The following is a 137097-nucleotide window of genomic DNA, read 5'->3' on the forward strand; positions in this document are numbered from 1 at the left end:
GTCCTGTGTGTTCTAGATTAACCCAGTGGGACGTTCTTCTAAATGGAGGCAAATGGGGGGCATTTAATCTGATACCTGAGGCCACGTTTACACAAAAATATTTTCAACTTTTGTTGGATTTTGGTTGTCCGTTTCCATGACAGCATTTTCCTCTCTAAAACTGCTTTAAATTGACTGTGTTGCATGTGGTGCAATATAATTGAACCGCACAGACAATCTTTCACGTTTCTTTTGTTTGCAAACCCTAAACTGGTTTGCAATGGTTCACACCTTGTGTTGTGTGTTCCTATGTGTGCTGGTGCCATGTTTCGGTGTGAGGAGGAACCTTAAGAATGGACAACTTTGATATTTTGGCGCGACTCTTCAATAAAGTGGCACAAAATGTCACTTATGACTCTCAAGAAAAGTTTTAAAATGCAGAGGCTGAGACTTCCTGACATTTAGTCCTGAACGCTGCATTGCGCACTGCACGCAATGCAAAGTAGCGTCTCTCATTAAACCCCCGGGTGTCAAGAGAAAATCTTTTATACTGTGCACCTCCACTTAGAAAAACACCTTTTAGCTGCAGATGCAAAGCGAGAGAACTCTGATGAGCTGCAGTGTATTCTCAATGAGCCAGAGAAGACACTAGAAAGCTCCCCATGGCAGGAAAAATAATATTTATCAGTCCTTTCAACAAGTGTTGGATTTAAAGGAAAAGAACAAAGCATATCATAAATACACAATGAACTGAAATGTTGCGGCCTTATATCGAAAATCCATTTGTCGGGTCAACTGTTGTGACTTCTAAAGATATCTGTTGAGCTAAACTTATTCAGATTCTATTACTTCTTTTCAAAACTATGCAGAACAACTTGATCCAAAACAATGCAGAGGTGTTTTGACACAGAGGGAAACACCAGCGGCTACTGACATGGATGTGGAAAAAGGTGGAGCATGAATCAGGAAACGGTGCCAGTGATGATGGACTGGGCAAAGCTGCCAAGTCTCATGCATTTGACCCTAAACTCACACCAAACGTAACGTTTCTCGTGCAGAGATCGTTACCGACACAATGCTGACCTTTGCTACTTTCAGAATAATAGATATTAACTTAGACTGTGTTTGGAAATCCAAAACCAATGCAAGCAATCTGAATTTGGTTTTAACCAAAAGCCTTTTATATTTCCTGAATATCTTTAATATATTGTTTTTTGGTTTTTTTCTTAAAGCACTGAACACAACAAGGGTGATTTTAAATAATGAATCCAAATTGAAAGGCTAAATCAACTTCTTCATTCTTGTCAGTGAACAATCATTTCTTCTGTGGAAGTAACTTGCACAAATACCCTTAAGTGCCCAGTCTTCCTGTTTCCACACCAAAAAGTACTAGATTTGTTTTTTTTTTTTTTGAGAAACAGTTGAGGTTGTTGCTTTTTTTAGATGCTCATTCTATAAAAGAGTTATAGAATGAAAGATATTGCAAGTTTTTAACTGTGTAATATTGTCACTTTGAGGTGCATAACAAGTGCATTATTTACTATTCAACTCGAAAAACAAATCCTATCTTAAATGCTCCCTAATCGACATCACTCTGTTGTACTGAAAATAGTAAAATTATCACTTACAGAAGAGCGAGATTCAGATATATTATCGCATCAATGCAATTAGAATGATAGCAGATATGGAAACACACCATGCTGATTGGAACACAGTAGTGAGGTGCCCTTTGATAACTGTAATCTGTGTTTTTTTCATCCCTGATTCCAGGGAAAGCTGTTTTAAATCTTAGATGACCAACTATAAATGAGTCAATAGTTTATTTGTCACTTAAAAAAATAAGAGCATTTTGCCATTTCAAAATGAGTAATTTCAGATGAGTAGTTCATAGTGTTATTTGTACAGCATATATTTTTTTAATTAATCACACCACTTTGATCAAATCTGTTTTTTCTTCATAATGTTTTAGATAAACAGATAATATCCTGTATTTCTTTTTTTGTTCATGAACGCAATACAAGAGAAAAACATCTGGGAAGTGTGCGTGCTTTATTTGGATGCAGTATAATAGCAATGAAGGAGTTCTCTATGTGCATTACTACAGCAGCAAAACCAAAACATCCACCTTCGTTTTCTCAAACGTGACAGGAAGGGAAAACGAAACCAATAATTACCTGTGTGTCTGTGCTGCAACTTATTCTTTTTTTTCCCCCCCACAAAATAGCCACATTATTACTAAGAGGATGTAAGTTTTAACACAAATATGTGTGCGGATGTGAGAGAATGTGGTTCACAAAGTTTAATTGGCCTTTTTTTTTTCTTTCAAAAATTAGATTTTTTTTTTCTTCAAGTAATCGCTTCAGAGTTCAACACACCGAGATTGAGGCAGTTTTGTGTGTGAAAGGTGGAGGTGAGGGACAAAGCATCTTTGTTTGCAATGATGTTTCCATTTTTGAAATTAAATAATGCATATTTTAACATGAGAAATGTAATTGGTTACAGCTCTCAGTCTGAAAATATCAATCAACAGACATCTTGTGCTTATGTGTGACAGGTGGCATGATGATGTCAATCTTCTTTTTGTGTATAATGCCAATTTTTTTTTAAAGATTATTGCGCTTTAACACTTCTTTAGGAACTTGATGATCTTTGGTAACTTCCTTGTAACTCCCAGACTAAGAATAAAACCATTTTGTCAGATCAAAATTCTATTCAATTCTTTCTTTAACAGTCAAGGTGTTGTCACGTGAAACATTGTCACGTAGGGAAGGGATTTGAATCCAGGTTTGGGTCGGGGGTGACACAAGTAAAAAGCAGAATAGAGAAACAAATTAATGTGTTTCTCTTTGTGTAGGATTTTTAGGATTGTGAAATTTCCACACCTCCACTGTGATCATGAAGAACTGTTACCAAAGAACTGCGTAATCTTTTATGGAAATTCCAATTCAAAAACATTTTCTCGCTTCAGAATTGTAAAAATACTGTATGTAACCTTGTAGTACTTCAATAAGCTGCGGGTGTGTGTGTGTGCATCTGTGAAAATTCATAGTTGTGGCTTCGGGTTTTTGAAATCTGTGTCAGTGTGAAAGGTGGTGGTGGTGGTGGGGGGTGGGGGGGGGGGGGGTGAGTAGGTGGAGCAGGAGGACATCTTTAATTATCTATAATGCCAATTTTAGAGTGCCATCCTCCATCCTGAGAACATTTGCAGTGACACTTTGCAAGCTCCTCTGCAGGTTTTGGAGACCTGTGATTATAAAGTCCAATCAGGAGACACACATGCTGCTTCTCATGTTGTTTCTGCAGAAGAAGAAGGAGAAAAAAGAGGAATTGAATGTGTGTGATGGTGGGAGGAGGCTTCAAATAAGCTCCTCTTTTAAAGAAGAGTTAATGAATAAGATAAAAGGTGTGATTGAAACGCTGCTGGGGTGGCAGTTGAGGAGGTTCGCGCGTGTGTGTGTGTGTGTGTGTGTGTGTGTGTGTGTGTGTGTGTGTGTGTGTGTGTGTGTGTGTGTGTGTGTGTGTGTGAGCGTGAGTGCGCGTGCGTCTCCCTTTTAATCGCCGGTCCAGCGTAATGACCAATCAGGAGCCGTTTCAACTGCGCAATTTGTTGATTTGGTGAGAGGTGTTGTGGTGGGAGAAGGGGGAGGAGGAGGAGGAAGAGACGAGGGGTGTTTGGGGTGAGTGAGAGAGAGAGAGAGAGAGAGAGAGAGAGAGAGAGAGCCGTGGAGCTGCAGCCACACTCCGCTCTCCGCTACGTTCACTGTCGGTTGCGTCTCGTGGAAGCTCCGTCCTCTCGGTGAGTGCTGGCACTTTTCTTTTTGCTCTATATACATGTATAGAACTGTGTTCATACATTTACATGCTTCAAAAGCTTCTTTTTTCCCATTTTCATTTAACATTTAGTTATTTTCCTTGAAGTCAAGTGAGCGCGTGAGACGCGTAATTGTGCGTAATTGTGCGCGGACGCTCCGTTACCTTCACATTTGCAGTGACTTTGGGGAACAAATCGGACAAATTGATCTCAATTTCCCGTTCCTCTTCTTTTTTTTTTTTTTTTGTTAATGGTAAATTACTTTCAGGTTTGCATTCGAAGTGTTTCAAATCATTCCCAGATTTCCATCATGTGTGAAAAGTCTTGCTACTTGTCGGGAAAGTTGTCACATTTTCTTTCTTATTTCTGGACGGTGGTGCTGATTTCACCGTGCATGTGGAATCTGAGTGGATTCATGTGCGTTACAGCGCTGCTTCTTCGTTAACACTGTCCGCAACAGATTTGACTTTCTGAAAGAAGAAAAAAAAAATCCACCTTTAAATTTAGTTGGTATCGTAATAGAGTTGTTTGTTGTTGTTTTTGTCCTCCCTTGTCTGTTTGAATTTTCTTAATTTTCCTGAGGTTGTTGGTGTCTGTGGTGAACTTGATAATGTGAGGATGAAAATGCTGAATAAGGCGTGAAAAAATGCATGAAACATTTATGATGTGGTCTTAGTCTGCTATTTCAGTCATTGTCTCAATGCAGTGGCAGGATGGAGTGATGCCGATTCCTTCATACTGCTTTTATTATCCTCTTTCTCTCTCTTCTCATTTGTAAAGTTAGTGTCTCATTAGGAGGCATATAAAAAAAAAAAAGAAAAACCCAATCACATAATTTCTCCAAATAGCAGTAGATCCAGAGTCACATTCATATTTACATGTTTAATCCAGCCGCTGCCTCCCCGCCTCACTGTGTGATTTAATCTTGTGTCTTTTCTGGCTTTGTTGCCTGATAAATAGGAGCTTCTGTCACACTGTGCTCATGCTGCTGTTAAACATGTGTGCCATCTGGGCTCGGACAGGCTTTGGACGGCAGGTTTGAGTCAATCGGAGGCGACGTCCAGGGCCGTTCTGTTGCATTTGACCTGCTTGGGAAACCAGATGGGTGGGGTTGTTGCTCTGCAACATCTGGGCATTTGCGGACAATTAAAAGGATGAGTTTGTGGCATTTTCTTCCAGATTGCTTTAAAAAAAAAAAAATTTTATTATTATTATTCTTACTGATGTTTTTGTAATTTGTAATTCCATTTTGTCTTTGCCCGATCATGATAGATTTGATGCCCCCCCCCCCCCCCCCCCCAAAAAAAAAAAAAAAATGTATTCATGAGTTTTCAGCAGTGCGTACTCGGCGTAAAATCCTCACTGAGAGAATACTAATAAAACTCTTGAGGATTCAGCTGCTTTAGTTGTTTATTTGACAAAATAATAGCTACAAAAGTCACAACAACAGGAATAAATTTAGTGATTTCTTTCGATAACAAAATACCTATTATGCCCACAAACTAACATGGATGCAGTTGGGTTGTGAAAACGCTTTCATTTTCCTGAATAATCGAATGAGTTTTACCTTCTCATTCAGGGGCAATTAAACCATTAAAACCCCAAAAGAGCCCTGGAATTCACAGGCCTGTTTGGCGCTTCAGGACCCCTTATTGAGATCCATTGATTGACGCCTTGCAGGATTCTGGGGTTTCCCAGCATGCATGGAAAAGCCTTCGAAATGTACTTAGCACAGGAATCCATCATTCCTATTACATGGCCTGAGTCAGTCCTCACATTAGACATTCCTCACTGACTCTGATGTGACCCTAGAGTGGCCGAGCAGCCCATCACTTACAATTTTCACAGCATGGGAGCCAAACTGCAGACGGTGACATTTTCTTTTTTTGGGGGGGGGAAACCATCTTTGAAGTAACATGTATAACATTCAAACATAACAATATAGAACAGAGATCACATCTTGAAGTCACTTAGCCAGCAAAACAGCCCAACAATACCATTGTGCACCACATGGTGGTATGTCTAGTCCAGCCTAGCCTCAGTGTGTGTATGATTCACACACCTCTGACCCCAGCTTCCCTTTATAAGATATTGGTAACAGCTGTTGGAACTCATAGGCCAGAAAATGTTATTTCAAGGGGCCACATACAGCCCAATTTCATATTGAGTGGGTCAGACCAGTAAAATAGAGCTATAATAGCCAGTAAATGTAAACTTTTTAAAGTTTTTCTTTGTTGTGGCACACAGTATACGTGATGAAAATGTGTATATTTTCACAAAGATCTAACAATTATTAGTTACTTAAGACAATTTTTTACAATGTTTTATACAGCAATATAATGTCCTAAAAACGTATACCACTATACAACACTATACAATAACAACTACATTATGCATGTATTTACAAACCCGCCTTGAAAACATGACTTTTAGGCTTGTTTATTAGCAACAAGGTAGCTAGCCTTCACAGCAGCATCACCAACATCTTAGCTTCGGAAAGTTAAAAAAATTTGCTTGGTCGTTTGGCTTGTTTGGAGCCTATTGCAGGCCAGTTTTGGCCCACAAGTCTTAAGTTGCCAGCCCACCAAAACATGGGCAAATGGCAAGAATTTCAAAGAAAACACTGATTTTTACGCACATTTCTTGAGAATTGCTAAGACAACACAACACAACATTGAGTTCTGAGCTGAGATATCAGTGATGCAGCTATGAAATATAGCAAACTTGCATTAGCCTCATTTCACTGTATTTTGCGCCAGAAATTTTAATTAAAATTGGCTTATTGTTGAGATTGTAGTAATTTTCAGTCGCAATTGTTTGGTTTTTGTGAAAATATCAATACATTCATCTCCAGGTGGCGCTGTTGTGATCTCTCCTCACAGAAGAAGTTTGGCAATCACGCAAAAGATGTAAACGCAAATGGTTTACAACAGATATAAATAAATTATGAAGTTGATCAAAGTAACTTCCACTTTTAAAGATTTATTGTCTTTTTGGTCCAAGTAGCCATAAATAACATTTTTAAAGTTGAAAGTCCAACATGCACCTAAAGAAAGTAAGTTTCTCTGAGTAACCATGCTTCACTCAGATATTAAGATCTATTGATTCGATGCGTTCTGTCTGATCTACTTGTGAAAAAACTTTAATCACTGTGAGAGGCAGATAGATTTCTATCCCACCTGTGATGGAAATCATTGGGCAGAAATGGGGACGCCTACAACGTTCGGTGCAACCTGCATCCAAGCAGTTTCTTTCACTATGTTTTAGCACAGAGTGCTTGTGTTGATGCCCACATGAACAAAGCAGCCTGTTAAGTCCATTAAAAGCGCAGCGACTCGGGCGATATTGACATGGACCGAGACGGTGGGCAGTGAAAAGCTGCTCCGCAGTGCTGGCTCGTACCAGGTCGCATTGTCTGCGGCCAAAGAGCTCAGCCCGCTCAGCTACAATGGGGGGCTTTGTTTCCTGAATCGCAACCTGTTGTAAGGCAACACGGAGTGGATAAAAACCCAGGGTGGTCCCCGACCTTCACCTCGACTGGCTCTAATCTAAAGAGAAGCGGGACCTAGTCAGAGGTGCACGCTGACAGAATGGCTCGTTGTAAAGTGTGACAGCTGACCGGGCTGTGGCGAGCGTCACGACACGCTGACCCGATGTGGAAAAATCAATGAGCACCCCCCCCCCCCCCCCCCCCCCCCCCCCCCCCCCTCCTCCCCCCTGATATCAGCTTCTTGTTTTTTGTGCCGCCAGGAGCCAAAAATAATGTGAAAATGTATTAGAAAAAAAACAAAAAAGCAGCAGGTTATGTTCAGAGACTCCTTTTGCTCAATCTTGGAACCTAAATGACTGAATTCAGGTCCACTCAATTGTTCTCTTAGCCAGTTTGGAGTTTCATTCAGACAGATTTCTTGAGATATTGAGACCCCATTTACTCCACAACGTTTCCAGTGATAATGCATCAGTTGTTGCATTTCCGTTGACATGTTTTGCAGCAACGTTTGGAAAACAATCGGCAGATATAATGAAAACAATGTAGTGAGTGTGTTAGCCCATTAATGGGTACTGTTGTTTGTTTATGTAATGAAACTACACAAACATGCATGCAAAGAACAAAACACTATAAACAAGTGCGCGAATATTCGTATGGACAGACGATGAAGTGGGATCACTATTATGACTGTCAACTATAACATTTCCAAGTCCCAGGAGACGATGAGTCAATCATCGCAGCAGCATTTCGGGAAAGTTTTGTTTATCCTTGTACACACGGAGTCAGAGTGTTTTCATAAAGTTGCATTTTTCACTGGCTCCAAGCACCTGTGCCGTGGAAACTCAAGTTCAAGTTTTTTACTTGGAAAACAATGTTGCGTAAATGAGGTCTAGACTCATTGCCGACATTCTCAGTAGCAGTGTTTACAAGAAGACAGAGCCTATTCCCTTCCAGAAAGCGTTTTTTTTGCCATTTTCCACTGAGACAGAGTCTGGGAGTTATTTTCAAAAAGCTGCATTTTGAGTGTCCACAACAGCCATTGTTGTGTAAATGGACAACCAAAAACGCTAAGAAAGTTTTGCATTTTCAGTTGAATTCGTTGTCTCGTAAAGCGCCCGAGGGATTAATCAGAAGCAGAGATTTATGGGAGAGGATGCTCTTGCTGGTGTGAGTCATTGAGGAGGCATGGCGTCTGGCCCCACAGCCACGGGGGCCTCTCCGTGGCCACGCGCACTCACCTTTTCGGCTTTTAGCCTGGATACAGCCGCAGTCTGGTCAGTCGTGCGGCACAGTCAGAAGTTCAGAGGGATAACCCAGAGCCGGCACCACATAATCACCGTGGTGAAACCGTCTGTCAGCGGGGAATAGCAGGTGCAGGAGCTGAAAAATCTGGGCCTTTCCTCTTTTGTCCGATCCCGCTTCGGTGTCTCATGCACTGCACTGGACACTTTTTTTCTTTTTATTAGGTTGAGGTGAATAAACGGGGCACTGCAGCAGTTAAGGAGAGGGGAGATAAAAGCATGTAATCCTCTGTATCGCTGGACAGATCTAAGTATAGCAATGCTCCTGAGATGACCAGAAAAGCCCGAATGAACAAGTATTTTACTGTGTCATTCCAAATTAGGGCTTTGGACGCAGGCCTAATGTGTTTATGAAGCTGACTGAGGGCAGCTCCAATTTAGTTGGAAACACTAATATTTCTCCTTCTTTTTGTGGTTTTAAGCAGAAAGAGCAGCTTATTTTTCTTTTCTGTTTTGTTTAGTCTTAGCAGAGAGGACAGTGACGTAAAAACAAGATTCACCTCAAGCAACCAGTCTATCATTCTTGTAAAGGATTGAATCAACTTGTTTGTGTGCTAATAATCAATCACCAGGTGATCTGTTTTTGCTTTTCTTACACAAAAAAAAGAAGGTAGGAGAAAGAATAGAGAATTGGATTCAGTGCACAGCCGGCCTGAGCCAGTCTTTAAAAACCACTTACACTCGGAGTTCACTCTGTAATAATAAAGCTACGGGGTCGGGTCACGAGGATCAGATGTTGGTGTTCGCTGCGTAATAAAGGTTGGCAGACCTGCACCGGCAGGAACCGTGTTGGAAATGTGCTGGAAGACGACGCGGCCGCTCCAGCTCGACTGATCAGACTGAGAAGGGAAGCGCAGGGACATGATGACCTCAATTTTATCTGCACTGAACTTTCCAGAAGACAGAGGGAGGGGGGGGGGGGGGGGGGGGGTTCTTCCCATGGCGATTGATAAGCTCTAAATAAAAACCTTGGATTATTTGGGCTCACTCAGAAGAGTTCAGAGACATTTTTAAAAGCTTGAAGGCCTCCCAACTTTTGAACGAGCTAAACGCACATTTGGTAGTTGCTTTCTTTCACTTATGTTCATGTTTGCACCCTTAAAGAGGATGAGCTGGTCGACTATCGCAGTGGAAGCATCTGAGGCTGATCGGAACCAAATACAGTCTAATTTCATCTTGAGTGGATAAATGGAATCATAATGACCTTTAAATTTCCACTTTAAAGTTTTTGTTTGTTGTGACACACAGTATATAGGATGGAAATATCTATATTTTTGCAAAGGCAATTAGAATAAAGGAATAGAATAGGATAGCCACTTTCTTGTCAAACAGATATTACAAATATCTGTTTGATATCAATATACAAAATTTCAAAATACAATAAGAAAAAAAGAAGATATTTACAGTATATACTTCTAAGACTATTATGCATAGCTTTTTATATATTCACATAAATAAATATATACTTAACTACATTCATACACATCCACCCATATTTATTGCACAAGTGGAAAGTAGCAGCAGTTATCTTTCACAGTGAACCATGAGTGTCTTGCCCAGAAGGATTACTATTACAATTACTACTGAAAATTACTGCAATCTCAATATAAATACAATTTTAATGTTACCTTCTGGTGCAGAACCCAGTCATATGTCTCAAAAACTTCTCCTATAGCTGTTGCATTATGCATATTTTTACAAACACACCCTGACGGCATGGCTTTGAGGCTAATGCTCGTTTGCATATCCGCAATAGGGTACGTGGCTTTCATGGCAGCATCACTATTTTCTCAATTCTGCCGTGTTGTGTCCAGTACTCTTTGGGAATTTGTTTGGAGAACAAAATTAATGTTTTCTTTGACGATTTTACCATTTTCTTGGTGGTTTCATGTTGGACATCCTTGGTCTATATGTTGAATGAGCCTGTCAGTTTTGATATTATTCAGTCTTTCTCCCTGCGAGACCTTCTTTCTTACAAGGCTTTGAGTGTAAATTGTAGAGAACATAGCACTAAATAAATAAATAAAAAAAAAAAGTGGCTGGGAATACTGCCAGTTCCAGTGTTCGCTTCCGTTATGCGTGGCGGAGTTCACCAGAGGGAGCTGCTGTGTTTCCCACATGTGCAGGGAAACGTTCTCGGATATCAAGTGGAATGAAATCACTGAGTACGTGATGTGGTCGGACAGAGCCGCCTCTCGCACACTTTTAATTATAGAAGCTCTGAATGCTAATGAAGCCCCCAAACTGCTCTGTGTGCTAATTTGCTCTGATGGCCGACAACTGCCCTAACAATGGTCTTTGTGCTGTGTGTGCCGAGTGTGTGTTTGCTTGTTTGCGGAGAGGATGATAACACTGATTTGGTCCAGGTGCATTGTCTGGCCCCACTAAATGGATTAGGTAACATCAGAGGTGTTTTGTGTCCTTTTAATCAGGGTTTTCTCGTGGAGAACACATCTTCTCCAGTCGGTGTGCTAATTCAAACAGGTCTGTTGTTATAGCCCACGGACCTCCAACGCCACTAGCATAATCACACACAATGCACAGGGAATACTTTAATACCGCAGAGTAAGATGACTGTTACAGTTAGCCATCACCTCCCTGTCTACAACTTTAGGCAAACGGCGTTATCCTAAATTGGAGCGCGCGCACACATGAATAGCACGGCAGCTTTTAACACGCCGCGGAAAGCGTTCACATCAAAACAGCTTTCCTCTGACAGGTGTTCAGCTGCATCTGTCTGGAGGAGAGCTGCTAAATTGTTGTTTGAAGACAACTTCAGCCTTCCTCTCGACCGGCTTGACAGCTCCTCCAATTACTGCTCTACCGGGCCCCAGTATGTTGTGTTTGCAAATACAGTAGATCGCTGTTCATCAAAGCCAGGTCAGAGAGAATGAAAAGATGTGGCAGCATGTCGAAATTCTCCAGACTGCTCCTCCACTCTGACTGAAATCAGACGAGAAGCTTTTCTTTTTTCCTTTTTGATCCCGCGGCAATGTGCAAGCTATCAAATTAGTGTCTGGTGGCTAACCTGAGCTAACCGGTAGGAGAGGGTTTCTGCGAAAGAAAAATGCAAACTGAGAGAAAAAATAGCTGTGGAAAGGGGGTGATACCAGTACATGATTGCAACACAGGCTATCATTTTTCTCAGAAGCTTTTCGCTGGTTTCAAGTGGAGGCCCTTTAAGGTAGGAGGGCAGCGGTCTTTACCATTCTGTTTTTCCACAGATCCTAAACAGCCACAGTTTTATGTTCCCCTGGCAGATTTACATAACTAATAAGCTCATTATTTAAAGCTGCTGTCTCCTACATCTCAGGGGGGGGGGGGGGGGGGGGGTTGTGTACGAGCATTATAAACAAGCTTCATATGAAGGTCATATGACCTTTCTTTGAAGGGGTTTCCTAGTTAGAAAAAGTAGTTGGATGAGATTCATCTCAGATATTGAATGAGACCCTCATTTGAAGAAGTGATTACAGATCTGTACATCATCAAACAACTCTGCATTGCTTGTTGCGACAATTTGGAAATATTAAAGAACTGTGGGAAACAACTGTTTTTGCTCCTTTGTTTGTTTTATATAAGGGAGCATAAGCCGCTCAACGCTTCCTGGTATTCATCTTTTGTGTTTTTGTCTCCCAATATGTGAAAAGTAGGTAACTTGCAGACTGTGTGTAGGTCATTGTCTCATCCAAGACTATGGTCCAGTTCACACAACAGGCTTTCAAGTGACAATGCTTTTTTTTTTTTTTTTTTTTTTTGACGGCGTTGTCTTAGAATTGTTTTGTGTTTACACTACAAAGTTTTCAAAACGATGGTTGAAACTCCAAAAACTATGTTGTGCATGTTCAGAAGAACTTTATTATTTTACTTGTAATCATGTAATTGGGGCCAAGACTGAATGTGCTTTTTAGTTTGTTTTTTCTAAAATCAATGAATCTCCTCAGACTTCCTCAGAATTCACACCCTGTGGTACACTGCCCATGAATGTTTCCTCTTCAACTTCTATTTCGTTGGCCTCAGTTTCGTGCAGATATTTTTGAATGGTCGCCCCTTCATCTCCGTATTTTCATCCAAAGTTCTGGTTCTGGTCCATATTACTGTACTTTCTCAGCAGTCTTAGTTTTTTTTTGTTTTTGTTTAGATTAGGGTCTGATATCAAGTTTAAAAAAGGAAATGTATCTTCACTTTAATTAATCTCAAAACCGAAAGCTGACTACAGCTGCCACCTCACATAAGGCGAGAGAGTTTCAGTTCTGTGTTGTAAGGCTTCAGGTGGTGTCGCTCAAATATATACACAGTTGTATTTTTATCTTCAGTGGTTTTGTTTATGTCACTAAGTGAAGTCACTGTCAAGTGGCTTCACATTGGAAATTCACACTGCAGCCACTTAATGAGCACCACAGACCGGCAGCAGTTGAACAAGGAGCCATGCCACCATCCAAAAAAAAGTGAGACTTCAAAACTTCTTGAGAAAATGTCTTACTTCTCTTTTTAAGGAGGATTTATTAGACGTACTCATGTGAGAAACACTGTGGAATTGATAGAAATCTCAAGGGGAGGCCTCCAGTGATTGCTTTTAAACTGCGTGACACTTGCCGTAGGTTCACATGGATCAGTGGCAAACCGGCCGGGCAAAATGAACAGATAAAAGTCTTCAAGCGTGTGAATCTGGTTTGTTTTACAGCTTGAATTCCTACTGGTTTGCGCGGAGTACTTTTTTTGTACTTTACAATGAATAAGAATGACAAAAGAATTATCTCCAAATTATCAAGAGGGGGTGAAAGGTTCATACAACACCGGTAACTTTGAGGTGTGAGAGAAAAGCCTGGAGACTCCCCCCGTACCGTTCCATTCAGGGGAACAGGGTGCACGTTGCATATTGAAAAACCCTCACAGCTGAAAGTTTTGAACAGTACTACACAATTTTGCACGTTTGTGACGTGTGTGAACACAGCTTTTAACAGACCCCATGCGCGCTTTTTGAAAGAGACTTTCGCAAGTGCTCATCTTCTCTCACCTCCTTGGACCGCGACTCTCGCGGCACTGAGGAAGACGAGTGAACCGAGAGAATGCTTCCTAACCTGAATGTTTACCTCTGCCGTGCTTCACGGGCTGTAAAAAGCCGAAAGACAAACACACGGGAAGTCACTTCTCGCATGTATCTGCTGTATTTGTTTGGTGTGAAGTGCTCCCCCTCATCACGTTCTGTCGACTGGAAACATTGGTCAATGGAGAGGCGGGATCGAAAACATGCTGCATCACTGATGGAAAGTTTCAACTGAGGATTTGATGGAGTCTGAGCTGCTGTTGATTGTTCTTCTGGAGAACAGTAAGACAGTCTTACTGTTTTGTTTGACTAGGGTTTTCCTTTCATTGGGTTGCATTGGACCGGGTGGCTGCTTTGACTAGACCAATATAAACAGAGGCCCTATTTCAAACGAAACCCTATTAGTGTGCTCCTGATGGCTTGTCACTGCTTCCTGACTCGTTTTCTGGCCCAGTTTTTTAACGTTTTTTTTTTTTTTTATCTTTAGTGTGTTCCTCCGTTTGATTCTCTAAATAGAAAATATTACATATTTTCCCCACAGCTGCAGAAGTCCTGTTTGCATGGTAGTGATGTGTTCGCCACCCTATAGTTTGTCTCTCTCACACGAGCTTTTGACCAGCTTTTTTTGGCTTTTTTTTACTGAGGTTCTTCATGTGAGTCAGGCTCGGCTAAGAGCAAAGCTTTAATCTCTGAGGACAACAGACGACCACATAAAGCCAAATGCTCTCCACTTGCCACGGCCTTGCTCTGAAAAACATACTTCTTTGTTAGATAATGCACCATGAAGCACGCTTCCCTTTTAGCCACCGCCCACTGCCGGAGTGTTGAACCGCTCACTGGCTGACCTCTGTCCATTTTTCCCGTGCCCACCGACCGTACGCGGGGTTTCGTGAGGCTGGAGGCTATCCTCGCACTGGGGTGGGAGGTGAAGCACATCTTGGACAGGTAGCCAGGGAATGGTCCGTTTCCTGAAGCGAGTGTCTTTACCAACATTATTCTTCTTATGTCAGTCATTCGCTCCTAAACATGTCTCCTTTGCACATGTATGATGGTGATGGGTAACAGTGGGAGGTACCATTACAAACCTGTTGGCCACATTTGATGGATACTTTTAAAAGTTACAAAATCCACGGCATCCATTTTTGAGAAGAGATCACGATAAGAAGAAATCGATAATGACATTTTCAAGAATAATTACAAACTTGAACATTAGCTATGGTGTAAAACTATAGGTGCAACAGCTACAAATGAAATCGTTATTGTTTTGAATGATCACAGAGTAACAAAGATCTCCATTTAGTTTTTCATCCCAAAGGAAATTAAATCCATGCCTCATGAGTTATTTACTTTTTCTTTTTTTCTTTTTTTTTTAAAACTTGGATACAATGTAAAGATACTTGATTCAGATTAAAAGAAATGTGTTGCCCCTGAAATTTTGCCTGCAGTCCTTTGCAGTGATTGACGATGAGAGAAAAAGACTGCAAACCTTGTTTTGTCGTTCAAACAGGTGTTTCATTATTGGCGAGTTTTTGCACCAACTTTCAATTTTGGAGGCTCAGGAAATTGTGAACCTCCCCTCCTGACTCAGTCCCTTAGGATGAATTATCAAATGTATTACACTGCTTTATTGGAAAAACAATACCGAGAGAGACAGTCTACATCTGGAGTGTCAAACACATTTGAGTTCCGGAGACACATAGCCATATATTTGACACACACATTCAGTTCAAACAGACACTTTTTTAAAACACTACAATAAATGACTCCCTGTGGCCTTAAAGCTGAGCTGGATGTTGATGGTGGCTGTGTCTGTTAGAATAAACATCTGGTGTCCCTTCATGGGTCACATATTGCAAGTATTGTTTATCTCTATTTGACGTGGCACACGTGGATAATCAGTTCTATTTAACAACACTGTCAGGAACAACTGTTTTATTGTTTTATTTTTCACCTCATGAGGATTTCCTACTTGTGATGAAGTTAGCCGCTTGTGATGTTAAGATAAGACGCGACTGCAGTGATTGCCACAGTGAGGACGTGTAGAAACGGTCAGGGATGCTACTGAAGTGGGGAAATTCATTCGGATGATTGGACCATGACCCGAGTGCTCATCTCCACTGGAGGTTTTCTTTAAACCTGGCCTTGTTCTTCCTGGATGTTTGTTTCTTTTACAGTCATATCCAATCATTGGGCTTTACACTCTCATGTAAACATACACGGCAGTTGACAAAGGCAGGACCTGGCTTATTTGCATGGTAACAACCCGCTACATTCCAGGGGAAGCCACAAAAGCTGTGCGTGTGTGTGTGTGTTCTCTCGCTGTTTCTCAGCTCAGCGCCGGCCGTAAAACAGGAGTTCTCATGATAAAATGTCCTTGTGAATGAAAAGAGCGCAAACAGAGCCTTCGTAAACAAGTCGCGCACAAAAACAGGCTTTTACGCGCGCAGTCAAAGTCGCACCAAAGCCTTCACACAACAGAACCAAGTGCCCCCCTTCCTCCTCCTCGTTGTAACAGAATGTTAGCTTTGTGTCTGTTTTCTTTAAACTCGGCTTTCTGCTCCAGTTTAGTGAAACGAGGCGGTTCAGCTTGGTGTCAAGTAGCTGAATTTCACAGCACACTGGGAAAAATAGAAGATGTGTTTGTACTTAGGGTCATTGAACAAGTATTAAAAAGTGTGTATGATGACTTCTGAAGCTGTTGAAACAGATAATTCTCTCACGGGGCTGCACTGACTTGTAGCGGTCGTCAATGTCAATTCACAGCAACGATTTCCTCAGTTTGATTCTGATGTCGATGCCTCCTCTAAGGCTTGTATGCGTTTGAGGTAATTTGGTGACATTTAAATCACCCGCATGCGTTAATGTGTTCAACCGGCGATCTGTCCAGCATTTATGAACATGCTTTAATGTTTGATATCGTAATACTAAACTAAATTCTTTTTTCCAAGTAATACACAAATGTATTAACCTGGCTGAACTTTATCCGAACCATTGTCACATCTTCTTGGCCATCAGTCATGATTGATGTCATTTGTTCAGTCTTGTGCAGCGTCACTGTGGATAACTGTCACCTTTAGCTGTTTCGATCCTCTTGCTTCTGCCAAGAGGTTTAAACAAGTAACAGGCCAAAAAAAAAAAAAAAAGCAGGAAAAAAAACAGTGAATGTGCATTTTCTAGGAGAAAACCAATAGCCTGACTTATTCCAAGTGACATTTCTCTAGTTTTTACCTTCACGAATCAAATATTGTCGGGGTTCCAAGAAGTTTTTGGATGTTAGGTTTTTGACTTTCAGTTTCCTCTCAGTGTTCAGACTATTTGGACCACCCCACACCCCTCCCCTCCCCTCTCATCCCTCCCTCCCTCCTTCCTTCTGCTATCCCCCCTCAGGATTTTAGGTCACAGGTTCTCTGAGGTGTCTCCCGCTGTGTTCTAGAAGGGCTGCTGGTATGTGATAAAAGCTGCTCGTGATGTGTCAGGTCTCTCATCTTCTTCGGTCTTGTTGATTCACCCACCTCACCACTACCACCCATCCGCCCCTCTACCTCCAACAGCCCCCCCCCCCCCCTCCTCCCCAAGCCCCGATCTCTGTGTGGTTACATAACACTGTAAATCCCAACATACCATCTGGTACCAACGACACTATCCATCACTAATTGTTGTTGATGCGCGTGGCAAAAGAGTCATCAGAGCTCTAGCTGTCTCTCTCTCTCTCTCTCACATACACACACACACACACGCACACACACACATACACCCTTGTGAAGTGCTTCCTGCATCCATATCCGACGCCAACCTGAAGAGATGTAACGAGTTGAGTTGCGGAGGTGTGAAACTTGGAAGCTGAAGTTTGATAGATCACTAACCTGAACACATATCTGTCTCGCTCCCTGACACACACACACACACACACACACACACACACACACACACACACACACACACACACACACACACACACACACACACACACACACACACACACACACACACACACACACACACACACACGCGCGCACACACACTCGCACATTTCAACATCTATTATCTCCCCTTTGTTAAGATTAAAGCAGCTCAGGTTGCACAGAGGATTAGGCTTGCTGGGGACTTTGTAATTGCTGGGAGCGGGTCGCCCGCAGAGTGCATGTGTGTATGTGTGCACGCGTCGCTCGGGTCAAGCGCAGGGGGCAAGGGATTACACGACCCGTGATGCCCACGTCCTGTCGGGTGCTTTGTCGTCCCCCGTTCACTGCTGTTGTCCACTAAAAGCCTTGTAAAAAGGCTCTGGTATAATGCAAAGAGGAGCTCAGAGTTCGAGCATCACATATGTACATTCCACTCATCATGCAGTCAACATCTTAATATCCATTTACCCTGCATTGTTGAAATTACTATTCTAAATACCTCAGATGTAGGTCATTTATTGCCACAAACACGCCTGAGAGCTTTTACATTACGCTCTGCTTATTTCTGCTGCACTGTAAAAAAAAAAAGTGAAAGAAATGTCAAATGCGAGACACCAAGAGTTCAAAACTTGAAACAATTAGATAAGGTTTTTATAAGTAAAAGCAAACTACTTCATGCTGTGTAAACTTAAACTTCTAAATGGTGACTGAGTAAAAAGCCATCAACAGACAACAAACTCATCTGAAGTAAATTAATGGTAAACTTACGCTTCAGAATTAACTTTTTTGTTTTTTAAAGGTTCACTTGTTTTGTTGGGTACCGTTAAGCACGTATTGATTTTTTTTACATTATGAAGAAGACAAATCAACAATAAAATAATCTTTTGATTATGTTTTTTGAAGTTCATTAATCTGGAAACTGATGAAAACTGAAAACTTTTACAAGCTTTCCTAATGTTGCAATAAAACTTTGTGGTCAATTGTAGTATTCTAGCATGATTATAATAATGAGAAAATTATTATGATTATTTACAATGATGAATACACAATACAAAGTAAATTAAAATGATAAACAATGAATTATCAAAAGGAATATTATATATATATATATATGTGTGTGTGTGTGTGTGTGTATGTATATAGATATATAGATAGATAGATAGATAGTAAAAGATGGGGGAAATATAAAAAAATTATCTAGGGTGGTAAAATGCAAGAATTAAAAGAAAGGGAAACAAGCAAAATACTGACAAATAAATAAATAGAATATGGGTATTTTGATATTTGTGGGAGTAAAATGCAATATTAAATAATGAATAAACAAGTAATGTGACAAGTATGGGTTTTTCAAATGTTTAGTGTGATAAAATGCAATATTTATAGAAAGGCAAACATGCATAATAGAAAATCAATCAATCTATCAATAAATACATGTGAGTGGAAAAAAAGTCTGAAAGAAAACTTAACTAAAAAGGAATACTTTATAAGGAAAAGAAATCTTCTGAAAAGCAACTATAAAAAAGTCTCCCATTATTCCTTAGTTTGGTAAGAAAAAGAAAGAAAACAAAGATCTGAACACAAACAGATGAAACGATAATTATACTGACACTTTGTTCCCTGTAGGGGGCACCACTGAGGACAGACTGGACGCTACAGTAGCTCTGTGCACAAGTGGCATTACCTGCTCAACCTTTAACCGTCACATTTGACTGAGTTCTGTTGGGACGGCTCAAACCTTTGAATCCTGTTTTACAGTGTATCAGAGCTGAAAGTTGAGGATCTGCGGCTCTTAAAGATTGTTGTCACGCAATGAGCTTTGGTTAAAGAGTCAAATTGTAGGCAATGTTTGTACCAGTGAGCTGCTTTGGAAGGTTCCAGTGCCATCTGAACGACTCCAGTCAGTAACCCCGCTCTCAGATTAGCGCCTTTTTTCCACAGCTCTGTTTTTCCACCTTGTTGTTCTGTGTAAATGGAACAGAGATTAGTTGTTGATCATCTCTGAACCAACAATGGAGCACAGCATGTTTTCTTTGGATAGCCTGCCTCTATGTTGGCACCACCCTAGTTACCAAAGAGCCAGTCGGATGTTTCCACTTGTTTTTGGACACAGGGAATCATTGATTTGGTTCACGTTTGTTTGCCTGATTCAATCTGAGCCATTGGTGGTTCGGTGCCTTGCTCAGTGGCCCTAAGTGGTGACCTGTCAGTAATGGGACTTCAACGAGCAAGCGCTAGCCTCTGAGCTACAACTTCCTTTAAAATTTCACCCATTTACTCTGCTTTAGTCTGTCTCATATCCACATTGTAGATTCTTTTTCTGAAACGAAAAAGATGCTTTTTCCACCTGAAATGTCATGAAAACGGGTCCTAAATCTTATCAGACATATCAAACATTTGCTATGTTCAATTAAATATACATGGTAGTATTTTGTTTGAGCTTTTCTGATACCGGACATGACGTGATGCTAATACATACGCTTCTATGGTTCCCAGTCACTTGTCAACCTGTAAGGTGGTAATAAGCATAAGGCAGTTGATGGATTGTTTTCTGGAGGGGGAAAAGGCCTTTTCCTCTTACATTGCACAACATAATTGATTACTGGACCTCGTTGGTTGAGCTCGTGCTCCAGTGCACTTACAGTCCAGTCATGTCTTTGGCACGCCATTAATATGATGTGATATAAAGGTCTTTTGCAGGGTGCAGAATTATTCAGTATGGTAATATGACATGGGCTGCGAGTAGCTGAAGATGCATCCGTGGCTTTTTGCACATGAGAACGAGTCAACGGGGAGCAGTGAAGGAAGCTTCCCATTTGACAGCTGAACTTTTCTGGCAATACCGAAAAGGTCACACTTGGTAAAATGAGACACTGATTCTCCCCATCATGCATTCTAATCCAATTTAAAAGGCTCCACAGACAATATTCTCCTAAATTCAAACATTTACTTAAGGCACAAAAATGATAATGAAGGTCTGCGGGTGTGTAAAGCTGTCGGATTTATGAGAATTCCTATCACTGCTCGTTCACTGTTAATCGTTTAAAAAAAAAAAACTCTGGTTTTATGAAGTCAAGACCTTAATACGCTGTAATTGAGCTCCCAGTATGTGTAGTTTGAGTTAATTATGAATCGGTTAAAAGCAAATAAATACTTCCCCGAGCGAATCCATAAAGTAATCATTACTATTATCATGATTTAATATTTCACAGAAATGTATTATGGTTTGTACATTTATTGTGAATGTGGCACAAAAAAGCAGGACTCTGAAGCCTCATTCAGTTTTTTTTAATTAAAAACTCTGAGCAACTGAGAGTACAACTTTTTGAAAACGACTCCCAAAGTGAAGAAATGAGGGAAAACGCAACTTATTATTTGGTGCTCCATGTCGATGGAGAAAAACTGAACTTATCTGAAACACTGCTATTATACCATAACGTCTTGTTCTCCGCATGCATGTTTATGTGATTTCATTATAAAAAAAAACAACCAACAGCGCCCACTCACTTAGCATTTTCCAAAGATGGATGGAAGTGTTAACAGACTTTCTTGAGATACCATGCATGGAAAGAATATTAATATGAATTTAGCATGAGAAAGGAGGAACTTTTAGTTTTATTTACATTGTGTGATATTTGTAATGACTTAATTCTTGTTGGGATTCATAAACGCCAAATCTCTTGTTATGCTGGTTGCAGACTTTTAACACACAGTCATATTATTTAAAATCAAAGGCATAATAGTTTCCCCCTCTATCTATTCCTTTTCATTGTGATTTTTTTTCCAAGAATGAAGTGAAACCAACAGTGAGGAAAATTTGGGAATGTGGGAGGAAACCAGAGTACCCGGAAGAGACCCACAGGGAGAACATGCAAACTCCACACAGAAAGGCCCCGGGCCAAATTTGAACCCATGACTGCGCCACCGTGCGTCGGCACCTTCTTCGGGTTGTATGAATCGGCCTCAAGTGTCAAACACATCCCGCACAACGTCTCCTCCCATGTTTTGTCTTGTCTCAATCCGTGAAGTTCGCATTGTACCCAGACCCGGAGAGGGAGATAAAATCTCCCCTTAATGGGACAGACGTCTCAGGAGTGTGCCGGGGGACGCAGCTGCCGGTCTTCAGGAGGTTGTATTAATTTTTTTATTTTATTTTATTTTTTTAAACTTGTTAACCTTTACTGCTTCAGCCTCCAGACTGTGGTCAGGAGACACAGGGGAGACTTTGTCTTCCCCTCCAGGTCCCGAGCCTTCAGGGTGAACTCCATTAATGTTACTCAGCGGTTGGAAAGCAAAGTACAGGTCTCTGGTTGTGAAAATGTACCTTTCCTACCACCTATACACATGCCGCCTCGGGCAAATGTGCACGTTACAGAAGCTTTATATCACCCTTACTAATAAATAGACATTATTAATATGTATCAACAAACAGTTTGTGTCTGTCTGTCAGAACTGTGGCACAAAATAATTATAGGATTAAAAAATAAAAGCGCACACATAGCAACAGAAAGAAAATATGTTTTGTCCAGAAGGTGTGAAAACATTCAGATTGCTGTTAGAGCTTTATAATAGAAGTCCTCGTGTTTCAAAAAAGGTTAATGTTTTAAAAGAGAACACGCTGCTCTCATAAAACTCTGCTTGTGTTCATTATTTTATGCAAGAGTAAGTACACATCAACCGAGTGTGATTTAATGGCAGGGCTGCACTTTCACCATGTGTCTGCTCATGCAATTCACAATACAGTTGGAATCCATTGTTTGCTTTGTTTGTTGGTGGCATGAAAAGAAACAAAGTGGGAATTAAGCCCTAGTTTACACAAATTAAAATGTATCGTTTGGTTTTTTTTTTTGTTTTCCTTTAACAAAAGTTTAACATTTGCACAGCGGTCTTTTGAAAATGATGCCCATTTACACGGAGATGGCAGAAATACTGAAAACAATGTTGTTTTCATGCTGGAACTGGGAGTCATGCTACTCTGGAGGTCGCCGTTGTTGTGTTTGTCCATCTACTTCCACATGTCTAGAAGAACTATTTAGCTAGTCCAACTCCAACTATGTGGAAGTACAGTAGTACTTCCACATAGTTGGAGCATTTTCAAAAAGATGAGTTTTCAGTGGCTCCAACCACCGTTAATCATGTAAACAAAATGCAATGGGAGCTTTGCGTTTTCTCTTGAAAACTTTGTTGTGTAAAAAAGGCATTAATGTCAGTCAGTAGTTATTATTTTTACTGGATCGACAAATATAAAAGTACTGTATTAATTTTAAAAAAGACAAATGAGCTGCATTCCACCTAATAGCTGCATGTAGACAGATGTTAACCCCTCGTTCTCCGAGAATGTTGGAAAAATAAGATGTTTTCCACAATGCAATTTACAGTTGGCGCATTTAATGTGAAGCAATTTGAAAACTGTTCGCCTCAGATCTGTATTCCTGCAGCTACTCCACAATACATTTTAATAGTATCATATCAGAGGTTAAACAAAAGTACAATTCCAAGCTGTAACATTTTGGCTTTGTAGGGGAGAGAAGTCCGGAATCTTCAGCCGCGGCTGGTATTTTACTGCAGGCTATTGTAGGCCTACTGACACCGCTCGTTGTGTGGTGCATTCATTATTGGTGGACGTAATCTCCGCTTTCCAACAAGACAGTTTGACAGCTGTCTTCTTAATGGAAAAAAACTCAAATATAACGTTGCTGCTCGTAGTCGCCGTGGACGGCGTAGCTTCTGAACAGCCTGCAGCCAAAGACTTGACTGCGTGCACGGATGAACGCGATCAAATACCGAGACTCACGTGCACGTTGGATAGGCATGGAGCCGCCAAGTTGGCTCCGACTTATCGAGGTGCTACAGGAAAAGAAAAAGAAAAACCTCTTGAGCAAACTGGTGAGTGGATTGGTAACATTCAGAGTGCAGACTTTAGTTGTGTCTGCTGGATTACCTTAAAGGGGTCACATCATCCAGCTTTTCAACACTTTCACATGGCTCTCGTTGATCTCAAAACATTGTATCTAAAGTTTATTGTCCCAAATCCAGCTTTTCCTTGATTTTCATCCATTTGAATATTGGATCATTGGAGCTGCATTCAGAATCTGCTGTGTCTGTGTGAGCTGGACTGGCTCCGCCCACACATGCCCATCTTGGGAAGAGGAGGAAGTGCTTCCTCTCACCTGCCATGTGCCAGAGCAGAGCTGTCTAATATTGTGAGGGTCAAAGGGAGGGCCTACCTTGATTGGGATTGGCTAAGTCCTCCATGACGCTATATAGTTTGATTTGTGATTCGCTCGTTGGATCATGAACATTTTAATAATTGAAACAAACCAGGGAGAGAGATGACAGACTGTATTCACTTCTGGGGCATCATTCCAGGTATGGGGACACATATTACTGTAGCAAAATCAATAGAAAGTGAATTTTGCTGAACATGTCTATGTTTTAATAGTTAAGTTCAGGTCAGTAAGCAGTTTGACATGCTCACTAAACCAAATCATTTTCAGCATTTCTGCCGTTTCCATTGATCGTTTTCATGATGTTGCCACGTAAATGTGAAGCTGTTCTGATATGAAAACACAAAAACGATACGTTTTCACTTATAACTCTGTCGCGTAAATACACCCCGAGAGGCTTCTCGATCTGACATTTTCAGACATATGTAGCTGCTGTGTGGCCAAACTGCTGCCTTCCTCAGCACTTTGCAACAATCTGCATCAACAACCCGTCGTGAGCACTTAATACTTCTAAAGCAAATTACCTGATTATCTCATTCTCATGTAAAATGATGCGCTAAATGTCAACAATTACTGTCCACAGTTTCAGCACGGGCTCAATCTAAATGAGCCGCAGTGTATCTGTCGCGGCAGTAAATGCAGTCATTTATTCCAATAAACATTGCAGGGAAGAGTCAGTGACACCAGACAAAGTTGGAAGAAAGGGAAAAAAAAAAGGGAAAAAAAGACGGCTCGCTGCAATCATGTGATAAAAAGTTAATGAATATAAATTACCGGTGTGCCATTTATCAAGATTGTCTTTGGCTCGGTGTGCGCACTGATGCTTTAATGACTTAATGGCCTGGTTGAACTTTCCGTACTAAAAAACAATGAGACAAATTTCTCGCTCTCTTCTGCTCTGTCATCACCAGACGGATGAATCGGGCCTCCCCCGTCGCTGCTTCTCTAACATTTTTCCCTGACATTTCGATGTGTAATTTTGGGTCATTTGGGAAAGTTTGGATGCAATTTTACCACCCAAACCCCCAGATAATTAAAGTGACGGTGATGATTCCCGAGCTCTGCCCTGTGATACATCAAACCCACGTTAGCGCTGCGGAGTGGAGCTCAAAAATACCTGCAGGGGGGAAAACGCAAGACAGCAACACAAATGAGGCTTCTATACCTCCTTGATATTACTTTGAAGGAGGCGATTGTGTTAAAAAGGAGCCCAGGGTTAATTTTTTTGTTTATTTCTTTGGTAAAAGTAATTAAAGATATGCTTTGTCTGGGTTGCACACAGCTCGTAGGGTAGTTTTCCTTTCTCAAGAAGCATAGAAATGCTATTTTCAGAGGTGGAGGCAGAACATTGGTAGTAAGGGGGCACACGTGCAGAACTGCTCCCAGGGTGGAACTCTTCAAAAATGGCCTCTTTCAATGGCCAAAAATGGAGGGAAAACGCCAGATGAAAATGCTCATACTCTGTTTCCGTCGAGGCAGTGGCATGCGCACCACAGCCGTAGTGAATAGTTGTTCTGTACATGTGTGAATACGTGGACAATAACATAAGTGTTCTGACTCCATGTTCTCTTGGGACTTGGTGATTTTATAGATTAGACTCACCTGTAGTAACAATTCCACGTCTTCATCTATCCATACAAATGCTCTCCCAATGTTTATAGCATATTGTTTTCTGCACGCATGTGTCTGTAGTTTCATTTCAAAAACCAACAACAACACCAACTAGTGGCCACACGCGAGCAGTACGTAATTACTATCTATTTGTTGTTGGCGAATGTGAGTCATATTCCAAACGTTGCCGTATAAACGCAAGACATTCCTGAAAAGAAAACAATATGCCATGTAAGCGGGGCATACGTAAATATATATAAAAGTCGTAGATAGCTGATATATAGCCGAATATTAACAAAAACGAAATGTAACAAAGCATGTTTTGGGATGAATGTGCATTGAAATTTGTTGTTTTGGGGGGGTCTTATTTTGTCATTGATTCTTGCAGCACATTTCTTTACTGACTTGACCCATCGGTAAGGAGCCGCACAGAGTGGGGCTCAGCAGGAGCTGAGCATCTTGCTCAGAGACACACAGTGCATGTTTATGCTATTTTTCTTAACGTATTACGCCAGATGTATTCTACTCTTTTACCGCTTTGCCGCGTAAACATAATTTTCAAGTGTGTGACTTTTCTGAAACTGACAACACGCAACAACAATCCCTTATTTGATCCGCTTAAAAAGTTGTCATATAAACGGGGCCTTGAGGTGGGGAGTCTGGCTTTAATATTTAAACAACTAAGTAGAAATTTGCTTCTTACTCTTCAAATGGCGGATTTATTTCTTTATCGTCTTCTTGTTGGCGAAGCTAATTCTTTCTCTTTGTACAGAAGCGCCACATGAGTTTTTCATTTTCCACTGTCAACATTAATATGACGTTCCCTTGGTGACATTTTTCCACTTCCACATTCTCGTGAGGGGTAAAAGCATGCTGCACAACCGGGGGGGGGGGGGGGGCTATTTTGAGCATTGTCAAATATTACATCGTGTTACATTAATTTCAGTTTTTTTTATTACAGTAAAGAAACATTCCTCTAGTTTGATCAAGACGACATAGCTTCAAGGCTTTACGGTAACATGAAGGAATTTATTTGTTCTTCGTTGTTCCATTTACACAAGAGATACAGTAACTGCAGTTTGAGGGATACATTCTTTACTTTTTGCAGAGGAAGTATTGTCTTGTTTCTGCACTGCAATAGCTCAGTGTGATCAATTGTAGGTCTGCAAACACAGTTATCAGAGTGTCTGAGCTCCGACTTCACAGCCTGTAGAAGGTACTTTCCCACCTTTTTATTGTTTTATAAATGGAATCATGGTCACTATCATTCAGCTTCTATATAGCAGAAAACTCCGGAAATAATCAAAATTTTATCAACGGAGAATGTTAAATTATGCTATTGATATAGGATTATTCAAAAGAAACCAGTAGAATTGGTTTTATGGCATATTCTAACTAAAATGCATGTCATGTACCAGTGAACTCGTCAATCGCTATTATTGAAAAGTGGCAAATTACTACAAAAAAACAAAACAAAAACATAATTGTTTCCAAAACAAAGACAAGTGAAATCTTGTGTGATTGTATTTTTTTTAATCAACAGTAACAAAAACTCATCAGGGTACAGAATGTAATGGATTTATATGTCTTTTCGGCTCCATTTATGTGACAATGTTCCAATTGAAAACAAATCATTTTTGCATTTTTGTTCCAGAAAAGTTGGCTACATTTGGAAGTGATATCTGTTTACCCAGAATGGGCAGAATCACCGAAAACGATGTAAACGGCGAGTTGGTGCTGTTGGTACGTTGTGTCGTCACAGCACATATGCATGTAGAGAACAATACGCTATAAACATCTACAACAATGAGTACACAGACTTTTGTATGGACAGACGATGGAGTGCATGCGCAATAGCAACATTTCAGAAAAGTTGCATTTTTACCCCATTCACATGAAGACTGCGTTTTATCCCATTTCCACAGGTATGGAGTTGGAGAATTTTCAAAAAGTGGTCTTTTCTCCAGTTTCCATAGAGACATAGTTGGAGTGTTTTCAGAAATTTCCATCTTGGGAGCCGTTTTCTAAAAGTTATTTTGAGTGGCTACGAACCCCATTTTCATACCCCCAAAATGCAGCAAAATATTTCCGTTTTCACTCAAAAACATGGTGCAAACGCATCCTGAATGTGAAAGAAGGATTTTAAAAAGTCTCACTATACAGTGGGGATGATCGTACCCGCCACATTAAATTGTTAACATGGATTATGAGGTTTAAAAGATGTTAAATTCAGCTTTTTTCCCCCCCCATCTGCCCCATTGGGCCCCATTGGGCAGTTTAGATGAAAAGTCTTTGCAGTATTTCGCTGCATGTGAAGAAAACATTTCTCTGTTTCATGAGATGTTAATGTAAAACCTCTTTGTTCTTTAATGAAGCATCACGAGAACACACAACTCCAACTCGGGAGCATTGCTGCTTGGTTGTTTTTTTGTTTTGTTTTGTTTTTTCTTACTCTGTCTTCTCTAGATTTCAGACCTGCTGTTTAAGGGGGAAATTAGCCTGATGTGTCGATTTGGCGGTCTTTGTTGTATTTGAACGCATGGCAGTGCTGAGTGATGCTAATCAGAGTCCTAATCACAGCGAGAGTGTGGCGAACACAGCCACCATGCAATGTCATGGCCTGCGGACCACACACTGTCTGCACAACAGATGCCCTACATCAGCAGTCACTCCCCATGCATGTGTGTGTGTACAAGCTTTGTGAGTGTATTGATGTGTTGCCGTTATTGATCTGAGCGTTTTAACAAAGGGCCGTGAAGCCTGTCTGGATCGGATGACGAGCTGACAACCCGGACACAGTAGCTGGCGGGAGGTTTTGGGGAAGCTGTTAATTAGTATTCATCGGGGCGAGTGATCAGAGTGTTTGTCTGCATAATCAGGCCTCACCTGACGTTGTGGTTGGACACCGGAACGCGGCGAGACCACTCCGTCTTCTACAAATGAGTTGTAACTGCAGCCACTTTTCTGAAGCAAATATATTTGAGGAAAATGGCTTTTTTTTTCTTCTTCTTCTTCTCTCCACTTATGCATTGATGCAGTCCCTGAACGCAGCGCCTTAGTCATCCCACAAAATGCTTTGAGATTAATTCGCCACTAACAGTGACATAGTGTCTGTTCGATTGCTGCCTTTTACAGGAGTTGCCAGAGCAACTTTTAGGCCTTGTTTACGGCACAACATCCGTTGACCCTTGTATGCCTTTATGTTTATCTGCAGTTCAGTCTTTTAGCGGAATGCGGTGTGATTACATCTGTCGACACCAAAACATCTCTGTGACCAATGGAGTAGCCGCTCCTTCAAGTAATCAGAAATGAAAAGTGTTTCGATGAAAAATTCACAGTAAAAAAAAACAACAACCCACAACCAATATTTCAGAACAAACCAACACTTGCTGCTGCTTCTTCTGGCTGTAAAAACACAGACGTCCGTTGGGGCCACACGCACGGACTCCCCATCAACAGTCGGCAGAGGCTGGCGTCTTCACTTGCTGCAGCCGCGTGGCTGTATGTTCAAGGGAGACGTGTTCGTGAGCAAGTCGATATTGTCATGAATAAAACAGCACATGGTGTCTCGCTCAGCTCAACCCGGGCAGTGGGGGCCTCGCTTCCGACGGGGCTTTAATGTGATGTAATGTGCCCTTTTGCAGCCATATTGGAGGTCACGGGTTCACGAGCAAGAAGAAATGTCAGCCGCTGATAAGTGTCTCAACATTTGACTTCGCGGTCTCAACCCAATGACCAACACACGAAATGCAGAAATTTGGACCAAGTTGGACCATCACCAAGTCACGTCAGTTTTGGATGTTCAGTGATCAAGATGTGGAGCAAACGCTCGATAGCTTTTTAGAGGGGATTTGTCTTCTCAATAATAGAAAGCAAAGCCAGTCCAGCTCACACAGACACAGCAGATTCTAAATGTAGCTCATGTGATTGAATACACAAATAGCTGAAAATCAAGGAAAAGCTGGATAAACTTTGAACACAATGTTTTTAGACCAACGGCAGCCATGTGAAAGTGTTGAAAATCTGGATAATGAGAGATCTTGAAAGTATGATTCATACATTCATTAGTAGATACTACATACTGCTCGACACGTACTGTTGATAGTCGTACACTGGAGCCATCAAGCCTGCTGCAGGTGTGCGTGGTGTCAACACAGGCTGTGAGGATGTGGAGTTTTTCCTTATCTATGAAGGATAAATTGGATTTAATGGAATTTAATAAGTACTCATATCAGTACTCGGTACTGGCAAATAGTTAAAGGTTAGTACTCAAAAAAGGGTATCATGCATCCTTATGTCTTATGCACTATTTAGATTAGTTTAATTATTCTTGAACCTACAATGAGTTGAATATGTTTGAAATGTCATTCAGTAACTGAGTGGTGAGCGAAATTTCAGAACGTCTAATTTTTTTTGTCAGCTTGAGGTAATTCTTATAGCAACGGCTCCCCTACAGCAGTGGTTGGGCACCTCTAAGGCCTCCCCGAGGGGTGTTGGTCAAAAATAGATTTGCAGGTCGAAGCAAAGCCTAATGAAAGATTTTTACAGGATTTCAAGCAGAAATGGCAATCGAGCAATTGCTTTGATTTTAATGAATGCTTGCCTTTGAATGCTGGTGAGAATGGGCTTTTCCAACAGGGGCAGCTGGGGCTTTGTTGGTAGAGTGGTCATCTCTCAATCATAAGGTCGCTGGTTAGGTTCCCCATCTCACCCAGTCCACATGTCGAAGTGTCCATGAGCAAGGCATGGATGAATTGAGCACCTTGCATGGCAGCTGCCTCCATTGGTATGTGATTATGTGTGTGAATGTGAATGCTAAGTGAAATCCATTTACCGTTTTAAAATTGTTTGATTTCACTGTAATGTTTTGGCAAATCAGCAGTTGGTGAAAGGAGCCCATGTGGAACTGTTTGGTGCACCTCAGAGTAGACGTGCCTGCCCTCCACATTTAAAATCACTGATCTGATGCAATGTAAGGTTTGAGCAAGTTCAGTTGTACCATATATACTTTATTATGAGAGAATATATTTGGATTCAAGCACAGTGCATCCAGACTTGTAGGTAAAAGTCATTCTCAGTACATACAGTTTCCTTCACATTGAGTAAACTTTTGTAACATTCGGTCCCCAACTGCTGGGAGTAAAACCTGGGAAGGGTTTTTAAACATTGATGCACTGGGTGGGCTGAGAAAAGCCTGGATAGAGAAGACAGAAACACAGGAAAAAAACCAGACTCTGTGGGCTTTGGTCCTGTGGGAATCTCTACTCTCTAATACATTTGTAACTTGTTGATACTTTCTTGGCGAAAAACTTTGTAAGACATTTCAGACAACGGATGAACTCTGGAGGACTTCCCTCTGAAAGCAGATTTTACAGTTGTTCATGACAGCATCAAGACAAGGCCGCCAGCAGTTTAGCGCCTGATAGTTTTTCAGCACTTGATCATGAAAACAATCTCCTGGCCAACGGCGGCTGAATTTGCTGTCTCGGGGGTAGTGGGGGGGGTCAGACACTCTGAACACATTTTCACAAACAAGTCTTTTTTACCGATAACAAGTCTTTTTTACCGATAGCTTGATCGGGCTGACCTTAAGAGCCCGTTATATCAAGACACATCCTCTATTCCTTCATCCCCAACAAGTACGCGATTGTTTCCTGTTTCTCAATGTGGCCAGAAGAACATCTACAGAAGATCTGTACGTCACTGTTGACACAGTGTGGAATTACAGATTTTGCTTTAAGAAGAGGCAAAATTGGTATAGAAACTTCAATGGTGATTATATGAACATATGTATATAGAGACATAGATATCTCTATATAGATATGTATTCACATTATTGGCCATTATTACATTACTAGTTTACCTTGGCTAGCAGAGCTATGGCTACCTCAGAAAATTGATGTTTCACAATAGAACAAAGATGGTTAGGAAAAAATTCACTATTTAGTAAGAGTGACTGATGATTTCTAGACAGACTGGGAAAGACTGTAGAATGGTGACGCGGAGCAACAGGAGGTCATAATAATCATGTTTAAAAAAACAGCTTTTTATCAAGAGATAAATCTTATTGAGCAAAACTCATGTCAGCTTGTCTCGGCCCTTAATAGTAGCGTCCATTTTTCATGTTGCCCTTTTGGAAAATTAGTTGCTCACCAAAGTCTTGCAAGTTAATACGGATGGAAACACGAAGGGGAAAAGTTGTACTTTGTTTAGCTTCAGCCGTCGCGTGGCTCTAAATGACTCATCTTCTTTTAGCCCTGACATTACCGAGCTGCGTCAAAATGAAGTAAATGAGTGACATTTTTAAGGTATAATCACAATGAATCAATTCTTCCATGAGCTCCCAAAGAAATCCCCCCGGGTGTTTCTAAACGTTCGGGTTGTGCACAATACTTGCTCAACTTTCGTAAGACAATTGATAATATTATACCTGCCACAACACATTGTCTGTCCCCTGTTCAGCAATTATTTTGTCATCAGTTGTCAAGAAAAGGGAAATTAATAAAAGCAGTGCAGAAGTTGCTGGGTGAGCTTGCCAAACTGGACTATTGACCTAAAATATTTTGCACGAAATTGAAATGGCATGTTTTCCAGGCCCTGCCACTAAAACAAGGGAATTACAAACCCCTGTGAACACTTTGAGATATTTTAGAAACTCCTTTGTGGATTCTGTTTGCAAGTTGTGACAGCCCGGGGAGGTGGAGGGTTGTCAGATTATTTGGATTTGATTTCTTTCTTTTAATTTAACTTTTAATAGAATCACTCGATATACTTTTATGTTTTACAGGATGACTCCTGTCTTTTAGGGGAATTTTCCTATTTGTTAGGATAATTTGATCTTGACAACAAATTCATGGGTTCTTTTTGATAGTATCAATATTTTACAACAAAATGTATATTTAAATGGACTCTCCATGTTTTGGAGAATCTTCCTTTATTGAATGATCATTGAGACATTTCCACATTTGACAGCATCATTTTAAATTCATTGAGACATTCTGATATTGGAAGATCTAGATATTAGAACTAACGAGGAAATTCCATATTTAATGTGGTGACACCATATTTGATGTGATAACATTGTGGGATGATTCAATGTTTTGATTAGTGATGTTTTGACAGACATTTTACAGGACGAAGTTGAGGAAAGATTTACAAGATCGCTGTATTTGGCAACTTCATTTTCAATTCCATAATTATGTTTTACTGGATTCCAATCAGTGGGTTTTTTGTATCCTGTGTTAAACATTAGACTCCCCGTTTTACAAGAGTAACATTCTTTATCTAAGATAAGACACTTGACATGAAAACCAGATGAAGATTGTCTGTTCTGAACATTAAACGCAAGGCTTTTACAAACAACAAAATGCCACTCAAAAGGCAACTTTTTGAAAATGTTCTATGTCCGTGGAAATGGGGGAAAATGCAACTATTCTGAAATGATGCTTCTGCGCATTTGCATCACGATCGCAGAAGCACATATGCGAGGATATAGACAGTAACAGTATTTGCCTCCAGAGTGTCATGACTTCCAGTCCATATCTTCTTTGTTAAATTTGTCATTTTCAGTGTTTGTGCAGTTTCTAGTGCAAACAGACATCGTTTTCAAAATGTTGCCTTTTAAACGCAAACATTTTCCGCAAAATACGATGCATTTTCACTGGAAACGTGAGCCACTTAAACTGGCTCCCCTCAATGTGGATGACTCATGGCTCAACAGCACCCACGAGTGGGCCAACATAAAAACTATGTTGTTTTAGTGTTTCTGCCGTTTCCGTGTAAGCAAACATCTTTTTCAACATTCGGGCAATGATGTTTGGGTAAGCCCAACCTGTCAAATACCATTACACAGCTGATAACATAAAACGAGAGAGCGTCCATAGCATAATGGGCAATATCAATTTGGAAAATATATAAGATGATGGAAATTTCTGCAGAAAATCTATGCCAACATCAGTTTTTCTTTTCTTTTTTGGGTTTTTTTTTCAAAATGAGTGTATCTGGGTTCCTCATAATCATAACCTAGTTCTGATGTTTACATACAAGCAGCCAAAAAAGTGGGTTACTGACTGAGTGGCTGCTTCTCTTGCACTGTGGAGACGACTGATGGAACAGGAAGTCGTCAGCGTGCTGTCCGACTTGGGAAACGATCAGCTGAACGACACCTCGTCCACTCAGAATGAAAAAGAACAATTTCTAGTTATGTCTTGCGGATCGCAAGAATGGGGGAGGGCCGGGGTTTTGGAATGGGGGGGAGGAAAAAAAAAGTTCAGCTTTAAAAAGTTGTAGTCAAGTGTCTCAAGTCAAGGTGCAGTTCTTCCACCTCGTTTATGGTTTATTCATAATGAGACTTCATACTCCCAAGGACCAGAGACTGGACTATTTGACGTGTGTGTGTGTGTGTGTGTGTGTGTGTGTGTGTGTGTGTGTGTGTGTGTGTGTGTGTGTGTGTGTGTGTGTGTGTGTGTGTGTGTGTGTGTGTGTGTGTGTGTGTGTGTGTGTGTGTGTGTGTGTGTGTGTGTGTGTGTGTGTGTGTGCGCATGACAGAAAGAGACAGAAAAGGTGTGCGAGTTAAAACTGGACAGGCGGTGTGGATGCTGTTGGCTGCTTTCAGATGGCTGGTCTATTCTGATGGAAAGGGGTGGCTGGGTTTGTTCTCTCTCTATTGCTTCCTCTCTCTCTCTCGTTCTCTCTCTCTTGCACACACGAAAAGCTGCTTGGTGGCTGACATTCTCCTTTTTTCACCTCTAATTGGTCCTCTGGGAGTTGTCAGAGGTCTCAGTGGTTGTCTGGAAAGGAGCAACGCACACACGCACATACACAAAAACGCACACACTCGCACAGCCATGCATCAGGAGGGAGGCGTTGGAGGAAACAGAGGAGGAGAGGCACTGTGATTGTCACCTGAAGGTCACAGGCATTTATCACTGTTTGTAGAGACAAAAGAGGAGAGATTGGAGAGGAAATAGCACATCGAGGACCCCGGCCGCTCCTGGAGAAACTGGCCAACCTGCCGCAAGGAGTCCTGACTGCTCCAGTAACACTGACGCTTCTGTTTAGGTAGCGTGGTGTCTCGCAGGCCGCCCAGTTATCAGTGCGTTCGGTTGAAAAGGCCACGGCGCGGTGCACGAGTAGCTCCGCAGCGGCTGTCTGCCAGCGATTGCTTTTGTGAAGCGCCGCGTTATTGAATCGACCCAATTTGGAAGTCATCTCTTTCATTACTGCAACTTCCCTCTCACCTCATTATTGCTGTATCGCTTTGCGCTTATTAGACACTTTCTTTGGGGGATGTCTAGAAATGATTGACAGCTCTCCTACTCCAGTTCTTCTGCTCGGATGTTTCCATTCGCTCTGTGCACAACAGATTGGACGAGCACGCCGCTCGGTTTGGGCGTCTTCAATGGAGTGGGACGCCAATTGTTTTGGAATCTCCCCTGGACTGTTCATGCATGCGGTGCCACTATGGCGTGTTGTACAACAGCAGGCAGCCCAGATTCAGATCTGCACATACTGGAGATCCTCTGATATTGATATAAAGGCATCGCATCACATCCCAGGGAAATGGTTGTATTTGTGCGACAAAGTTTGGCGATCTAACATTTCAGTCTGTCAAAAACATGGTTAAGTCATCAAGAGTTGTCTGTTCTTTCTTCTGTGCTTGGCTCTTATGGCTGCTGAGGTCCACAATCGGTAAATGAGTCTGCCATCCACAGCAAATGTATAGCTTTCTATTCCACATCCAGATAAAGAAAGTTCACGTACAAGGCAATACAAGTCCTATAAATAAATGTGGATAATTAACTGCACGACTATAAATATTTAAATGCCACACAGTGGTGCAGTCGATTGTTCTCCTGGGTTTAATTGCAGGCCGTAAGATCTTTTTGCGTGATGTTTGCATGTTTTCATTGTGCCTGCGAGGGTTTTTTCTTACAATACAAAGACATGCTCGTTAGGCTAATTGACCCTAAGTGTGTTTTTTTCTTATCTGGGATTCTGTGTTCTCCATGGGATTGTGGTCTTTCTAGTGTTTATCTTGATTTAGCTGGAACATAGTTGATGATCCTACAGGGTAAGATGGATGGAATTGCCTTTTGCCAAATGTCAACTGGGATTGGCTCCATCCCCCACGACGCTAAGTTGAATAAAGCGGTAATAGAGGAGGGTGGTGCCAACATGGGCTGCAAGTCAAACAATTGACATTTATATATTTTTTTAAATCGTGAACAGAAGGATGAAAGGAATATGCATGCGAGTAAAGCCAGAGATTTTCGTTGAAAGTTGAATGAATGAATTCTGGCCTGGAGATCATGAAGTCAATGACGAATTCTGCTCCATACCAAGGACATATTGACGACATTGCTATAGGTACGAGTCTACAGGGGTGTTTTCTTCTGAAACACAAACTTAAAATCGCCTGCTTGGTGGGCGTGTCACTTGCAAGCCACGATTCAGTGTCTCGATAAAAAACAGGATTCTTCTCCAACTATCTTGCCTGCACCTGAAAGGGTAAACACGCCAAGTTCAACCCAGACCATCACGGTCATAAACGTTCTCTCTTTACTCCTAAAATATTTCGGCCAAAAGTATTGCTGTAGACATTGGAGGCAAACAGTTGCTGGATATGTCCACTTTTTGGTTCCACTACGGCTAGTTTACACCTTTTACAATGGTTTCGCAAAGCATCGGACCCTCGCTTGGCCTCATATGTGTATAATTGACTGGATTCTGCATTATGCAAATGAGCTCCAGGACGATGCACCGCAAAGCAGCCCAAGACGCACCACACCCAGCATGCACCGTGGCACATTTTACATAGAGAATGAATGAGAGGCAGGAAATTGATGTATCCTGTGGACATGTAGCGTAAGAGCTCTGTCTGGAGAGTGAAGCTGAACAAGGGGGATCAGGATATTGATCCCGAGAGCAGAACTAAATCCACTTGGATATGTAAAGATGTGCTTTTGAAAAGAAATGAAACCCTACTCATATAAGAGGGAGATTTAAAAAAAGGGCAGTATGCACAAGAAAAACCTCTAAAGTCCTTGTAACTAGGAGAAATATCATTAGACAGGTGAACAATTCCAGCCAATTCAAGGCTTTATCTTTTACACAAGATAGCCTGGTTTCCATATTTTGTGCAATAAGATAAATCCATTCGAAAGGTCATCAAATGTGTCAATGATCCACATGTCAGAAAAAGCTTCCTATTACTAAAAGTTGTGCTTCTCATACATGACTGGTCAACCATATCACTGGCTTGTGAGCTTAATCTCACATCACAGCTTGCAGTCTCATGCAATTTCAAAGTAACAGGCTCGCTGTCTCAATCGAAAATCACTTCGGAAAACAACTGCATGTGTTCATTCATCGTACGCGACCACAAAACACAACATTCTCCACCAGACACCCCCTCCCGTAGTGGTAGTGTGACTAATCACTGTCGTATCTGTCTGCTTTGTTCACATTCAGTTACTGCTCCGGCTGTATTTGCACAGCTAAGCCCTTTGAGCAGATGGTGCTTGAGATCAACCGCTGACAGTCTGAAATAACTGTCAAGAGTTCCACTGATGTTTCTCCAGTGACACCCTGTCAACACATTTCGAAGCCTCAGTGGACAAGACTGAGGAAACAAAAGCTGCTTGTTTGGAAACAGTCCAATCTTGTAACTGGTCTGATTATCACACACAATTAGCCTTGTAAGAAATGGCGCGATGCAATCTCATCGTCAATGCAGCTGCCGGATCAAGCTCAAATTCAGTTGCTGATGTCTCGAAGTGAAGTGTTTAATGCAGGGGTGTCAAACATAAGGCCCCTCGGCCAAAACTGGGATATTGAGGATGCTACAATGAAAGCTTATTGATCGCCACCATTAAATTTTTTTTTTACATTTCACTGTATGTTGCACTAGAAAATTGTCTTTATGTTGAGATCGTAGTCACTGCATTATAATCATGACACTATTTTACCTCTCCAACCCACTAAAGATGAAACTGTATGTGGTCCCTCAACTAAAATGTTAAATTGGAACAACTCTCCCACCTTCAAACAAAACATGGATATAAATATGAATGTGTCACGGGAAGTCCTGCAGAGTTCAAAATGTCTTCACCCATCCTGCCCAGGGTGGCCGCCGCAGTAACAGTTGAAACAAAGGTCTTTTATAATAAATGTATCTCAACAGGCCACAGCAACACTCAAAATACAATGTCTACAATAAATCCCATCAACACATGTTCAAACACAGGAACCTCTTAAGAAAACACACCGGTAGCAATACCTCGATGTGGTCACTTTCCTGATGAGAGCCTTGAGTTTCCAAGCTTGAGATTTCCTTTGAAATAACTCTATCAGCAGAAAGCTGAGTGTTAAAAGGAGTTTATTCTTAAAGCCATTCAAACCTCGAGAAGTAAGCCACCTTGTTTGGAGCTGAATTCTCATGAAATGATGAGAAGATTAAATTCATACATGTTCATTTCTGCATTTTCTTTGTTTTTTTTTTTTATGTTGAACAGAACCTGAATTGGCCACCTGATTGACATGCATACAAGACTCCCTAATTTTTTGAAGAGCTTCTCTTCTAGATCACGTTTGGTGGACTAATGCACAAGGTCCTTTTGAATTTGTCCCCAGGCAGTGTGTTTCAAAAAAGTTGGGACTGCGTTATCTATTCATGGAGAAGTGACCCACTGGTGTCGGTGTGATATGCTCAGGGCTTCACTGCCTCATTTGCTCACTGCTCCTTTGTTTTATTGCGTGGTACGATGTGAAAGAAAGAGGTAGACAGGTGTAGGCTCTTTTACTCTGGAGCCGGTTGGACATAACCTGACTGAAATAAACAAGAGTCTCTGTGAAACAGGTCTGGATGCTATAAAAAAAAACAAACAAACAGAAATGCACATTTTGATCCATCATTTGTCCTTCGCCAAGAGAAGACATCAGCCTGTTTGCAATTTGTGTTTATCGGCTTCATGTGGTGGAGTTCGAAACTGAATGTGGATGGAGGGATGGACTGTGTTCAAAGATGTTTGGTGCAAACTTTTGGGTGTCACATCCAATAACTTTTCAAAAATGCTCCGACTGCGTCTCCGTGGAAACGGGAGGAAACCCAACTTAGCGGTGCGACTGCACACAGGGGCCGTGGTAAATAGTTCTTCTGCACATGCACAAGTAGATGGATATTAACAGCAAAAGGCAGCACCCACTAGTGGCCTGGCATGCTCACTACATCGTTTTTAAACTTTCTTTGATTTCCGTCTAAATGGACGTCCCTTTCAATATGTTGTTGTGTAAATGTGAAAATCTACCGAAACAAAAGCGATGCGTTTTCATTCGTAAGGTTGTCGTGTGAACGGGACCTTTAATATCAAGTTTAAATTGAGCTCATCAATTTTTTGTTTTCTAAGTTCAAATGTGCACGAGCAGAAATCACCTGGTAAAATTGTTTATACACTCCCAAAGTATCGCAAAGTTTCATAATAGAAACATCAAACAATTCATTAAAACACACAAAGTCGAGGCTTTTCTCTGAATCCTTGATTGAAGAATATTGTCAAAGTTGGCTGTTGGAGTCACTGGCGAGCTGCACTGAGTTTCAAATCAATTATCTTTTTGCATGAGAGCCAGTCTGCTGGGACTTCTGTTCATTCGGCCTTGGCCACAACCGTGCTCATTTTGGTGACTTAGCGCTCACTCAGATGCACACTTGAATAAGTGGGCGACGGAGGGGGGTGTGGAGTCCCTTTGAACCAGAGAAACTTGAAGGCTGCAGCCGCTCTCGCGGCACGATAATGGAGTGGCGAGGCTCGTTAAAAAGCAGGCAGAAGCCAGAATCAATGAGTCTCCTGTGTGTTCTTCACCTGACTCAATTAAGGCTTTTTCATAAAGCACTGACTTGATAGGACTAAAGCAGCAGCAGCAGCAAGAGAGCAAACCTTCAACAAAAGCTTGAAGAATGAAGCCGAGTGCTTTGTCATTTACTTGCGAGGACTTGAAGAACAGCAGCGACTTAAATAGACTGCAAAAAAATGTACAAACCCTTTCTAACAGACCCACTCTGAATATCCTGCTGCACTGACTGGAACAAGCGTTCATTGAAAATATCTGTTTTACCTTGAGTAAATTCTTTTTTTTTTGTTGTTTCATGATCATTGATTTTTTTTCTTAGAGTGTTGTTTTTCAAAAACAAAACAAAAGACCCTCATATGTTAGCAACGCAAATGACCTTGATTCGGTAATACATGCACTACAAAATGTACAATCTACTTTTGGCACAAAATACCAAAGAAACAATAAACAGGAAATTATTTAAGATGGAAACAAATAAGACCAGCGGTGTGAAACACATTTTAGTTCAGAGGCCACACACCATCCAATTTCATCTTGAGTGTGCCGGACCGGTACAATTAAGCCATAATAACCTCTAAATGTAAACTTTTAAGTTTTTGTCTTTGTTGTGGTGCAGACCATACACGACAAAAATTGTTATATTTTCACAAAAACCAAACAATTACTATGGAAAATGAGTGCAGTCTTAACATGAAGCCAATTTTAATTAAAACTTCTGGTGCAAAATATAATGAAATGTCCATCAAACTTCTCCTACGGCGGTTACATTATGGCTATTTTTACAAACCCCCCCTGACAGTGTGGCTTTGGGGATAGTTTGAAGCAACAATGTAGCTGTCTCAGTCTCGGTGCTGTGTTTGGTCCATTACTCTTATGAAATTTTTTCAATGAAATCAATGTTCACACTTTGCAGAAGTAGAATTAGACAAAATTACACGACTTGGATTCATTTCATATGATTTCTTTTTTTTGAGGGGGTGAACAAATAAAAGATGAAAATATATGGATTTGATTTTTCTCTCCGGTCAAAAGCCCAAGTTGTTCCATTTCTATGGACTCTTTCTGAGCAAAACTTAAGCCAAGTATCTAAAAATGTCAATTTCATTATAGAAGTTTTGTAAAGTTATAATTTCCTTGTCTTGACAGTTTACATAAAATCTAGTGTAGAAAAAAAATGTTTTCATCACATTTCTTCTATAAAATGTAAAAGAATTGCGCAACATTAAAGAGTCATTGTGTGAAAATCCAGAGAGAAACAAACTGTTGCCCCTATGGGGAAACGGTATTGGGTGTTTGAGTCATAATGAAACACTTTTCAGCTCAGATCTGGTGTAACCGAGTCCACTTCAACATATGCAAACCGGTGACATTTATGTTGAAAGTAGGAACTGTGTTTTTTTTTTTTTTTCTTTTGCTTTGCCGCGAGACACTGACAGAGCTCTGTGTGGGAAGATAAAAGCACATTTCCTTTCAGGGTTGTAATTGCTGCGTAAGCGTTTCTTTCAGATCTCTCGACGTGAATGCGTATGGATTTATCGATCCAGTGCAGTTTTTAAGTGCACAAAGGCAGGTTTTTGTGTCTTTTTCGTTTCCCCCCCAAACTCTACTACCACTAAGTGGCTGGTCAATCTGATTTTCTGGGAAAAGAAACAGGGTTACTTAAAGCCAAATGAAACAATGCATGCAGCAACAGCAACATTGCTCTTTGCATGTACACATGCAGCTAATGGTACCCGGCTATTTACTTCACATTATGGGACTCTGTGTATTAATCATGTCACCACAGGGACATTATTGTCTCTGGTACTAAAGCAACCATCATATTCAAACATTATTTAGTGCTCCTTAAACAGGAAGACGCTCTGAAGTGCTTCAAATAGGAGAGAAATCAGGATGCGATATCAAAGATGCTGTCGAGACTATCCATTCATTGTGTTATGACTTTGCACCACTAGGTGATCTGGTTAGTTCAATCCAACAGAAAAAAGTTCAAAGAGTAAATTCATACTCCTATCAACAAACGAAAATGAGGCTAAAGGTAAATAATGTGTTCGGTGTCCACATAATAAATGAGATCAGTTGGGTTTGAGACATTGTGTTGCCTTCTGGCAATGGTTTACATTCAAAGGTGATAATCTGTAGTGAATGTAGTTTCAGATGTGCGTTTAAACTGTGATTTGAAGTGAAAACAAAAATCTTTTGTTGGGTTTTGGGCGTCCGTTGAGATGTCAACGGTGCTGTTGTCTGCTTAAAGATTGTAGATTCAGTGATCTAACTTCTATGCATTAAAATAACGTTGAGAAATTCTTACCTCCGTCCTTTTGTTTTCTGAGCTCACAAGCACTTATCATAGGCGATAACTGCTCAATAGCCCCGAGGTTACTTCCTGTGACCAACTTACTTGAAGTCTATGGAGGTAATTCCTACTGACACCCCCACCCCTACCCCCCACCGCACAGTTCTGACATCCAAATCCACCTTGGTCATGAAGGAGAGGTGGGAGTGAAAGAGAGGATAAGCTTAAATTTGGTGATTTAAAGCCTCAGACGTAAAGAGGAGATGAAAGAGAAGGAGAAGTGATCTGTAAATGAGCGTTAAACTTTTCCGCTCGGCTGCACCAATGGAGATAATGTGTGAAAATTGAGATGTAGCTGTTAAAGCGGAGGGGGTATAACGTCTTAACACCTGGAGGGAATCCAATATAAATAACATTTATTATTAATGTTGTAATTTGCACGTGGGTTCAGAGGATTGAAGTGCGTTAAAGTACTCAATGATACATAGGGGGAAAAGGACTGTGTATGTGTGTTAGGACTCCCAGTCTATATTCTTCTGGGACTTGGGTAGTTTTATAGCTGAGAGTCTCAGAAAAACAATCCAACTTGGTCGTCTTGTCCACTAGGACATCCGCATACTCGCCATTGTTAATGTTTGTGTTTATGTTCTCTGCACAACTTGTGGCCCGACATGAAACATCCATTGTTGTCAGCCGTCGCCGTGTCAATGTGAAAACTTTTCTGAAAGATTGACGTTAACACATTTTTTTCAAACATTGTCTCATAAACGGAGTGCGTTACTTTTGTTTTAGCTTCTTAAAATTGTTTCTCTCCCTCTTGCTCACTTGCATTTTTTTTCAACCATTTCCATTTAACTCCAATTTACTGGAGGAAGAGAGCTTCATTTATCCTGAACTAACTCCACAGAAAAGTAACATAAAAGATTGCTATGATAAGCATTAGTAGTCGTTACCATTATCTTACTATTACTCATAACCAGTCTCCAGTAACCAGGAGCTTAACCAGGACTGTCCATCAGAAATATTACGGTATTGTACTTTCGAAGCGGAGTTAGGACTTTTACATGATTGCTTGTCCAAAGAAGCACTGCATTCTATATTTTGTGACACTTCATTTCATACATATAGGTTAAAAAAAAAATGAATCTGAAGAAGTACATTCTTGTGAAGTCACCATTAAATCCCCCAACATTGAACTTGCTACATCTCAAGACACATCCCTCTCCTACAAGGGGTCTTTCTTCCTTTCTCTTCTTTAAGAAAGCGAAACCTTGAAGTGGCTGAAAAGCAGCCCTAAAGAGCACCAAACAGAAAAATGTCATGGCGACAGCGTGGCTCAGCTGCCCGCACAGTTTGCACTTTACCCTCGCCCTCTTGTCCTTTTGATCAAGACATTCCAAGAAATGTCCAGATCTGCGCCCTGAACAGCTGTACACCGCTCTGACATTTCTATCCCGTCTTCTGCGTGGCTCCTCACCTAAACTATGTTGGCAGGGGTCGAGAAGACGTTGCACAGAAGAAAAAAAAAAAGACGTTGCACGGGAAGCATGTGTCAAAGGCAACTTGGATCATTTTGCTACATTATGCAGAAAATGAAACAAGGAAACAAGGAAAATGTTCCTCCTCTGTGTCAATGGGGGGCGAAAGAATAGTTTTTGCAACACTACTATGCGTAAAGTAGATTGAAACTGGCTTTTTTCTTACAAACAACTGATACTGAGTGGGCCAAGACAACAAAGACAAACGGTACTACAGATTTCATTTTAGTTTTTGTCCATTATGTGATGTAGTTATCTATAATTGTTGGTTGTTAATTGATTATTTTGATGTGTGGTCTAATTGAGATCAGTTTGGGATGGACGTAGTTCTACACGCCTACTGTCGACCATGGAAACACAGAAAGTGGCTGCTTATTGCCACGTAAGATTTTGATCTGAACTCCTCTATTCAGCAATCATGTTGTAACCCTTGGTTTTGAATCTGAGGTACTGGAGCATTTTCTTTCACAGTCACTGCATCTGAAATTGTTCATCTACCACTACTTTTACCACTCGCTACTTTGAAGAGTAGCATCACTGTTACACCTCTGCCCTGTTTTAATTGACTCGGAGTACATGCAATCGCAAAAAACTGGAGCTCCAAAAAAATGGAAAGTATTTGTGTTTATAACGATATATTTCATCAAAAGATTACAATCTCAGAATATCAAGGCCCACAAATCCATATAGCTACAGGTCTTTTGAAAGTACAAGGCTTATATCTGAGACTAAAAAAGTAGATATTGCGTTGATGAGGTATTGAGTATTAGGTCCGCCGTTACATGTAGCACATTCAACCATGAATAATTCACTCCTTCCACTGGAGAAACACATGTCCTGATAAAAGACCTTTTCAGATTGCAGCCTTCAGTAGTGGGACATAGTGAAGCTTGCGTGCCATTTATGTTTCATATTCCTCAACCTTGTCTTCCTACTAGTTTAGGTAATGTGGTGCGTGGCTGCTGTTATTACAGCCTCTCGGTCGCCTTTTCACTGGATTTCAGCCTTTGTTGTGTTAATGTGAAATGATAGGCCTGACTCTGTGACTTTTGTTAAACATCCTTGTGCTGTGTGTTACTAATGACTGCATGGCTGGGTGGGTGGGAGCAATGAGTGCATTTATGTGTCGTCGTCTTTATGCCAGACAGAAGTAAATCTTTGTTTATTCACTAGTCAATGCTTTTGGGTGGGAAAAAAAAAGAAAGAAAAGTTGGTTTGGTTTATGAGTTTATGAGAACACCTATGAGAGGAGATCGTAAACACACATTTTCACTTTATTTATTTTTTAATGGACTGGCATAGCCAATGATCTCTGGCAGTCTGAGCATAATTTGAAACATCCTGGATCAAACTGGATCACCCAGAGAATATAAACTCTCATACTAGCTTAGTGTTTCAATCATGCACATTCAACATCACCTAATAAGCAAAGCTTTAGGCCCGACAAGTGAAAACACAGATTTTTTTTGCATTTTTGCTTCTGAAAAGAGTCGTGTTTACAGATAATATTTTGAAAACCATGTCTGTTTACATGGAAACAGCACTTAAAATTCTGTAGTTTTCTTGTAGGGCCACAAATGAGTGCTGTTTTTGATTACAGCATGCAAAAAAAAAGCCTTACTGGAGATTAATTCCTTGTCTTGATTAATCTGATAAAACTTTTCTTAACACAATTAACCCACCTGCAGTGCAGCGTATGTGATATTTGCTGGGTATAACATGTTTTTTGTTAACATGAACTGTTACAGCTGTTTAATAAACACGTTACCTACATATATTCTCCCTTCTTCCCTATGAGTAAAAAAATTATTCATTTGACAGCACTAGAATGTATGTATCCAAACCACCTATGTATGCATGCAGAGAACACTATAAACATTGAAGCTCCATGAAGCTCTTTCCTTGTCGTCAGACATTTGTTAAAAAATAAAAAAATAAATGTGATCTAGATGATGGTGTTGTAGATTTATTGGATAGACTGTTGAATTCAAGAGTGAACCGCTTTTCACTGCTATGAATGAATCCGTCTTTCATCACACAGCTTACTACAATGCAATGCTCTTGTGTCATAGCAACGTTTCAGCACAATGCAATTCCATCCATTTACACAGAGATAGGATGTTTTAAGCTATTTTCACAAAGTTGCCTTTTCAGTGACTCTGAATACGTAACCTGTTTCTGAGCATTGGTGTCCTTTCCCGGTGCATCGTTTCGCCGCAGATAGCAATGATCAGGTATAAAGACAGTGAGCATAGTTGCATGTTGGGCTGAGTAATTTTACCACCGAGTGCCCATTTCAAATTGAAAGCCACGTTTCACAACCAGTGTGGCCACCTGCTGTGCTCTGACCTGGTGTTTCAAACGGGCTTTGATGTTTGTGAGTTGTACCATGTTTTGATTGTCAAATAAGCCAAAATTGTTCTCATTCTCCACTGGAGACGCCACACTGCTAAGCCTTTTCATTACTGTGAACAAACACCTGGAGGATGTTGCAAAGCCGAGCAGCGCTGAAATCTTTGGATAATGATTCAAGAAGCACTTTGCAGAACTATATTAGTTGAACAAACTTTAGTGGAAAATCCAATGGATGGTATTTTAAGGTTGGCCAAACATCTATGCATCAAGCACTCATAATCGAAGCCCTTTACACGTACTGGCCTCATCTCCTTGTATCTCTATAAATCAATTTTGCCATATTCTTCTCGGTTTCTTCTTTGTCTTGTGATTGATCTCTGCAGAGCAGATCATCCTCCTCCACTGTTACACCAGCTATCTCCACATTCTCTTTCACTACATCCACATATCTTTTCTGAGATCTTCCTTTTCTGCTCCTGTCTGACAGCTCTATTCCTATATTATTATATCCAATATCTCTCTCCGCAGCACATGTCCAAACTAGCCTGGCCTCTCTCGCTTTGTCTCTAAGCTGCTCAACTCTTGCTGTCCCCCTGATCCTGCATATCACTCCCAATGAAAATCAACATACTCATCTCTCTCTCAATATTCCCTCTCTAACTCGACTTTAAGACAGTGCTACTGGAGAACTGTTGGTACCTTGACATAGCCACCTTCACTATCGTCACTTCTCCCGCATTTTCTTTTCTTTTCACATTGTTGCCTCTTAGTCACACACTATATTGTATTCTCTCTTTTCCCAACTCTTCTCTCTGTTGAAGACCTTCATCTCTCTAGGGTCTTTTCCCACCTGCTCTTTACTCTCACCATGTATTGCAGTGTCATCTGCAAACATCATTACTCTTGCAGTTTTATTATATTTGCTCAATAAACCTAGGGAGATGGACGATGTCTTTGATAGTGATGAATGCTGTGTTTCCATCAGGAGTAAATATCAACCAATCAACTCTAACCACTCATACCACGCACGGTGTGTGATGGCAAATCGTTATTTTTGGCAAATACTGGATTCGTTGTATTTCCTCAAGAAAAGACATTGTTGATGTTGATGTGTGTCTGTAGGAAGCATTCCAAGATTTCTTTTCAAAAATAGCTCTAAAATGTTTGGAAGTGTAGAAATGATGAGACGATACATCGGGCATCTATAGGAATAGTCGCGTGCCCTTGAAGTAGAGAATGAATGTATATGAGAGTGTATGTTTCCTTGAACCGCGCCTTACACCACAAGATGACCCTCTGATTGCAAGTGGAGTGATACATTTTACAACACTCCGAGCTCATTCGTAGCATTTTCATTGAGCGTCTCACTTATGGGAAGAAAACTGTCTCTGGCAGAGCTTATGAGTAAGTAAGGCCAATCAGCGAGCGAGAACACCGCTGTGCTGCAGCTGTACACAATGATGAGAAGCTATTTGCTCCTCAGGTGCTCCTAACTACCACCACCACCCCATTTACATACATTTTCAAATCAATACGATGAGAACTCTGCACTCTCACGCTTGAAGGGTTCAGGTGCCAGTGAATCAAAAGAGAAAAAAAATAAAATAAAAGCCTGCCCTCACAGTGTTGGCTTATTAAATCTGGACACCAGGCTTTGTCCACACTCTCACTTCTGCCCCTCTTGTGCTTCTTTTCACAGCTCTTTTCTCCTGTCAGTCGAAACCTAAAGGACTATGACGGATAGACCCCTATCGCAGTTCAAAGGGATTCAGCTGGGAAGATAGAACACTTGTGACCTACAATCCTCACACCTCCTCCACACACACAAACAAACACACGCACACACAAAAAATGAGGACTTTCTTACTGGGCATGCTCTGGCTGTGTCTCGGCCTGTCGCTGGACGCTGCGTCCTTGATTGGACAGAGGAGGATGGAGACGGAGGACGAAGCGGCGGGCAGAGGGGAGAGGCTGCTGAAAAGAGTGAGACGGGGCTGGATGTGGAACCAGTTTTTCCTGCAGGAGGAGTACACGGGCAGCGACTACCAGTACATTGGCAAGGTAAGCCTCCGCGCCTTCCAGTTTTTACTCACATTTTTGCTGATGACACATGTCCCAAATGGCTTTGAATTAAACACCCTTGATTAGCTGGAAAGACACTCATCATCCGTGTTTGTCCTTCTATCCTAAATTGTTGACTTTATTAATATGAATTTATGCTAAACTTAATCAGTCTTTCCCCAATTCACTCGTGACTTCTGTGCCTGCAAGCATAATCAATTAGCACTGCGGATCAGCGCTTAACAAGTGAGTTTAAAAAGTCAAGGACTGTGTACGAGCTATTACAGGCTTCATATGAGGACACAGCGGAAAAGCACACTTCTTTGGGACTCAATATGCAACGCTTAAAAACAATTCGTATTTCAAACACAATCAAGCACAATCTACATTTGTGACACAGATGAAGAGTTGAGTTCCTTTGTTAATAATTGAAACAGCTTCACTCAATTCAGTACAAAACAATAGTGTCGCTGCTCCATTTTCATCAGAGTGTTCATTTTATCCTCCTGTGTTTCACATTCGTGTGTACTTTGCAGTACTGTAAGGGAGCGGTTCCTAACTTTGGGTCCGACCTCCTTGGAGGTGTGCCAGAGATCACACTAGGGGTCTGAGGCTACTCTGAAGTTATTAAAATTCTAGAATCTGGAGCAGACCTTTCATTTTTAAGGCTCCTGCTGGGTGGCTTTGGGTCAGTCGGTGGAGCGGTTGGTGGTTTGACCCACCCCACCTGTCTTCATGCATCCTTGGGCAAGAGACTGAACCTCAAGTTATTCCCAATGGCTGTGGATGACCTTACAACTGTCACCATTGGTGTCTGAAGCAGTTAAAATGCTCTGAAGTCCATTTACCATTATGTAAGGTCAAGAAAGTGGTTGTCTGCCAGCATTTCGCTTCACTGGAATATTTTGACAAATCACAGATAGGAGATGTCTGCAGCCTTCCTATGAGAGACCCCGGTGCTGGTACTGTTAAAATAGAATAGATTAGAAACACGTTATTTATGTCAGAGTTAAATTCTTTAGGAAAAAAGCTTCATGAAAAATGAATCCAATGTAATGGAAAAACAAAGTTCAAATAAAGCAAGAAGGCAACAGGAGCCGCTTGATCTCCATTGTAGTGATTTGGAGGAAAGTGACATTGTACCGCAAAAATAAGGCCCCATTTATACAACAGTGAAAACGAGTGAAAGACACAATATTGAATCACCTTTTAGGTGGTCATTTACTCAACAGCAGGGCTCAGAGCCACTTTATTCGTTACTTTTTCAAACCTGCTCCCACTTTGGCCGATTTCACTGTGGTCATTCTGTAGCAAAAAACAGTCAATGGCTAAATGCAACGAATTACATTTATGAGGACAAACGAAGGACATTTATGTTCGATACTTTTGAAGTGTACACACACTAGGTATTAATTCATATGTAGGATATGACACAGAGAATTAATTCAGAAACACAGCTGTTGCTGACTGACTGGAGGGAAACTGCTGCCATATTGAGTGGCGCCTGTTGGTGCAAAGAAAATCTCCATTTGTCCACTGATGACAGTAATCCAACTGTGGATTGCTACATTTAATGAATCTACAGCTGCGTTTAACACTGTTAATCTGCTCATCCTCTATAGGTTGAGGAAAATCTTCTGTCACTCGTCAGACAGTGAGTCTAAAGGGCAGTTAACATTAACTCTCATCTATGTTGAATTACAGCTGCAATAGAAGAAAAACAAAAAAACAAGAAGAGATCCTTTGCCTGACAACATTAACATTAATTAGAAATATCCCTGATTGGAAATAAGCTATTGGTCTTTAATAAGATCATCACTGCCTTGGTGTGGTATCACCTGTGGCCCCAAATGCAGCTGCCGTATTCAAGATACATATAGGCTACATATTAAAGAGTTAAAAGTAGCTGTTCGTCTGCCTTTTTGGTTTCACGACCCCCCCTAAACGTAAAGTGCTGCAATGACCCCCTTTATACTGAAACACCTTGAGGATTCTGACCAGTCCTTGAAGAAAGTTCACCTTTGTTTATTTATAACCAGGTAACATGAACATGATTTTGATTATCATCTTTTTACTGCTACTACCTGGAAAGACATTGACATCACTGCATATCGAACCGGGAGAGTGAATTTGCCAAACATCAAGCTCACAGAGGATCCACACAGCAAAAGATATGTTTCTGCACTTGCTAAGTTGACATCTTATCTGTCTTTGTAATATATTGTAATACATGTTTAAATCATGGACATTATTGTTACGAGGAAGCCATCGACAAGTCCAAGAGTTTATTTACAACGTACTTGGAGACATCATCTTCGTCTAATGGTTTTTCATGGCAGCCTCTTTTATCTGACCTAAAAAAAAATTATTACTTCAGTTCTTTATATTGACCTGAAGTTGGCGTCAGTGTGTGGAATCAAGTTTGTTCGCCAAAGTCGAGCAAACCAAAAACTGAAGAACACAAATATTCCCCCTTCTGCTTGTTTAGTTTCCTTTCCTTTCCATAAGACTTTATGGGGGCAGATACACAGCGAAAACACCAAGTTGAAAAATCAAAGACACATAAGACAGGGCGCAGATATGATGAGCTGAGGTTGAGCGTAGAAGCAGCAAAATAACAAGAAGATGCGTAGGAACACAATGCACACCCAGGCTGAGGATCCAGTGCATTGGGACGGGGCAGACGATCACAGAGCAGAACAAGTACCGGGACCAACACAAATAAAGACACCGCCTGGATTTAAACCTGCGTACATACAAGCAGTGCATATACTATGCAAGTAGTATACAGTTCACAGGGGAGATTTTATCTTCCTCTCCAGGAAGGCTAGTGTCAGCGCTAACTCCCTTTAGCTTTGTCAGCACCACAGGAAAGCTGTGAAGACTTAAATAACCGCTTGTTGCCTTGTGGCTGAAAATGAGCCAAAAAATTGTTTTGATGACGTGCTATGGTATGGACTGGGGTGCAGAGAGAAACTTTTTTCAACTATTTTTGCCATTAATGTCAGCTAGCTAAGGACATGAAATAATAATGCCAGCTGCAGGTCATGAAATGTTTAAAAACTGGTGGATTTATGAAATAATGACTGATATTATAATAGGGATGCACTGATACCAATATCAGATTTGTTACTGTGTGGTGTACTTGTACTCGAGTAAATGATCTCCATACAACCCGGTAAGTATTATTACTTGATGTCCTCCCATCAGCAACGTCAGCTAGACAAGAGAGGACATTTGGAGCAGCAGTGTCGCTCATTAGTTAGGATCCAGGAGGGTTTTGCTAAACAGGATTAAAGGGTGACCAATGTGGTACCAAGCTTGCTGTATGCTAAGCACATGCTCCAGTGCACTGTTATGCCTAATTTATAGTCCAAATGATATGGAAAGGCTATGCGTCTCTATGAACTCCCTCTATCCAGCTTGTGCTTCGAAGTCACATGCATCTCCAGCAGCCTCTATTTACCCATTCAGTGCATCACCGAATGCGAGGGGAAGTACACAGACCACAAGGGCTGTGATTGATCCTTTCTACTACATCAAATCAGTATGTTGGAGAGTGATATGAAAGTAATAGATAACAATAAAACCTTTTTGAAAACATTCTTTTGAAAAAGTGATATCGGTGCATCACTATACATGTATGTGTACAAAAAGTTGTTGCTCATGAAGGCATAAAAGTTGCTAAAATGACTTTAACATTGCTGCAGGTTAGACACGCACTGATCTCCAAACTGTTTGGGCCAGTTTGTGAGAAAATCCTCAGCCTCATGTATATTTAATGTAAACCTTTGTGGGAAGGTGAACCCAGTTCCATAAAAACGTATCTGAGCAATTAACAGAAGGTTTAACATCTGGTGCGATTGTTGCGTTGCGGTGACCTGCTAAAGTGACCTGATTTCCAGTTCTCCCCGACTCTCCACCAATAGAAGATGGTATCAGCCGCAGCTAATTAATGCTAATCCATAACAACACTACTGGAATTTGGCTCTGATGGTTTTTGTGCTCCCAATAAATGTGTGAGTGAAAACACATGAACATTTCTGGAAAAAGAATCCACTAACTTAATCCCACTGCATCTTTTTGTACACTTTTAAACCATCATCTTTAATTTTATTGTCATGCTTGAGAATAATGGATTTGGTTGTGTCAATCATAAATCTTTGTATCTGCTGTGGATGAGCTCAGGAACACAAAATAGGAGTATTGTTGGGCTTTATGGTCAGTGGATGACCACAGATCTGAGAAATGATAGTCAGGGATTGGAACTGGACGAGCAGATTTGATTGAGCATGCAGATTTAAAGTGGTGATAAACCTCCACCTTACACGCTGTGTTTCCTGTTGGCTGCCCGGCAACAAACAGCAGGGAGCTAAATCAGCAACAGAATGGTGAACATATGGTGAACGTGGTGAAGCATTTAGCAGCTCCCTGGAAACCAACCCGCTACTTCAGTGGAGACATGCTGCAAGAAAAGACGGGACAAATATAGAAACCATTGATCGTATTCGAACACAATACTGGAACCAGCTGATAACAGGAATCAAAACTCTGTATTTGAACCGTGTAATGACTGGAATCGGATCCGATGCTGCTTGTACTCGGAAAAGATCTGCGTCACCCGCAGGTGCGCAAGAGACCACAGCTGATGATTCGTTTGTATATTCTTTAATATTAATGAGAATAGCTAAGGTTACACGGTAAATTATGTTTTGCCTCAATATCGAGAGGAGGTGAGAGGTGGTTCGCACAACACCAGCAACTTAATCACCAGAGACGTTTGGACCAGCAAAGTTCGCCCGATGTCGCTCATTAGTGTAACTCAATGGATCCAGGAGGAGCTGTGAGGGAAAATGAAATAAAATACAGAATGAAATGCAGTTTAAAACGGTAAAATGCACAGTATAATAATACAATATCGCACAAACATAAGATAGACAGGCACCTTAGCGGCAATCTTTGTCAGTCAGGTTTATTTCAGTGCAAGCAGTCGCTCAGTCAACAGCATCAGTACACATCAGCGATGCAACATGTGTAACAGTGCATCAGTGTGAGTGATACACTCATTAACAATGAGCTGGAGCATGTGTGTGTGTGTGTGTGTATGCTCAAAGCAAACTGTAAGGCTGTTGGAGGTGTGTATAGAGTCGGCACACCTGCTGTGTGTAGGTGGTTCGTGGTGGTTCATAGCCTTCGCAATATGTTTGCGTTTGGAGTGTAAATTCGACTTAATGGCACTTAATTAGTACTCATATCGGTGCTCAGCATCAGCAAGTAGCTAAAGGTTACTACTTGTGGTCATCCTTTAAGTGGTATAGGTGCATCTTTAGTAACAACTATTGAGAAAAAAATAACTGAATCTCCAATTAAAACTCAAGTAATTGGTGTCCTCAGTTTACAAACCGAGCGGATGTCTGTGCTGCTGTCCCAACTTTTTTGAAATGGTCTCAATTTCAACATGTATAGAAGAATATTAGGCCCACTGAAGAAGAACAATGAAATATCAGCGGTGAAAAAAGAAAATCCTCATGCATTTCGAGAGAAAGTCAGAAATCAATGTCAAGACTTTTGTTTTCATGGAGGAAAAAAGTCAAGATCCTTTATTTATTTGTTCATATTTTTAAACACTGGAAACATCCATCTCCTCTGGCCCATCTCTCATCATTTGCTCATGGATGCCAACATAATCACATTAAATCACATAATTCGGACTATATAGGGTTGCTCACTGCTTCTGAATATCAGATTTTTAGACCAGATTTGCTTGTTTAATAATACATTTCATCAAAAGCATACGAACACCTCAGGGATCAGTGCTCATGTCCCTCATACTCTGTGATAAGAAGTCAGTGAGGAGTGCTGCAGGCTGCACTGTCTCTTCAAGGTCTCAATACTGATGATAACTGCACTGTGTATATGCGCTAAAGCCTATTCTGAAGCATAGTTTCACCAGTTCATTAACTGCCTTCAATGCATTTTGTAGAAACAGTCACATGCACTGGCTATTTAGACTTTCTCTCCTAATGCATCATGAAGAAAAATAAGATCTCGACATTGAATTACGACTTTTTTGTGAAAGTGCATGAGGATTTTTTTTTTTTCTTATCTCAGAATTTCGTATTTTCTTCAGAGCCCTAATGCTCTTCCATAGAAAAAGTGCTTCTTCGAGTTCAATGAAAATGCTTATTTAAAGACTTCATGGAACTCATCAGTTCAAAACATCAACAACCTTTTATTTACATTTTTACGAAACGTCAAAAAGTCAACCTTTTTGATGTTCTTTTTCGGAAATTGTACATAGTTTATATTTAAAGCTTGTCCCACTCATGTAAGCTGCCCTTGAAGGCTTGAACTTCCCGACGATGGATGGTGTGGAAACCTGCATTTTTCCGGAGTGAGAAGTGCGCATCTGAGTTGTTGTGAAAGCACAGCTGTTGTTTGGCTCTGTTTCCTCCGACGGTCACCGAGAGAAGCTTTCACAACACAAATAATGGCATCTTTAAAATGGTTACAGTGTGATATTTTCGCTCTCCCACACTGTAAACACCCGAGTTGGCACATTCGGAACACAGAGGCAGAAGAGGCTGACAGCAGGGAAAATGGCAGGCTCGGCACAATGACAGAATGTGCGAACTAAGTGAAGTGAATACATCAGGAGCGTGTCGGCTTCTTTGGCGCCTCGCATGCTGAGAGACATCTGCACATATGTAATGACTCATACAGTAGATGGGTTATTACCGGGAACGCCCCGTTTATATCCGGCTCTGGCGTCGTCTCTTGATGTACTTGCTAGATCCAAAGAGCCGCTGCAGAACAACAATAAAGAGAAATCCTGTTGTTTTGAGTGGCAGGGAGGTGTACAGGAAGAGAAGTTGTACAACAACTAAATAATGCTTATTAGGCTCATTGGTGAATTCTCAATTGGCTTGACTGAGGCTCTGTTCATACAATGACTTCAAGTGAAATTGGAAAAAAATCTGTTGTGTTTTGTTTGAAAGCCGTTGAAAATGGCTTTCAAGGCGGAACTTTTTTCCAAAAATGCTCTGACTTCATCTCCGTGGAAATGAGAGAAAATGCTCCTTTTCTGAAACGCTTCTACTTGCGTGAGAAGATGGACAATAGCAAGCACGTTTGTATTCAGAGTGTCATGACTCCCAGTCCATATTTTCCTGGATCCTTTTCTCTGGATCATTGACTGTAATAACAATCCGACTTGTTCATCTGTTCATAACTATTATTTATAGCGTATTGTTCTGTTTTTAGAACAATGCTCTGTAAACGTGACACTTTTCTGAAACAAAGATACAAAAATGATGCCTTCAGAGTTGAAATATTGTATAAATGGAGCCTTTGTATATCTTTATCAAGAAGCATTAAAGCCTCCATAGATTTCCACATGTACGTTTCCTCTAAGGCAATTCCAGAGGCATGTCCAGATGAGATTTGTGCTTTTTTTTTGTAGTTTTTTTCTCAGTAAACACATTTCATTTCATTTTGAAGGCCCTTTTAGGGGACTCCAAGTATAAAAGGGTTAGAATTTCTGAAAGGATCTGCACTTTGTCAAAATCCACTCATCATTTCTATTAAGTAGTATATTTGGATCGAAGTACTTTCATTTGTATTCTGCATGACTATTTTCAAAAACACAAGTTGCTACTGAGGACGATACCTGCTAATACTGCACCTTGTCTTCACCACTTTGCCATGCAGTTTGGCAGAGATTTAATTTCTGTGTTTTACTTTGCTGATTGTGACATTTGAGTGTCATCCTGCTATTAGATGGCTGTTAGGAAGAAAGGACTGAGAACTGTTTGGTAACAAATGAGTACTACACACGTAAAATATTTATTTCCTCAGAGCCACTGCAGATAGGCCATTCACTCATAAGAAGAAATCAAACATGCTGTTTGCTCGCGAGTCAAATCTCAATCAGAAAGAATAAATGCACACGGACAGACTCATCAGTGTCTTTGGGGGATTTATATGTACAACATGCGCCAAATACATGTTGTATACAAAAAAGAAAATCCACACTGCGTGTACTCGTAGAAATCTTTTGATTGACATATTCATTTTAAAATTGTGCCAATAAGCATGTTGTATTATTTATATTATACTTTTTATAAACCCGTGTATCTCCAAATCACTGAGTGTACATTTACAAGAGAAAATGTTACTGTTTTTATTTTTATTTATTTTTATTTTACCCCATTGCGATATTGTGCGTCTTGATGCTTGCGTCTGAGGATTTCTAGGCTCATGAGTGTCGCTGTGCAGCCAATTTTAATACAACTAAGGCCTGCTGACAGTGTTTCAAATGAAAATGCATCGTTTTGCGTTTTTGTTTTGGAGAACATCACACTAGTTTTACAAAAGTTGAATTTTCACACGTTTCCATGGCGACAGAGTTGGCGCATTTTCAATTGCTCCAAACGCCGTTGTTGGGTAAATGGACACCGAACTCACAATTAACATTTTCAGTTTTCACTTGGGGCCTAAAAATGCATTTGTACCTTTTATGTAAAATATATTTTTAGATTTGTTGCATTCATGTGTATGTGTGCATTGAAAACTACATCTTCAAATACATATAATTCTAAATCAACATGTTTGTGAATCATTCTGCGTTGCATTTATTCTCTTTGAAGGAGTTTGTTGCTGAATTACGTCTCGCCTGATAAAGTGCACCAAGTTGCCGTACCTTGTGCACAGAGCGTGGGGGTTACGCGGGGATTTGCTATCAAACGGATGCTGTGTTTAATATCGAGAGGAGATTCTCACTCGTGGGCCTATTAGTGAAGTTAGCACACAGTGTGGCGTGATGATAGTTGCAGCTCCGCTGTTTGATCAGTCGCCAGATGCCGGGAGGTATTGTGCTGCTCTGTATGAAGCCCGCTGTCTGACAGCACACAAAAAACAAAGTGAGCTTTGAAACAAACAAGAGTTTTTGCCTGCGATTGAGGTAAACTCGAAGAGAGGCGAGGTAGAGTCAGTAGACTTTTCCTCCCCGCTGGGGTGCTGCCTCCCCTGCGGGGGGGGGGTCTGCTGGGTGCTTCTGATATGGTTTAGCGACAGCAGTACGGTTTACTCACAGATTAACGGGGGGGGGGGGGGGGGGTTACAGAGGGATCGATACTGTTAGGCAAACATTCTCTTCTGTGTTTACCTCCCCCTCTGATACCGAATTAAGGTGGGATCTGATGTCGGGTTTGCTACCAAACTGTGATCAGGTTGATTAATATTCAGTTGCACAGCTGCTTGGGTGAACGACCCTCAGATGTGCTCTGCTTGACATCATCCATGCAAGAAGAGTAAACAACACTCAGTTAAGTTCATCACTCTAAATCCAGCCCCACATCTGAGAGCCAGAATCCAGCAGTCAGAGACAGAAACACCTGAAGCCGTGTGCCGGCGGAGTTAACTCTCAGCACTTCAAGAATCGTTGGAGTGTCGTCCATTCCAGTGCTGCTTCATTGGGTTGAATTTATTACTAATCTCGTGTTAGAACCGCTCTAAATATCTAATTATTTATTTGTAGGGTCTTTCAGGACAATCGAATAAAGGTAAAGACATAATTAGAATGATTTTGGGTCCCAATTTCTGCTACAGCTTTCAGTTGCAAGATCATGATGTTTCTGTGCTCAGAGATGTGTTTTCAGCTGGTCCACCAATTCTATTCGCTGACCCATTTATAAGACGTTTCCAGTGAGAATGCATCATTTTTTTTTCCATTTTGGGAGTTTCATGTTTACAGAGTGATGTTTTGAAAACAATGTCCGTTATCACAGGAGTAACAAAAACATAAATGATGTGGTTGGCATGCCATGCTACAAGATGGTCCCGTGGATTGTTTTTGTAATGAAACCTCAAAGACATCTGCACATGCAACACTATGCTATAAACATTACCAATGGGACGACACCGACATTCATATGGACAGACGATGAAGTTGGATTGTTATTCCGGGTGACTCTAAACTATACAACAACCACGTCCCAGGAGGATATGCACTGGGAGTCACGACACTCAAACGTTGTTGTTATTATTATCCATCCACTCGCACATATGCAGAAAAAGCACTTACTACAGCTGTATTAACATTAGCAGAGTTTTCGAAAAGTTGTGTGCTCCTCCATTTCTATGGAGACAGCATTGGAGCACTTTCAAAAAGTTCCACCTCAGGAGCCATTTCAAAAACTCATGAATAAAACGACGTGGTTTATATCTCGTCCATCTCTGCCTCTGAAACACGATACGTCTGGAAGCCTCTCGCTGCGTGTGATTTTCAGTCAAATCACAAGTTGTTTTAAGGTCCAAAGGTCACCACGGAGATCTTAATGGGCTGTCTTTGTCAGCTGTCACTGTAGGGAATCGGCTAAATCTTTATTTTGTCCGCCAAGGCCATTCCCATTAACATGATGAGTGTGTAAGACTGAATGAATTCCTCCTGCTCACTTGGAGATGAAGCTTTAGTGGCTAAATCATCTCATTTGTCAGCCAGCACATCTTATTTAGTTTTCAGTGTTCTCCAGTTGTGCCACTCTTCCTCAGTTATCAGATAAATCAATCTCAAGCCACAGATATTTGATTATCAAATGGTTTGACTGGAGCCACAGCTTTTTGTGACCAAAATGGAAAGAGTTAAGGTCTTCAAATAGAGATGTAATTTAAAAGCCCACGCTTCGCGAGGTCACATTCACGATCGCCAGGTAAGTATTATTATTATTATTACGCATGGGTAAACCAAGTGCTGGAAACTGTTTACACTTGTCACAATTGACCCAGTTTAAATTAAAAAAAATAAAAAATTTCTGCAGAAATGTGGTCAGTTTGGTGTGCACCAGGGTGTTGTACCAACTTTCATATTTCCACAAACACGAAAAGTAGGTGTCGGTACATCCGCAGCAGTACGTTTCAGTCAAAGTTATGTTGGGCTTTAGATGCCTCTCACAGTCTAAATCTAATCTAAAAAAAAAAGTCTGAAAATTTCTTCGGAGTAGTGGACAACATTACATCGGCCAACATTGAGACCCGAACTGAGAATCACCCCTACGCTGTCCGGGTGATTTTGTACAAACATGCATGATCCAACAGGTATAGGAGACGTTTTCTGGACTTTCCATTGTATTTTGCCCCAGAGGTTTTCATTAAAATTGGCTTCATGTTGAGATTGTAGTCATTTTCTATAATAATTGTTCGATTTTGTGAAAATAATGACATTTTCGTCAGGTCTACAGTAAAACCTCTCATGTAGGGACACCCTAAAATTATAAAAATGACAAATTATAGGCCAAGTTGATATTGAACAAACCAAATGCCAAATATGATATGTAATAAATGTACATAACATGCAGTATGCATGTTTTAATAAGGGTTGATAGTTGACTCGGCAGAAACATGGCGGGAGAATCTCCTCTCCTCGATACTGTATTTTGCTGCCAAAATTAAAACAATAATCACATTTGCCACTTTACTATATACATTTGATTATCTTCATTTTTGCGTGCAAATAAAAAAGAGCGCTCTTTGTTTGCACTTGGTGGCTGGGCTGAAAAATCCAAGATGGTGGACATCAGGATCATGGGCATTGGAAGTTCTGCGTCGGCTTGAAATTTGCCAGGGAAACTTGTCGGTTCATCTGCATTTGGTGTGTTTACAGTTAAATACCTGTCTGCAGATGTAGTTGCGGTCCTGGCTTGTTTTCCACTCAAGATTGAGCAAAGTGGACAAAAACACGCCCATGACCAGTTTGAACTCTGGTCCAGACCAGGATTTTACACCAAGACAGCGAAAACTACCTGAGAAACAGCAGGGATTCCCAGTAAAAGTTGGGGCTCGTGCAGCGCCGTACAAATGGTGATACTGTTGTCAGCATGATGGCGACTGTGAGGAACTGTAAAAGACAGCGGTATGGTGGTGATACGGTGGCAGAGAGGTATCGGGGGACTCGCAAGATGACTCCGTAACGTTCACTCTGGAGATGAAATGCGGCGAAACGTCGGCCCGGCTTCTTCAGCTCGTGTTCGGTGAAAGCATGGAGGTACTGCAGCCCAGCGGACTGACAGATCAAATCAGACCCAACACTGCTGGGGAGGAAAGGCAGCGAGGATCAAAAGAGGACACGGAGGGAGGAGAGGAGAGGAGAGGAGAGGGAAGATAAACAGCAGCGAGGAAAGGAAGGGAAGGAACCGAAGAAGCACCGAGAAAGGTGTTGAAGGCAGGAGGTAGGACAGGTGGGACGAAAGAACAAAGGCGGAAGAGCACGGGAACAAAAAGTCAGCGGAGAGGACGGCACGGGGCGAGAGGCGGCAGAGAAAGAGAAAGGGGAGCGTGCGGGGCAGCGGAGGGAAAAGGTGAAGCGAGTCGCTGGGAGAGCGAGGGGAAAAAGTCAAAGATATGAGCCGAGTTTCGTTCACGGCAACCATTTCCGACAGCTTCCTCTCGGCTGGAGCAGAGTCTTCTGCACTGGTGCAGTAAATGTGGATGTTATTTGATGCTTCATTTGTTAAATAATAAATCAAACCGGCCCGGCGATGATGCAATGAATGAACAGCTCACATGGAACGATTGTGAGGATGGTTATAGGGAACGCTAGCTTCAATAGACCCGCACCAGCACGACCTTAAATACATGCCAACGCTCCAGAGAAGGACAAATCAGTCTTTTTCTTCCACTTTACAAAGCCATTTTCTTCCGGCAGTATTAGTCGAGCACAGTAGCAAGAAAAAGGAACCTTTTCAAACGTCCTGGGTTTTGATTTTTTTTTTTTTTTTTTTTTTTTTTTTGGGGTGGATGGAGAAACTGGCAAATCATAATTCAGAATGTTCCCTCGGAACTAAAACTATTTGGAAATAAGACATCATGATGTCCAGTGAAGTTGCGCTCGCTCATTCTGAGCATGATCCTTCATTGCAGCCATTTTGTTGTCTTTAAATAGACAAGAAACGCTTAAATTCAAATCCACCGCAGCAGAACTCCATATGTGAGTCATTGAACCGGTAAATAAAGCATCTGAGTGTTATTATATAAACATTTACTCACCGTTCAGGCTGACGTGACACTGCACGGTGGGAACCCAATCTGATCTTTTATTACTTCCGGTCCACGACACAGAGCTCTGACTTTTCTTATTTGATGCGACTGGTTTGGAGCCCCGAGTAAAACCTTGATTACGACAACAATTTAATATTTAATATAATGCATGCCGAGTTAGAAAAACAAAGAAGAGGGAAATGGACCTTGGGTTTACTTACTTTTTGAAACAGTACTTTGACATAAGAATCCCTTAAAGGCACATGGACCACATAGAACACACACACACAAAAACACACGCACACAAACACATGGCCTCAGCTGACCTGCATGTTCCATCTTTGAACAACCAGCTGTGTTAAAAACTGCCTCCTACATACAACTGCAGACCGTAGTCCTATGTAACACGCACCGCATAACCAATTTCATAACAGTACAAAAGGCTTTTGGCTCGATTGCATCTGTATTGTACTCGACCAGGGGTCTGCAACCTTTGGGATTTGTTTCCACTATATCAAATTTAACTGGATCCGCAAAACATGTTTAACATTTAAAATGAGGCAAATGTGGGCTTATAAAGTTTCATATAGTTTGGACACAAAACAAAAAACTGTGCACGTATGTTGTATTTATGAAGTTTCAGTTATTGGTCAGGATGGGAACCTTTTTCATTGCATTGTTTATGTCCCTGATTTTGGCAGTTTTATCCTTTTCCTTATCCTCTGCTTCCTCTGCTGCTGTGCATGTGCACACTTTAAAAAGTACTTTAAGCTGGTTTTTTTATTTGATCACACAGCTAAAAGCCAGTATTGTGTCATTTACTGAACAAACCCTGCTCTTCACACAAACGGAACTGAAAGCTCCTCATGAGACAAACAGAACTTGATGTTCTTCTCGTTCAGCTGAGATCAATGGCATTATCACGTCTTCCCTCCTCCGCCACGAGACTTTCCAGTTCTCCAGCATCATTCATGCGACCTCGTGTTTGTGCTCTGCGATCTGTTCAACAATGTCGTTGGTATACGGGCTCGCAAGCGAAACGAAACTTTTGCAATTTCCTAAAAATGATCCAAAATATAATTAGAAAAAAAAAAGCTGTGAGATGAGAAGAAACGTTGTGGAAACAGAAGAGCAGCGGCAGCAATGTGTTTAATTGTTTGTACTCGGCTTCTGTCACATAGTTTTCTCCGTATTTGTCCGTACACCAGAAGCAGACAGATCGAGTGTGACCCGTCCCACCACTCCGCTGATTTGCAGTGTTGCCTCGCTATATATATGTGTGTTCAGTGGAGGGGTTATCAGCAGTGAGCCAGGAAGACCCCGAGGAAAAAATTGCTTCTTTTTTCTTCTTTTTTTTTTTTTTGCCGTCTTTGAAATGTGGTGCAAGTGTGGAACGGTCTAATTAGCCCCTCGGTCTCATCAGAGTTGTGCAAAATTCAGTTGAAAGTGGTTTTGGTTTCTCCCCCAGAATCATCCATCATTCACCAAAACAGCACAAGCAGCCAAACCACATAGTAAGGTTTTATTAAAATCATTATTCACCACTGGAGGAATAATTTTAATTTGGTTTTGTGCGGTGTTCCAGGATTTGTTTCTCGCGTTGCAGTTATTGCAGCGTTTTCACGCATAACGGGAACACCTGGGAAGCAGGTGTTTAAGCCACATTTATTTCTTTATCAACACACTTCTTTTTACGACAGGATGCTTTCATTCATACAACAGTTCATCTTTGCTTTGGTTTCAACTCCTCATATCCAGGCCCCGTTTGCAACAACAATGTTTTCAAGAGAAAACGCAACATTTTTGTTTCCTTTGAAAACGGTGCTCAGAGCCACTAAAATACATCTTTTTGAAAACTGCTGCTCCGTGGGACTGGGGGGAATAACTCATCTTTTTTATAAATGCTCAGAGATTCAAAACAAAGACCATACCGCTAAAGAAAGACATCCTGCGGTTGAAGCTCGGTTGAAGCTCTTGATTCCCCATCATTAAAAAAAAACAAAGAAAAAAACTGTTTATTGCTAAAGCATGGGAATCCTTCTCTTGTTTGGAACACCCTTGTGCAGGAATAATAAAAGCAATAACATCTGTAAATGTACATAAATAATTCTGGATTTGTGTGGGGAGGGATTTGAAATGGATCCGGGAGGTCAAAGCTTAAAGTTTCTCACTTTGTCCACCCTGGACAGAAGTCTTTCTCTGGTCAAAGCAATTTTCTTTCCTTTTGTTCTGCAGACGGAAAGCCATCTTCAGTCAAGTTTCTCTCAGCGCTCTTGTCGAAATAAAAACACTTCAAAACGAGTCCTCGTAGAAGATGGAAAAAATCTCCCCGGCTCTGCCTTCCGCCATGTTTTCATCAATCCAGAATGAACCCAGTCTGTATGGGATGGTGTACAAGCATTCAGAGTTGTTGTTATATTTTGTTGTTGTTTTTTTCTTCAAACTGTGAAAATCAAACGTGGTGTGAGAATAATTCATATCAGAATTACCTGTTATTTTAGTCCATTCATTCCAGGTTCTCTGCAGGTCAGCGCACATCAGTGTATTATTTAAAAACAAACTCGCAGGGGAGAAAAAACAAGTCTGCAAATTTCACATAATGGAAATCTCTGCACAGATTTCTTCCACTTTACATTCAGGCTTTGGGGGGGTGGGGGGGGGGGGTTGTGCAGTGTTTGCATGTTGTCCCTGTGCATGCATTGGCTTCTATTGCTGCCTCTTACAATTCTGGGTTTGCAGTGGTGAGGTCACCTGGTCTGGTGCCGTATCCAACACGGTTTTGGGCGACACATTGCCTTCGTATATTGTTTGTATATAGACCATTTGGATGTAGTCGACCATTGTCCTCACATCCTCATATTTACAGACACATATCAACATACGATCAGCATCACTTAGAAAGATGGCGGCATTGAGCATAAAGGGAAGGTCAGCTAAAATATAACTGTCTCTGCTCAAACCCAAAATTTTCTGAGATTTGACCTACAATAGGACGTAAATGTGAAGAGTTATCTGTCTTTCGGTATAATTTGTACACATACAGAGTAACAGCTTGTATCAGATATTCTGTCAGTTCCTCCTTTTATTTGTTCCCCGTCTGTTTGGCACTCGGACTCTGAAATCGATGCGAACCTAATCAGAATAATAGTGAGACAGACCGCCGAGGCCGAAACCTGCAGAAATCAATGTTCGAAAAGGTGAAGAGGGGCGGAGACCTTCCGTGTGTTTGCTCAGATCACACATTTCCGTATTTGCAATGTGCAAGTCTCCTGAGCAGAGTTGAATTTTGCTGCATTTCGCAGAGTTCAATCACTGTAAGAACGTCGATGGCTCGCACAGACTGGGGACACAGAGCTGCTGCCTCTTCTTATTTTCTCTCTTCAAGGGAACAGGACTTCTGTGGGGAGAGAGATATTATGTTAAAAAGAAAATCCTTAGTAAAACTCCACCAAGCCATTTCTGCAGATTTTGATTTTTTTGGGGGGCGATGAGTCAGCAGTCTTGTTTCCCATCAAGGGTGATTGGTTTGAGCATGTAAGTCGTAAAAGAAATTATTAATCTCAATGAGGTTCTCCTGACAAAATAAAGACTAAATAAATGAAATCAATTGAGAGATCTAAAGGCCGGGAAACTGATAAACACTCACTGTTGCTGGTTGCTTGTTGTAAAGGGGGAGAATTTGATTTCCTTCGTTTACATGTATGCGCAAATGTCTCAACGTTTTAGCTGCTTGGAGCTGCTAGAAAATACAACCACTGTGCGTCCCGAGCAGGATCAGCTTCATAATCTGAGAAATAGGTTTGGTCAATGCGGTAAAAAAACGATTTTCCTCAAGGGGATTCATAAAGTACGATTAGTCATTAGCTTGTTTATGGATGTTGTTGAATATTTTGCAGAACAATCCAACTCACTGTATCTGTTCCATTTGCCAGATGTTGCGTTAAAGGAGTCTTCAGACATCGCACAGATCATTTTCACTCAGCTGAACCCGACCCTGCTAACAACTGGGCCACTTGCCTGTTAAAACTGTATTTACTTGACTCATCTTCCCTGTTGTTCTTTGTGAGACTACAACTGCTGTGCTTGAAGGCACCGGAGTAATGCAAAATTCACGAGCCGAAGAGGAAGCGATGTGTCAAAGCCAGAAGTATCACCGTCCATTTTGGATCTCACCATCGTCACTAAGCAACGGCTAATATACACCCAGCGTCTCGGTGGAGTGCGCATGTTAAAAGGTGCCGTTTAACTGAAGGGCTGAAACGGTCCGCTGTGTCCTCTCGTCTGATCTGCTTATGTTTCCTTTCAGAAATCACTCAGTTTGTAAAATCGGATGCTCGTGGTTATTAGAGGGTTTCTATTAATCCTGCAGCCAGTGAATCATCATAGAGCTGTTGGCGTTATTTGATTTTATCAGCGACGCAAATAAGACACTCATTCCTTTGCAGTGCACACGCTGTACATGGAGACAGCTGTCGTCCCTGTGAATAACAGTCACAGTCACGTTTCTGCATCTGCAGTGATAATTAGCCTCCGCGAGCATCGGCAGTCGGCTGGGGCTGGTTTGGAATAATTGTATGATATTGCTGTAGCTTTTCTAGTAAGTTGGTGACCGCCACAAGAGCAAAACTCTATATCTTTGTGCGGTACGTCTGTCAGAGTTTTGGAACGAGTTGAATGGTCATGGTCACTCCCTCGCCCACTCATGTACTGCTCTGGTTTGGATTGAAAAGCAAAATGTCTAGGCCACAATAACCGCAAATAAATCCCCACCTGCTCCTGTAGACCAAAATGTGAATTTTCATGAAAACTTTGCTCCCAAGTTCTGATGTACTTATAGAGTTGACGAGACAATTTATGGAACCGAGAAGCTGAAGGAAACTGCTTTTGTGTATTGCTGTGTCTACTGCTGTTTGGCTTCACTGCAATGTTTTTATAAGTCAGATATTACGGAAGGGGTCCGAAGCATTTTCTACAAGGCAATCTGAAGGCACTCACCTAGGAGCCACTGCTATAGAGGAAAAAGTGGGTCACAATGATCGTATGGATGGATTTCTGCTAAAGAGTAAAATTACCTTTTTTTGTGGTCACCAACAGGCAATTTTGTATTTCTGTACCCAATGGAACTGTGAAGCACTTGGGGGGAAAAAAAGAATATATTTTTAAACGTGGCATTCAATGAATGGTTGAGCACTTCAGATTAAGGACCTCGCCTCGAAAAACCAGTGGAGAATTCAGATTCTCAGTACATTCAGTGTCATATGCTAATGGGGAGTATAAAAAGCTTCATAGAAATGTTCTTGCTGTCAGTGTTTGGACGTAGTTCACACCTTCCACAGGTAGTAGCAAATATAGCAGCTGTAATGACTCGCTCCCTTACACACACACACACGCATGCACGCACACACTAAATCAAAGCCTTCACCCCAACACCTGGCCTGAAGGAGTAAAGCAGGGATGGACGGATGAAAGGTGAACAGCGAGCCACTCGAGGTCGAGAGATACAGACAAAGACAAAGAGGCGAGAAAAGAGAGAGCGGGGTTATTGCTGCGGGTGAGAAAGTAAAAAAGCTGCAGAACTCACAGTAGATCCGATAGATGTTTACTCCTCCAGGCACAAGGCAAACTCTGGCTTTCTGCTGCTCTCGCTTCATTCTCGGACGCGTTTTTCTGCCTTCACAAGATTCCTGTTTTTGTTTCTCATTCTGCAGCTCTGGCTGTGGGTCTTTCCTTTGGTGTCTCTGCCTTTACTCTTTCTTTGCTTCGGTCTTATATAAACCTGTCACAATCACCCGCTGGCCTGTCCATCTCCTCCTCCCTCCAACCACGGGGAGGTTCTTTAAAGATAGGTGGAGGAAGGACACAATGAAAATAAACCAAAGAGAATCCCTTGCTACATCTTGACTGGTCATCTTTCTACTGCAGGCATTGCCAGACTATGCCCTATGCAAATTACAATTTGGAGGTCCCCTGCCTCATCCCACTTCGACGTCATCTGAGCGCTACCATTAACCATGCTGGAGGGTCCCATACAGATGGAGCACTAGCTGTATTAATTGTAGATGTATTATTTACACCACACTTCCAAATTCAAAGCACTACACTTGACTGAACTTGTTCTGAGCCGTCTTGTTTAATGGCTTTTGCTTTGTGAGTCAGCAAAATGGAAGTAGAAGTGCAAATGTGCAATAAAACAAACAGACAAAATAAAATGAAGAACTTGAGATACATGGTATTGACACATTTTTGATGAGGTAAGAACAACTGTTCAACTGATCTTTTTTGTGAGATAATGACATAAAACAGATAAATCTGGAAATATAGTATGCGTTCAGGGATGAAAAGGCCCTCAGTCTCCACTAATTTACAGAAACAGTATTTGGCTATTACGATCACCGCTTTGCTTTAATGTTGTCAGAATTAATTTTTTTTTTTGCTTACAAGCTTTTCTTGAGGCAAAATCAGCAATGATGTTCTTCTAATCCATCTCTTGACCAGCTTTATTATTAATGCAAGTTCCTAGACCACTGATAATATGAGGCTCTCAGCCAGCAAGTAGGCTACTATGGATAAATACATTTGTGAGAGTTTTGCCACCATTTTATCTCAACATGTTTACTTTTTTTTAATTTAAAAGAAAAGCTTAAAATTATGGTGGTCATCGGGGCCCTATACATCTGCATTTGTTGCATTTGTGCTGGGCCGGCTCCAGCTGCAAGCACTGTAAATATTCAAATGTGGTTTAAAAAAATATATAGCATGTAATATTTTCCAGTGTAAGGTTCTGGGTTTGGTCATTGGGACTTCTCAACACCTTCAACTGACAAAAGTTTTACTGCATCGTCTACTGGTAATGTACACCTGCTGCTTGTCTGGCATAGTTTACATTGAATAAATCAGTAATGCTGTAAAGTATTACATAACCAACTTGTGGTAAAAACTGGTATTGCAATCCCAGTTTATTACCTTGTTAAACTCATAGATAACATTGCAACGTAGTTTGAAGACACCTCTTTTTTTTGCATTCTAACATGTTGACTTTGGCAACTTTCAAAATGTGTTTGACTGTATCTTTGAGCGTATCTTTAAAATGAGACGTATTACATTTTCCCGATGATTAACTTTAAAGTTTTGACATGATCCGCCACAATAGAGATTCAATCCCCAGGTGTGTTTTAAAAAAAAATATTTTGTTGGATCCATTGGAAAACAATGATTCCGGTCACCGTGTACTCTTTAGCTGGGCATGCTAACTCTGTGTACATGGCTTATCTTGACTTCCTGTCTCTACTGACTTCTTCTCTTGAATAATTGTTGATAAATTACAAGTACCACTACAGATTTGGAGCTCATATGGTCGAACCGAGACCAATGTACCTTTGCAAATATTGTATGTATCACTGATTTGTTACATTAAGTAGTGTTTTTCGTGTTCTGCATCACCAAAAACTGCTGAGCATTCTGTTGAATAGCTTACTATCTACACTGAACAAGCAAATATTGAAGAGAATATAATTGGGGATGCTAATGAACTGAGCCAACATGACCAAGATCAAAAGTTGAAGCTCGCCAGTGAAAGTTTTCTGGATCCTTCCATCCCACCCAGTAGCAGACAAAGGTTATTGTATTTTAATTTGATGAAAAGAGCGAATTTCTTTTGTTTCAGTTGCACCAAATCGGTACTTTTGAATGTGTGATGTTAATGTTGAGATAAGCGATATGAAGCTCTTAACTTCGAAGTCTTCCATATATATTTGGTTACAAATGGCTGATCCTCTGTACGTCCATCCACAGCTCCAGTCGGACCAGGACCACGGCAACGGTGTGGTGAAGTATGTCCTCTCTGGCGAGGGCGCCGGCACAGTCTTCGTCATCGACGAGAATAACGGGGACCTGCACGCCACCCGCCGCCTGGACCGGGAGGAGAAGGCTTTTTACGTCCTCAAAGCCACGGTAGTCAACAAACGGACCGGTCAAAAACTGGAGCCGGAGACGGAGTTCACCATCAAACTCCATGACATCAACGATAATGAGCCTCACTTCAGCAAAGAGGTTTACACTGGCAGCGTGCCGGAGAGGTCCGACATCGGTAAGCCTCACTGAGGAGAGCAGCACAGGATGCTTTTGAACTCTTCCCCTACTTAATTCTCTTTGACTTTGTATTGTCGCTCAGTAATCGGCATGTTAATGTGACTCTTTAAGGTACATCAGTCATCCAGGTGACAGCGACAGATGCTGACGACAGTATGTACGGGAACAGTGCCAAGCTGGTCTACAGCATCAGTCAAGGACACCCGTACTTCTCTGTGGACCCAAACACAGGTAGGCTCATAGAAATGCAGATCCACGTGGAAGCTGGGAGACTTTTTAATGCTTATGTTACATAAAGGAGCCACTCAAATCGCTGTACACTGCAGAAGCTTTCATTTTTCACACAGGGACAAACCACAAAGGATTCGAGATGAAAGTAATGCCACAATGAAGTCTAGTCCCTGAAATAACAATATGTTTTGATTATGGACTAACTCAAAGTTCCCCATTATTAAATCTTATGGAGAAAGAATATCTGAATATTCGGAGGCAAAGGCCTTTTTTTTTTTTTTTTTATAATTAATATGAAGGAGGGAGTTCAAAGTTTTATTTTGAGTTTTAAACCCACCTTTAAAGGTGCGGTGTGTAAAATTGGTGTAATACCACCTGTGCCACCTCGTGCGTTAGGCAGCAGTCGTGAGTCAAATTCAAGTTTTAACCTGGTTAGTTTTGTTAACCGCAGCACATCGCAGACATCAGTGGAATGACATCTTAAATGTAGTTTTCTTTTATTAGTCTTTTTCCTAAAATACATACTTTACCTGTAATGCAAGAGTCAAACACATTTTACTTCATTGACCACATACGGTCCAATTTCATGTGGTGTTGGCTGGACAAGTAAAATAGTGCCTAAATAACCTTTAGATTGAAATTTTAAAGGTTTTCTTTTTGTCATGGCACGGAGTATATGTGATGAAAATTTATATATTTTCACAAAACTAAACAATTACTACTGAAAATAACTACAATCACAACATAAAGCTAGTTTTAATTAATTGCATACACAACCTCAACAATTCACACCTATCAAAACAGTTTATGCATCTTGTTCATCATGATGTTGAGTCACTTTAAACGTCAGGGCCACACTGGCTCATATAATTTCCCAGGACTTGCACGTGAAATGAAGTGCCGGTTACGACACGCGAAAGTCTGTTCTTTCACAAAGTGAAACTCAGACTGAGGAAACAGTACTGAGGAGTAAATATACACTTTGAAGCTGCATTAACAAAAGAAAGCGCTAACGTCTTCTTCCCGCTGCACCTGCCAGGGAGAAATAAAATCCCACTCTGCTGTGGCTCACCCTGATCCTTACGAACCTCCTCCGTAAATAAAAATGAAGTCAGTCATCCATTTAGATAATCAGCGCGGTGATCTGCCTCTCTCCTCTGCACTCATCTGCTTGCTTCTGACAAACACAGAAGTCGGGGCCGCGGCCCGAATGCTGCCGCCTCGGGATTGCGGCGCAGCGGCGGGCAGGGGGTCTCCGATGCAGAAAGTGAAATGTGAAAATAAACACACATATTGAAGCGTACAGCCAAAAAAGTGAAGCTCGAGAACTATTGGCACTTAAAAAAAAAAAAAAAAAAAAGATCATTCAACAATCTGGATATAAACACATTGTCTTTTTTTTCCCTTCCTTCTCTGCGGAGATGAGAAACATGTTTATGGTGTGGAAAATGCGATACTTGTGCTGCTAGCAGCGTGTGATTTAATGGCCCATTCACATCAAAGCAGAAAAACTGTGCAATCATCATTGTGGGTGTTCGGGACTGTGAGAGCGCCGCACCGAGCAGCTCCTGCTAATCAACTGAGGTGCAGTGCAAATGGTAGATTGTTCTACTTCAGAGACGTTACGAATAACCAAAGTCTCCAAACTGCCTCGCATAGAGACGATATGAGTCCAGGCCACAATTTACAAATTATAATCGGAGTAACAGTAATGGAAGCAGGTCTTCTAAATTACCTTACGTTTGTCAAAACCTCCAGTTTTGTTACATAAACCCATGCAGGCACGCTACAATTTACAGACATTGAAGTACTTAAAAAGTACTGCAGCACCCCCTGTTGGACAACAGTGGACATGCATGTCTACAATAACCCTTCAAAGGGCATTCATTCAAACCCCACTGCCGTGGTTAATTCAGTACTTCAAAACAAATATGATGTGTCATTTAGACATGATTAAACTAAATATTTCAACATTTCTCGCTTAAGAATAATCTGGATTAGATAAGTTTCCTACTAGATTTCTGTAAAATATTGGCTGATTACTAAACTAGTGTCATACTTTATAAAAGAGTATTTCCTGAAAAATAATCAAAATATGGCCCACTAAAGCCCCAACTACACCACAACGTTTTCAAGTGAAAACACAAAACTTTCATTGTGTTTTGTTTTTATCATATACATGGTGCTTAGAGCCACTAAATCAAAAACCTTCTAAAAATGGCTCCCAAAGTGAAACATTTAAAAAAAACGCTTCAAACTCTTTCTCTGTGGAAACTGGAGAAGAACATTTTTTTGAAATAAGTGCATTCCTATTTTTGGTTTTGACACTTTACACAGGAATCCAGATTTATAAAATACACTGATTATGTCGTGTGAAGGAAAATGTCTGTCGAGCAGGGTAGCAGTGTCTCTCAAAGACAGACAGACAGACAGACAGACAGACAGACAGACAGACACACACACCTGTTTAATCTTACCATGTGAACTTTTAATGGGAAACTGCCAGTTGAATGTGGCAACAGCAGGGTCTGATGATGAAAGGAATCATATCAAAGCACATGCGTTACTTTCCCTCAGGCCTGATCCGGACAGCCTTGGGCCCTGGCGACATGGATCGGGAGCAGCGGGAGCACTACCAGGTGGTGATCGAAGCTAAAGACATGGCCGGACAGAGGGGGGGGCTCACCGGCACCACCGTGGTCAACATCACCCTCACCGACGTCAATGACAACCCGCCTCGCTTCACCCAGAGTAAGGAGACAGGCGCCTGGGGCGGGCAGGGGAATGATGCAACACCAAGTCACAGAGATCAGAGCCACCAAATCATTAGTCCTCACACATCGTGAAATACAAGCCGTTTCCTCTTCAGCATCGATCCTACTCAGATTTAACAGCGGCTGGTTACTTTACGCTGAACAACACTTAATTGACACACAAGATTTCTTTTTTAAAAAGAGAGAGAGAAAAAAACCGACTGAAATGTCACCGGGTATATAACCACAAATTAAACCTTCCCTTCAGGAATCGGTGCAAATGGCTGCAAATGGCAGCCACCTCTGAAGGCGTCGCCATAATGGAACTCTTGATTGGACAATGAGGAGCAATGGCTGGCTGTAATTACGTATAGTGGATATGTCACCGACTTACAAATGTAAGCCGAGCCGTCGTTGCCAAGATAATGGTGCATGAGGGAATATCTCTGCGCTGATTTCATTCAGGCTGATAGCTGTGGAGAGCGTGCACATTGAAATGTAATCATCTGCTTTGCTGTCATTTCTACCTCCCCGAAACATAAACAGAGTCGCCGGTGTCTGCAGGTCTCTGCAGGGATGCTAATGCTCGAGTAACACATCAAACTCGAAAGGAAACCTGCATTTTATGGATTTGTTGGCTTTAATAAGCCGTCCTCTCCTGATGAATAGATGGTTATGACTCATTACAGATTCCTCTAGGTGGAGCCATTATAGCACATTCTGGCTAAACTCATGTATATTTGTTGTTTTGCTGTTTTACAAAGTAGAAAGTAAGTCCCTGTTTACGTGGCATTTTTAAGTGAAAAAACGGAAAACGTTCATTGCGCTTTGGATGTCCGTTCACACAACAATGGTGCTTGGAGCCACTACAGCACAACTTTTAGAAAACCCTCCGAGTCTGTTTCTATGGAAACGTGGTAAAATGCATGACTAACTCCATTTTTTCTGTTTAACTTTGAACAGACATTGTGAAACGTTTCTGAAACAAAAAACTTTCACTCGAAACTTTGTGTAAACGGGGCCTAATGCTTCAGCTGTAGTTTCATTAGGACAGCAACAATACAGATTTACATGGGGAAAAAAGTGTGGTTGTGGAGTGTCTTGACTCTTGGGACGAAATTGCAGTTGTGAAGTAAAGACATGGCAGTAAGTGTGAAGTCACTGGAAAATAGCATAAATGCCGCAGTGCCTGAAGTCATACATCAAGTCCCATGTCTGGCTTACCAACTGCTGAGCAATGTGGAAGAAGTTTCGCCCTGATGCTAATATGGAGCACAGAGGCAGAATCGGGAGATTTCTTAAAGTCCGTAGCCGTGTCGAGATTTTGTGTTGCGCTCCGATGCCAGCTTTCAGGACTGGATTTCTGATGTATTACTACATTTGCTGCTGCTGTGCATCCTTTATGGCCATTTCCAATACCCCCGCTCCATCTCTCTGGCTTATGGTGAATGTTTTCTTCAAACATACAAGCAAAAGCTCTTCAGTTTCTCTCTCAAGTTAACATTTACTCAAAGCTGTTCATGTTTCACAGGTTTAAAGCATTATATTATTGTGAGATATTGTGATTGTTGCATATAAAAGTGCAAATATTTAATGTAGATGGTTTAACGGAGGATGGTGGCCGCATTCCTGTGGAACAAGCAGGGAGAAAGAAGGAGACGTATAGGGAGAGACGAGGCAGCATGCAGAGTGCCAATGGTGTCCACCATGGTTCAGCTAACACGTTGTAACCATAGCAACCACAGCCACTCCATCGAGGAAAATGGTACAGATGCTGGTGTCTGATTTCCCTTAATTACACATCTTGTCACCGGCAGTGAAAACAAATCAGTCAGAATAAGTGATGACAAAACACTTGGCAGTTAGTAGGTTTTATTTTTTTTTTTTAAATAATGTGGGCAAATCATGCATTTAATGGACCGTGTAACATTTTGCAAGAAAGACTGCTGTGATGCAGTTTTATCAATTTTTTCTGTGCTAACATGATATTCGTTATACTTTGCCACCTTGAAAATACAAGAAGACATCTGTTGCTGCACATTATATCACATATATCTGTTCCCATACTCTGTATGTGAAATGTATTCAAGTTAGCAGCCGTAATAATGTTTTTTTCATCTGGTGAGAGAAGCCACAAGCATAAAAATTAAAATGAGAACGAGCACTGTTTTATGGAAGACAATAACGACATATACATAATTTTGTTATTGCAATACTTAATGAAATCATCACAACTTTTTCAGATAAGTTGGTTCCTTTCAATTTCAAACTTCATGAAATTAGACTTAGACTTGGACTTAGACTTAGACTTAGACTTTCTTTATTGTCATTGCACAGTACATCACACAGTGAGGAACTGGCAACGACATTTCGTTGCTTAGCAACCAATAAAAAAGGCATTAAAAAAAAACGTAAAAAAAAAAACGTATGAGTGAAATGTAACGTTTTTCAATTTTTTTATAGTAAAACTAAAGCTTAGGACATCATTATTGTAGCCGATGCTGTTTATATGTACATTCACGTTTAAAAAACGTAAAACATTATTCTACACTTCAGAAGTTCGAGCAATATTTGCGTGCCTTCGTTAATTCTAGTGGGATTGAAGATAATCATTATGGACTCCTGATGACATCTTGTGGTAAAAATTGGTTTCACAAAACCAGAAAAAGCATTAATTTGCTTGATCTCCATTACTTGGACCTTCTGTTACTTAACATATTACTGTACATAGTCACATTTTTTTTCTTTAATTGCGATACAAGTCAATTAACGTAGACATAGAAAAATAGAGAGTGTGCATTCACTTCAAACTGGAAGTCCCATTACAATTAAAATAACAAACTCATTGATTTTTCATATTGCGTCAAACAGTAGTCACGTCTTTGGGAGTTTTGGTGAAGAAAAAAAGCATCTTAAAGGGGCATCTAGTAAACAGTGACCTGTGGAGTTGATGACCACATCTGAACATGCACATTTCAAACGACTGAACCGTTTTGTAAATCCAGCATCTAGTCAACCCTCAGGCCCCAATTATGACAACCGTTTGCAATGCTCGAAGCCGGTGGATCTTTTCAGGCAAATTTTCTGAAATGCTGTTACTGTGTATGTCTACACCGTAGTTGTCCATATGTGCGGGTAGATCGATACTGACAGCAATAGCGGACTTGATGTTCGCCTGGGACTAGATAGTATTATAGTTGAGAGTCACCTCTAATAACAATCCAACTTTGTCGTCTGTCCATACGAATGACCGTGTACTCGCGCATGTGTGTTGATTCTATTACAAAAACAACCACCTTTTCTTGAATAAAAAGGCAAAAACACTTAAAATGTGGTGGAGTTTTTATAAGTAAATTGTCAGATTAGATGAAGATCTTCGGCTGGAGCTCTTATTGATTACTAATAAAGACTCATTACTGCCCCCTAAAGCACAAAAGTATCATCATTTAAATGTTTCCGACTATACCTTCAGAAGTCAGTAACTCATCATACACCTCTGAGAGATTAGAAGTTGTGCATGGTATCAGGGTTTGCTGCAGAGTACAGTACTGGGGGTCAGCTGAGGGGCTGCATCCTCATTTAAATTAGAGGAGACAGATTTGGCCGGCAGCAGACTCTCCGATCGTTTGGATCCCCATGGTCAGCGTCGGATTGAAAAGACAGAAAGGTTTCAGCAAACTGGCAGGCGTTCCTTGTGTTGTGGAGCTCCTTGTTAAGCTGATTTAAATGATGGGAGTCAATATGCCAATCACACAACAAGCCCACGAATGCAGCAGTCAGCGTGAACTACTCATCATAGACTTCTTTTTTTTTTCTTTTCGCTCGCAGTCACGGCCATGGATCGGTAAATAACTCACTTGACAAGCCAGGGGCTTAAAAAATAAAAATGTATAATAATAATATACTGCTGAACTACAGAAGTTTCTAACTAACTGTGTAGCTGGGTCTGTCCATCACAGCAGGAGTTGGGTTCAGTCACAGCGTGTCGATCCACTCAAAGTCCGGCTTTGTCTGCTAGAATAAATCTCCCCTGGAAAATGATTTAACCAGCTGTGGATGCCCTCTCAGCGGAAACATTAATTCTTCCCGAAAGCCGTCTTAATTAATTACACTTAATTAATCCTTAATCGCTGGAACTGTCTCACTGTAAACATGTGGGCTTTGTACCAAGACTCTCCGCAGACCGCCGCCCGTTCCACAACAGCATCTATTCATAAAACTCGCTCCCAATCTCACCTCTATTTGTTGGTTTTAGCGTTGCAACTGTTTGATCTGTAGAATACTGCTCAGAATAATCAGCCTCTTTCAGAATGAGAAATCTTCCAACGACTGTGAGACTCGCATCATTAACTCGAAACTCACGCCTGATGACACGTGTTGTTCGAGTCTCTACTCTCTGCAACCGCTGCACAAATAACATTTGTTATGGTCTTGCATTTTATTATTTTTCCACCCCCAACTGCCATGATTATATCTCCAAGAGAAATGTTTTATATGTGGAACCTGAAATACAAAAGCGCAGCTTGCTTTTTTAGACAGAGAATGTAAGCTGAAGCAGCCAAAACCTCCCATGACAAAGAAAGTTTCTTCTTTTAATAAATACATAAATGAAAATGCAATAGTATTCTCCTCTCCTTTAAGGAAGTGCCAGTTTCTACGAACAAATTATTCTTCATTTGAATTCCGCTGCTTTTTTCCATCAAGGCCACAATATTCAATGATGACACATAAATAGATCCATATATAAATCAATCATAATATGTGTGTATGTTGTGGATGTTTCAGCAGACTACAATCACAATTTAAAAAAATATTGCCAATTTTGTGTACTTTTGCCTGGGTTTTGGCAAAAAAAAAAATTCCACTCTGTAGTGACTCACTACACCCTCTTGTGGTGCGAAATGACACCACGAGAGTGAAGGGTGTGGATCTAACTGGTTTTGCACCAAGACATGACTGTTATTTCAACACATTTGGTCATTTTGTTTGTAGATCAACACCATTTTCATAACCCTGTTGCTATTTTAATACTTGATAGTAATCATTAATTACTAATGTGTCTTAAGTCATTCTATTACAGGGACTCGTTCATTCTTTCATGGTACAGTTGGCCGTAGTTGGGCAATATGCTTGTCACATTTATGTCGGATTATTATTTCATTTTAAGAAACCTGGATTATTGTTCAGACACGCGGATGCTAAATATATGCTATATGCTGTTATAGTACTGCACACTTCAAGATTTGTATGATATGATATAGATTGTTCCCTTATGTCTAAATGTCAACAAGTTACATTGGCATGAATGCATCTCGCATCATCAGTATTTCGTATTTTTTGAACAGCTGTTGGTCTTTTAAGCCTTTCTGACTCCTTTTATGAGCCTTCATATTTCCTAAACTAAAGAAGAAGCCAGTTTACAGCGTTACACGTTCACTATTTGATGCATCCAAAGAATCAAAAAAAAAAAATCAAGAATATTTTCTGAGCTTTGCCACGGTGACATGAAACGCCCTTCTATTCATGAAGTATCAACTCAAATTTGTAGATATTTTGCCTTCAAATTGAAATCCTTGTGTTCTTCAGAATATCTAAAGCAACAGTATCAGCGCCTCTGGAAGTTAAAAAGATGTCGCTGGCGAATTTTCTACATGTCATTTTTCAGCGCTGTGAGCCAAGACGGGAGTGGAGCCACGCAGGCTACTCCCCCAGGGGCCCCGGGCCCCCCTGAGGCTTCAAAGGTTCGCTGGGTGGAAATGAAACTCTGTAACACGAAGTGACGATGCCCTCAAAGTTGCCTCTGCATTTTTAACGAACGTCGGCCCCTTCGGTTCTAATACTTTCATCAGTCGGAGTTGGCGCTCTGCTCGGGTGATGCATATTTCAGAATTACACAATGTATTTTTATTCCTGCATTAATCACATTAATCCGATCACTTAGCTGACACGCGGCAAATACGGGTCACGGAGTCAGGACCACGAGCAGCGCGGGGCTGGATCTGGATTATCTGGGAAATTAAGGTGGAGGCAGCTTGAATCTCTCTCTCCTGGGCCCAAAAATAAAATAAATACACAATGCGAAGACTGTCAGGAGAAATCCGAGCCTCACATTGCAGTTTTACCCCGTGGCCTCACTGCGGGCTGATCAGGGCCCGGTATCAGTGCCACACATAATTCTGCTCATCTTCATTGTGCCGGGCGAAGGAGGAAATGTCAGGGACAGACGCCCCAAACCCCGGCCGTGTACACCATGAGATATCACTTTAATTGTGTCTGTGTGTATTTGTTCTTAATAAAGGTTTAAAGTTCATGACTGCCTTGAGGGGGGGGAGAGAGAAAGAAAAGGGAAAAAAAAAGAAAGAAAGAAGCTGAGAGAACAATTTAACCGAACGGTTCTTTCCATCTTCCTGTTATCTCCCTGTATCAAGATAAAATCAAGTTTGGACACTTCTCCTTAAACTGCAGCTTAAAAGGAAGGATTGTGTGACGTGGTTTCCAATTTTACGCTACGTGGACACCATGCTGAGATTTTCTTGTCACTTTGAGGATTTTTATTTACTCCCATCTGATCTACGTATTCATCCATTTGCTAACTTTTTCATTATGGGGGGATAAATATGAATGTATTATTGGTGAAAAGGGTTTGCGCCTCAGTATCAGTGGAGTTCGGACTTGTGTATAGTGATATGTCTGTGTATCAGGAAATTACAGGTAACATCCTCTGACTTGTAGATTTCTTTACACTTGCGCATCCACAAATTCTTAATTACAGGGGTAAAATCCTATTTTACAAGTTCACATTGTTGTATTATATATATATATATATATATATATATATATATATCACAGCAAATCTGAACGTGAACTTGTGCAATCAATGTGTGTAAGATAATATTTGTCTTCTTTTAAAACACAAATACAAATTGATAAGTACAGGTGGTTGAATCTTCCCCACGAGTCTTAGATTGTCTCCTTCAACTATAAATCACAAATCGGGCCCCTCCCCTGAAATATGTGGTAAAGAATGTGGGTGCTGATCTGAGATTAACTGACTCTAAGGCCAATCACAAAATGCAACTTTTTGAAAATGCCCCGACTCTGTCTCTGTGAGATCGGTGGGGAAAACATTACGACTGCACATGCTCATCAGGGCCGTGATAAATAGTACTTCTGCACATGTGTGAGGAGATGGACAATAACTGAGTGTCATGACTCCCGCTCCATATTCTCCTGGGACTTGGTCGCTTTACAGTTGATAGTCACCTAAACAATAACAATCCAACTTGGTCGTCTGTTAATGTTGTCTGTAACATTGATAATGTTTAGAGCGTATTGTTCTCTGCATGCATGTCTGTGTAGTTTTATTTGTTTTTAATGTGGACCATCAGGTGAATGGATTGCGTTAGATTGGTTGGTAAAATTCGGTAAAATTTGCTTACATTTTGTTGCATCCATCTAGGCTGGGCTGTGCAGCGTAGTTGGGTTTAATTGGGTGATAATCGCCATTTAGCAGATCCACTGAAACAGCTGGTGTGAATGTTTTAGCTGTCTTAAAGAGTCTGTACCTGTGTGTGTGTGTGTGTGTGTGTGTGTGTGTGTGTGTGTGTGTGTGTGTGTGTGTGTGTGTGTGTGTGTGTGTGTGTGTGTGTGTGTGTGTGTGTGTGTGTGTGTGTGTGTGTGTGTGTGTGTGTGTGTGTGTGTGTGTCCGTCAGCAGCCGTGATGAACAAGTGAGTAAACAGCTGCTCCGCTGGCCCCCATCACATCACTCACTCCGATTTAATCCTCTCGAGTTGACGTAAAGGCACAGCTTCCTCCCCCTTGGTTCCCCGGCACTCTGGCTTCCCGAGTCCATCTCTCCATCTTCTAATTGTTTTCCCTCTCCCGCTCCGTCTCTGCCTCGTTCGATCACAGTCAAAGTGCCAGACTGCCACTTTCTCCCTCCTTCTCTCCACCCAGACCTCGCACCCCTTCACCCAGTTGTTTACAGTGCCGGGTGCAAACAAGACCACCCCAGGGTCTGTTTGGCAGATTGCACTTGGCATTATCATGCCGTTTACGTCGCCACACTTCACTGACACTCACACAGGCTCGTGTTTCTACCAGCAGGCGGCTCATACATCAAACGTGTGTACCCAGGCCAGAAAATCTCAGGTTGATCATTATAAGTCTATCATAATTTTTTTATACATTGCTGTGTAAAAGCCCCTCCAAACTTCCGGGTTCACTTCCTTGCGCGTTCCATAATGTAACGTAACGATCCAGGTAATATCCCCACTCCTGGTGGCGAGCGTTGTTTTTATTTCACTCCAAGAGTTCTGAGCCATCTGGCTCTCTAAAATGGGATTGTACAGATGGGGAGACAGCGGATCTCCTCACTCAAGTGTCCAGTCGCCGTCCGGGCGGTCAGAAAAATCGGGCTGTGCACGGTCAACTGCTCTCGGGTGGATAATGATTTTGACGTCATGCGGACGGATTGTCATGGAAACTGAGCCACAAACAACAACACAGGGCCCAAAATATCACAATATCATGAAATAGGCCATTCTAGATGTATTTCTGACCATGGACAGAAATGAAAATTCAGATAAATCATAACATAGGCACTTTTACTCATATCAGCATCAGGTCTCAGTGGGTCATGTCTCTGTGTCTGTCCGCCCCTGTGTCTCACCTCATGTTTCCAATTATCCAATCGTCTTCTTCTCCTGCTCAGCGCTCATGTGCAGCACCTGTGATCTCCCTGCCTTCCCTGCGTATTTAAACCCGTCTCCCCCTGTTGTTTGTGTTGGCTTATCGTTCCTGATTGCACTGTGTTTCCTTGTGGTCCCTGGACCGTTGTTTATGGTTTTTGTGTTCTCTGGGAATTGGAGCCTCTTGGCCAGTTTTGGGCCACAGGCCTTATGTTTGACATGTCTGGTTTAAATACTCCCTTGCACACTGTATTACAAGTAATATTTCTAACTCGTATGTTAAAAAAATGTGCTCAAATAATGGCAATTGCATGAGTCGGCTCACCTTAAATGTAGCGGGAAGAAGTCAAAATGCTTAAAACACAAACGTATGACATCCATTTATATTGAATTATCAGAGCATGGCGCGTGTTACTGTGTGCTAACCCAGAGTTGTGTCCTCAAACAACTTCAGGAGTAGGCTGTCGCAGACACACACACACACACACACACACCTTGGGACATGCATGTCAATTCATTTCATTTCACACCAGGACTCCAATCAGTGCTGTTGGAGCCAACAGGCAACACAATCTCCAACCAGCCAGAAAGAAAAGCGAGCAGAGATGAAATCTGCTTTCCCTTCTTTTCTACCTCTGGGCTCTTCAGGGTTTCGCCAGGCTCCCACGTGTTTGTTTCACCATTATGCTGTGAGAGATATGCCCATAACAATATGGGAATGAAAAGAAAAATGTTCTCTGTGCGGATACAAAAGCAGTCGTGGTGATTGACCAAAGTCGTCCCGAAAGCCATCGCGCCGTGTGTGCGTGTCATTCTCAATCGGGATCTGCAGGCAGTGCTGGTGTTACAGTGTTTCTGTCCACAATCAGACAGAGATTGAAATAATTTGACCTGCATCCGAGATGTGAGGAAGTTAAAAAAAAAAAATTTTTATAAAGAAACATTTGCCATTCAAAACAATTTCCTCTGGGCATTCTGGTAACATTCATGCGCAAAGCAGCAATTCATGCTGTTTCTCTAGGAGGAAATTGTTGATCATTCAAATATTTCCCCCTATTTTTATATCACCAACAAGTTCACTTGTTGCTGCTCGGTAACATCGGTGGAATCTTAAAACCGGCAGTGGGCACAAATTCTAAACATTTTATGCAAGTAAAAGAATAGAGTAGGCATCTAAAAAAAAAATTACTTGAACAAAAAGTAAAAATGTACTGAGTTGTCAGTAATTGTGGAGAACCACTCATTTACGTCATTACATTAGGATGTGTGAATTCCGATATAAAAATAGTATAACTTTTAATAAGACATTAAGGCAACTATTTGGAAATGCATAATTTTTACCCTTTTTTTGCTGGGGGACTGAATTGTCAATGTTTGTGCTGTACAGTTGTACACAGCTGACAGCACATGACAGTAACTATTACTTTTTTACGGACACCACTTTTTGTAAAGGGCGAGAACAAGTACTAAGCTTTCGCTACTTACCGATACACACACGTTCAACAGCCTACAGTATTCATAGCGCAGTACGGAGCATTGCCCTATGTAGGAATTATATTCCACTCCTACTTGTGGTATTTTGGCAGTTAATAGTTTACAGTCTATTCTAATTAATATCAAAGAATCTCCCAATTGCTGACATTGCTTGCGCTTGCTTGCATACCTGCAGGCGACGTCGCTGACCCACAGCGTCACGTAACACATGCCCTGTTGTATCGAGGGTGGTTTTACCAGTACGAGCACTCTGTGTGCTATCGACCCGGTACTGGTATCGGTATCAGTTCATCACTAATATGAACCTAATCTGGAACACCTAATTCTGATGGTGATATAAATCTGCACAAAGTAGGAAAAGATTATGTTATTTGCCACGGTGTCACCTTAATGTCCAATTAATAGGAACAGTTTCAAATGGATGATGTCCTCGGAATGTACTTCCCTCTTCACATGATGTTTGAACATGTCCTGAAGGCTTGAGGTGCTCTTCAGTCCAATAAAACACTTGATGTTTGCAGCTGCAGTGATGGCGGAGTGTGTCCTCCCTTTCCCTACAATATGTGTGCGGAAGCACACAAGCACATCCTCCATCTCACGCCTTCACACACACACAAACGTATAAATACATCCAAGCTGTTGCTGGCTGAGGACTGTCGAGCTGCCGGGGTTTGATGACGCCTGCTGTGTCTCAGCAGCATATAATTACTCACTCAAGTAGTTCATATCCACCGCTACATCTCTGGAGATGACGCGCGTGCGTGAAGTGTGCTGATACGAAGTCGCCTCGGGTCCATATAGCAGAATGATGATTCATTTGCATTCATTTCGACGTACTGTACTTGAGCTCGGACTCCATTCGGTACCTGAGACAAGTTGCTTTTTTTTTGTTGCTTTTTGCCTGCTTCCAAAGCGAGGAGGAAAAGTCTGTACTGGACAAACACTAAGTTGGCATTTATTCCCTCGAACAAAAGGATACATCACACAGAAAAATACATTGAAATGCTTTTTTTGTGTGTTATTGTTAATGATCATCAGCAGTCTGACAAAGAGACGCTGCTCCAGCATCTGGCTTCCATCAGCATTTACACCTCTTTTTTTGGAGGCGAGAATGCTTCTTTTGTTCTTGCTGTCTACCTGTCTCACCTCCTTAATGAAGTTCTCAGACAAGAGATGATGTTGTCTCCCTCTCACATTTATACCGAGCTATGATTTATTTTTCCAGCGAGAAGCTAAACTTCTGTCTTTGTGTGAGTTTGTGTGACGCCAGTGTCAGACAGTCGTGGTTTGCGGTGGTGTGGCTTCCAAACACTCAGTACAGCACAGCAGCGGGTGATTAAACCACTGGACCCTGCCAAGCTCTGATTGTACCCAAGTCATCTGATATGGTTCAGTGACTTTCCCATTTAGATGTGATGTAGATAGAGCAGCTTCCCCTATCACTGACACTTAGATTGAATTTCTAGATTACATCTAAGAGCCACAAAATGTGACTCTGCCAATCATCAGATTTCAAGCGTCCATATTCTGTCCTGTTTTATCCAACTTCAAGACCACAAGTTCATCGAAGGCAGATAAACAACCACACACACTTTCATGCCTCCTATCAATTTAGAGTAATCAATTAACCTCACGCTGATGTTTTGGGATGTAGCAGGGAGCCAAAGTAGCCACATATGCACAAGTACAACATGTTAACTCTACAAAACGTATTTTAACAGGATCTTAATGTTGTTAAGTGAGAACTCTAACTACTACACCACCATGTAGACCAGGGGTGTCAAACATAAAGCCTACCAAGTGAATTGTAGAAATTTCAAAGAAATTATCTTTTAAACACTTTTCTTAACAGTAGTGAGCACAACACAACACTTGAGACCCAAACTGAAATATCAGCGCCACTGCCAGGAAAGATGGCAAACTAGCATTAGCCTCAAAGCCATGCTGTCAGGGTGAGGTTGTAAAAACATGCCTAATGCGACAGCTATAGGAGACGTTTTGGGGACATTTCACAGTATTCTGCACCAAAGGTTTTCATTAAAATTGGCTTCATGTTGAGATTGTAGTCATTTTTATATATAGGCATTTTCAGCACATATACTATGTGCCACAAAAAAAAAAAGTTAAACTGTAAGTTGGGCGTTTTTTATGGCACTATTTTTTTGTTGGCCATTATTAGACTGAAACCATTATTCATCACCCATCAATATGCATCTTAAATAACTGATGTCAAAAAAGGTTGGTACTGACCTCCAATCACTATCATCTTTTTTTAACAAAGCTACACTGTAAGAATTAATAATATCAGTTTTGATGTTAGCAGAGTAGAGGAGAAACAGCAAAAATCATGTTACATCATGATGTAAATATTATACAACAAGCTACATATAGTTCTAATTGACCATCAAGCCCAATTATTTTGCTTTTTAATTCACAAACTGTCTTTTGTGTCTCCTCTCATCTTGACTCAAGGACAGATCAGAGGCATTTGTGGCTGACTACACAGCCTTGTGACACAAATTGGTATTACAGAACAAAAACAATTGTGTCTATAGGATTTATGCTGCTTCCACCTACTCTTGACCATTTTCTTTTCCAAAATGTCCAAGGTATGCCAGCAAATTCAGATGCAGCCTTTGATAGCTCACCTTGGACTTCAAAGAGAATTATGATCTCTGCCGATTAAATAGATTTACAGTTCAATATGTATCTGTCAGGTCCATACCCTGCCCTTGACTGCATTACTTTTCTTTAGGTATTTACCAGTTTAGAGTTCCTGAGTCATCCAAGCCCGGCACCCCAGTTGGGCGAATCCAGGCTACCGACAAAGACATCGGGAGGAACGCCGAGATGTTCTTCACTATTGTCAGTGGCGACGGGATGGACATGTTTGACATCTCCACCGACAAAGACACTCAGGAGGGAGTTATCACCGTCAGCAAGGTAAAGAGAACACTTCAAAATCAGGGTGTTAATTATCCCGGGATACTATCATTTAATGTTTATAAAGATGAGCACCCTCAACAAAAGGAAAAGAAATAACACTTATTAAGAAAATTGCCAGGAGTGTAGTTTCACTTTAATGCATCTGGGCCCGGTTGATCAAAACTAACCAGTTGTTAAATGCATTTAACTGACCATTAACTTAAACAGCACTGTTATCTTATTGTTCAAAACAGAGATTAAATTATCTCGTACCCTTACTATATTAATTTGAGGTAACGACTCATTATCTCGTTCCCATGTGCTATCAGCAGCTCTTGCGTCAGAAATGACTCGTGAAAGTCTGTCACGGTTGGATTAAGCTTGGAAAAGTGAGTTAGCTTGCAAAAAAAAAAAAAAAAAAAAACCTGTCAAAATTCCTGCCATAAATTACACAGACACAAGACAACCTGAACAGTCTGTTTTAGGTTCCATTGGAATTTTAAGCTCGAAAGCACAAGCGGAAGTCACTGTACATGTTCCGTGTTTCATGTGAGAGCCATAGCGTCCCTATCGCCAACGTTCAAGTGAGACGGGCTTTTAATTGTCTCAATACTTTTCTCACGGCATTGGTGAAATCAAATTACCTCTGAAACAGTGATTCAGCAGATCCCACACTTTGGACTCATAAGGACCCTGCCCACGTAGCCTGTTTTACACGTACTGTTAAATATGCAAAGCCTAGGCATGCTTGACAGATGAAAGAATCCAAATTAAACTTATTCATCTTTACCTTCACTGCCCCCCCACCCCTCCTCCCAGTTCCAGCTTTTTGCAGGAGGCGCTGATACACAAGACTGAAGCTTTTCTTTTTCATGCTGCCAGATTGTTTGAGACGTCCTCAACGAGTGTGTTTACTGATGTACAATCACAATTGATATTTAGAAATTCCTTTGTTCCTCTCGCTGACACCACCTAAGAAAGTCGGCAGGCTTCAACAAAGACGTAATGGTATTCTGTCAGCGGGATACGAGACAAAGACAATATCACGGGTTTCTTAAAGGAGAGGCAACACATGTGAAGCTCCTCAACTAAATCTGAAGCTTTGTGCTTGTTTGAAACAACTAGCAACAGCTGGGCCCGTTGCCGATAATGCCAAGGAACAGATTTCATCAAACTTATTTGCACCTTAGAAAAAGCTATTATCGTTTGTCATCAGATTGGATTTGTCAACTGTTTTATATCAGGTTTTATTAATGTTAGAGCCTCTTCTATAACAGCATGTGCTGTTTTTCTGCATGCTTTTATTGTTCAGACAAAGACGGCGGTGCTACAGTGAGAGAGATGCCTTCTTATGTTTCATAAATCTTGCCTTTGATGCTCAATATCTCATCTATCAAATTAAATATTAAATCACTGGCTGTCTTCCAGGATTACAAATAAATGTGCTGTTCTACATGGCTTGGAGCTTTGTGTTACAATAAATATGTACAGCATAAATACTCAGCCCAGAACCCTGCTGAGAAGTTTATTGTGTCTTTCAGGCTTGCTTGCATCATCGTTTCACATTGTTTGGCATCGTACCACAAAAACGTCCATAACTATAAACAGGTGTCCACATTTTCATATTGGTCGCCGATATTTACAGCTGCTACCTTCAAATACACTTGAGTTATTGTCACGTGAACGTTTTTCTGTACTTCCTGTTCCTTTATAATACAAATGGCCTTCTTTTGTCGCCATCCTAGTTCACGGTGTCAATACCTCTGACAGGGGATATTGGTCTGTTTATCATGTTTATTATTGTCTGCCTCCCCCAACACCAGCTGCAGGTCCTTATTTTCCATTGTAAAACTCGAAGACTCATGCAGTGCAGCAGTCAGGAGACTCTCTGTTTGATCCAAATTATTCACGAAGAAATATAGGAAGTATGGGGTTCGCTGTAGGAATGCACCAATACCACTTTTTTAAAGAAACGGTAGAAGTATGAGTAGAAGTACAAGTGCTACATGCTACACGCCACAAAGTTTCAGGGCTCACACACCAGCAATGCTACATGCTACACATTATTAAACCATTATTAAAGACTGATGTGAGACAAAACTTGCCGTTTGCCACGCAAAATATATATATATATTTTATTTTTTAAACTATTTATTGGCATTAGATAAGTACTTGTATCGGTAATCGGTATCAGCGAGTAGCTAAAGGTTAGTAGCCTACTCATACTTGTACTGGTGATATCGGTGCTTCCCTACCTAATTTCAACGTTTCTAGGATTTAGTCTACCTGCTGGAAAGTTGACTTTCCTGGGTTGAACCTGTACCAGTTTCTTGTTATCATATAAGACTTGGAAAAAGTTGCATGCTGGTTCTTTCCTCTCAATACACAGAGCCTGCCACCCATTGTGTACTTATCAGCAGAAATGAATGGATGAATGGTTGGACTCAATTTATAGAAGTAATTAAATCGGGTCAATAGTTTTTATGGGCTTGTGTTGAGCAGAAAGTGTATAAATGAGGCACAGAGCATTCCCTTTTACAGCTTTTGTTACAAGTTTGTGGCAGGTATATTCACATCTCTTCACAATTCCTTGCATTTTCAGCCTTTGGATTATGAGAAGAAGCCTTCTTACACAGTAGAAATTCAGGTCCAGAACACGCAGATGGACCCTCGCTTCATGTCCTCTGGCTCCAAAGACATGGCCACGGTCCGGATCGCCGTGGAGGATGTGGACGAACCGCCGCTGTTCGACAAAGCCAGCTACCTGATGGAAGTGAAGGAGGACGCTGCGTTGGGCGTAGCTGTCGGCTCGGTCAGCGCCATGGACCCCGACGGAGCTCGCAGCATGGTCAAGTAAGGCTAAATCTCCTTTCAAAAGTATTGAAATGCATTAGGTTTATGATGTGATGACATAAAGTCTTCATAGAGTCAAGATATTCAAACTGTCAGATGCAATTTTTTGTAGTTCATTGACTATAGACCATTTTTACCATTTGCTTGGTGGTTTGGCCAGATTGGAGCCTCTTGCAGGCCATCTTTGGCCCACGGGCCTTATATTTGACACCCCTGCTCTAGATGGTTATTCACTGTGTTTCAGAAGTCCAAACTAAACCAAGCTTCCCCACACAGCTGTGTTCAGCTACACTACTTGGTGGATTTAATGGGCACGACCTTGCAAACAAACACCATTTATTATTTAAATGACTAGGAAACACCATTACTTTTGTAAGAAAAAAAAACTGAGATTGCCCATGTCAGAGCCTGAACTTACCAACAGCCGACCAGCCAGATGCAGCCCGTTGTGTGTTTACATTTGTTTTCTAATTTAGAAAATAGAAAACATGACTCAGGATGTCACAGCTGCGGTGACATCCTCACCAAAATAGAGCCAAGATTGGAATGGAGTGTATAGATTAGCCTCCGGTTTTTTTTCCCCAACATTGGGATTTAGTAAAGTCTGGACAAATATGGCAAATTCTTCACATGTCAGTCGTTTGGGCGCGGAGGGGTGTTCCTGTCACAGCCACACAGTTTTCAGTAAATTGGGTACTTTGCTGTTAATGTCACTGTTCTGACAATGGCTCAGTGTGATGAATGTCAGCTTTAATCTGAACGGAGAACAAAAGCACCTTTCACTAGCTTTTATATCTTCACCTGCATAATAGCTTTGGAAACAAGCTACCAAACAGCACACACCGGGGAGACCTTCATGCTTCAGTTTGGTGACTGCAGAGAAAATCCGAACAGAATCAGAAACATCCAACCTGGTTTTATCTTTCAAACTTTTTTCAATCAAAGGGGGGTTTTTTTCCCAAGGAAATGTAAATTAAAAACAGAGCTGTAAAGGAGGCTATGGAGGTTGTTGGTGTAGCAGCAGAGGAAGCTGTGGTCAGGCGGGATGTGGAGGCTGATGGTCCCCTGTGGTACGGTCCAGCCAAGCTGTGGTCTATTCTGATGTTCTGTTGTTGTGGTTCGTGACATAATTATATAAGGTATTAATCACACTTTTATTAACATGACCAGGTTTACTTGCGTCATCGGGCCACTGCTGATGATTTGAGGTCTCATTGTCTAGGAGACCCTTCTCCCTGTCTTACTTCTCCCTTCAGTAGAGGTGGACTCCCTGGCATTTGGATGGTCAAGATAAATGGCTCACTGTTTGGAGTGAAAGAAACTCTGTTTGAAAATACTTTTAGAGGTTTTTGCTCTGTGGTACAACACTGATAGGGTTAATAATAGAAAGACTTGTGTGTCTTGGAGACACATCAAATAACCCTTGACAAATAAGGATTGGCTCCAAACTGCCCTGAAGGTATTTGAGTTCTACTGCAGGCTGCAGATTGATTTGCCGAAAAGAACATTTTTTTGGTCCATCCTGCCTGTTTAGCACCTCAAAATGTCTGCAATAACGTCAAAGTTAGCAGACTCTATTGTTTGCACCACAACCTTTTTAAGTGAAAACTTCCATTGCATAATGTTGCTCAGAGTCACTGAAAATGCAACTTTTGGGTGAAAAAATGCAACTTTCTGAAAAGCTGCTACTGTGCATGCGCACCAGTAAATAAGTCTTCTCAATTTGCTCAGAACTTATTCAATTTACATTGAACAATTTAAATAACTACAGTTTGCACACAATAACTGTATATAAGCTACATTTACACTCTGCGATAACTATATGGAAAGATGTAGATATTCATTCATACTTATACAAGTGTATATATACTTATTTGGTTTTATGATTAATTAATGTTGATTGGGCATTCCTTTACATTTTAATCAATGTGAGCTTTTCCAGAGAGTTATTCTTTTATTGAGTTATTGTTTTCAGCATTTCTGTCATTTTTGTGTGAACGGTCATCGTTTTTGTGTCTATGCAGAACATTTTTGAAACAAAAATGCATAAACAATGCATTTTCACTTGAAGCATTGTGGTGTAAAAGGGGGATACATCTCGTGCTTGAAATAGGATTGGCCGGTGGATGTGGATACAAAAATAAAAGAGAATGCATGGATATTCATTTCGGCTTGAAGATGATTCAGAATCGTGGTCAAAATCGGTGGAGGCTGTAGGTTAATTTCCATCTAATGAGAAAAACACCTTTGCAAGTTGTTCAGCGTGGTTTTGGACAAACAGCGAATTCATCCTACAGACGTCGGTGTAGTCACACATTAAATCATGCTTAGCAAAGGAAGCCTTTTTCTGCTTGTGCAGGTATGCACGTCGGCACTTTCTGCTTGGCTGTTTTTGAAAATCTCAGCAAAAAAGATTCCACGCAGGAGTGCGACTTCAAATGGCCTCTCAAAGCTCCAAAGGTTTGTGAGCACTTCTCCTCAGAGTGGTGAAAACAGAGGAGAAATTTCAGGCGAGTTCAAGGATAGATGGTGGAGCGATCACTGTTGAGATTACAAACCAAGCAGTGAAAACTGCTGAGTACATACACAACAGAAAACCGCACCTATGGGCTATATATAAACCCCACTGCTTCACTGCGGTACTGTTCATTATTGATGCGTGGCATTAAGATAGTTTGAGCTGCGCTGCTTTCTTGTTAGTAATTGTCCATTACTCAAGCGGTGTCAATGCATCTTGGGAATTTTACAAAGTAAAAAGGCCTAAGGCCCTGAGTAATTTGCAGAGTTGCAGCGGGTATTGATCAGGAGGTGCACAACTGTTAAGATAAACTTTCCTCATCGCAAAGGGTTATTTGAATTCCTGCCAAAAAAGGAAAAAGAAAAGTAATAGGATGCAGCCTGAAACAGGAAATTTAAAACTGTGTAAAGCAGAGGTGGCAAGTCACAAGGTGTTGTTTCATTTAAGTAGGCATTTTTTGTGAAGACAGATGTCTGTAGTTTCTCCTGCTTACTTTCTTGAAACAGACTAATTTTGACCTCTAGGAGGATGATTCGGAGTTACAGTGAAAGGATCAAAGCAGCCGATGGAAACAGTTATCGATAGCGAAGCCGCAGACGTTGATGGATTTAACAATGACTCGAGTCAATAATGGCTTCATGCCAGGACTTCCTGTTTCTGCTTCAAGTAAAGACATTTGCAAAATAGGATTTTCAGATGGATCTTATAGTGTTTTACATGAAGCTCAGTGCCATTTTAGGCCCCGTTTACATGACAGTGATTCAAGTTTTTGCATTTACACGGTGATGTTTTGGAAACAGAATCGCTGAGAGCGATGTAGTTACCATACCAGGACACAGGTTGGCGGTGTTGATTTTGTAAGTTTCATGTTTATATGACAACGTTTTCAAAATGATGTCTGTTCCGACGGAAATGGCAGAAACACTGAAAACAATGTAGTTCTCCTGTGGAGCCATTAGTCGGTGCTGTTTGTAATTAAACCACACAAACATGCATGCAGAGGTCAACAGCTTCACAAGAAATACATTCAAGAAAGCCCATTAAGAATCTTAATCTTACGTGTTTAAGATCATGAAATGGATCAAACCTTCTCACACACTCTCTCATGAACCTGTTTACATCTCGGCTTTCCTGCTTCTTCCTACTCTTTTTCCTCATCTGACGTCAACCACACCTCTGCTCCGACTGTGTTTAACCCGTTCTAGGAATCTGGATTCCTCCCTCTTCACATTCATTTAAGCTCTTCTGCAACACTTCCTCCACTGACCTAGCTTGTGCACGTTCAGTTCCCTTTCATATATCAGTTGATCAGCGGTGTCCTACTCGCATGTTCTGAAACTGATTTCCTGTAAAGTCTTAAGGTGGAGCAACCTGAACACGAGAAAATGTTCCTCCATACCCAGCTGTGACTCCGATAAGTTGGTCCACTCGAACCCAGTGCTCGGCTGTTACAGGCACCAGATCAGAACTGGTGGCTAACTTAATATTGTCAAATCCACGCGGACACACTTGCAATAGTTACTGTGTGCACTTTGGATGACACTGGTGTAAACACAAAGGAAATAACCATGATGCATGCATGATCCTGTTGCGCCGTGTGCAGACGGGGTTGGCGCACAGTCGGAGGTTTGGAATGGGGCCATCAGGAACTGACGTTTAAAGTAGGCAACCTGACGTGGTCCGTATTCCAATTAAAACGAGCAGGGAGGCGTGCTGCACTCATGAAAGTGATGTGTCGCGAGGGGCCGCGCACGCACGGCCGCGCCCCTACACCATTCCAATTATTCTTGTGTTTGTGCATTTGTGCATGAGGATGCATCATGGAGCCACATTGTGTCAGTGAACTGTAATTTTACCGCTGAGTGCTTTCTAATTATGATCAAGCCGGGAAGTAGTGAGGCAGTGTTTTGCCTTTGAGATTCATATATGTCTTCATGGAAAACAGTAATGAAGATTGAGAGGTGCGTAATTAGGGACTGATGGCAGGTGGATGCAGCGCGGAGAGTGAAGCGAAGCCTCGCTCCAGATGCAGGACGTGCTTGTATGCGGCATGTCGTGCAGCTCATGCTTGTGCACTCGTTTTGCCTCTGTTTTGACAGGCAGGCGAAAAAGACAGAGGCAAAGGCATCTCACTTCTATTATCTATGGAGTGCTTTGAAGCTGTGAATAGCCGCATTCAGCAACTAGTTCAAAAATAGAGAATGCTCTGTGAGCAGTCCACAGACAGTGGGAAGATTCTGGGTTTTTTTTGTTTTTTGTTTTTTTCCTCTAAGCAGCTGTGATGTTTTAACAGGCTACTGTGCGATTGAATGGGAGGAGAGGACAGAATGCTGCAGCTTCTTCTATCTACACAGTTATGTGATTCCACTGGCTTGAATATCAATGGTGTCTGTGTCTCTTTTGTCCATATCAAAGTTTGTATCTCGTCTTTTGTGCTTTGGGGATCACTTCACAGTTTGGGTAAAAAGATGCTTAAATAGGTGTTTGCGCTGAAGCCAGGCCACAAAATCATGTTGCAATGAATCACAACAAGATGATCTTTCCTTTCTTCTTGAGCTTTCTTGAAGCATGAATGGGTTTTCCCATTGGCTTCTATTCTGGTTTGGGCCAAAGAAAATGTGGGCATTTGTTGTTCAGTGTCTCTGTTTGCCCTGTGATGGAGAGGTGACCTGTACAGGGTGTACCATGTTCTCTCTCTCTCTCGCTCTCGCTCTCTTACTCACTTTAATCATTATTACTGTGCGTTTTATTGTCACACAGCCCACAAAATGCAAAGAACACACTAACCAATATATACAATCCAATTGCAAATGCTGTGAATTGGTAAAACCGACCTTTCCAGCTGGTATTAATCGCAGTTCCTACACAGCAAAATCTCAATCCAACGCATTGTCTTCAGAAAGATGGAACTAACTGTGCTCGTTTAAGAATATTTCCTCTTACACTTCTCATAAAGACAAGACGATACCTAAACCTTTGTTTAATTACACTGTTTTGATTGTCTTGGACTCATTGTTGCTGCTTTCGGCCCTGTTTACACAACAATGTTTTCCAAAAAAAAAAATGGAAAGCTTTCACTACTTTTTGAGTGTGTGTTTCTATGACAACGGTGCTCGGAGCCACTGAAAACACAACTTTTTAAAATACGGTGTAAATGTAAATTTTATGTAGTTTATATTTTCGTTAGAGAAGAGTTTGGCATTTACACAGCAACGTTTTGAAAATGATGCCCATTTACGTACACGGAAGCAGCAGAAACACTGAAGACGAGGTCAGCATGCAAAGCCGCTATGGGTGCTGCTTGTTGTTTTTGAGATGAAACCACACACAAACTTGCATCCAGAGAACTATATAATATAAACATTAACAATGGCGAGTACGCAGACATTCGTATGGACAGACGACCAATTGCTATTCCGGGTGACTTTTCACTCTAAAACTACCCAGTCTCAGGAGAATACAGATCAGGTGTCATGCCACTCTGGAGGCCGCCATTGTTATTGTCCATCTACTCGGGCATGTGCAAAAAGAATTATTTACTGTGGTCATGGTCTGCATGCACAATAGCAGTGCTTTTTAAAAGTTGCATTTTCAGTGGCTCAGATCATAAAGTTTTGTGCTTACGCTTGAAAGCAATGGAGCGTTATCGTACCTTCAACGTGCAGTTTCTGTTAATTTCCTTAAATTTGCAGCGCTCTAATTTTGCTATTGTAGATCCATTAAGCAGACAAGTAAAGGTTACTTAATTTACATTCTTTCTATATCACACAGTCAAATGAGATTTGTTATTCATACTCACGGAGCAGCGTGGCAATATTCATGTGGCTAATAGAGTTTTAAAACACTGAGCTCTTTCGCTCCCTCTGGCCACAGCAGCGGTGGCACATTTTAACCAGGGTGCTCCTGAGGGAGGCGAAACAGCTTCACCCAGCAGAACTGGCCTGCAAGTAATGAGCTCGCATTGCACCTCCAATGACTTTAATTACTCAAACCTTTCTGCAGGAGCCCCACCGTGCATGCCGCCGCTTTTAGCCTCCCATCATGGATTCAGAGACTGTAGTTTCCCCACCTCTGCCGGATTAACTTCTCCCAACAACTTATCCCTCCCCACCTCCACCTCTCATTCCAGGTACTCCATCGACCGGCGCACCGACATGGACCGCCTCTTCAACATCCACCCGGGAAACGGATCCGTGTTCCTGCTCAGAAGCCTGGACAGAGAGGAGACTCCCTGGCATAATATTTCAGTCATCGCCACCGAGTTCAGTAAGTTCAGCATGGGGCCCTCCCGAGACCGTCCGTTGCGCTCATGTGCTAATATATTGATGCAGAGAAGAAATGTATGAAAGGCAGACAACATGTCTGGCTGCAGAGCATCAGTCACAGTCAGATATCGAGGACGGGAGCTCGGCATCAAGTGTCGTCGCGCCACATAGAAGGGATCAGTTGTACGAAAATACAAAAGTTTTCCACTCAGTGGTTGTTTATCCTGATGTGTCGATAATATCCACCCAAGTTTGCAGGCTGTTGAGATTGTTGCCACTTCTTCAATAAGCCGACATGAACCCAGTCGCACCCAACTAAGCTCTTTTATTAACTAAGTTTCTTTTATGACCCTCAACATCAAACATTTTACCAAAATATATGTTTTTAGTGGTCTGAAAACATATTTAACTGAGAGAAAGTATTGAGGTACATTTAGAACTATAGGAACAGATTTGAAACCCAATCAAGTCTTTCTACCAACTGAGATTCTGAACTTTTTTTTTCACTCTCGAGCAAACATAAGGAAGCAAGCGTAGATGTCATTAACTGTGCAGACAAAGCAGGGTGACCCAGCTGTACCATTGTATGCCCATTAATTTCATTCTTGTTTTCAAGAAGAAAAAGTAGTTTTGGGTCATGCTGTTCTTCTAAGTGCTGGGGCTCTGTTGAACACAGATGACTTTTCTTTTCTTAATCAAGGAGAGAAACTGAAGCCATCATTATAAAGACGGTATAAAAAAATAAATAAGGAAATGGAATGGAATATTTTAAATCATTCCTTCCGTTTCTCAGTTTATTTTTTCTTCAGGTTTTAGCCCCTATTAATATCAAATAACTTCAGTCTGAGGACTGATTGCTTTCCCAGCTTGAACCCAGACATGCTGTGACAATTGTTCTCCCATCTACTTGGACTTGGGCTCTGATGAAAAATATCTAAGTATAATTATATATGAGCTGTGTTTTTCTTGTATTAAAAATTTTTTCTGTTAAGTGAACTTGTTTACGACATCTATAATGTTACATTTGTGTGTTGGTTGGCAGTAGTGAGTGTGCACTTGCTATTTTTCCTACTGGACCACAAGGCAATGGATAGTGCCTTCAGCCTGATTTATAACCTATATGCAACACACAGAACGCAAGGGAAAGTATGCCCACCACAAGAGCTGTGATTGGTCCGCTCTCCAACATCATGGGGAATGTTAAGAAACTCCACATGTGGTCTGTAGTAAATGTACATTTTATCGAAGAAGCACTTTTAAATTCAAGAGTGAACAGCACACACACCGCCCAATGCAGAGAGAGTGTCACACCATGATTTACACACTTCCAGTAATATGGACAACACCATGCCTTTAAACTAAAGTGTTTTGTGGGCTAAATTCTTGAAATAATTCAGCAGATTCCTTTTGATTGATTGTTCAGAGGTCAACGTAATGCTCCAGTAACCCTTTCTGCCATTTCCACGATCTGAATCCAGATCCCTCACACTCCTTGTCCCAATGCAATGGCGGAGATCAGCGTGACCTCTTACTGTAGGACAGTTCGGTTTCTTGCAGCAGAGGTAAACATCTTCTCTGTTGTCTGTCCTCCAGATAATCCCCGTCAGAGCAGCCACATTCCCGTCTTCATCCGCCTGCTGGACATCAATGACAATGCTCCTACGTTTGCCACAGTGTACGAAACCTTTGTCTGCGAGAGGACCAAGGCTGGTCAGGTACTACAGCCTCATCCACACGTCACACGACAATCTAAAATCAATCTTCAGCGTCGTCAGGATCGTTCGTCTTTTACCCAATCGAAGGCCTCTTTCGGGATACAATTTTCGCTTTATCAATAAAACCATTTAATGTGATTATGTCCATTTTAATCATATTCATTGAACTTTCACAATTGAGTCGTAATTATGGAACAAAAACTGTCTAATGGCTTTGGAGCGTAGCCGTCTGAAAAGGTGGAGATACTATTTAATTAAGTATTGTGCCATGTTAAAATGAATTGAAGAGGAAAAGGAGAAATTAATTAAGTATACATCTGATGCTGCCAATGTAGGTCCCAGTATAAAACTGTCTCTGAAATATGAAAATACAAAAGTCAAACTAATTAGGTTTTTGTCCTAAAATCTGAAAATTTGCATTTAGCATTTATATTTTAGAAACTACTTTTTCCCTCGTGTTTTATTTTACCTTTTTTTTTGCCTTTGAATTTTCAGCTTTTTCTAACATGTTTCGAAATGAGACTACAGACAGCTCGTCTTTACAGCCACGTCTTTGCTCACAGTCTGAAGAAGTTTAATTCTAAACTAATTCATACATTCATACATTGATTAGTTGACAATGGCTTCAAGCTCTTTTTTTTAAGATCCAACACACTAAGACACCCATTTATGTGACAACTGTCAAATGAAAAAGCGTCGTTTTTGAGCCTTCGTTTCAGAAAAGTTTTGTGTTAAACTACCAAAATACTGAAAACAATGTAATTAGCATGTCATGGTGTACATGCGCAGTAGCAGCATTTTCTTGAAGTTGAGGTTATCCCCTTTTACACAGAGACAGAGTTGTAACACTTTCAAAAAGTTGACTTTTCCCCTCTGTTTCCATGGAGACGGGAGTCAGAGCATTTTCAAAAACTCGAATCTCGCGAGCCGTTTCCAAAAGGTTGCATTTTCAGCTACTTCGAGTACCGTTGTCATGTAAATGGACATCCAAAACAAAAGTAACGTTTTCCTTCTTCACTTGAAAATGTTATGTTGTTTAAACGTGGCCTCAATCAGCTCTCAAAATGGAAGCTTGTGGCCATGTGACTTGCTGGCATTAGCATTCTAATACCTGTCGTTGCATTCAGTCTTTGTTATTTATAAATCTAGTCTCAACATGTGAATCTTGTTTGAGTCGTTACAGGTTTTATATAATGGCTTTGCTGTTGAGAAGACCAGGATAACGCGAACCTCTATTTTTCCAGTCTTAATATAGAACACACATCCATAAGTCCGCTTAAATACTGTTTGATTTTAATTTTTGTAAACTAAATTTGCCCACATGCAGAATTAACGTCACTACTAATGCAACCCGCGTTCTGGTTGTGCTTGACATATCAGCCAGCTGCTCGAGCATTTGCTGCGATGAATATTCGTTGTTGCTCATATCAGACATGCTTCTCCGAGGCAGATCAGACACTCGGCGCTTGTGGGAGAGAAAACCCTGCCCAAAAAAAAAAAAATTGCATTAATTTTATTAACTCCTTTTTTAAACACGGCTTATTTCCACCGCAATCACCTGATTAATATTAGCAAGACTGCCGAGGGTATTTGGAGAAGCTGCTAATTATTACTTCACCTCAGCCAGCAGGGATCCTCTTTGGGGAGACGTGATAGACAGACCACAGAGTGGAACAGGACAGGCCTGCACTGTGAGGGAAAAAAAAATATATTAGAGTTTGAATTAGCATAATAATCCCATACAAGAAGCACTAACGTCGTCTGAAAGAGGCTAAAACAGGCCCGGGCTCTATAAGCAATTTCCTGGCCAGGCTGTGGATTTTCTTTGGCCGGTGTGGAAGGTATTGATTGGGAGCACACTGTTTTAAGCAGTTTTCATCGGAGAGCGCTCCCGCTACAAAAACTGTTAATTAAAGTCCTCTATCATAGCAGTCATCACCTTGTCAAATGCTGTGTCGTGCACATTTTAGCATGTTGTGTACCTAAGTAAGCACAAGTGAAGACCTGAGTCAGAGAAACTTTGAAATTAAAGCAGGTTCATTGAAGTCGTAGTCATAAGGTGGGGAAATTGTGAGAATGTGTATAAAAAGAGGGGCATCATTTGCGCTGTATATAGAAAACGGACAAAAAGGTTGAAACCTACATATTTTTTTCGATGTGAATAATGCATCCCACATTTCAGTGTGAAGGAAAAGGTTTAGACAGCAGCATGTGTGCCGCTGTGCTGCATCGGCGCTTCTTCTGCTCACACACTGTTTGTAAACTGAGGAAACCAACTGTTGGAGTTTGAAGGTGAAAAGTTTTCCCGCTCTTGCTTGATACGAGATTTCAACTAAAGAAATATATGCTGTGCATGGCAGCTTGCACATATTGTTTAACATGACTTGTGCTCAACGTGTGCTGAAAAGAGAAATACCTTCATACTGGGTGAAAGTTTCAGATATTCCAGCGTTGTTACATTAAAACCCTGTTTACAGGACAACTGAAAAGTTTTAAGCTTCAAAGAAAAGGTGCTCAGAGTCACTGAAAACACAATTCTTTGACAGCAGCTCCAACTCCGTCTCCCGGGAAATGGGCAATACTCTCCTGGGACTTTTTTATAGTTGGTCGTCTGTCCATACCAATGTTTGTGTTCTTGCCATCGCTAATATTTATAGCATATTATTCGCTTTGCATGTGTGTGTGTGTGTGTGTGGTTTCATTACAAAAACAATCAACACCCACTAACTTGTACGTGTTCAGAGCATCTGTCAGTTCGCTGAATTATTTTCAAAATGTTGACCTGCGAAGTCGAAAACCTTTCTGAAATGATAACACATTTTTTTTTAGCATTTTCACATGCAACCTTTATTGTGTAAATGGGGTCTAATGTAATTAATAACCCAGAGGTCTTCAACCTTTATGACATGTTTAAGTTGTAAAATGTTAGCTCGGCACATAATAAGTCTTGTAGCTCGGTTTCATAGTTTCAACCCTTTTTAAAAATACGTTTTAAAGGTTTTTACCCTTATTTGACTCTCTTTGGGCTTTCTGCAGGTTTTCATCCATTTTTGTGTTTTTAGTCACTTAAGCCGTTTTCAAAATTTTGTATTTTGCGCAGTTTATCCATTTATAGCAATTCTACACGTGGTTGTTTGGATGTTTTTTTTTCTTAGCTTTTTTAATCGTTATGGTTTGACTTAGCTGTTTTCAACAAAGAACAAAAAGGTTTTGATTAAAATGAAAATGATTCTGAACTAATAATTTGGTGAAAGCTTCATGGATCCACATGAGGCCTGGGTTGTACACCTCTGCCCGAACCTTAAGTTTAGTACAAAGTTAATTGAATTCAATTCAGTTTTATTTCCATAGCTACAAATACAACACGGTCATTTCAAGACACTTTTACAAAGAAAACCATAAACCTTGTTGGCTCAGGGGTAGGCATGACTCTGGTATGGCCCGAACCATAGCACAAACTAGTGGCAGTCGCCCACCCTACTCTCTCATTGTAGCTATACTCCAACCTTAACTCTTCCCATAGTTTCTTTTTGTCATGAACCTTCGGCCATTAACCTTATGCTTTTACCCTCCTCCAACAAAACAATGGCATTGCTCTTATTAAAGCCATATCACAGTGGAATTACCTGAACCTTTACCTTCATTCAGCAACATTACTCCAATCCCGAATGGCCTGGTAGTGTTTTCCTGACCCTAAATGTGTTTTATTACTGGTGTCTTGTGCTCCACCTTGCCCCAATAGCATTGCCCTAATCTTAAACAATCCTAAAGGAGCCATTCGGAACAATCTATGCACACTTCATTATTGTAAATCCTCTTTTAACCTCCTTTGAAAAGAAAAAAAAAAAACTTTTTTCCTCAACATGGTCTGACTCCTTCCAGAAAATTAGGTGGCGTTAAAAGAGACAAATATAAGCAGGATTCTCTGCGGTGCGGTCTCCGTCTCGTCTTACTAATGACCAGCTGTGAAAAAGCCAGTTGTGACGGGAGCCGTCTGGCGTTCAGTTCTGTCAGAGCATAAATACTGCTGATAAAGGCTGGGGCCAGCTTATATAATACTCACCATGTGCAAGGTGTTATTTGCAGAGGGTGATTGAGCCAGCAGGCTGCTTAAAACCTCCACACATTTGTGAAGAACCGCAAAGAACGTTGGACACAATGTTCAGTTTTGCTATAGATCTGATTTACATTATATGATGTGGGCCAGTCTTTTGGTCTTTAAATAAACATGGGCAATAAAATAATGGAGTTGTTTGGCTGTAACTTGCGAGGGGGGGGTTGCTCTGTGACATGATTTCACTGTGCAACGCTGAACTTGAATGGCATCCAGTGCAGAATTTGAGCTGGCTGAGCAGCCGGCGCAGAGCAGGTGGTGCTGGAGTTATTGTGCAGCGATGTGCTTTTTCGGAATCGCTTACAGGACACGCCAAGCGCAAGAGGGTAAACCGAGCCGATAATCCCCTTTTATGAACAGAAGAATGCGGCTTTTACGCGGAATCAGCCGCGAGTGCGACGCTGACCCGTTTAGAATCAGATTTATTATCTCCACACGTCCTCCGTGTTCATGAAAGCTGTGCTTTGTATCTACAAGTCTGCGCTGATCAAATATATGGAAGAAACTAAATCACAAGCACTTGTAGAACATCCTAAATCATGCAACAAGGCATGATTTTGGATAACAATCATCCAAACTTCTCTTAAATCTTATAACAGAGTACCTTTTCATAAATTAGGATCCTTATTGAAAATGGTGCATGATGGTTTGTGTCATAATAAAATTTGGGTATACCGTGGACTATACCACTGGGCATGGTTAATGCAGAAAGTCACCACTTATGTTCTCATCTCGGAGTTCTCCACATGAGCTTAAAATCTCCTGGCCAGAACTGACTTTGTTCTCATTTCTGCCACCTCAAATTCTTGTAGCGTACCGATCCACCTCAGCTGAAGCTGATCCCAGCCGAGTATGGGTGAAAGAAATGTCCCCAATCCATCATAGGGGGAAACGGAGAGAGACGACTGCACATTTTCAAGTCAACAATCATCCTTAAATGTATGTTTTGTGGACTGTGGGAACCAGAGAACTTTCTGTTGTGCCTGTAAGGCAGGAAGAGTAACCAATACACTGAGGCCCTCTTAATATATATACCGTATTTTCCGCCCTATAAGGCGCACCTAAATACCTCAAATTTTCTTAAAAGCTGCCAGTGCGCCTTATAGCCCGGTGCGCCTTATATATGGACGATTGTTCTACTCCAGGCTGCTATTTGACAGCTGAACAACTAGAAGCTTTTATTTTGACAACTATTACTTTGCAACCAGATCTTCAGTGCGGACCAGACTCCGCACAACACCTTAATCACTCATGGTTGCACACCAACGTTCTAACAAACCAAAATAAACTAGATGAAATAATTACTCCCTAAACTGGGGAACAAAAACACAGCATAAACACAATCAACACCAAGCCCAACAACGAGCCACAATAACCTCCAACAACACAAAACATGAATTTGTCGCTGCAAGGCATGATGGGACATCATGCCTTGCAGCGACAAATTCAACCTGAGCTCCTCAGTGCAGCCGATAGAAACTCCCATAATTCATTGCAGCTGTTTGTGGTGTTTTAAATGCAATTATTGGGGGTTATATTTGGTTTGTGGTGTCGGTAATAATTGTGTTGTGTTGTGTTTTTGTTGCTTAGTTCATGTAGTTTAGTTTATTATTATTATTATTATTACCGGTAGTTGTAAGTTGTCAACCAGTAGTGAAGAAGGTTTTGTGTGTAGTGTGGTACTGGCATAGGCTGCAGGTAGGACTATCAAAATAAAGCATATGCACCTCTCTGGGTGTTAGAAGCAATGGAAAATGTAACTTAATGGCTTTGAGCTATAAATGTTGCTGACCACTGGTCTGTTACATGCACCTTATAGGGTGGTGCGCCTTATATATGAATGAAGTTGTAAATTATGTCAATCAATGTAGGTGCGCCTTATAACCTGGTGTGCCTTATAGGGCAGAAAATACGGTAAGTATGTTTGCGCATTTGTCCACTTTTCCGCTGAGGAACAATGATCAAGAAGAAATTTGTTAACCTCATGGATTACAGGAAGAAAAAGAACCCAGTAGACATCCACAAACTCAGCGAGCACTCATCCATAGCCCCAAATAATCCCACAAAATGCAGTGCAGCTGCAGAAGGTTGAGGAGTAACTACACTAACTTCGGCCCCAGTTATGTTTTTGCATTTTTGTCTCAGAAACATTTTGTGCTTAAATGAAAAAGAACACCACGCTTTAATGTGGGCCCACCAGAGGGGGTGGCGGTGGGGACTTTTTGAAAAAGCCCAGGCAATTCAGTAGATGGCAACCAACGGCACCATTTCCACAATCAGCATATTTAAAAAGTTGTGCTTTCGCCCTGTTCCCATGGAGACAAAGCATTTTCAAAAAGTTTTTGAAGAATTACATTTTCAGTGGCTCAGATCGCCATTGTTTAAAAAACAATGAGCCTTAATCCATTCACTCAATAAACATGTGCAGCACATATTCACTCTCCGGACACAATATCAGGGTCATCTTCAAAGTACCAGATTGGACACCTTTATTTAATCCAAAGCAGCGTTTTCTGAGTCAGAGAATAAACAAGGTGCTGAAACCTTGAGAAGCTTTAGCTGCTGTTACCAGTCGTCATGTTTTGACCAGAATCTGATTGTGGCTGCAGAAATCAGACATGTTTTTTTCATGGACTCGGTGGGATGCGACGAGGTGACGAGACATAAAGTGTGCCAGTTTGAGTAGTTCCACAAACGCTTTTTAATTTGCACCCCAGTGCTTACTGATTGACTGATGTGGGTGTCCAGGGTGGAATGGCTTTGATTTGTCGCACCACTGTAATCACATTTTATCCATCAAAAAAATCTAAATCTGAACGTTTCAGAAGAGACTCGGAGTGATTGTACGCCGCTGTAATACCACTTGATATGATTTATCACATACTGGATGGGGGTTCGACTAATGTGATTAAAGCACAGTGGCTTACTAATGCCAACCAATGTACGCGCGCACGCACGCACGCACGCACGCACGCACGCACGCACGCACGCACGCACGCACGCACGCACGCACGCACACACACACACACACACACACAGATTGGTTGTGCTTCTGGAGACTACTTGGGTTCCTCTTTTGTGGTAGCTGACATGCTAATCTGTCATGGATGCTGACGATAGCTTCCACGCGAGCTGCGTATTCTAAGTAGGGTTTTACACACAAACACACATATCACACATCTAATGTTGTGCAACTACCCAAGGGATAAAAACACAAATCTCCATGAGCAATCATGAGAGAATGGATTAAAAATATAATGCATCAAACCCAAATGAGGCGCACTTCGCAGCGTCATTTTGGCATTCTCCTGGGCGGTGGCTCCCTGCCATCGGTTTCTCTCCATCATCCACCCATCTCTTCATCCTTTAATTCCCCTGGCCTTTCATCTGTCCATCAGTGTTAATCATCAGTATTTGTTCGCCGGATCTCCTCCGCTGCTTCACTCGGGATCCGGATTTGTTTTAGCGTACATGTGCACATGTGTGCGTTATTGGCACTGATCTTTGTCCAAGCCTTTAAGCTCCCGGTAAGTACCTCCCATTCAATTAAATAAGATTCTGGTTAATAAGTTTAAAAAAAAAAAAAAAAAACCTAATCGGGAACACGTCGCCCCCCTAGAGAGAGAGACACTCCACCCACCCACCCACAGCCCCCACCGTGCATTATTTAAAGCGGATCTCTAAATCTCACTCTCAAGGTGGTAAATGTGCCCTCCCAGCTGCCCTTTTTACCTCACACACACTCATTTGATCCACTGCAGATATATAAATATTGATTGGAGCAATAGTTAAACCAATGGCTGCTGGATGAAAGTACAGAGATGGGAAAAGTTTAGCAGCCAGTGAAAGCCTTTCATATGTGATATCTGACTTTTGGGTTGGAATTCTTCAAGTTCAAATCAAAAACAAATCATCGGGGGTGCCTGGAATTGCATATCGAACCTCGATACCTTCAGACCAAAGTCAGCCGGCATCTCCGGCGAGAAGTTTGGAGAAGACATCTTAAAACACATCTTGTCAGATTTGAGTCGGCCTTCGTTTGACATATTCTGAGCTGATGAAATTTTAAAAAGTCGTTAACCCACTCGCATATTATTTTGGTTTAATCTGTACAATTGACAAAAACTTCACAATGAGAGAATCCCTTTGCCCCGTTTTTGTAAGACAACTTCGTAATTTCAGACCTCGTTTACACAACATTTCATGTGAAATCGCATCTTCTTTTTTTTTTCAAGAATGTTTACATGGCTGTGTTTTGAAAATGATGTCAGTTTACACAGAAACCAGAGAAGACTATGTACTGTATGTTAAATGGTACAAAGCGCGCATGAATAAATATACTGTCAAAAAATTGTCATGAATAGTAAAAAATAAGTTTCAGTGGTAAATACTAAGTATTGTTTTAGTAATGCCCACATATAATTGGTCTAATTGATAAGTCGCTTCCTCTCTGTTCAAGATTAATTTGATCCTCAGCTCTGGCCATCATGCCCATGATGACCCTTCTTTGTTTTCTTCTTTTTCTCCAGCACCTCATGGGTTTCTCAGACACTTTCTTGGTTTTTACATTTTGTCCAATAGATTTTTCCTTTCGTGACATTTTTCTTGCTTTGTTTTTCTGTGGTACTGTAGCGGCATTATGTTGTAATACAGTGACATCTCGTGGTCCAAGATGCTGTATTACATATTTAAGTTGTTTTCCGATATAAGTCACATAACCAAGCAAATAACTTAACGATGTGTGACGAAAGCAACATTGATTTTAAAGCTGTTTGGTTTGGTTCTGTGCATGTTTGATACTTCATTAGTTTTGTTTTGTTTTTTATTTAAAATGTTCAATATAAGATTTTGTAATATGTCACAATCTCTGCTGAGAAATCATTCGAGAAACCAGATTCTTTTGGTTAAAGTACGTGTAGAATATTTTCTAACACTGTCTCACTGAAATGAACAAGAGGTTCTCTGGAATAGACATGCTTAGAATTTTAGTACGTGTTGCTTTAAAGGCTGTAAATTGCTCCAGCATTAACGAGTGAGTCTTCATGCATGCAGGTCACTCCTGCTCTGTGCACTAATGCACCCTCTGTATCCTCACATATTCTGGCTGTTGAACTGTGTACTGATAACGATTCTCAAACTGTGAAACAAATACCACCAATGAGTACAAGAGCTCCCTCTAACGGTACATGGATGGTTTCTTTGAAAATCGAATTTGAAAGACCACATAATTGCACATTTTGCATATGTCTTTTTGCCAGATTTTTATGAATTCTCTGGATTTGTATTGTAACTGGTAAAGGATTAGATCATTTTTACAGATTTTTTTTTACTCAGTTAAGTGTTCAGTATTATTAAATATTTGACAGTGATAGAGTCCTCACTGTCTTTACTCCTCAAATACTCATCAATCCATGTGAGTTTCTATGAAAACCTGCTGTGTGTGATTCAAAATAGAAGTCACCTTTTTTTTTTTTTTAATCCATTGACAATACATTCACTTATATTGATTTTCTTCAGGCTGAACCCTCCCTGACCTTAACTACAGCCTCACTGTCTTCACATGGCTTTACTTTGAGGTTTAATGAGTTCCCAAAAGAAGAACTCCCATTTTTGTCCCCAAAATGATAGGAGTCGTCAGAAATCAGGTTTTGGGTCCCCACGAGTGGGAAAGTCGGAGAACAAGAACACACACACACACACACACACACACACACACACACACACACACACACACACACACACACACACACACACACACACACACACACACACACACACCTGGAAATTTGGGGTCACCAGTCCACCTCTAACAAGTTTTCAGCCTATGGGGGGGACAGAAAACCTATTCATACACAGGAAGAAGACAAACTTATTTTCAAAATGGCTCCAAATCCATCTCCGTGGCAACGGGGGGAAGCGGTACACCATGGTTGTAGTAAACAGTTCTCCTGCACATGCATGAGTAGATTAGACAATAACAACAATGGCGGCCTCTAGAGTGGCATTACTCTTGAGAGTCACACGTAATAACAATCCAACTTCGTCGTTTGTCAATACGAATGTCCGTGTACTCGCCGTCGTTAACTCGCGTATTGTTCTCTGTGTGCATGTGTGTGGCTTCATTACAAAAACAGCACCCACTTGTGACCTGGCATGCTAATTACATCATTTTCAGCCTTTCTATGGTTTCAATCTTTAAAACATTGTGCAAAAAGTGATGCGTTTTCCCTTGAAACATTGTCGCGTGAACAAGGCCTAATTTTCTCACTCTTGGTTGAGCTTGCAAAGCATTACATCATTGTACATTCAGATTCCCAGAAAATCGTATCAACAGTATTAATGTTGTAAAAGCAATTCACATTGTACATGATTTAAAATAAGGATTTTTTTTTTTTTTTATTTGTTTTGTTTTGTCTCAGACACAAAGGCTATATTTACAGCTCTGGTGCTTCCATCTTTGTTGCAGTGAACTTTGGATTTCTCATTGTATGTGTGTTTAATTGAAGCCCACAGCGCCTGTTATTCTCCTCCCCATTTCGGAATGTGACTGTGAAAATCCACACAGAATCCGTCCAAGCTGCTGACAGCTTTTCTGCTCTCCAAAGCGATTCCCCACCCGAAATCTATCTTGGGAGTGCGAAACTCTCCTCCCCCCCCTGTAGATTTGAGAGGTAGCGGCGCAAAAAAGTTTGTCGGCTGCTTGTTGCTCAGTCGACAGCAGCTGTGCTCGTCTTGATCTCGCTCAGCTGCAATGGATCCCAGCGGCGACATGTCGACGCTGTTGGGAAAAACACAAAGTTGTCACACTGCTGCCGCTGCTATACAGTAATCCACCTCCTTCTCTTTTCATTCATCAGCTCTGAATGATCCAAACTCTCATTGTTTTGCTCTGGAAGTGGGCAATTTGTTACATTTCAATATGAATGGGGCAATTATGCCGAAGGACAGCAAAGAAATTATAGCATAAACTCCTCCCAGTATTCTTTGATATGGTCCCTAATGCATATCAAGTGGCCATGCTAAATCATACTTATTTTGGCAATGTGTCAGAGTCCTCTCCATTTCCAGTCAGTACATAATTTTGTCCACGGTATGAAGTTTGCATGCATTTTTACTAAAGCTGGGAAGGTTGACACGTTAATATTGCTTTGGTAAATGGATTGAATAATATGGATAATTTTGATATATCACATACAAGCATCAACCATGGAGCACACGGAGAGTTTGGAATCAACCACAACTCAAAGCAATGGATGGTGACATAAAATTTAAAAACAGTTCCTCACTTCATTTAAATTTGAAACCTTTTTAGGGATTGATAAAAAAAAAAAAAGGTTTCTGATTAGGGAATTGGTTTAAGTCTTAGGCGTCACTGTAATACAAAACAAACCTCCTTAAAGGCAGAACATGCTCTGTACATGGCTTCATCTTATCAACAAATGCGATTCCATTACGGAGTGTCCTGCAGGTCATGCAAAACAAGATAGAACAATCCCCAAAACACAGGAAACTGAAGCTTCACTCTGATGTAAAATGTTGAAAATAAGCACGTAAATTCAATATTGTTGGCTAGATTTGTAATTAATATCACAATAAGTGTGTAAATGTTACCGGTCCTTAAATATCCCGTTAATAGAATATCATTCAGGCACAACATCTCCATCTCCTTCTATTCCAGACCTTTTTCCTTCTGTGCATGAATGCTGTGAGAACAACAGCTCTATTCTTGGTTCTCTTCATTTACTTCCTGCCTGGAGGTGTATGCAGATGACGTACTTTTCACTGTGGAGTCATTGGAGAGCGGTGCACTTATTGTCACACCTCGGTTCCTAAAGTCCATGTCACTCAAGGTGGCTTATAATGAACGAATTAAAAAACTTTGTGGGAGTATTCAGGGGAGTCTTGGGTGTCCTCCCTCTCTCGTTTCCTTCCGTCTGTGTGGATGGGTGCTCTGAGCTTAGTTTGACTCCATTCCTTCCATTTCTTAATGATAGAAATGTTCAGTTTCTTTTTTTAAACCTGTCCTGACTTGACTTTTCAATAACCTTTAGAACTGTTTGTATTCATTGAAACATGAAACTGTCTTCATCCTCCAATGACAGAGGCACATTGACTCCATCTCTACTTAGTGGCAGCAAATTGGTCAATCTGTTGAATCAGTCAATTTAAAATGGGTCAATGTTCAGGCTGATACACTTATATTTTTTTCACAATGTCTTTTTTCCTAAATCTTTTGAATTGCGTTGTGACAATGCTTTCTAAAGCAATAAAAAGCAAAGGGATCCACTGGTTTGATCAATTTTATTTGACTTCGATGTGATGTGAGAAACTTGCCGTATGAGGAGCATATCATGAGTAAAGAATCAGATGTTTCGTTCCATTGAACCGGGTGTTGCGTATGATTCAGTAAATCAAGCTGCTTGCTTGTGTACTGTCCTATTTCCGTTTCATATATGAGTTTATGAGCTGTGCTGTTGACAGGAAGCCTGTGGGCTTATTTAGCTCAGACAGCAGTGATCCTGATAATATCCCAATCTGTTGAGTTTTGGCAGCTCTGCAGCACAGACAGCGACGACACTAATGTGCACCGTGGCTGTGAGTGGCCGCTCGAACCCTGCCAGCCTCTCTCCACACTCATTGACTGCTCTTAACTCACTTAAACCTACCGGGATGCTGGTGTTAATGGAAGTTGCCATCTCCCACAGCGGATCCAGACTGTGAGCGCTGTCGATGCCGACGAGCCGTCAACGGGACACAAGTTCTTCTTCAGCCTGGCTCCCGAGGGAACCCACCGTAGCAACTTCACGGTCCGGGACAATGGAGGTATGAAACCTGACGCACAGCTTTAGAAGAGTAACCAAAAAAATAAATAAAACATCAAGTACATTCACAAATGAAGTCATGAGAAATATGCAGAAACATTCGATCATCCAATTTGCCCTACACCTGCAACTACTACAGATCAACATTCAGGACCATTTATTTTTCAAATGACTCTTATCTCGTGCTTAAAATGGACAAAAGCAACACTTAAATGGTTCAATAGTTTGCCGATCAAAATATGCATCACATCCCAAAGAAGAGAGTCGTAGACACGAACTGAGACATGAGTATGAAGGCTCGCTCCCTCAGTGTGAAAATGCAAACTAGTATTTGCTTCAAAGCCACGCTATCAGGGCAAGTTTGTAAAAACATGCATAATGGAACGGCTATAGGTCAGGTTTTAGGGACATTTCGCTGTATTTTGCGTCAGCAGGTTTTCATAAAAATTGGCTTCATGTTGAGATTGGCATTATTTTCAGTAGTAATTGTTTGGGTTTATGAAAATATATACATTTTCATCTTGAAAGTTTAAATTTAAAAGTTATTTTGGCACTATGTTCTGTCTCACCCACTTAGGATGAAACTGGCCGCCATGTGGGTCCTGAAGTAAAATATGTTTGACAGATATGAGCCAAATGTTGAGTTAACAATCGAGATGCACAGACACCAGTATCGGGTGTCAGTATCAGTGCATCCCTAGTTTCAAACAACCTTTCTCAGGAAGTCTTGAAACATTTCTTTTTGCAATATGTACAGTATATTACCCAAATGGTTTAACAGATTGTGCAGCTCTGGCAGAAAGTTGCTTTCGTGTCATGTAGACGGGGCATGTTGAGGTAAATTCTCCTGATACTTACTGAAGTGAAGTCTTGCAGCACAATTTTGCACCACTCGATGGTGTCGGCAGTTGAGTCTGCTTCCATCTCTGATCCGAGTTTATCAAATCAATATCCATTGTTGTAGATCTATTGAATAGTTATCTTTAACATTTAACTATTTAACATCTGGATCATTTTAGCTCACTTTCATTCAATCAAATATTTGAAATATTTGGGATTGGAAGCTGAAATTGGTGCGTTCCAAGCTCAGGCTTAACTCATCACACACAGTCGAGCAGCAGTTCATTATTCTGTCTTAATTTGCTATTTAAAGACTTTTTATTTGGTAAAACAGTAACTACAGTATGTCTCTCCTGTCACCCAGTCAAGTTCAATAGTCTTTGCAGATTCCTCCCCGCGCTTTGTCTCCTTGGCGAGGTGGAATGAATCACAGAGGCGCCCACATTTCTCCCCGCAACCTGCTAATAAAGTGATTTGTATTCACACCTCTGCTGCGTGACACGGTGTCAGACAGAGCGTGCGCTGCAGTGCAGGTGTGCCGTCATCATGTTCTCACCCAAAGCCTCTCTGACTCAGACAACACCGCCGGCATCCTGACTCGCCGGGCCAGCTACAGCCGCCTGCACCAGAGCGTCTACCTGGTGCCGGTGGTGATCACGGACGGAGACTACCCCATGCAGAGCAGCACCGGGACTCTCACTGTGAGGGTGTGCACCTGCGACCGGGAGGGAAACATGGAGCTGTGCAACGCCGAGGCCCTGAGCAGCTCCCCCGGCCTCAGCACCGGGGCGCTCATCGCCATCCTCCTGTGTGCCATCATTCTGTTGAGTAAGTATTAGAAAATGTAGTAGTGGTCTGACTCTTCAAGACTATTGGAGGTGCGCATCGCGCCAGTGGTTCGTGGCAACACAACATTGGTGTATTGTTTGCGTATGGAGTACGAATTAGGCTCAATGGTATTTAAGAAAGTATTCGCATTGGTACTTGGTATCAGCAAGTAGCTAAAGATCAGCACTTGTCATTTATAAAAGTGGTATCAGTGCATCCCTAGTTACTACTGAAGTGAATCCATGTTATTACCATTGAATGCTGCGCAACATAAACTTAATACATCATGAGCACGAAGAGATACCAAGAAACAATAACATGTTCCTGGGAGTACCAAGATGGCGGCTAATATAAGTAAATCTGATGCTCGATCCAGTGTGAGATCAGTGGCGAAATCGGGTTTAGGGGTGGTTTGTTTTTTTGTTCTTCAGTTTTTTACAATCGGATATTGTTGTTTGTGCACATATATGTGTGGTTTATTGCAACCACAAACCACAGCACCGACTGGTGGCCCGACATGCTAACTACATTGATTTCACTATTTCCGTGTAAAACATCGCTTCCAAGATTTCACTGGAAATCTTATTCTGTAAACGCCCCTCCTCATCTTTACTGACTCTCTAAAATCTTTCTTTTTTTCCCCTCAAATTTGTTACTGACAGTTGAGCTCGTTAGAAGTTCCACAGGCTGTGTAGTTTACAATAAATCTATATTCAATTAGTCAATTATAAATCCAGAGTTTAAATGATTTGCACATCATTGCCTTCAGTTTGTTTGTTGCACTTTACATAATGTCCCTGCTGATTTGGAACGGGGTTGTAAAATAATGAGGCGAATGCATTTGAAAGAAACTCCTTTGAAGGAGAGGGGGAAAAAAAAAAAAGGGTCCAAGCTTCAGAGTGCATAATAACCAGTAAGCATAATCAGTCTCTTTTTAAGAGACATCACTATAAATCGGGCAATTATTCAAAAATGTAGGATGAACCAATCGTGCTTATCTCGGCTGGTGTTGGCCTGCTGCAGGAGCTTCCATTTGTCCAATATCGTAAACACATGCAGCCATTGTGCTTTCTCAATCGCTTTAATGGGAAACAATGTTGGTTCAGAGCCTCCGTCTGCTGCCGCTCGTCTGAGGCAGACCTGCTATGGAAATGAATGCATCTCATCTGCCACCACATCCCCACTTATCCTCTTATTCATGCAGTGGTCACAGTCCAGTGGGCCGCTCGCAAAATGAATACATATTTATGCCTCTAAAAGTGCAGTCATTGCAGACTTAGTGGACTCACACACACACACACACACACACACACACACACACACACACACACACACACACACACACACACACACACACACACACACACACACACACACACACACTCAAACAAATGTATGGAGGCACACACGGGAAGGAGACAGTGCTCTAATGCAGTGTCCACCCTTACAGTACATGCATGCATAGTGATGAGGCCGCCTGCCATCAACAACCTGCACACACACACACACACAGAGTATTCTTTATTGTCCTCCTCCGTTTGCGCGAAAGGATCGTTTTGTGTCCGTTTTCATCTAACATTGTTTTAATCAGACGTGTCTTAATCACACCCCAATCATCGCTTTCTCGCTGACAACGCTTTTGTTTGCAGGCAACTTTGTTGTTACAGCAGAAATTAATCTCCGGACTTTTAAAAAGGTACATATTGGCCCAAGTGCAAAGTGTGAATCAGAAATGACGGGAAAACACCACAGCAGAGCGCCATACAAGGACGTTTCACGTGTGACACAAGGAGGTTTCGAGATGGTCACAGGTCACCTTACAGCGCTGCCTGTTGTGTGATGTAGCATGACACAATGCAAAGCTGCATCACTGTCACACTGATAAATCCGCTGGAGTGTGCTGCGATATGAAACGAGGAGACCTAAACCATGCAGGGCGATATATGACAGGACAGGTTGAGGACAGCATGTTTTAGCATAATGAGGCAACATAGTGAGTTACAGCAGGGGACAGTAAATTTGTCTACTGGAGCCATACGACTGGAAGACGCCAGGTGTGGGGGGGGAAAAAACAAACAAAAAAAGCCACGTAAAAGTATGCACATGACAACAGTCAAGTCAGCAACATACAAATCTGCAGATGACATAGAGCTGTGTTATATGGAAATATGGCTGTTTTTCTAATACTATAGCATGCTATGTAATAGTGGCTACATTTGCTGCCATAGGATTTCTTTGATCACATAGTAGAACAAAAGGAAAGACAATCAAATCAAAGAAAAATTAATTAACTTAAATAGAAACGCGAAACATTTTGACATAAACGGTTTGAGGTCTCAGCTTGTCATATTGAGCCCCCTCTTACATGATGAGACTTTTTTTGCTTTTTCGTTTCAGAAAAGTTTAACCGGCAAAGTTTTGAAAACAATGTCCATTTGGACGGAAATGGCAGAAATGCTGAAAACTACTTAGTTTCAATGTGAGGCCAATAGAGGTTGCTGTTTTGGGATTTTTTTTGAACAAAGAAACCACACGGATGCACACAGAGAACAATGCACAGTAAACATTAGAACGTGGTTGTGTAAACGAAGCTTTATAGCCCAGAAAATGTTATTTTTCCCAAGTGTTATATTTAATGCAATGCTTGACAACATTGCTGTGTGACGTGGTTTCTTCTAAACATCTCCAGCAGCAGATCAAACAATCAAATGGGTGATGATCCAGCAGGAAGTGAAGGCGGCGCATCCCATCTATAGTTCATCACACTCTGGCAGCGCATAAAGAAAAGCCTTTTCGTGTAATCACACCGAGGCACCGCCTCCAGGATAAAAGTGTGAAAGCACATGTAGATTCAACTTATTCAACAGCGGGAAAGAAAATAAAAATCGGGCAGTGCTGGAACCAATTCTCTGTCGAGGAGGAATCACATTGTATGGAGTTATATTTAATATGTTAATCAAAACGCAGCCTTAAGGCGGCGGTATTTCAGTAATCTGGGTATGCATATGAATGTATCCATCATGGCCCCACCGCGGGGCTGGTTTGGTGTTTTGGGCCTCTCTCTCACCTCTGTTTGTACACTGACCTCTCTCTCCATCGGGATTACCTTTTTTTTTTTTTTCCCCCTTCATTCTCACTATCTGATGCTGCCTCAGTCACGTCCCCCGCTCGCGCTCTCCAGACATTCCGTGCTCGTGTTTGCGGTGCTTCAGTTGGAGGCATTATCAGCTCGTCGGGCTCCCTGACCTTCGCTCCGCCTCTGCTCTCTGCGCTCGCTCTTCATTCAAATTCAAAGCGGCCCGCATGAGCTTAGCCAATCAAATGTTCTGCATGATGTTTACGGCTGAGTCCTCTCCTGGAAAAAAAAATCAAAGGCTTGGCTGTCCGTTCCGATCTTCCTGCACCGCGTCCCTCTTTTCACACCTTGTTTAGAACGTGGCTGATGCATCCTGGGTGTTTTCTTCTCTTTCTCTTCTCTTGCAGCACAATTAAAACTAGCTCATATATTTGGATGTACTTCGGCTGCGCTCTTCATAACTTTATCCCAAAGCCCCACCTGCACCTCAGCCATCCACCTGTGTTAGTCATCCTTACTGGCTGAGCTCTGATTGGCTTCTGCTTTGAAGGGAGCGACGAGGTCGGCGCTGCCACTTCAAACACTGTATTCACATAATCTGGTCCACGGGACTGAGCTGAGTCAGTCATGGCTATCAAAGCTTTTCACATTTAGCTCAAACTGCCAGAGCAAAGAGAGAAGGAATCAACGAAAGACTCCATAGACTCTTTTTTTTTTTTCAATCCAACCATACAAAGCTTTCAATTATAATGTGCCTCTCTTAAAATATTGCTTTAACAAGCACAAAATCAAATGTACAAAGTGAGTTATGATCCCAGTCTAAACTGTCTAATGCAGATCTATTTAAAACAAGGTTTTAAACTTTCTCGAGCGACTCCAGTGGATTTTAGGAGAGGATTTGTGAGTGCAAATGATAGAAATTACATGCGTAAGTGTGGGTGAGACGTGAGTGCAGTTCAATTCATAAAGCCGCTGCCGAGCACCGCTCGTGTTTTAATATTAACTGATGCAAAGAACATCATCAATCACAACCGGTAGAAATCAAAGACAGTCTGAGGCGATGGCTTGCTGCCCGTTTGCCCGTCTAATCGGATCTCTGTCTTGTTCCCCGCAGTGATCGTGGTTCTGTTCACGGCATTGAAACGCCAGAGGAAGCAGGAGCCCCTCATTATCTCCAAAGAGGATGTCCGGGACAACGTGGTGAGCTACAACGATGAGGGCGGCGGCGAGGAGGATACTCAGGCCTTCGATATCGGCGCGCTGCGACACCCGGACGCCGCCGCCGCCCTGGAGGAGTCCGCCAAGCAGAGGCGGGACATCATCCCCACGGACACCCTGCTGTACCCGCCACGCCGCCACCCCGCCGCCCCCTCCGGCCTCATCATGCCTCCGGTGACCATGGCTTCACGCGACAACGGCGACGTGCGCGAGTTCATCAACCAGCGGGTGCTGGAGAACGACTGCAACCCCACGGCGCCGCCCTACGACTCTCTGGCCACGTACGCCTATGAGGGCGCGGGCTCGGTGGCCGAGTCGCTCAGCTCGCTGGGCACAGCTTCGTCGGAGGCGGAGCAGGACTACCACTACCTGAGTGACTGGGGGCCGAGGTTCAGGAAGCTGGCTGACCTGTACGGGGCCGAGGACAGCGACTTCTCCTAACAGAGACACGGCGGGCGCACTTCCACCTCAAACACGGGTTCGGGCAACATTTTTGATCAGTGCAGGGCCCCGGGGACGGCGACATCTAACTACGAGCGTCATCGTAGAGACTATGAATGTTGCTGATGAGCTTTAAGAAAACCGTAACAACTTGACAAAACACACACACACACACACACACACACACACACACACACACACACATACACACACACACACACACACACACACACACACACACACACTCTCACTCCGCACGACGAACCAACAGATGTGCTCAACGTCAATCCCAATAATCGGGATTTTGAAGATCACCACCTGACCTTTGGCCTGCCTTCGCTGCACATTGATCCACAAATGGAGCTTACAGAGTCTTTTTAGGGAAGAACAAAAAAAAATTTAAAAAAATGGACCAAAACATTATATTTTTGGGAACAGGAACTCATGCTCATGGATGTAGAAATGTAAATCAACCAGCACAACGGTGGAGCCTAAAGATCTTCGGTTCCACCAGCGTGAACCTCTTCAAAGACTCATTTCAGGCCTGACTGGAGTTCAGAATCAAAATTGGACTGTATTTTTATGGAGAATTGGACTTTTAATACCTTCTTTGGCTTTGCTTTAATCTCTCGCGGGTTACCAAATAACTATTCAGCAGAGTGTTTCTCCTGGCTTTACATGTGCCATTCGAAGGCGAACCGAGCGCAGCGTCTGGAACCGGGTCAGTCTACAGAATGCCGACACAGTGACTCCGGGACAGGGAGCAGACCGATGGATCTACCGCTGCAGACGTGTGCGTGAAGTGTGTGCAAAGACAACATCTTTGTTCTTTTCCTTTTTTTTTTTCGACTAAGTGCCCTTCTGCTGCCCTTCGAGCTGAACTGTAGATGCCTGTCGGCCGGCTGAGGCTGGAGGGGCCTAACGACTCTTCTACAATTGCTTTTTGTCTTTTTATTTGCTGTCTTGTATAAAATGACCATTCCAGAGGAAGTTGTTCTGAAGGATCCTCGCTTGATAATCGCCTTCTTCGGGACACAGAGTAAAAAGACGACAGCTTGTGTGACAAAATGCACTGATTTCCATTCATTTAAGGTTGTTATATATATTTTTTTTGTTATATTTGTTATCGTTTGTTTTGGGTTTCTGTGCCGCTCACAAAGAGAAAATATATGTTCACCCGATCATTCCTAGATCTCTAGCTTCTTGATATAGTGTCAGAACAGCTTGAACTGGAAGTCTCCATCTATTCATTTCACAGGGGAATTTATTGTTCTTTATCAAAACTGAACTTCACACAGTGTTTTCTTTGGGGTTATGTCTATGCAGTGGGGCTGTCACTTCTCAAACATCCCAATAATGCCCAAGCACGACTTTATTTACCACTTTCCACAAATCATCCCCACCGATCAGTAGATTAGTACCTTGACCTTCAAGCTGTTTGAAATGTTGTATCCAACATGTGAAATATTAAAGGTACAACAGTCTTTCTTTGAAACAATCAAGGAAACAACTTGCGATGCCAATTGAGGTTGGCAGACATGACCTGCCGCAGCTCATTACACCACCTTGTGGTGCTAAATAGTATTGCAAGTCTGCAACTTTGTACCTGGAATGTAGTCATTGCTCAGTTGATGACAGGAAGAAGAAGCAGCAGGTTCCAAATGTGGTGGATAGATTATTATCGATACTAAATGTACTGGGACTCGCTAAATGCTTTTGTTTTGTTTTTTTGTATTTTAAGCCGTCTTTTTTTCTACCATTTAAATGTACGAGCTGGTCGACGACAAGTCTCCTAAAAGACACACAATTAAAATCAACAGATGATTGCCTCTTTTGAACTTTCATCAGCCAAGACTAAAACTCCCAAGAATAGTGCATTTTCCAGAAAATAAGTCAGTCTTCTTGAAGTTCTTTGACTGGTATTAGAAGCTACTGATCACAATATATCTGCACATCCCATCTACGGCCAGTAGATGGCACTGTCTGATGACAGAATGCTGCTATGCAAAGTAAAATGTTGCCAAGTAAACAATTTGTTGGTTAATTTTTATGAATGAAAATCATTTTAAAAAAGACATCAGAAAAAGCAAACAGCAGTGTAAATAGTTTGGAATGTTTGAAAAACTTGTGATGGACAGAAAATTTACTCTGATGAAGAAATCAAAGAAAATACATCAATCACATTTGATTTACTTGAAAATTCAATACTGATGTTGTACTTACTATGACCACTAGAGGTCACAACTCAGTTGAACATTTGTCATATTAAGCTTCGACAATCCATCATGGACAACCTGATTTACGAAACAACACTGGTTAGCTTTCTGGCCTCTAATAACGTAGAAATAGTTTTTTTTAAAATTTTTTATTTTATGATCAGGTCAGGTCAAGCGGGCGTCTTAAGTTCAGAAAAGCTACATGCTTGCTTTGTCCAGTCTCTTTTTCCATGAAGAAACCAGAACAAACTTTGTTCTTTGAGAAAACAAACCTGCCTCTGCTCTTTGCGGGGTTTGTACCATCTCTTGCATTGAAACTCTTTCGGGATCTCTCGGATGAATCCAAATGCTAACGAACAAAGTTTCCGCTTCATACGTTCCTGCTTAATGTTCTTGGAGAGAGTGACAGCCTTACTTCACAGCCAGCACCGCAGTCTGAATGTCTTTCCTCGACTTTCAGTTTCATATTATTACCTGTTTCCACCCATATACTCTTATAGTTTCACTTCCAAAGTCATTACCCCGAGGATTCTGGCACCGTTGTCACTTGCTGCTTTGTATGAAATGATATGAAAAAAGAAACCTGAAGCCTCCTTCAATGATTTATTTACGGAATTTAATTCACCCCACTCTTGGGGATTTCTTTTTTTTTTTTCTGTTTTGGAGAGGCTTTGTTGTTAAATGTTGTAGTTAACCAACACTGGATGTCACACTGATTCCTGAAGCAAAAGGTCAAACTCACAACATTGAAAAGAGGAAAGAAACTCATGAGGTCACATTTGTTTCCCGGATTTAACATTTTTTTTTAATCTCTTGTTCTGATTTGATATCAGGAGTTTGTATTTGTGTACTTTGGCAGTTTCAGTAAAAAGCAGCAGTTTGTTCCAGTTGTGTTTTGTGACTGTGCTTTGCTCTGAAGGCTTAAAAAGAAAAACCGTCCACATATTTTTCTTTAGGATGTAGGATATATTTCATTCTTTTTTTTGTACCAAATATTTATAGGATACGACGACGCTATTCTTGAAAGGAAAAAAAAAAGGAAGAAAAAAATCAAAATGCCGTCCAGCTTCACTGTTTTTAATGTCATTTTGGAGGTGTGAAACTCGCTGTGGACAGTCTATCGTCCGTAATATGATGATGTATTATCAAGTTGTTTAATTTTATGAAAATAAACTTTTACAGTGAATGTGGCTTCTTTATTGGATTTCATGTTTAACCCTTTATAGATCCATCCACGAAATGCTGAAATCCAACCTACTTTTTTTTTTCTTTTGTCGCATTTTACAGCAGGGGTGTCAAACATAAGGCCCGTGGGACAAAACCACCCTGCAAGAGGCCTCAAAAATTGAAAACATTGATTTTTTTTTTTTTAACTCATTTCAAACACAACGCAACACTAACACCCGAACAAGATATAGTTTAAAAGGTTTGGGAAATTGAGAAACTAATTGTCAAATCAAATCATCAGGATTTTTATCTCAATGATACAAATATTTGAGTGGATTTCTAAGTCTAAATCCTCAAGTCGAAATTGCGTGTTACTTTTCTTTAACTCTTTTAAAAAAGAGTTATAGCAGGGATCGATTTGAAATGAATAGTTCATTCTCACTGTTAGAAGGTCCCAAACAACGAACATCCTTTTTAAGGCTTTGGGTAAACGCAGAACCTTTCTGAAATAAAAAAGCACAAAAACACATTTTCAATTGAAACATTGTCACCAGTCCATCACAGGAAAAACACAGAGATATATAATCGCACTCTTATACAGGTAGAACATGTAAACGGCACAGAAACACTCCTAATAGAAGTGCTAAGACACGAGCGAGCGACCACTTGTATCATGACTGAGGAAATACTTTCAACCATGGTAAGTTTTTAATTTAATTTATTCATCCAGCACCTTTTATACAAACAGGCAATGCAAAGCACTTCATAGTAATAGACAAATGAGTGCGAAAATAGAAATAAATCAAAGTTAAATTTTAGAAAATAATAAGTACAATAAAACTAAGAATCCTACATGTTGACTATAACAGTTGGATCAGTCTGAGTTCAAAGCTGAGCCAGAGAGAGAGGTCTCTCTCTTCTTTTTCAAGATGTCAGGAGAGTTTGCCATTGTGATATCCGGAGGCACAGCCTGCTGTTTTTTTATGGAATACACGAGGAACATTGAAATGAAACACAGTGGAGGACCTCAGCCATCCAGCAGGGACATAAAGTGACAAGAACTCTCTGATGTGAGGAGGAGCGAGAGGGTTCAAAGCTTTATAAATCAGCAGGAGGACCGTAAAATAAATGCTGAAAGACACACGCAAGCAGGGTAGAAGTTATGTGATCTCTTTTCTTTGTTTTACTTTCAAGTGTGGCTACCACAAATATTGAGAATTTTCATCTAAAGACAAATGGTTGTAATCCAAACAGAGTAATATAAACATGAATCAAGATTTTGGCATCTTTTTCTGCACTTTAAATACAGCGTTAGGAATAAGGTTTTAGTGTAACGCCACTATTTTTAAAGGAACTTGCTCGTAAGCTCTTTTGTAAACTATCACACCACACACACTTTTATGATACGACAACTCATCTTCATTCCCTTGAGGACACAAGGCCTCAATGAGCCGTGTCCGTTCAGTTCTTAACAGCATGGCCATCCCGCACCAGGTGGTTTTGAGACTTCCAGGTTTTCGCAAGGCAATTTCATTTTTCATTCCCAGCACGTGTCCCAGCCATCTAAGATGTCTCTGTGTGATTTCCTTGGTGAAGGTCCAACTCCCAGTTTCCTTGGTTGGAGATTTTTTTTTTTTTGCTCGCCAAAAAGAATTTGGCATATGCATCGAGGCTTCAATTGTGAGAAACTTCCAGTCTCCATGTGTCTGTTTTCGACAAGTTGCCAACGTTTTGAGCCGTACAGTAGCACAGATCTGACATTGCATTGGCTACATCTGTTCAAATAGTCATTAACGCAAATAGCTGATCGGCCAATCACATGGCAGCTGCTCAGTTTGTCAAAGCATGCTGACACAGTCAAGACGAAGTTCAAACCAAATGTGAATGAGGAAGAAAGATGTTTTAAGTGACTCTGAGTTTAGCATGGTTGTTGGTGCCAGACAGGCTGAGTGTTCCACCATCTGCACATCTACTTGGATTTGTACAAACCACTATGTCTAGGGTTTATACAATTGTGAGGAGAAGAAAAGGAATATAGAGTGAGTGGCAGTTCTCTGGGGCAAAATGATTTGGGGTGCCATATGTCAACTATGCAACCAAGGTATGGAGAAATTCATCTCACAGCATGTCAGGCCATGAAGGTGATGGGCCACAACAGTAGAAGAAGACCATATACCATATGCCGATTATCATTCCTGTCAAACTAAGGAAATTAATACGCAGGCTGCAGATATCACAGGCTCATCACGACTGGGCAACGCCATGAGAAAGCCAATGTCTGGTCTCAACTTCTGCCACATTCAGATGGTGGTACAAGAAATTGGGGTAAACGACATGAAAACATAAGCGGTTCAGGAAGGTTCTTGTTCTTTAAATGTTTTATTGAACATGAAATCAAAATACATCTACAGCTTGGAGATATTGAATTTCATCAGGTATGCAATGCTGACAAATCTGGAGTCCAAAATGGACCAAAATATATATCTTTTTTTTTTTTTTAATAGTGGGACAATGCAATGCACATAATTCACATGTGGATACAATCACTTGAGCCTATGCTGGGGACTTCACTACCTTCCACTTCTTCATCCCCTGCCCATCCTCCTCCATCGCTGAGGTTAAATCAGCTGCTCTGACTGCATGAATCATCAGACATGTTGGACTTTGGGGTAAAGGCAGCACACAGAGCTGTCAGGTGGTTGGTTTCTGTCTGTTATCACCAAGCATGAGCCCGGGAATCTGTGAAATGGGCCAGAGATGCAATGGTATAAATCTTTAACAGCACATGACCATGTTTTTGTCAGTAAATGAAACGGAGGAATAAATAAATAACCTACATAGCGCTATAAAACAGAATTACATAAAACATTCACACTTTTTCTTCCGGCCTGAAGTCAGACAGAAAAATAGATGCAGTGAAGCTGCTGACAGAATCATTTTCCCCTCACTCACCCTCTTTCTTTTACTGTTTATCATTGTTATCTTTGTTTTGTTTTTTCTTTTTTATCTGGAACACAGGGGTTTGAAACTTTCCTACTGTATGTGTCAACTAACAGTGCAGTTCAGTATATTGTGAGAGGTGGAGGACACCATCACCTTGGCCCGGGGTTCAGTGTGTGTGTGTGTCTGTATGAGTGTGTTCGTGGTCAGTGGTGACAGCTGTAACTTTACCACATGCTTCCATTAGTGTTTCATCCCCCAACCCCCCCACCCACCGCCCCACCCCTCCCACGGTTAATCTTTCATGGTGCTGTCATGTACCGAGATGAAAACTGGCTGTCAAACTCGGTGACCCCGCCCCCGCACAGCCAGCACCGCACTGTTTGTTCAGGGACACATGCACAGATTCGCTCAAAAATGCATGACCGTTCGTTCTTGGAGATGCAGGTTGAACGGGGTGGAGGAAAATATGGTGTGAGCACACATCCCAAGGAAGAGGCAAAAAGCAAGACATACACCTAAATTTCACATTTCACAAATCACAGTCAGACATTATAATTAATTGTCGTCATCGCACAAACTTCCTAAAACAATGACAATAACACCAGAGAGACATAATTGGATGCTGTTGACTGGCAGCCACTATAGCGCTTGTTGGATGGATGGATGGATGGATGGATGGTGGCAGAAAAGACAGCTTGAGAACATATATTAATAACTCAAAGAATAGAAGGAAAGAATGAGGGAAAATGAATAGCTGGATACATTCACTTATTTTCATAATTACAGTATTAACAGAAAGTGTCTAAATAAAGTCATCATTTTACTTAATGTCATTTGTTCCTTTTTGAGACGTCACCCAAACATGACTCAGACCCTGCTTATTTGCCAGTCAGCTGGAATGACAAAGATTTGGCACATGGATGCTAGTTCTCGGTTGGACCTCCCTGAATAGATGAGAGGGTATTATCAGCTGCAGCTGAGTGGAGATGAATGATGAGCAGGTGGAAAAGGAGCCAAAAAAGTAAATTATGAAAGCCCCAACATGAGTTAAGACACAGATGAAATATGCAATGAAATAAGAGACAGATGGCAGCAGCAAAATGAGCAAATCATACTTAATCTCAATGTTTAATACTCAATATTTAATCAGATACCACTTAATTAATTGCAAATTGTCTAATAATCTTTCCAAACGATTAAAGGATTATCCCGTGCTTTGATTATTCTCACCTCTGAACATATACGCGATTAGATTTTTTTAATTAATCTCTTCCTTCTTGTTGTGTCTTAATGAGGAGCTTGTTTAAAGACATGCTGGGAGGGATTTAAGTCATGCTGAGCCCCGTTAAACACGGACGAGTCGACACATAACTCCCAAGTTCAAACAAAGTCAGTCCAACTGTGATAATTTCACCCGGGCTGTTAAAATCTGCAGCACGAGTGAGAGGTCATCACACTTTGACTTGGGTCTTATGCTTGGGTCTGAGATTAAACTTGTTTCTCAGTTGATAGCAATACTTTCCACCAAATAACAGTGTTTTCTAAACATTTAGAGAACACTTGAGCCGTAGCCACTTTTTTGAAAGTCATTTCAACAATATGCCTTTGCAAAAGCATTTGGTATAAACCCCAAAGATCATTTCATTGAGAGATGGAGTAATGCAAATATACAGCATAAGCTAAAAAGAAGACTATCCACACCACATGAATGAACGATTGTGTGTTGTATATTGTGCCCTCTCATAGCCATATTAGTTTTTGCAACAAAAAAGGAAGTTCAGAGAGGATAGTGATGGTCGGTTGGTTGGTTGGTTGGTTGGTTTGGTCAGACAGAAATGCATACAAACAAATGAATGAAATATGGATGGATGGGTGAGTGGATAAACAGAACAGTAAAAGATTATTACGTATTCACTTGGATTCATGCTTTTGCATTCCCATAAATACACAAGAATTAATTTTTTTCACAGGCTTGTAACGCGATATAAGCACACAGATTATCGACCAATCATGTCCCATCTGCATAATCAAACAGTGGAGTGAGGCTCTCTTCTTCGCTATCCTTCATCTCCAGCCTCCGTCTGAGGGCCCTCCAAAAGAGAAGGAGAGAAAAACGAGGAAGTGGGAGAACAGAAGGGAGGGTCAGGTGCCCTTAAGTGCTTCTTGGAAGATGGAGAAGTGGTGTATTCGGGTGCATGTGTGGGCACGTATGTTGGTGGTGGGTGTGCAGAAATTCTTAATGGGTTCCAGTGAAGATGCCGGGAGAGCAAAGACATCGAAGGAGGGGTGAAAGCTTGAAGAGCTTCTTCGTGTGTGTGTGTATGTATGTGTGTGTGTGTGTGTGTGTGCGTGCGTGCGTGCGTGCGCAGCAAGGAGTGTTAGAGTGACAGTACTGTGAAGCATCTGTTTCCACAAAGGAAGAAAAAAATAAAGGTTTGATGATGAAGAAATGCGGTCTGCTCAGATCATTTTGTCATGCAACAACATGACAGTTACACAGCTACAGTTAGAAATCAATTTAACAAAGCAAGTAACCCTGCAAGATCACCAAGTATAACATATGCATTCATGTATATTCAAACCTGATCCGCTCCAGTAGCGTCAAATAATATGAAGTTTCTTCACGCATGGTGACTTTTTGTTGGAGGTTTGGTGAAGGCGCGTGTCGAAATGACACAATCCTCTTCCTCCTCCTCCTCCTCCTGTTTCTCCTCCTGGCTGTTTTGATAAAAGCAGAGGGCCGCTGATTTGAACAGTTACTTCAGAGCCGAGAGATCCTTGTTAAATCAGACTCAGCCACAGATGGCTGCAGAGAAAAGCCCGCCGCGCACAGATGAGAAGAAGCGGCCAGCAAACACCAACCACTTGGAAGCAGTCACACACGGCACCATCCGTGGTAGATGAAGAGGGATTGGTTATTATTATGTGCATTTTATTTTCTAAGAACTGCTTTTTTTTCCCTTTTCTGAGTGGTGTTTCTCCTCAACAGCGACAAGAAAAATATACAAAGACTCTTAAATGTCTCAGTTTTCCGAAAATAAGCTAATAAATTTTAAAAAATTTAATAAAAAAACAACAGTCATGCTGTTCTTCCGTTTGTGTCTATGTGCTGAGCTGTCAGTCTAGGCACTTGTAAATCTCACTTTAAGTCCAAAGGAGGATAATTTTCCAGAGGATGAGAAATATACGTGGAAATGTTTGAGTTTTGTTTATTGTAATTACCTTCAAATATACAGCTAAACCTTCTTTAAGAAGTGGATGTGAAGTCTTGAACGCACACTCTTATATCTTGCATTGATTGAAGGGATCATTTGGTTATTTGTAATTTGAGCTCAAAACAGTACAACTGTCTTTCATTATATGATTTGACACCCACGAGACATTCTAACTATATTGTTTCATTACAAAAACAACCAACTCTTTTTCTGGCATCGTTTTCAGCGGTTCTGCCGTTTCAGTATAAATACTCGTTTTCAAAATGTAAACACGAGATCTTTCCGAAACCCCCAAAAACCCAAAACAAAACAAAATCCATGCATTTTCACTTGAAACGTTGCCGTGTAAACGGTGGCTCAAGCTTTCTTCACCATGTTGACATATGCTCCAATATCCACAGGGTTACTGCCATGTGATTGGCTGATCTGATAGTATTCTAACAAGCAGTTAAATAGGTGTAGTTGATTGTGTTGCAGGTGAATTTCCCAGATTTTGTATGAGACATTTGAAATGTAAATCATAGAGTTTTATGATTGCAGCTGTTGAAAGGTAGAATATATTGTACCAGCAGTGGATCTTGTGCTTTACCAATAATTTATCCTCTTTATTGTCTCCCTGTAAAATCTGAAGAATAATTCCTTCCATGCTTCTCTTAGCAGCCAGTATCCATCATATCTTAGAGAGTTGTTATCCCAGTATCATCCCAGCAGAACACTTTATTCTCAGAGTGCTGCTTATTGAAGGTTTGCAGACTTTCTAAAAGCAGAAAGGGAGGCAGAGCTTTCAGCTATCAGGATCCTCTCTCGTGGAAAAGAAGATCCCAGTTCCGACTTTACAGATAAAGCTTCAAACTCTCCTGTGCAATCCATCCTTTATTTCTGTCCCCAGCAATTCATAAGCCATCCACCTTTATCTATGGGCTGCCACGAATTGCAAAGAAGTTTCCAAAATATTTCAAAACATTCACCATGTTTCACAGATCTGCTGTTTGAATTTTGAACATGTTGAAAAATATCACACTTTAGTTAAGACCCCTTCATACTCCATAAGAACAAGAAAATTCAGCATGTCTAGGGCAAGCGCTCTGTGGCCAAAGAAATTTAGTTCTGCAGTGCCAACCATCCGGGCCAAAGTGTCTCTGTGCCACAAACGGCAGTGTCGTTCACAAAGGTTTTATGCATTCATTTCAGAAAGTTTGAAATAAAAGCCACGTTTTCTCTTTCTGATCCAGAATCAACCAGACAGTAAAGATGAGCCAGTCCTAATATTCGATGTTTTAACCAGAGGTTCTCTACCACTCTGTGGAAGGAGGTAACACCAGCCTCCGTCTTCATGTAAACAAGGAAATCACAAGTATTGCGCCTGCAAACTAACTTATGTCTCAATAAATAGTTTTTCTGCACATGTGCATGGAGTTGGACACTAATACTGATGGAGGATTCTAAAGCCATTCCAAAAAAGTGTCCTTTCATTACCATTTACTATCACAACAATAAAGGATAACTAAAAGACACCTAAATGTTTCCACTGTACAGTTCTCTGCATGCATGTATGTTTGTGTGTGGTTGCATTACAAAAACACAGCACCAACTTATGGCCTGTCATAGAAATAACAGCGTCATCAGTGTCTTTGGTGTCCCCATGTGTTCAGTCATCAGTATTAAGACACTGAAGGGGATTTTTTTGTCAGAAAAGAAAACTGAAAAACAATGCCATTTCCAACTGATCTGATGGCAACAGGGACGTGTTGTGTCTCTCTCCTGCACTCTGCTCTCTCCTCTCTGTACCTTTCTCCGGCTCTGATCTGCAGTTTCTGAACAGTGATGGTTTTGTATTCATTTCATCACTCCTCTTGTCCCAACTGGCTGCTGAAAACTGTCACACACGACTGAAACATATTCAATGGGAGTTTTTCCACTTCCACAGTTGCTGAAGTGACGTGAATTGTTTTGTTTTGTTTAGGGTTTTTTGGGGGGTTTTTTGGAGGGGGGAGGGTTAAATCTATTTGACTGCCAGTTTTCATATTACCAAGTACAACCCTGAGATGACTTGTGTTGCTTTAAAAGTGTGTATCTGATTTGTTGCCATCTTTATTTTGTAACCACTGTGTTTTCTGTCATTCCACACAACCATCAACGTTTGCCTCCAGCGTGTCATAACTCCAAGCCCATATTCTCCTGGGACTTGGTAGTTTTATAGTTGACAGTCACCGGAATATCAACTTGATCCTCCATCCATACAAATGTCTGTGTACTCCAATTGTTAATATTTGTAGCCTATCATTCTCATGCTCATGAATGTGTGGTTGCATTACAAAAACAAACAACAACAGGCCCTATATACTGACGACATCAATTTCAGCGTTTTTGTTGTTTCCATGTTCATGGATATCAAAATGTTGCCATGTATTCCTGAAAGGAAAACATGAATATTCTGTGTCCTCATAGTCCTGTTCTCTGCGTGCAGACAGTGCCCATTAATGACGTGGCATGCAAACAACAGCATTTTCAGCATATCCGTGATTGTGAAACTTTTCTAAATGGAAAAGGCAAAATCAATGGGGTTCCCATCATTGTACAACACACCAGGAGGCCGGACACTTATGGTGGTAATCAAATCACAGAGAGGACAGAGAAGAGTCCGCGAGGAGGAGTCATAAGAGACAAGAGTAAAAAGGGTGGAAGGTTCACACAGAAACATAGCTTTGCAAAGCAAAAGCAGACATTGACTCGCACCATGAGTATTACACCAAAGAATATAGAAATGAGATGAGTAACAAAACAAGAACCATAAACAATAACTATGGCGTCGCTTACCAGAAACACAAGGAACAATGAATGGGAGGCAAAGAAATAACGTCAAAATGAAATAAAGACAAAGCAAGAAACATAAAACCAGGGTCAAGACGAGGGATGTTCTGATACAGTTTGTTTGGATGAGTACAAGTACAAGTTCTAACCTTTAGCTACTTGCCGATACTGATATGAATACTTCCTAAATGGTGTCTCATGAACTAACTTTTGCCTCCTAATGATATTTTGGTGGGACATGATTTATGTGTTCTCTATGCTCTACCACAATTTAAATATGGTTTTATGAGACTTGAACATCATTGCATTTGGTTCTTATTTCTATTTAACATAGCATCTCAGCTTTTTCGGCTTGTGCGTCCAATCATTTCTGCATCCCGCCACACTCCCACCTCATCTCAAACACACCTTGGCTTCTTTGTGGTTGACCTATTCATTAACACCTTCGGAACGTGAGCGGCTGTCAATGAGCTGCTGCGCCACCAAAAAAATTTGTCCAAAAGAAAAACTTGATCAACACAACCCTCTAAGCAAAATGCAAACCAAGTACGCCTACGTAATTCCCTTTTTAGCTTTGCAACATCAAAGCCGAGGCCTTTCTACTGTATAACAGACGGCTAAATGGGATTATTTCTGTGCCCCGTTTGTTCAAATTACAGATAAAGACATACAGTACAGACAATTCGTCTGTCGGCCTGCCAATGATGCAAAGCAGATCAGTCTTCTTTGTTTCCTGCACTCACACGTAAGCCCCACGATCTGATTCTGATAGAGTGAAACGAGATCTGAGGTTTGTAGCGGGATCAGATCATCTATTTCTGCCTAAAAGCCACAACAACATACGTGCTACTTTATTTAGCGCTGCGCTCTCTGCTTCTCGCACACTGCTGCTAAATTGGATTTGGGATGTACTGTAAATTTCCTGCATTCGCCTGGGTGCTCCATTTGAATAGAGCCTGTTACCTAAATAGGAGCCGAGTGCATTCTATTGTCATGAGTGGAGACTCGATGATTTGGCTGTTTTTGTTATTATGAGACCAAAAAGTGAATGCATTGCAGACATGAAGAACACACAAAAAAAAAAAAAAACACGGCCATCACGGCTCTGAAAGATCACATTTTTTCTTTGTTGCATTTGAATGAAACACATTTTGTCGTGAACACCATTTTTTTTTATTGAATGAATGTACAACTCTAATCCCACAGAAGTGTAAAATATAATTAATAACCCAGTGCGATCCTCCCTAATTGATCACAATGGAGAAATAATGTATTTTACTTTCAATCGCATGGAGTGTACATTGACTGTGTTGCTTGTTTTTGTGAGTGGGTCTGACCAGCCACAACAGTATGACCACTGAGAAGTGATGTGAACTGAGGACACATTTACACAACAATGTTCTCAGTGAAAACACAGAGTGTCGTCCAGCTGCAGCTCAAAGTGCAGCGAGACTTAATGCTGCTTAGTCAGAACACAGAGTGCATTAGAGTTTGTGTTTGTGTGGCTGTAGAGCTGCAGACTCATGCTGTCCACCACGGAAAACATTAATGCACACAGGAGCATCAGAACTGGAAGATGGAGCAATGGAAGAAGGTAGCCTGATATGATTATGCCGATGAATATGTCTTTTTTTTTTAATGTCACGTGAATGTCTAGGTACGTGTGCATAGTTTACCTTGACGACAAATCACCAGAATGCACTAAAGTGGTCCAGCAGAGGTCATCTAATCCGAAACCTTCAGCCTTCCAGGTGGATGTTGCTTTGACAGCTCACATCTGCATTATAGCCGAACATGTTCACCAATTCATGAAAAACAGTTTTCCCTGATGGCAGCAGCGTCTTCCAGCAGAAAGGCAAACACAGCAGCCAGCTTCAGGCTTTGACATTGCCTCTAAAGCCCAAAGACATCAATCAAATGAAGTCCGACATTGAACCTTCCAGGACTAAGACCCCATTAATATTTTGATGTGGAAATGGAAAACGTGGGTGTTTGTTTATGTGACAATGCAGCTTGGAGCCACTGAAAACGATACTTCTTGAAAACAACTCACAAGGTGGAAGTTCTCAACGACTCCATCTCCCTGGCAAAACACAACTTTTCTGAAATGCTGCTACTGCTCATACACAACACAACTGAAGTAAATAGTTCTTCTGTACATGAGTCCAGGGACGATAACAGCAATGTTTGGCTCCAAAGTGTCATGATTCCCAGTCCATATTCTCCTGGGTCTTGGTAGTTTGATATTTGAGAGTAGGGATGTCCCAATCACACTTTTGGGCCCCTGATACCGATTTGATTTTTCAGATTTGAGCATCAGCTGATACCTATAACTTCCTGATCCGATACTTCCATTGCGCTTGCTATATTGTGAATATACTTATAGTATATTATAGTAGAAACTCAATTGTCTAATAACTGGAATTATTGTAAAACACACTCAAACAAACTCAACATTGTTCTCAGATTCATGTAAGAACTTATTTTAACTTTATTCACTCACAACAACAAAGATCCCAATATCCATATTGATCCAATCGGGACATCCCCAGTTGAGAGTCACCATAATAGCAACCCAACTTTGTCATCTATTCATGCATTTGTACTCTCATTTGTTAATGTATACATCATTTTGTTCTCTGTATGCATGTGCGTGTAATTTCATTATCAAAACAAACAACAGCCCCCACCAGTGGCCCTATATGCCAACTACCGGTATGTCATTTTTTGCGTTTCTGCCATTTCCATGTAAATGGGCATTCTTTTCAAAATGTGGCCATGTAAAGATGAAACTTCTCCGGAACAAAAATGCAAAAACAATGTGTATTCACCTGAAATGTTGCTGTGTAAATGGAGTACTGCTGCTAACATCTTTGTGCCAGATACCAAAACACTTCCTCGGAAGATGGTTCAGGATTGTTTTGGCACAAAAGTTGGTTATAATGTTGCGGCTGATCAGAGAACAGTATGCGTCGTTAGAACTTGTACATATCAATTACAAAATTCACTGTTGGAAGGTGGCACAAATGATTATTACACAAGTTGTCTAACTGTGATTATAATGCAGTGATCTGAGAATCAAAGACCAGAACAGACACTTTTGTCGAATGTTCAAGTCGAGAACATTTGCTGCGTCTGAAAAATACAAAGAAGTTGGAACAGAGCAACTAAAAATATAAAAGGCCGGGTAATATTAGAAAATACAAAGCCGACTTGATTGAAGATTTCCCAGTTAATGAGGTTAATTGCTTGAGACTTGAAGCGTAGTGCTGAGGAGGCTGTGAAAGACTAAGTGGTCACATTGCGCTACAAGCCAAGAATACTCTTTGCTGCCATATAATTGCGAAGAATTTGAGCATCTCTTCCCCTGAAGTGTAGAACATCACAAGAAGGGTTCAAGAAATACAGAAGGTTATCAGAACAGAAAATTGCCTTGTACTCAACAGAACAATATACACATCATTTTGAATGCTTCTAGCTCATTGTCCTACAATTCTTATGGTTTATGAGAACTGTGAGTCTATACTTTATTCTTAATCTAAAATTTGTCAGTGGACAGTTCAGCAGCCTCTCTGATGTTATGGAGTTGCTGCTAATGGGCAGTTTACACGTCTGTCAATGCTTCAGCATACTGCAGTTCAGGAGCTTCAGCTTCTTCCATCTAGGCAGTAGCTCATTTATGCATAGTTCAGCAAGACAATGTTTATTCTACATACTGCACTGACCACAACAGCATTGCTCTGCAGAAGAAGAGTCTGGGTGCTGAACTGGCCTGTCTGGAGTCAACTCCTTTCACCAACAGGAAACATCTGAAGCACCATCACAACCACAGATACTTGTTACAAGACCGTGGTCCAATTTCCTGCGTGCTAAATTCCTGCAATCAAATTCAAATGAGTTAAGATTTCTTTCAACATGGCAACCCATCATTAATTCAATGGTTCTGTGTTCTATAATGAATGTCGAATGAATTTATGTATATTGCTAATGATTTTTAACAGTGATGAAGTGCTCCCCGGAGAAGTGGGCATATGCTCAATTATTATAATTCTTTTCAAGCAGCCGAGAAATACAAATTCTTTTTTGTAATGACTCTATTTAGTGAAAATTCGATTAGCAATAGTTGCCACCCTACTGTGCCTCTGATTGACTCATCATTCCTCAAGCTGCATGGTAAACATAGACATTAACCAATCAAATCAATTAATACAGCAAGTACTAGCTAATCAGATGCTTGGTAGGGTGGGTTATGGCTTCATCATCTTAGGGGAAAGAGGAGAACAACCTGACTCATAGATAAAGTTGAGTGGTGCATCATCGGGGGCTTGGATGTTGGTGTACGCAATGCTGGCTGAAAGATAAGTGGGTATATCCTTAGTTTTTTGGAATTGAAGTTGCATTTGTACCACCAAGTGAAGGTGATGTTAGACTGATTTCAGCTCAGCTGGTGAAAAATGACTAAAACGACATTGAGACCGAAGTTTCTCAAATTGCACTTGATAGTAGCTACACTGGCCCACAAAATGCTGAATATTAGACCTGATTTGATTCATCCATTGGCAGCTGGCAGAGGTGAAACAGAAAAAGGGATTCAGCAAACTGAGATTCTAATGGATAAACAGAATCACTTTGTGCATTTACTTTGACACACTGTGAGATGAAGCCAACTTAGCTGAAGTTGAATACGAAAAACAAATCAGAGATTCAGGTCCACAAGGTCTGGACCAGAACTAATGGTATCTGCTTTTAGATTCCCCAGTGGAGGACACACTGTTCGCAGCTGTGTGTGTGTGTGTGTGTGTGTGTGTGCGTGCGTGCGTGCGTGCGTGCGTGCGTGCGTGCGTGCGTGCGTGCGTGCGTGCGTGCGTGCGTGCGTGCGTGCGTGTGTGTGCGAGACCCCAAAATGTTGATCATCTTTTCAAAGATAAAGTTAGAGTTAGAAACATAGATGTTATGTTTAGTGGATTGGTTCTGATTGGTAGGCCCGACACATCATGCTTTGTTTAGTTTTTGTGTACGTGTGCGTACTTGGATTAGAGTTCAGAAAGTAGTTGTTATGGCTGAGTTTCGAACCAGTCTGCAGGAAATGAATGTAAGTCAATGCAAAGTCCCAGCAAGGCATAAAAACACAACATGCCGTGTGTGTGTGTGTGTGTGTGTGTGTGTGTGTGTGTGTGTGTGTGTGTGTGTGTGTGTGTGTGTGTGTGTGTGTGTGTGTGTGTGTGTGTGTGTGACAGAGAGGTCTCTGAGGCCCGTGGCTTCCCCACTCTCTGCACCTCTCTGAATTCTTCATACCTCCTTACTCTCCCTGTGCTGTTGGTAAATAATAGATAGTAACTGCTGCACGGACTGTTCCAGCTCTGTCTGCTCCCATGCATCAGCACAGCCATTATCCCTTCACTCCTGCAGAGCTCGGGACTCCTGACAAGCAGACGATATGATTTAATGTAAAGCAAGTCCATTATGCCCAACACACTGTATTAGCAGATGACCATAGCCTAAGTAGTGCTATCTGAGGTCTCCCTGCGTGATTATTCCGTAATGTGTGCCACATCCCAGAGATGAAAGAGAACATGGACTCTCTGTCAGAGAGCGACCGACACCCCTGTGACGTAATTAACAGGACGGCCAGTGTAGACCTGAAATGATCTGCTGTGTGTTTTGAAAAACCAGTCGTTGTAATCTGTCTGTCCCTCATGAGAAGATGTCAGCTCCTTTCATGCCAGACCAAAGGTTTTCATGACCCAATGGTTGAGGCCACATATACACAACAACGTTACAAGTGCAAACACGCCTTTTTTGGTTTTCTGCTTGAGCAAAATTTCACGTTTACACGGCAATGCATTGAAAGCGATCACTGTTTACACGGAGATAACAGAAAAGAAATGATGTAGTCTTCATGTTTGGTCACGAGTGGGCACTGTTGTTTGGCAAGTACACGGACATTTGTACAGACAGACAATGAAGTTGCAAAGTTTGATTGCTATAAGGGTGTGTCACTTTATAAATGAGTTGGAGCGCAGCATATGGGGACTAATTAAGTCGGCTGGAGCAAAGTCAGCTGAAGTGCCTTGCTCAATTACACAACACAGTGGAAAGGCCAGTGGCCACACTGACTCAAACTCTGTGCTCCAAAACATTGGTGTGCCACATTCCAGGGAATAAAGTCAGTAGGTTTAAATGTACATAATTTTTGATTTGGTCTGGCATTGCTGGTTCTTGAATTCGAGTTTGGATGCAGGGAATTCAATTTTCCTACAATCAAGCTCCATATTTCGTATTACACTAATAGATTAGATTACATAATTGGGCTGCGAGGAAGTAATCTTTTAGAATTAGAGGTGCCATTCCTCTTTTGTCTTTGCTCAATTGCAATATGAAGTGATGTACTCAGGGTAATTTTTCCTTCTCATATGAATCTAGACATAAGCCTCTCCTATTTATCAAGCAAAGTAAATGGTATATTGGAATATGTATTTCCATAAGACATAGCTTAGTTGTATCACCTACTTATAATTTTTTGAAGGTATCAGGTGATGTTGGCATCGGTGAATGAGAAAATTAATCGAGAAAACAGTCATTGACTGGTGAACAATCACTTTAAACAAGAATCTATTTTAAGTGAGAGACAGGAAAGGAAGTTTTTCAGGACTTTTTGAGTGCCTTTGCCCAGATTCAGGAGGAAATTTCCCTCCCGATGCTCATCTGAAGCAAGCAGATATGGAAATAAAATGGATGGCATGACATGATACATATGTATTCTCATGTTATTTTGAGACGCTAACTCTGTCTTTGGTTTCAGGCTCCTTGACTTCCCCTCCTGATGTCTGATTGCTGTTCCCTGCTCCGATCTATTCCACCTATGCACCTGGGATTGTCTCAGCCTGACTATACGACTATATTTGGGGTGGTATAGAAAAAATGTTGGAGGCGCTATTATGTCAAGCAGCCATTTACTGTGATGACATCATTGGAACCCTTTTGGTTTTTCATGTTTTAATAAAAATGAGCTTCTGCTCCAGTGATGGAAGTATCTGATGTCTTGAGTCCTCCTCTGAGCCAAACGCAACAAGGCAAACAGTCTAGATTGTAAGATAATCGATTGCTCTTATGAAAAAAAATAATTAAATAAAAGCCACTTCATTCTAAAGGGTGTATTTTTCCATTTGAATCCAGCAGAAAAAAATCTGTGGGTCAGCCAAATGCAATTTTTCTGTTATTTTCTAAGAAATTATAATTAAATTAATTTATTAGACGGAATTACTTTATTAAAATGCTAATTTTTATGACAGAACTGGTTTTTAGTGCTGCAGAGATAAATTTTAACATAAAAAAAATGAGAATGTAACAATAATAACTATCCAGTATTTATATACTGACTTATATTTATGAATATTGATATTTAAAAAGTCTCTCACTGGAACGAGAAGCTGTGCTTTATATTGCCTTGGGATCTCGACTGCTGGTAATATTAATATCTTATAATGTGACAAAGATGAGGACATCCAGCATGCAGCTACCCTCCGGGGGTACAATGTGGCTTAAGCTCTGCTTGGACGGGCTCCTCCTCCTCCTCCTCCTCCTCCTCCCACGCTTTGAAAAAGCCCTGATGTAGGGAAACCTGGACGAACGCTGTTAACAGCCCAAGTTCTTTCTTCTACTATGTGACTCTTCAGGGTAAAACTTTGGGGAACCACTGACTCATTCTTTCCTCATAACTCCTGTAATGTCTGAAGTGAGGAGGAGCCGTCATGGAGCTCCAGGGAGAAGAGGGATAGCACTCACGGTTGATCTTGCGCAATACAAGAGGAACTTGTGACCTTGAAATCCATTTATTTCCTCACGACACAGCTGGAAATAACTAATTCTGAGAGACGGCATAAAACAGAACCATTAACTGCAATGCATTCCGTTTGACTTCTCCATTAAAGTAATCGATTATTTAATTTAACACCTTGAATGGATGCACCGTCTGACAGGTTATTGCACTCACAACAAATGAATTTAATCTCCATCTAATGTTTTTCATTTCCTCTGTCCTTTCCACTTTTGATTAACTACCAGCGCTTCTTTTTCATCTGACCTTATTTTTCCTCCGGGGACTCATTCGGGGAAACCTTCACTCAGCCATGGACGGTGCGAGATGGAGGACTCAGCAAAAAAACCACTGGTCTTGTCCTTGTTTTTACTAGTGTCAAAGGGCTTTATAATGAGAAAGCATAGTAAGTAGTGCCAATCTATTTGCACTTTTATGAGGTTAACCTTCTGCACAGTGGCAAACTCGACACCGGGACGTATAATGAATGACCCCAACTGAAAAACATGACCATTTAAATGGCCAAAATTGAGAGGTCAGCAATTACTTTATTGCTCGCATTAATATGGATGGAGCACAAAGGTGGCACATTTGTGTCATCCCACACTCTTCATAGCTGGAAGACTTTACAAACAACAGATAAATCTTGTCCACTTTTAGGCCCTGTTGTCATGAGAATGATTGGATGGAAACTGCATCTCTTACACATTTCTTCAGAAAAGTTTTGACAATAATCGCTGTGTACATAACAACAACGGGAATCATGAAAATGCTAGAATTTCAATTCCAAATAACTAGTTGGTGCTGTGTTTTTGTCATTTACACCACCACAGTGTACTGTCCTCGCTAATGCGCCTAGCATCTGGTACATTTAAGAAACGTGTTTTCATTGATGCAGATGAAGTTATTACAAATGTTGGAGTTGTTAAAGTTGAAAAAGAGTGAGCTGTACAAGCATCGTTCTGGGATTTGCAATAATTATTGTGGTCAAACTACTTGCACATGTGTTGTGCTCTACATTTGATAAAAGTTGCCTTGTTCACACAAAGGCTCCGCGAAATTTTAAAACGATGTCTGTTTACACTCAAACTGCACAAACAATTTTGTTTTCTTGTAGGGCCAAGAGTTTGCGCTGTTGGTTGTTTTTGTAATGAAACCACACACACATGCACACAGAGGAGAACAATATAATTTATTACAATTACAATGGCGAGTACACGGGCATTTGTATTTGCAGACGACAAAGTGGGATTATTATTATTACAGTAACTGTCATCTATAAAACCACCAAGTCCCAGGAAAATAGAGTGGGAATCATGACCCTGGAGACAAACGTTGTTGTTGTCCATCTACTCACCAGTTTCCACGGACTCAGGGCATTTTCAAAAAGGTACGTTTTCTTTTTTTTCCCCCTATTTCCATGGAGCCCAACTCTGAAGTTCTGCTTTCAGTAGCTGAACACTGTTCCGCTGAAACAGACACTCAAAACAAGTCAAAAGTTTTCCGTTTGCATTTGAAAAGATTGTCTTATAAACGGGGCCAAAGACACAAAGGTTTTCATGTTG

The 137097-nt window shown here is 41.2% G+C and overlaps 1 protein-coding gene across 1 annotated transcript; it reads left to right on the forward strand.

The window, feature by feature from the left end:
• Positions 1 to 47250: 47250 nt before the first annotated feature.
• Positions 47251 to 115364, forward strand: LOC308135243 (cadherin-6-like; the record flags this gene model as incomplete). The annotated part of the gene is made up of 11 exons (XM_080503135.1): positions 47251 to 47460; positions 68284 to 68578; positions 68692 to 68811; positions 71389 to 71562; positions 84505 to 84692; positions 87277 to 87527; positions 94175 to 94311; positions 95904 to 96025; positions 108845 to 108962; positions 110378 to 110629; positions 114820 to 115364. 11 exons carry the CDS (start codon positions 47251 to 47253, stop codon positions 115362 to 115364), a joined length of 2412 nt encoding a protein of 803 aa, XP_080359261.1.
• Positions 115365 to 137097: the final 21733 nt, after the last annotated feature.

This window comes from Blennius ocellaris (genome assembly GCF_963422515.1).
Source record: "Blennius ocellaris genome assembly, chromosome: 10".
NCBI classification, from domain to species: domain Eukaryota; kingdom Metazoa; phylum Chordata; class Actinopteri; order Blenniiformes; family Blenniidae; genus Blennius; species Blennius ocellaris.